This window comes from Salvelinus fontinalis, chromosome 42 (genome assembly GCF_029448725.1).
Source record: "Salvelinus fontinalis isolate EN_2023a chromosome 42, ASM2944872v1, whole genome shotgun sequence".
In the NCBI taxonomy this organism is placed as follows: domain Eukaryota; kingdom Metazoa; phylum Chordata; class Actinopteri; order Salmoniformes; family Salmonidae; genus Salvelinus; species Salvelinus fontinalis.
In genome coordinates this window covers 2324989-2469167 of record NC_074706.1, presented here as the reverse complement: position 1 = coordinate 2469167, position 144179 = coordinate 2324989, and the positions used below count along the sequence as shown (strand labels likewise).

Here is a 144179-nt window from a genome sequence, read left to right as displayed (position 1 = left end):
CTCTCAGTCTAACATGCTGACCACACCGTCCGTTGCAAAATACATTTGCACATACATGTTATTCAATCATTGCATCGACACTGCTTGTGCACGTCAACGAGCGTCTGCATAGCCAGGCGCTAAAATAGAACTTGGTTCTATTGGTGACACTTTAAGCCCTGCAAGTCCTGCCTCTCCCATCTCCTCATTGGTTTATAGGAGCATAGTAGGGATGCACGATATATTGGTGAGCATATCAGAATCGGACGATATTAGCTAAAAATGCCAACATCGGCATTGGCCCGATGTCAACCTGTTTGGGATAGGGGGCAGTATTTTCACGTTCGGATGAAAAGCATGCCCAGAGTAAATTGCCTGCTACTCAGGCCCAGAAGCTTAGATATGCATATTATTAGTATATCTGGATAGAAACCACTCTGAAGTTTCTAAAACTGTTTGAATGATGTCTGTGAGTATAACAAAACTCATATGGCAGGTGAAAATCTGAGAAAAATCCAACCAGGAAGTGGGAAATCTGAGGTTTGTAGTTTTTCAAGTGATTGGCTATCCAATATACAGTGTAAATGGGGTCAGATTGCACTTCCGAAGGCTTCCACTAGATGTCAACAGTCTTTAGAATGTTGTGTCAGGCTTCTACTATGAAAGGGGGGCGAATAAGAGCTGTTTGAACTAGGGGTATGGCTGAAAGCCTTGAGCTAAGTCTCGGGTTGTTGCCCTCCTACGGCCTCCTCCACGTCTCCTGTTGTACTGGCCTGTCTCCTGGTAGCGCCTCCATGCTCTGGACACTACGCTGACAGACACAGCAAACCTTCTTGCCACAGCTTGCATTGATGTGCCATCCTGGATGAGCTGCACTACCTGAGCCACTTGTGTGGGTTGTAGACTCCGTCTCATGCTACCACTAGAGTGAAAGCACCGCCAGCATTTAAAAGTGACCAAAACATCAGCCAGGAAGCATAGGAACTGAGAAGTGGTCTGTGGTCACCACCTGCAGAACCAGTCCTTTATTGGGGGGTGTCTTGCTAATTGTCTATAATTTCCACCTTTTGTCTATTCCATTTGCACAACAGCATGTGAAATTTATTGTCAATCAGTGTTGCTTCCTAAGTGGACAGTTTGATTTCACAGAAGTGTGATTGACTTGGAGTTACATTGTGTTGTTTAAGTGTTCCCTTTATTTTTTTGAGCAGTGTATGTACTTCAATATTAAATGCACATTCTGCATGTCTAATGTTTGACAATGAAGTCAGTAACTGAGGCCTGCACTATAAAGGCTCTCTTTTAAAACAATAATCTTTAATTGAAACAACAAAGCAGTCTCCCTGTCTCTTTAAAAATATGTAATAGAGGTTATGTAACGTAGACGCAGGGAGTCAGGAATCAGGTGCAGTTAGTGAGTCTAATAATAACGAACATGGACCGATACAAAACAAGAGAAGCGTCTGACATGGAAACACAAACAATACTACCTGATGACAACAGAGTGCTATATAAAGGGTAAGTAAACGGAGTAAAGAAGTCCAGGTGTGACTGATGATGAAACACAGGTGTGTGTAAAGATGGGTTGCCAGGTGTGTGTAAAGATGGGTTGCCAGGTGTGTGTAAGATGGGTTGCCAGGTGTGTGTAAAGATGGGTTGCCAGGTGTGTGTAAAGATGGGTTGCCAGGTGTGCGTGAAGATGGACTGCCTGGACCAGTGGTTAGTAGACCTGCGAAGTCGAGCGTCGGAGCGGGTCAGCGGGAGTAGATGTGACAGGTGACCCCAACAACAGTCAACATTTGAGCACGTTACTGTTGCACATTAACCTATAACAGTTCAAAGACCTGAAAGACTAACCAGACAATGACAAGAATACAAATTATTCTTGTTTTGCTAGTTGCGTAACACTTGATTAAAGATTAAAACAACTTGTTTGAATAAGTATATACAGTCCTTTGAATACTGTATGATGAATATATTTTACTACAGAAAGAAAATGTTCATAAATATCCCATAAATTCTTACAGTACAAAATGATGAATGCAACATGTCAAGTGTTGGTCCCATGAGCTGAAGTAAAACATCCCAGACATTTTCCATATGCACAAAAATAGTATTTCTCTTAAATTTAGTGCACACATTTGTTTACATCCCTGTTAGTGAGCATTTCTCTTCTGCCAATATAATCCATCCACCTGACAGGTGTGGCATATCACAAGTGCACCTTGTGCTGGGGACAATAAAAGGCCACTAAAATATGCAGTTTTGTCAAACAACACAATGCCACAGATGTCTCAAGTTTTGAGGGAGCGTGCAATTGCCCTCCAGTGTAACCAAGTAGACATAATTTGAGTCAATTGGAGGTGTACCTGTGGATATATTTCAAGGTCTACCTTCAAACTTAACACCTCTTTGCTTGACATCATGGGAAACTCTAAAGAAATCAGCCAAGACCTCAGTAGAAACATTTTAGACCTCCAGCATCTTCACAAGGTCCTTTGCTGTTCTGGAATTGATTTTCCTTCGCACCAAAGTACATTCATCTCTAGGAGACAGAACGCGTCTCCTTCCTCAGTGGTATGCCGGCTGCGTGGTCCCATGGTGTTTATACTTGCGTACTATTGTTTGTACAGATGAACGTGGTACCTTCAGGAGTTTGTAAATTGCTCCCAAGGATGAACCAGACTTGTGGAGGGCTACAATTTTTCTTCTGAGGTCTTGGCTGATTTCTTTTGATTTTCCCATGATGTCAAGCAAAGAGACACTGAGTTTGAAGGTAGGCCTTGAAATACATCCACAGGTACACCTCCAATTGACTCAAATGATGTCAATTAGCCAATCAGAAGTTCCTAAAGCCATGACATCATTTTCTGGAATTTTCCAAGCTGTTTAAAGGCACAGTCAACTTAGTGTTTGTAAACTTCTGACCCACTGGAATTGTGATACAGTGATTTATAAGTGAAATAATCTGTCTGTAAACAATTGTTGGAAAAATGACTTGTGTCATGTACAAAGTAGATGTCCTAACCGACTTGCCAAAACTATAGTTTGTTAACAAGAAATTTGTGGAGTGGTTGAAAAACGAGTTTTAAACTTCCGACTTCAACTGTATGTGTTATTTCATTGTTTTAATGTCTTCACTATTATTCCACATTGTAGAAATAGTAAAAATAAAGAAGAACCCTTGAATGAGTAGGTTTGTGCAACCTTTTGACTGGTACTGTACATGAGTATGATCCCTGAGATTACTAATTTAAAAAAAAGTATGGACACAATTCAGAATAACACAACGCAACAATACTTCGGAGTAGAACATTTTCTATGTTTATTTTGAATTGAATAAGAACATATGCCAACTTGCACAATACTATAATACATTGTGTTCCATTTAAATCATTTGGTCATTCCAAACCACATTTGTTAGATCCTGTTATTAATCAGTAGCAAGCTAATCAAGACAAAAGCAAGTTGACTAATAACCAATATGTCTATTAATAATTGGTATTGAAAACATGTAAGTATAACAATTATCTGAGCAATTTGTTCAGAGTTTATTGGATTATTATACCCACAACCCAATACTGTAACTTGTTACCTATATCTCCCCACACTATGCAGTAAATTACACAGTGGATATATTTGTAAGTCCAGTACTACACTTAACATTCAGTAATGTGAATAGCAGGACAGGAGGACTCTAGCGGCTGTGAGAAGACACCAGGTGGACACTGGCTGAACAACATACTGTTGAAGACATGTCAGAATGTTAATCAGTTAAAGTTTGAGTGACAGCTAACCCAACAATAGATACTGTTTTGTGACACACCATTACTGTATGCCGCACTCTTGGTTTTATAAGGCTGATTGTTCCTGTTGAGGCTGACTGACTGGTTGTGTCTGAAAAGACACTCTATTCCCTATATTTTGCACTACATTTGAGCAGAGACAAATGGGGCCCTGCTGTTTGAGAGGCAATGGAGACACAGTGCTTTTACTGGTAATTCCAGCAATATCCACCAGTGTTGCTGCAGGTAGGACATGTGCTGTAATTGAAACAAGCTGTCTCCAATCAATCAATCAATCAATCAATCAATCAATGTCTGGTTGTGTGTGTTTGACCGGGGGATCACCTGAGGTTATTATATTCATGTTGATTAAGTGGGTCAGGATATTGTTGCCTGTTTACAGCAATCAGTGGTTTATTGGTCGTTTGGTTGATTAAACAATTTGACCTAAAATGTGTGTGAACAGAAACAATATATTCTGATAATATGACATACCACTCTAAGTGCAGCTTAAGTTACATGATCTTACATTTCAACTTCCTGCCCCTGTCACCACCACAATTGCTACTATTAGGGGTGGTGAAAAAAACTTCTACTCAAAGCACAGAGATTTGAAGAAGACCATTTATATGCCACATTCCCACCTCTTCTGTGGAAATGTTACTTCCCCTTTAGGTCTTTCCTTCCTGTTATGCTGCCATCTCTTTGAGTGTGATTGAGCAGGCTAAGTCACATGATTTCATATAAAATGTGTCTCTGCATTAGAACTCCCTGTCCTCTAGACATGTTTGTGTTGACTTCAAAGTGTCAGTAATGCATCAAGTTTAAGTTCATGCAACATGAGGGAATATATTGACTGTGGTACATAGTGGATAATGAGGCTTTCTTTCAATTATGAGAACAATGGATCTGTGAGGTCCTAAGAACAACACAATGCAGAATTATAACATAGATGATGTAATTAATGACATTATGTCCAAAAGGGAAATGCTTGATGGCTGAAATAGTCCATTTTGAGTGTTAATAATACATCTAAGTAATACTGTATTAGTGAGTGTTAATAATACTTCTAAGTAATACTGTATTAGTGAGTGTTAATAATACTTCTAAGTAATACTGTATTAGTGAGTGTTAATAATACATCTAAGTAATACTGTATTAGTGAGTGTTAATAATACTTCTAAGTAATACTGTATTAGTGAGTGTTAATAATACATCTAAGTAATACTTTATTAGTGATTGTTAATAATACATCTAAGTAATACTGTATTAGTGAGTGTTAATAATACATCTAAGTAATACTGTATTAGTGAGTGTTAATAATACATCTAAGTAATACTGTATTAGTGAGTGTTAATAATACTTCTAAGTAATACTGTATTAGCGAGTGTTAATAGTACATCTAAGTAATACTTCATTAGTGAGTGTTAATAATACATCTAAGTAATACTGTATTAGTGAGTGTTAATAATACTTCTAAGTAATACTGTATTAGTGAGTGTTAATAATACATCTAAGTAATACTGTATTAGTGAGTGTTAATAATACTTCTAAGTAATACTGTATTAGTGAGTGTTAATAGTACATCTAAGTAATACTGTATTAGTGAGTGTTAATAATACATCTAAGTAATACTGTATTAGTGAGTGTTAATAATACATCTAAGTAATACTGTATTAGTGAGTGTTAATAATACATCTAAGTAATACTGTATTAGTGAGTGCCTCCCATCTTTTTCAGGTGTCTGTAACTCCTGATAAAATGTAACTCAGTACAACAACCTTTTCTTGTGATCAGTAAAACACAATAACAAAAACAGCTGAATATTTGTTCATCAACCACCTGAGTATCATTCTTAATGTCGGCTACAATAACAGTAGACTCTATTTATTTGTTTTTTTAAAGTTGATTTGAACAGAGACAATGAACGACAAAACACAAGACTCAGAAGTGAGAAGTGATACGTTGCAACAGATTTAGCTAACATTTTGTTTAAATTTGCCGTCTTCCTGTGTGTTTAGGACCATTTCCACATTGATAGAAAGGGCAAGGCCAACTTTCACTCTCATTCTCTATCAGTTCTCAATATTAGGAAGGTGTTTCAAATGATTTGTTAACTCTGTGTGTATATAGAGGAAGCTTTCAATATCAAGTAATGAAGTCAAACAACTTGTAGAAGGTACAGCACTGTTAGCTATGGACTCTCATTGAGTATTGCATACATTTACTCCAGCTCCCACTGCAATTCCCACTGCTGCACCAACTGATATACCAATTGGGCCTCCAACTGTTCCCAAAGCCGCTCCAATTCCAGCACCTGTGCCCATGTGGTTTACATACTCAGCATTCTTTCTAGCTTCTCTTTCCTGTTTTATCCCCAGCTTCTCTACTTCTTCTCTTAGACACACTCCTTCAAACTTTGCCTTCAGTTCTTCCCTCTCTCTGCGTATCTTCTCTTCATTCTCTCTCAGGATCCTGTTCTTCTCCTCTTCAATCGCTCTCTCAGCCTCCTGGAACATATCAGTGGTGTAGTGGCTTCCTCCATTCATCTTCACCATCTTGTTTATCTTCTCAAGCAGCTCAGTGACCTGGGAGGAATTCTGATCTTTGTTTTTGAAGACATGATATCCCCCATTACATTTGGCAATGAAACTTTCCAGTTTGGGATTTCCATGCAGGAAGTCTTCAATTGTTACATCATCAAGAAGGTCTCCATGTGTGAAGACAACCATGGTGTATTTCGATGCTTCATCACCAAATAGTTTCTGGATCATCTTCACAATTTCCTGCTGCTCTTCAGTGAATCCTCCCAGCTTGAGCACAACCAGGAACACATGGGGACCAGGAGCGGAGAAAAGCAGGCACTGTGAGATCTCTTTCAGTGCCTCCTCCTGTGTCAACTTGGTGTCAAACAAGCCAGGTGTGTCGATGACAGCTACATGTTGCCCTCCCACCTCTCCTCTTTTCTTTTTACTTGAGGATGTCACAGAAATAGCAGACATTTTGGATTCAAACGCTTTTCTCCCCAGGATGGCGTTTCCTGTTGCGCTCTTCCCAGATCCAATCTTCCCAACCAGAACAATCCGGACCTCTTTATTTTGTTCTGTTGGATAAGAAGGACATGTTGTTACAGTAGAAAGAAGTGTGGTGTTGATGTTCTTTCTGTTTGGTCATCTTACAGAACAGCTACTGAATATGATCAGTCTCTATCTTCTTAGACATTGATGGTTTATAGAATATTAACTGTTAGCAAATTAACAAGGACATCATCTATAAATTAAGTTTCAAGCCTACATTCATTTTATTAAAATGTATTAATAATGTAATAAAACAATAATGTGAAAACACATTAAACAAATAAACCGATTCTTGTAGATTAAGTACTCACCAGTCATGTTTGGGTTTTGGAGTGCTGTCAAGCTTTTCAAAGGAACAGTCTTTCCAACCAGAGCAATCAGGGTCTCTGTTGGATGAAAAAGAAAATGTTGTTTCTGTAGAGAGAAGTGTGATCTGACAGAACAACTACTAAAGCTACATTTTCAGTCTCTCATTGCTTCTTAGACTAATATTTTTTGTCTATAAAATACAAACTCTAAAAGCAAATAAACAATGATGTTTTCTACAGGTAACTGCCTAAATAAAGGAAACGCCATTGACGGAACTGTCATTGTCCGTTCCTTGCCAACATACAAAGTTTCCACATTTGGCGAATATCGCAGTAGTCTTTCTGCCTTGGGTAGAGCACCAGTTGAAAAACTGCAATATAATCAATATTATGTGGGACACATACAAAGAAGATAGTCTAAAAGACTCAAGTTTGGGAGTCCATGGAAGTTCTGACTTTCTCAGAAACCCTAATAATAAACAGGATCTTTTCAAAATGTCAACACAGAAGGTGTGTGCCAATGAATCTGAAGATGGAAAAGAGATCTACGCTACAACTGATGAGTCTGTGGTTTCAAAGGGTTCTCTGACATCAATGCTGGAATGAGACCAGGAAGAGGCACACACAAGAGAGTGGTGTAGAGTACTTAAGTAAAAAATACTTTAAATGACTACTTAAGTAGTTTTTTGGGGGTATCCGTACTTTACTATTTATATTTTTGATAACTTGTACTTTTACTTCACTACATTTCTAAAGAAAATAATTTACTTTTTACTCCATACATTCTCCCTGACACCCAAAAGTACTCGTTACATTTTGAATGCTTAGCAGGACAGGAAAAGGGTCTAATTCACACACGTATCAAGAAAACATCCCTGGTCGTCCATACTGCCTCTGATCTGGCGGAGTCACTAAACACACATGCTTCGTTTGTAAATTATGTCTGAGAGTTGGAGATAGCCCCTGGCTTTCCGTAAAAAAAAAAACCAAGAATATCTCTTCTCCAAGAGGTCATTCTAGATGGAGAAAATTAGGAAGTGATCCATGGGGGTTGTGGTAGGGTACAGGTAATACTGTAAGAATGGCCCATGTTCTGAATTCTGTTGCTATTTAAAAGTGCTGAACAAATAGGCATGTTGACGTCAGTCTTAATTAAAATCACGGCTTGCCTCTTATCTGCTCATTGTTCCCTTATGCCATAGTTTGTACATCTCCATTGTTATATTGCTTAAGTAGGTATATCGCATTAGTGTCTTATTCATCATTTTAGGCAATGTTGGAATGATACATTACGTTTTCTTTTTTTTGCTTACTTTGTATATTATAATTACCTCATGTGCTTTTCTCCACGAGGAGGGGATACAATATAATGTTGTTGTGTCTGTAACTATGTTTGCCAGTGACAGTCTCTTCCTGTTCAAATATTTTTTTTCAACAAAATGTTCAGTAATATAAACATGTAATTCCGGTTGATATTGCAAGATTCGTTTTGTTTGCGCAAAGTGGATCCTCGTGGTTGCATTTCCCTTCCTTTTTAGTCCACATAGGCCTAATAAAATACTTAAAATAGTAGGCTAACCTCATCTCTCTCTCTCTGCATGGTGACTTAAGGAAAAGTAAAGTTAACTCAACATCTTGCTGAACGTATCTGAACTAATATATCTGTCTCTGTCCATGTTGAAAGTGCTGAATGAATAGGTTCTACCTCGTCGCAGCTCGTTTGCCTGCACTTGCTTATACTCAGAGCTGTGTTAATGATATAAGAAAAAACATGAATTTACTGAACATACATGTAATATTGCTGGTGTATGGTTCAAAAGTCACAACTCAGGTCGGCATTCGTTATTATTGAAGGAGAATATGGTTCTTAGCCAGTTACACAAATCCACAAGGAGTCGGTAGAAACCATATAAGCAAGTCAGCCATATGAGCTATGATTTTTTTAAGGGCGGTAAATGAGGTTGAATGAAGTGTTTCGCTGCCAGACGAGGCTCTGCTGATAGCCAGGTGGAGCGGTGGTAAGGATATACTCTGAAAGGAAAGAGCCGCTGTTGAAACAGCTTTATACAGGCCCTAACAGTTTGTGGACACCATTTGTCACCGATAAAGTGAAATTAATGTATTAATTAATGTTTAGTGTTGTGTAGTGGCTTTGCTGGCATGCATCTAAAAAAAACATTGGTTGAGTTTACCCCACCAAGATCCACATGCTAAAATCGTCAATGCAAAGCTTGCAGAGACCTCCTGACGTGTGGCTGCAAAAATTCGTTTTGGATTGTCATGCACTCATGGTCGGAGTTATTGGCGGCCATATTATATTTTTTATTTAACGAGGCAAGTCAGTTAAGCACAAATTCTTATTTTCAATGACGGCCTAGGAACAGTGGGTTAACTGCCTTGTTCAGGGGCAGAACGACAGATGGTTTCCATGTCAGCTCCGGGACCACTAGGCTACCTGCCGCCCCATTTGAGACCCCCCCCCCCCCCCCTCCATCCCCTTAGCGGGTCTCAAACTTCGATACTCTTTTAGGCCAGACAGCATCCGATCCGATCCATTGGCTATATATAGTAAAACAGAAGGGGCACTGTTTCGCTGGCTCGGATGCTTTCTCAGGTGGGCCAGATTCAGCCGCTGCGAATTGAAAAAGTTGGCAGTTTACAGTCCATTGTTCGGTTGGACAAAGGTGTGAAGGTAACCTACTTTTTCAAGTGATTTGTTTGACAATCGGATGAAAACAACATCATGACTGGTTGGGTTCATGCCACATTAAAATGTAATACATTTTTACAGTTAAATGACATGTCTTTACGAGGAAAACAATTTTAAACACATAGGAGGTCCAGTGGAAAAAAACGTGCCAACCTATGGAAATCAATTGCCTGTCCAAATGATTAGTTCTAATGCCGGCCCTGCACTGCATTATGTCATGTTTGTATCTGATTTATAACAGGTGTTTTATTCCCCTAGGCCTCGGACACTGGTATAAGGCAGTTTCTCTGCCCCCCCCCCCCCCCCCCATAAAAACAATTATAATTATGGAATACATTTTTTTATATATATATATTAAACAGTAACATGCAAAACATAAACAGAACAGCCAGAGGGATTCCACAAAGAAATAAACATATAATTACAAATCCACATTATATCAATTAAAATAGAGACATATAGTGAAAAAAATGACGTTTTGTATACGTTTTAATGACTCTAAATAGTTTTCCAAATCAGATTTAAAAAAATAAGGAAAGGGGCTTTTTCTTCATAATTTTGATTTGTGTATGAAATGTTTTCATAATAAAATAAAGAGATTTATGACGTACTCACGTTCAATTGTGGAATCAGTGTAGTAAAAAGAATATGTCAAACTTAGATATTTCAATGGTTGTATGCAATTTGAAGCCAAGATATAGTTTTACATCGGTCCAGAACACTTCACTATATAAACAATGACAGAATAAGTGATAAATAGTTTCTAGTTCACAAGAACTGCATTCACTGGTACCATCAGGTATATATTTATAAATCAAGCTATTACACGGATAGAATCTATGGATAATCTTAAACGACATCTCCTTTACTTTATTGGTCACCATAAAGTTGTGTTTATACAGAAAAGCCCAGCACATTAAAGCCTGCTGGTGAAAAGCTGCCAATTTCACAGGAAGTTTACCCACAAAATATGGACATTGTAGTAAAGAATTAAGCCCTCCTAGCTTCTGAAAAACAAAATGAGGTATAATATTCCAGAAACTCTGAGGATTTTTTATGTCTGATTGAAGAGCGTGAAGTCTGAGACATTTAGACCGCCATCACACACCCTGTTGGTTTGTGATTTGTGACCATCTCTTTTTATCTTATGTGGCTTGTTTTTCCATATGAAGTTGTACAATAGTTTATCTTAGGTCCAGCAAGTGGATTTGGGAATGTCAATAGAGGAAAACAGATAGGATACACTAGATTGCCCCTCAGCTTTGCATAAAAGCACCCTTCCTTGAAGACTTAAATCCCTCCCTAAACATGAGGATATTTGTATTGTTGACAGATTCAGTTACAGGGTTCAAATGAAGATCATTCACAGCCTTAATATGTTTGGTGATCTTTACACCGAGGTAGGTTACAGTATCTTTTCAGAGATGTTACACTCTGCTGGATTGACAGCTCCTTTCAGAACAAACACCTCACAGTTGGAAAGATTTAATACCAAACTCGAGATATTGGAGAACTGCTTCACAATATCCAATGATAATCTAAAATCCAGTAAACAGAAATTAGATTCTTAATCCCATTTTTTAAATCATCATGCAATAAGAATTAGTTATTTAATTTCCAATAACCACCAGAGTATTTCTTACCATCATTACTGCACATTCTTACAGTCAACCATATGACTTTATGATCCGTCAGGACTGCAGGCAGTATTTTGACCTCTACAGTGTTGGACTCAAGACTAGAGGTTATCACCCACAAGTCAATTCTTGATTGTAGTGAACAATCTCTATTACTCCATGCGTACTGTTTCTCTCCAGGGTTTTTAACTCTCCATGTCAATTAAGTCCAGGCTTTGGCCGAAATTCAATAACTTGTTCACACCAATGTTAGGCCTATGGGGCAATCCATCAGTCTCATTAGAATAAACCATACTAAAATCTCCACCAACTATAATCTGACTGGATGGATATTTTCTCAGAAGACTCAGAAGAATTTCCTCAATTGCCTCTAGAAGTTAGTTATTTGGAGGACTAAAACAGTATCCATATTCATTACACAACACAAATAATCTGTCCATTACATGTCCATCGGTGTCCATTTGAGTAAACACACATTTCCCTTTGAAATTGTGTGCTTAAATTGCAACCTCAGTTGAATAATTAGTCCCGTGGGCCAAATAAATGGCACTGCCCCACTGATTTATCCAATAATTATAGTCCTCTTTGCATGAATGTGTTTCTTGAACGAATACAAGATCTGCGTTGCAGTCCTTACAAAAAAAATACTTTTCTCTTCAACAGGTTTCGTATCCCCCTGGCATTGATTGACATAAACTTCAAGTCCATATAGAACAGAAAGAAAAATACTATGCAATCTCAACTCTACCCTCTCTATAAAAAGTTGCTTCGTGTATATGTATTAACAGAAGTCTTAACTTGTAAACCATGACACCACAATTCAAAACTAGAACGCTCCGTTTGCTGATTTTTGATGTGTTTTCGAGTATCATTTTCTCCAGACCATCGGCTCTTTCGTTTATCTTTGCAGAGACAGCATCGATTATGTTGACCTGGAGTTCGCGCAAAGACAATTATTTCTGTGTCTTTTTGGGTGCGGGACTATTGACTGGATTTTCAGAATCAGCCGAATGTCCAGATTCCTCCATGTTTTCTCCTGAGGAGTCAGGTGGCGGTTTTCTCCGATGTATGAGTGGTCAGCTAGCAACTGCCTTCTCCTCCCTTTGCTCTTTCGCACATTTCTTTCTTAAACATTTCCAAGTTTCAGATCAAATTAGCGGTCAACTAATCGTTGTTCTTTATTGTGTTTACTATAAGCCAATTTTTGTTAAATTGAAGTAAGTTTGAGAGGGATAAAATTTAAGGTTACTCAGAGCAAGATTAAATCTCGTCTGCACTCGCCGCCATCTTCCTGGAACTCGTCATTGAATTATCAGCCCAACCTCACATTCGATTCGCGCATATATGTACAAAATGTATTTCAGCAGATTTCGTTCGTTTTGTGCATTTTTTTGTGGTTCAAATCGTTCGAAAATACACGAATTTCTGTGCTACTTAATTCGTGTGAAAAGACAGGAATTTAACCAGTAGGCGACACCAGCCCAACCTCACATTCAATGAATTATAGACTACTGACCACCGTCCATGGTTCTTACATTTCAACATGCCTATCAAATCGACTAAGGCTTTCGGTGGTGTCAGGGCCTAGCTTTGCTTTAGCTAATAGATACATGTTTATTGCTAGGCCTATTTGGTTGTAATTTTCTCATGTTATTAAGCCTAACATTTCACAAAGCTAAACACGGTATAACAATGCTGCCATTGTTAGACTGCTGACAATAATGTAATGACTTATTCAGTAATTAAAGTTGGGAATTCAAACATTGCAGATGATTAAATAAATGTTCAATGCGACAGCATACTAATCAGCTAATCGATTGTTTATTTTGTTGAGTATACAACTGTCTGCATAGGCCACCTGAACCTCCATGACATTACCTTCTCTCCCAGCTTGTATAGAACGTTGTGAGTAAACCCAGTCTATTAGTGGCGAATAATACACCCTCAAAACACCAGCTTACTAGAGATAGTTTCATTATGCAGTGCGACATCTAGAACTCTATTCCATATGTAGCTGCTATTTATAAACATTTTATAACAATGACACATCAAACAGCTTAACACTGAGGTATGAAGGGTTCGGCTTGAGGATAAATTCAACCACTATGTATTGTTGAACTCAGCAGGTTTTATATGGCTAACAGCTTACACAAATGGGCTGCAATATTCAAAGTCAATTCAATCCAATTATATTGTCATTTTAAAGACTCCCCTGGTGTCCGGAAGTCCTCGTTTGTTGTGTTTTCTTATTTTGTGTGCAAATGTTTTTCACCGCCGCCTGTAGGTCCAGGTTGCAGACCTGACTGTTTTCTATACTGAATATTGCCAACCCAGATAATATTTCCTGAGACATTGTGTTTCTTAGGTAGTTCTGAGTTTTGGTTTAGAAAAGGATCTCTCCGCAGAAGCAACACTTACATGGATGTTAAATACAGCTATTGCCTTTGCAACGTCAGGGAAACTGGTCAGAAGGGAGCTGTGCTTCAAATACAGCAGTTCTGCAACATCTTTAATTGAGCCTCTCATTCTTCTTAGTACCGGCATCAACACCTTACGGAAATAGATTAACTGTATACGAAGTTCTGAGGACAAGTCGTCTGGATACAGCCCATAAATTGGCAGAAGGAAACGGATTATCATCTTTAGCAGACAACAGTTCTTGAGGGCTGGAACAAAAAAAGCTGTTCGCGATTTCGTTCATACTGGTGAACCGGCAGCGAACCGGCAGCGAACCGGCAGCGCAATGGACATATAATCATTTTAGATTAGACTAAATCCAGAAATTGTACATCTAGGTTTATAATAAATCAGAGGTGTTGCACCACTTAATTTAAAACCTGGATGAGTTAATCGAAGGTTAAATAACTAAACTATGAAGTAGTAGTAGGTAGCCTAATTTTGTGGCGGTAGGTTGCTTAGTGGTTAGAGCGTTGGACTAGTAACTGAAGGTTGAAAGTTCGAATCCCCGAGCTGACAAGGTAAAAATCTGTAGTTTTGCTCCTGAACAAGGTGTTCCCAGGCCGTCATTGAAAATAAGATTTTTTTTCTTAACTGACTTGCCTAATTAAATTAATAAAAACAAGAATGCATTCACTATAGCAGTATGTTCAAATTATATTTCTATGGAAACAAACCATCACCAAACCTGTGAGTTTTCAGTTCAGGCTGATTAAATAAATTATTTTGTCAAATTAGTTAGCTGGCTAGTTGACAATACATGAGGCCACATGAGCAAAAAACCTTATTACACGAAAAATACAACACTTGATTAACTTCAACCTCAACCAGTTTAGATTTAATCCCTGAGCTACATTTAAATTTGATTTAAAAACAATGGAGTAACAAGATAAAATGTGATCTTAGTTTAAAGTAAAACTTTAACTTAGTTTAGAAGAACGATTACAATTAGGAGTAATTTTAAACTAGGTTTAAAGTTTGGTGCAACAAGATTAATATATAAAGCTTGATTTAACTCAGTCCATGTTGGTGCAATCCACCCTAAATCTCAGTCCAACCATATCTCAGTCTATGAATTTGAGAGTGCTTACATTTCTCCAGCTCCAGCCCTTAGCTTTTTAGCATCAGGGGTGAGGAGGACGCTTTGTTAACGTTTCAATTAAGGATTCTAGCTTTAAAAAAGGTAAGAGAGCTTTTATAGTGCAGGCAGAAAAATTATGGATTTCATTGTCAGAAATCAATTGAAGTGTAGTGTGTGTAATAAATCCATATTAGTCCCGTTTTAGGAATGGGCATAACGCCTACATCATAACGCCTACATCATAACGCCTACATCATAACGCCTACATCATAACGCCTACATCATAACGCCTACATCATAACGCCTACATCATAACGCCTACATCATAACGCCTACATCCAACACAGTCTCACATTCAATTCGCGCATATATGTACAAAATGTATTTCAGCAGATTTCGTGCGTTTTTGTGCATTTTTGGGGTGTTTTGGGGTGGTTCAATTCGTTTGAAAATACACGAATTTCCGTGCTACTTAATTCGTGCGAAAATACACGAATTTCTGTGCTACTTAATTCGTGCGAAAAGAAGCCGTTGAAACAACCATGTAGACGCGATAATTTGTCTTTCATTTTTGTTCTTCTTAATGGCTAATTCAACGTCATGAATATACAGAAATGTTGTCTTTGTTTAACCATGTTTTAAAATGTGTCGTTGTATGCCTATATGTACTGTTTTAGACTTGCTGAACAGAATTTTTGAGAAAAGACGCACATTTAAGTGCGACTTAATTCGTGGGAAATATTGTTTTATTAATGCCAATGCTGTTTTCTGTGCTTGATTTCGCTTAATACTTTGGATACTGGTGCACTTGTAATCAGAACGCCTTTTTGTCATGTAGGCAACCATACACGATTTTCTTCATAACCCATTTCATATTTCGTGGAGCCTAAATTACACCATTTTCTTCATAATGCATGTATTACATGTGAATGTAAAATAATGAATTATGTTGGCTTACACTTATGGCCTTTCCAAGGCCTTTCCATACCTTAAGGGAACATTTTAGCACTCGCCATATGGTTAGTGAGAAACGCCACTTGCAAATGTAAGGTCCCTTACTAGACGTCCTGCAACGTTTCTAAAATTCGTGGACGGCGTCGGGCCGTGCGCGGGGGAGAGATCTTTCAGGAAGTCATCAAACTAAATCTCTCGGACGTTCGGTTTCCGTTTTATAAAAATAACAAATTTTGGTCATTTTTCCGCAGTCTAGGAAATTCCCACCAGAGGGAAAATAAATAATATTGCAAATGCACAAGCACATTGCAAATGCATGTGGCCTTTTCTCCTAAACGGAAAATATTTCGAAGACGTAATGGACAGTTGGCCCCGAACAAGATGGCGTCGAGGCCTCAACGCTTTTTGAGTTATGGCCATTTTTCTGGGATTAAAGGTCAAAAACGCAAAGTAGGGTGCTAATTTGACCGCTTCACGTCAAAGTACATAAGCATACGGTGTCAGGAAAAAAAGAACCAGCCATTTATCTATCGTAATTTAAGAGAAATCGTACATTGACAAATTGGTCATGTTCACAAAAAAAATTACAGATCCAGTTGCAGTGTGTTCAGACAAACATTTTTTAAGTGGGTCTCGAAGCTCTGCCAGATTTCTGTGATTTTATGTGATTTTATGAAATAACACACACTCATTTAACCCTCTGTAAATAAGTCAGTTCTTAACATAAAGACTTAAACCTCAACATTATATAAGAGCCTACCCCAAGGAGGATATGTGTTCACTTTCAGCTTCCTATGTCAACCGGAAGTACCTTCAAATGGTGCCATAGGGTCAGTTTCGAAGGGTTAAAAAGGTCAGATCTGCCTCCCGGGTGGCGCAGTGGTCTAGGGCACTGCATCGCAGTGCTAGCTGCGCCACCAGAGTCTCTGGGTTTGCGCCCAGGCTCTGCCGCAGCCGGCCGCGACCGGGAGGTCCGTTGGCCTAGCGTCGTCCGGGTTAGGGAGGGTTTGGCCGGTAGGGATATCCTTGTCTCATCGCGCTCCAGCGACTTTTGTGGCGGGCCGGGGGCAGTGCGCGCTAGCCAAGGGGGCCATGTGCACGGTGTTTCCTCCGACACATTGGTGCGGCTGGCTTCCGGGTTGGAGGCGCGCTGTGTTAAGAAGCAGTGGGGCTTGGTTGGGTTGTGCTTCGGAGGACGCGTGGCTTTCGACCTTCGTCTCTCCTGAGCCCATACGGGAGTTGTAGCGATGAGACAAGATAGTAAATACTAGCGATTGGATACCACGAAGAAAAGGGGATAAAAGGATGGAGTGAAAAAGTACGGTGCTTAAAGACACACATAGCTTGCAATGGCATTGCCATTATCTCCAGGCCGTGCCGAGTTCAACGAGATGCCCCGCTTGACCGTAGCTAGCTCGGTCTGAGTGCAGCGACAGGGACAAGAAGAAGGACCCAAATGACCCTTTGACCTCAATTTCATATTCTTTTGCTTTTGGGAGACAGAGAGAGAACCGTTAAGGTTAGAAGCACAATTTGACCTCAGGAACGTTCCTAAGGTCCTCCCGATCTGTGCAAGCCTAACATTGACCGTGTGGCATTAACCCTTAATAGTTAAAAGAAGGTGTTTACATCAAACAGTTTACAATGACATGTCTCCACATAGGAGACATGCCTGCTCCCCTAAATTCAACCTGAAGCCTATGTGGGTTATGAATGTCTTATGAACCTGTCTTCAATGACAATCCATCAAGCCACTATGAGGTCTACCTGTGTTGATTCTAAGCTTCCTGGAGCAACCGGAAGTGGTTAAATCACCCTAAAAGTGTTTGCCATACCCAACCTGCAGTTTGAGAGAAATAGTGCATTCAACCCTATGTAAATCAGTGAGTTATTAACGTATAGACTTAAAACTCAGGATTCTGTAAAAGCCCACTCCAATGAGGATATGTGTTTACTTTCAGCTTCCTGTGCCAACCGGAAGTGCCATAATTGGTGTCAAAAGGGCTGTTTCGAAGGGTTAAAAAAGTCAAATCTTTCCAAAACTTAATATATGTGAATAGGAAACCCTCATGAACTGTAAATCAGTCATTCATCCCATCAGATTTCAAGGAAAAATTTACACACCCACACAGAAAGGATGGAGTGACACACTGAGGGGCTTAGAGGCAGACAGTGCCTGCAATAGTTACTTTTGTTTGAACTTTTAAAGAACCGTCAGACCTAGAGTTCTGAAACTTTACAAACCTGTTCTAGAGCTCAGGTCGATTAAGCGCGGTGAGTTATGTGGCTCTAGAAGGTTCTTGGACCGATAAAAAGCCTCGGTGCATTTGCATTGACTTCAATTCATTTTGAGCATTACAAAATGGTGACATTTAGAAAAGTCCCAGAGTTGCACGACTAGGTGCATTGAAACCGGCTCGGCCCATAGAGACGGACCCCGACATTTCTGTCCGATAGCTCATTCAAGGACCCCGTAGCAAGGCATGGAAAAAAGTGGAATTTCAGCACCAATTAAGGTTTTGCTCGGGCACCGAATGACCTATCGAGCCGAAACTTGGGATTCGAGGTCACCTCACATAGGGCTAAACATAATGTGAGAACTGGACCCGCAGCTAGAACATAACTACCTATTATTTGTTTTATTATGGTTTAAATGGAAGGCGCTGTGAATTTTGGGCCTGCTCTGAAATATGTGATAGTTGGCTTCTAAACGAGTTGGAAAAAGTGAGTTTGGAGTCAGATGGTATCAGTTTGGTGTCTGAAAATATCTAATTGGCTGATGGACACTGACTTGCTAGTTGACTTTTGTGCATTTGCAATATGTTTCAACAGTGAAAAACCACCAAAATAGCATTCTGAAATTACCACTAAAAATGACATCACCATAGCCGTGCCGAGTTCAACGAGATGCCCCGCTTGACCGTAGCTTGCTCGGTCTGAGCGCAGCGACAGTGACAAGAAGATGACCCTTGACCTACATTTCAAGTCTTTTGCTTTTGGGAGACAGAGAGAGAACTGTTAAGGAACGTTCCTAAGGTCTCTGTGCAAGCCTAACCTTGACCGTGTGGCATTAGCCCTTAACAGTTAAAAGAAGGTGTTTACATCAAACAGTTTACAATGACATCTCACCCCATAGGAACACATTGCCTGCACCCCTAAATTCAACCTGAAGCCTATGTGGGTTAATAATGCCTTATGAACCTGTCTTCAATGACAATCCATCAAGCCACTATGAGGTCTACCTGTGTTGATTCTAAGCTTCCTGGAGCAACCGGAAGTGATAAAATCACCCTAAAAGTGTTTTGCCATACCCAACCAGCAGTTTGTGATATATAGTGCATTCAACCCTGTGTAAATCAGTCAGTTCTTAACGTATAGACTTAAAACTCAGGATTCTGTAAAAGCATACCCCGATCAGGATATGTATTTACTTATAGCTTCCTGTGCCAACCGGAAGTGCCTTAAAATGGGGTCATAGGTGCTGTTTCGAAGGTTTAAAAAGGTCAGATCTTTCCAAAACTTTAAATGTGTGAATCGGTCAACCGTCATGAACTGTAAATCAGTAATTTCGCTAAACAGATGTCAAAGAAAAGCTCTCTCTCTCTCTCTCTCTTTCACACACACACACACACACACACACACACACACACACACACACACACACACACACACACACACACACACACACACACACACACACACACACACACACACACACACACACACACACACACACACACACACACAGCAAGGACGGAGTGAAAAAGTATGGTGCTTAAAGACACACAGAGCCTTAAATGCTTTTAGGGGGGATCCAGACTTCCATACCCGCTCTGGGAGCGCTATACTACCGCCCCAAATCAATGGGTGCTGGCCTGAGTGATTTATGGAGGTTTTCAAAAAATATTCTGTTTTTTCTTCTGGAAAATATTTTATGTTTTTTCTTCTCGAGTCAATGGCCTGAGTGATTTATGGAGGTTTTCAAAAAATATTCTAAGTCCAAACTTTTCGTGCACCTGGTATTGTTTTGGGGTTACCAGGCGTCATTTTTCAAAACGGTTGAAATTGCTTTTAGGGGGCATCCAGAGTGTCACATGACCGGATGAGGTAACTATTCTTGTTCTTCTTGTAACTTTCCGGTAGGCTAGAAGCTTTCCGGTGTTTTGCTGCTCGACACAGGTCGACGCAGGTATTGCACTTGATTTATCGTTATCGTAACCGTAGGTGTAGCCAAGTGGAAATACGAAAGCTTTCTAGCTATTTCGCACTGACGGTAATTTGAACACAAGAACGTTTCTAGTGAAAAGGTGCTTTCACTCAGAGCCATGTATTTACACTCAGCCACCTTAGCCTTATTACGGGTTAACGTTTTGGTAATTTTGGTTGGCCAACAAAATGTAAGACTACAATGACTGCATACGTTTCCCCAAATGTTATACGAAAAAAAAATGTTTTGTTATTGATGGACAATGGCAAGGCTGCCATTGTATTTTCAGTTACATTCTGTTAAATAAAAATGGTTTACACGTTTATTTTTTAAGAAATACATGGAACTACAACCGAATAAAACACCATTAACCATCATGCATTGCTTACATTCATTCTATACTGAAAAGTCTGTTCAGAAAAATCGAAAACAGTACATATAGGCATAAAACCACAATGTTTTAATAGGGATTAAATAAAGACAATATATATATAACCTCTTATGGTTATATGGTTAAAAAAAGACAAAATATCTATATATTCATAACGTAAAATAAATAAATACAGGCGATCGCGTCTATGGCTTATGTCGCCTACTGGTTAAATTCGTGTCTTCTCGCACGAATTAAGTAGCACAGAAATTTGTGTATTTTCAAACGAATTGAACCACCCCAAAACACCCCAAAAATGCACAAAAACGCACGAAATCTGCTGAAATACATTTTGTACATATATGCGCGAATTGAATGTGAGGCTGGGCTGCTACATCATAACGCCTACATCATAACGCCTACATCATAACGCCTACATCATAATGCCTACATCATAATGCTGACATAATAATGCATTCATTTACAAATGACATGTATTCATTAGTTACTCTATTGTTACAATAAACCTATGATAGAAGGATTTGTATAAAATTAATTGTTGTAAAATAAAACGTTTCACAAGTAATAAACTTAGTCATTCTTCATTTTGTTAATGTCCATTTGGAAAGAACACTCATTTGTTGCATCAAAACATTCAAAAAGAATGTGGTTCAGGCTTATGTCTTGTATTAGTAACTTTATAGACGTCCTTACCTTTGCCTGCCTGTTGAGCTGGGTATCTAGAGTCGTATGTCTACAATTGGAGATGCAGCCGACGTTTTATAGCACTGTGGGGCGTAAGAAAGTTGCTTTCTAGTCAGGTGATTTCTTGTAAATCATGGTGCAGCCCAGGCAACAACAAACAAGTCTCTTTAGCATAAACAGGGTGATTTTGATGGGGAATTAAATTATGTTAATTAGATTGTAGGCTATGGCTTCAAACACACCGACTGTGTTATGGGGTTTTGGTACCCCAGAAGAACATTCATTTCCAATGGAACGCTGCGTTTGCCTTGCAGCATTGCCTTGCAGAGGCAGTTGCAGTGCGTTCTGTGTGGTGCATACGTTGGATTTATCGAATGTATGCGTCAAACTGTATGCGTAAACGGGTTGACAGAAATGGTAGCAGAAGGTGAATGTTGAACTTTCGTTGCACACATATCTTAATGATTCTGCGAACTATTTTGCGCTAAAACACAGTCGGTGATTTCGAAGCGTAGAATTATGGTTTGGACTTCACATTGCAGTAATGTGTATTTTTTTTTAAAGCTGCCATTTACTAAGGGTTGGGTTTGCACAGAAATACACTGGACTGGAAATTATTAAAGTGTAACAGTGCAAAAGTTGAATAAAGTGTTTAATAAATGTTTTATATATACTGTATATTTTTTATGAAGAAAATACCCAAATCACAAAAGCAATATTTTTACAGCATTAATACAATATTTAGGACATTTAGCAGACATTGTTTACTGTTCATTTTACAGTACCTGATGGATTCAACAATGTCAAGTGTTTTTTTTTGTGTCATTTTAATTTACAGTGCCATGAAGTAACTATGAAATTAATATGAACTATTTATGCTTAGCCATTCATCATTCATCCTGCTCCCGAGGAGGGAATGGGAGCTGTATTGGTAGTATTATGCCTACTGTAAAGGAGATGGACAGTCATGCTGTAGTACATGTCTTATGTAGCCTGACCTACTTATTCTGTGACTGAAAATTCTTTAAATATCACATGTAATGTTACAAGGCATTTTAGTTTGGTATTGTGAACGCTGTGTGTAACACATCCGGTATCAGGATAAATAAAAAGCAAGGTCTGCTAACTTTCTTTAATTATGTTTAATTACCGCAAACAATGAATGGCAAATGCAATTATTGTATATACGGGTTCGCTGTATCACCGCGCAGGGTAAAACAGGGAACTGGCAGGAAGTAGGTAAACAGCTGTTCTTATACCGTGATGACGTAGTTCCAACGCGTCTGTTGGTCTGTCACAGTAGAGGCTGGGCGCGGTTTAGACTTTGCCCCGCCTTTGCTGGCCCTCGGACTTGTCCAAGCCCCTTGGCGCGTTCCTTTGTCCACATCTGGTTGCTGGGTAGATTAGCTCCGTCTTGTGTCTCCCCTTGATTCTTCACTCACACAATTCCTAATATGGTACTGAACAGTCTCCCAACCTTCCTGGTTGGCCTAGAGTGATGCACCCCTCCCCTCTCCAGACTGTCCACAGCTTTTATGGCCTGTGTTGGTCAGTCCTTACACCTACACACACACCTACACACACACTCTGTATTGTTTGTGTGTGTGTGTAACAAAACAATATTCATTGTGCTGACAAACTGCCTGGGAGCTCCTCAGTGGTGAAACTCCTCCTCCTTCAATCAGTGGTGAACCAGGTGGAACAAATCTTCCAGGCAATCTGGGCGTGCCAGCACCTGGCTCTGCTGTTGTCTTTAGACCGCAGTGAAAGGAGCATTTATAACACCACAAGACCAAGGAAACTTCATCTATGTGATCAAGGTGACTGTGCAAGTCCAAGCCCTCCACAAAACTGTGAAAGACAGCCGGTAAGCGCCTTATTGGCCATGCTTTGCTAGACTGACTTAAGCAGTAGACTGCTAATGATACTCTGGAAAACACAGACTCTTAACTCTTAACTTTGATAGGACTTTTGCAGTGGTATTTAGAACTTCAAATGTAGTTTGTGGGGTAAAGGAAAAGTAAGAAGAGTCAAATTCATTGTTGACAAAGAACTTGTTTGAAATGGTTAAAAGTAATTTAAACTTTGTAGAAATCTTAGTAAACCAAGTTCTTAATTCAGTAACAAATGTATAGTCTTAAAAATCTTTGGCTAAAAAATGTAAGATTTGTCTGCTTAACTACTGATTAGAAAATAAATGTAATTTTTTACTACTAAAAATATTTTGAATGTATTTGGCTAAAATGCAAATTTAGATAAATATACTGATTCTGCTCATTTGATTAAAAATGGTGGGTTTCTATTTTGGGAAACATTTGCTTAAAAGTGGAAACCTTGTATTTTATAATGGCAGAAATGTGTTTATCTGAGGTGAATGTGGATAATTTTGGTTATTTAATTAGGCTGTCAACTCAAATAATAAAAAGTATTTGTCATCTCTTTTTTTGAGGTTTTTCACCTGTTTACTGCCAACCAAAGAATGGTAAATAAAAGACAAACAAGTGATTCTATGGCTGTTTTATTGAGTGAAATCCAGTTAAAATCTTCATGTGGAGGGACTGTCCTTTTCAAGTGGGGAATTGCACAAGAAGGAGGTCAACTTGACATTCATCTTCAAACAATATGCAAAATTTAGACCCCATCATAGCACTGAGACTGCACTTGTGAAGGTGGTAAATGACCTTTTAATGGCGTCAGACCGAGGCTCTGCATCTGTCCTCGTGCTACTAGACCTTAGTGCTGCCTTTGAAACCATCGATCACCACATTCTTTTGGAGAGACTGGAAACCCAAATTGGTCTACACGGACAAGTTCTGGCCTGTTTTAGATCTTACCTGTCGGAAAGATATCCGTTTGTCTCTGTGAATGGTTTGTCCTCTGACAAATCAACTGTACATTTCGGTGTTCCTCAAGGTTCCGTTTTAGGACCACTATTGTTTTCACTATATATTTTACCTCTTGGGGATGTTATTCGAAAACATAATGTTAACTTTCACTGCTATGCAGATGACATACAGCTGTACATTTCAATGAAACATGGTGAAGCCCCAAAATTGCCCTCGCTAGAAGCCTGTGTTTCAGACATAAGGAAGTGGATGGCTGAAAACGTTCTACTTTTAAACTCGAACAAAACAGAGATGCTTGTTCTAGGTCCCAAGAAACAAAGAGATCTTCTGTTAAATCTGACAATTAATCTTGATGGTTGTAAAGTCGTCTCAAATAAAACTGTGAAGGACCTCGGTGTTACTCTTGACCCTGATCTCTCTTTTGACGAACATATCAAGACTGTTTCAAGGACAGCTTTTTCCATCTACGTAACATTGCAAAAATCAGAAATCTTCTGTCCAAAAATGATGCAGAAAAACGTATCCATGCATTTGTTACTTCTAGGTTAGACTACTGCAATGCTCTACTTTCCGGCTACCCGGATAAAGCACTAAATAAACGTCAGTTAGTGCTAAATATGGCTGCTGGAATCCTGACTAGAACCAAGAAATTTGATCATATTACTCCAGTGCTAGCTTCCCTACACTGGCTTCCTGTTAAGGCAAGGGCTGATTTCAAGGTTTTACTGTTAACCTATAAAGCATTACATGGGCTTGTTCCTACCTATCTTTCCGAGTTGGTCCTGCCGTACATACCTATACGTACGCTACGGTCACAAGACGCAGGCCTCCTAATTGTCCCTAGAATTTCTAAGCAAACAGCGGGAGGCAGGGCTTTCTCCTATAGATCTCCATTTTTATGGAACGGTCTGCCTACCCATGTGAGAGACGCAGACTCGGTCTCAGCCTTTAAGTCTTTACTGAAGACTTATCTCTTCAGTAGGTCATATGATTGAGTGTAGTCTGGCCCAGGAGTGTGAAGGTGAACGGAAAGGCTCTGGAGCAACGAACCGCCCTTGCTGTCTCTGCCTGGCCGGTTCCCCTCTCTCCACTGAGATTCTCTGCCTCTAACCCTATTACAGGGGCTGAGTCACTGGCTTACTGGTGCTCTTTCATGCCGCCCCTAGGAGGGGTGCGTCACTTGAGTGGGTTGAGTTACTGACGTGATCTTCCTGTCTGGGTTGGCGCCCCCCCTTGGTTTGTGCTGTGGTGGAGATCTTTGTGGGCTATACTCGGCCTTGTCTCAGGATTGTAAGTTGGTGGTTGAAGGTATCCCTCTAGTGGTGCGGGGGCTGTGCTTTGGCAAAGTGGGTGGGGTTATATCCTTCCTGTTTGGCCCTGTCCGGGGGTATCATCGGATGGGGCCACAGTGTCTCCTGACCCCTCCTGTCTCAGCCTCCAGTATTTATGCTGCAGTAGTATATGTGTCGGGGGGCTAGGGTCAGTCTGTTATACCTGGAGTACTTCTCCTGTCTTATCCAGTGTCCTGTGTGAATTTACGTATGCTCTCTCTAATTCTCTCTTTCTTTCTCTCTCAGAGGACCTGAGCCCAAGGACCATACGTCACGGCAAACCGGGCATGATGACTCCTTGCTGTCCCCAGTCCGCCTGGCCTTGCTGCTATTCCAGTTTCAACTGTTCTGCCTGCGGTTATGGAACCGCCACCTGTCTCAGACCTGCTGTTTTCAACTCTTAATGATCGGCTATGAAAAGCCAACTGAAAATTATTCATGATTATTATTTGACCATGCTTGTCACTTATGAACATTTTGAACATCTTGGCATAGTTCTGTTATAATCTCCACCCGGCACAGCCAGAAGAGGACTGGCCACCCCTCATAGCCTGGTTCCTCTCTAGGTTTCTTCCTAGGTTTTGGCCTTTTTAGGGAGTTTTTCCTAGCCACCGTGCTTCTACACCTGCATTGCTTGCTGTTTGGGGTTTTTAGGCTGGGTTTCTGTACAGCACTTCGAGATATTAGCTGATGTACGAAGGCCTATATGAAATAAACTTGATTGATTGATGCTAACAGGCTATAGTGCATAAACATAAATCCTAACAGTATGCAGTCCCTTACATACAGTCATCATTTCACAAGAGTTTAATTGACGACTTTTCCACATAACAGAAGCACACGAGGGAGTTCCGTAACTTCCATTTCAAAAGTTCCACTCGTGCAGTGCTCGAGACCCAAAAACTGAGCATTCGTAAAACCATTCGCTTGATACGATTTTCCAAGTGCTGAGGGATGATGTGATGAGACTTGGGCACTGCTTCTTCAATTGACAGTGCAAATAGTTGTTTGTTTGTTAGTTAGCTATACAAGCAAGTTACAACTGCACACAAATGCGAGCAAGCCATCTTAACCAGTGTACAGCTAATTATGCTAGTTAGCTAGCTAAATCAAGGGAGAGGGGGTGTGAGAGAAACCTCTGCACGAGCTCAGCCATCCACACCTTCCCATTTACACCAGAGATATGTATATAATGACGAGATGCTCATGTCTCCGCCCTAAAAATAGGAGTTGTTGTCTCAAAGGCAGGAAGGCATGCGACAAGGTTAAAAATAAATGCAAAGAAACGCATTGGGCTTATTTTGGACAGTTTTTGGCGAGAGTGAAACCTCTCAATTTGCCCCTTTCTCCCAAGTCCCTCCACCTACCACTCACAACAACAAAGATGAGAGATCACTTCTTCCTCTGACAAACGATTTCAACTCGCAATTTGCATTTGAGGTTTGGTCCAAAATAATCGGTCGTATGGACACTTGAAACACATGGAGACATTATTGACCTGTAATAGAGGAAAAGTGAACATTTAGGACCCTGGGGCTCCAGATTGGCGCAGCGGTCTAACACACTGCATCACACTGATAGAGGCACCACTATCAGTGGTTCAATCCCGGGCTGTATCACAACCGGTCATGATCGGGAGTCCCATCGGGGACCGCACAATTGGCCCAGTATCGTTCTGGTTTGGCCGGGGTAGGCCGTCATTGTAAAAACGAATTTGTTTTTAACTGACTTGCCTAGTTAAATAAAGGTCAAATAGATATTTCTTCGACTCCTCAAATATCGAGCAGAGCTGAAACTACTAAAACAGATGTACCAATGAACATTAATTCTGGAAAATGAATGCTCAGTTTGTCATGCGCATTACGGTACCACGTATCGCTAGCAGCATTTTACTCAAATAAAGATTGTTATACTAGCTGTTTAGTCTGTGTTTTATAAATGTGCAATAAGCATATAACAATTATATAAGGACTTGGCAACGCGTTCTCATTCTGAGAAATAAGGTAGGCCACTTGATTTCAACATGTGAACAAAGTGGACAGGCTAGCACGCTGTTCAAACAGTTGGAGACGGACAGAAGGGAACAAAGTGGACAGGCTAGCATGCTGTTCAAACAGTTGGAGACGGACAGAAGGGAACAAAGTAGACAGGCTAGCATGCTGTTCAAACAGTTGGAGACGGACAGAAGGGAACAAAGTGGACAGGCTAGCATGCTGTTCAAACAGTTGGAGACGGACAGAAGGGAACAAAGTGGACAGGTTAGCATGCTGTTCAAACAGTTGGAGACGGACAGAAGGGAACAAAGTGGACAGGCTAGCATGCTGTTCAAACAGTTGGAGACGGACAGAAGGGAACAAAGTAGACAGGCTAGCATGCTGTTCAAACAGTTGGAGACGGACAGAAGGGAACAAAGTGGACAGGCTAGCATGCTGTTCAAACAGTTGGAGACGGACAGAAGGGAACAAAGTGGACAGGTTAGCATGCTGTTCAAACAGTTGGAGACGGACAGAAGGGAACAAAGTGGACAGGCTAGCATGCTGTTCAAACAGTTGGAGACGGACAGAAGGGAACAAAGTAGACAGGCTAGCATGCTGTTCAAACAGTTGGAGACGGACAGAAGGGAACAAAGTGGACAGGCTAGCATGCTGTTCAAACAGTTGGAGACGGACAGAAGGGAACAAAGTGGACAGGCTAGCACGCTGTTCAAACAGTAGGAGACGGACAGAAGGGAACAAAGTAGACAGGCTAGCACGCTGTTCAAACAGTTGGAGACGGACAGAAGGGAACAAAGTGGACAGGCTAGCATGCTGTTCAAACAGTTGGAGACGGACAGAAGGGAACAAAGTGGACAGGCTAGCACGCTGTTCAAACAGTTGGAGACGGACAGAAGGGAACAAAGTGGACAGGCTAGCACGCTGTTCAAACAGTTGGAGACGGACAGAAGGGAACAAAGTGGACAGGCTAGCACGCTGTTCAAACAGTTGGAGACGGACAGAAGGGAACAAAGTGGACAGGCTAGCATGCTGTTCAAACAGTTGGAGACGGACAGAAGGGAACAAAGTGGACAGGCTAGCATGCTGTTCAAACAGTTGGAGACGGACAGAAGGGAACAAAGTGGACAGGCTAGCATGCTGTTCAAATAGTTGGAGACGGACAGAAGGGAACAAAGTGGACAGGCTAGCATGCTGTTCAAACAGGTGGAGACGGACAGAAAGGAACAAAGTGGACAGGCTAGCATGCTGTTCAAACAGTTGGAGACGAACAGAAGGGAACAAAGTGGACAGGCTAGCAGGCTGTTCAGACAGATGGAGACAGACAGAAGGGAACAAAGTGGACAGGCTAGCATGCTGTTCAAACAGTTGGAGACAGACAGAAGGGAACAAAGTGGACAGGCTAGCATGCTGTTCAAACAGTTGGAGACGAACAGAAGGGAACAAAGTGGACAGGCTAGCATGCTGTTCAAACAGTTGGAGACGGACAGAAGGGAACAAAGTGGACAGGCTAGCATGCTGTTCAAACAGTTGGAGACGAACAGAAGGGAACAAAGTGGACAGGCTAGCAGGCTGTTCAGACAGATGGAGACAGACAGAAGGGAACAAAGTGGACAGGCTAGCATGCTGTTCAAACAGTTGGAGACAGAAGGGAACAAAGTGGACAGGCTAGCACGCTGTTCAAACAGTTGGAGACAGACAGAAGGGAACAAAGTGGACAGGCTAGCATGCTGTTCAAACAGTTGGAGACAGAAGGGTGTGTTCATAACAAATCAACGGTTTGCCTTGTTAACTGAATACTGAGCTTGTGAAATTATACCTAGATCCAAGTTAACTAAACTTCAAATATAACATTTTCTGGCTGCTCACTCGCACGTGGTCTTGTGCTTGAGAGATTGTTTATGAGACCGGTGTTAATTTCCCTTAATGCTTGCTCCATTATTAATAAATGTGCGTTATGCATGGTTCTGGTTAAATTTGTTACAAAAAGGGCATTTTTATAGACAGACCTGAAAGCCAGATCAATGATTAATGCAAAAAAAAGCAGGTACAACTATTGAGATCAAATAATTAAATAATTAGTGGGTCATATGGTTGTGGAAGGCCTATGTTCAGCCTAGGTTTAATATCACAACTTCTGAATTAATTAGATTATTTTTGACTGTTTTTTAATGCAGTGTATTTGACCTTTAATTTAGAGAGAACATTTAAAAATCTAGATATGAGTTTTAGGCCATATCACCCAGCCCTACTCTCACCGCGGAAACATATCCTCGTGAAATCATGTGATTTTTAAATCTCCCGTACCTGCCACGACCCTACTATCACCATTCCCATTTCTCCTATTCCCCATCCTGTCTCTCCCATCACCCCTCCTGTCTCTCCCATCACCCCTCCTGTCTCTCCCATCACCCCTCCTGTCTCTCCCATCACCCCTCCTGTCTCTCCCATCACCCATCCTGTCTCTCCCATCACCCCTCCTGTCTCTCCCATCACCCCTCCTGTCTCTCCCATCACCCCTCCTGTCTCTCCCATCACCCGTCCTGTCTCTCCCATCACCCATCCTGTCTCTCCCATCACCCGTCCTGTCTCTCCCATCACCCCTCCTGTCTCTCCCATCACCCCTCCTGTCTCTCCCATCACCCCTCCTGTCTCTCCCATCACCCCTCCTGTCTCTACCATCACCCCTCCTGTCTCTACTATCACCCCTTCTGTCTCTCCCATCACCCCTCCTGTCTCTCCCATCACCCCTCCTGTCTTTCCCATCACCCCTCCTGTCTCTCCTATCACCCCTCCTGTCTCTCCTATCACCCCTCCTGTCTCTCCTATCACCCCTCCTGTCTCTCCCATCACCCCTCTTGTCTCTCCCATCACCCCTCCTGTCTCTCCCATCACCCCTCTTGTCTCTCCCATCACCCCTCCTTTCTCTCCCATCACCCCTCCTGTCTCTCCTATCACCCCTCCTGTCTCTCCCATCACCCCTCTTGTCTCTCCCATCACCCCTCCTGTCTCTCCCATCACCCCTCCTGTCTCTACTATCACCCCTCCTGTCTCTCCCATCACCCCTCTTGTCTCTCCCATCACCCCTCCTGTCTCTCCCATCACCCCTCCTGTCTCTCCCATCACCCCTCCTGTCTCTCCCATCACCCCTCCTGTCTCTCCCATCACCCCTCTTGTCTCTCCCATCACCCCTCCTGTCTCTCCCATCACCCCTCCTGTCTCTACTTTCACCCCTCCTGTCTCTCCCATCACCCCTCCTGTCTCTCCCATCACCCCTCCTGTCTCTCCCATCACCCCTCCTGTCTCTACTATCACCCCTCCTGTCTCTCCCATCACCCCTCCTGTCTCTCCTATCACCCCTCCTGTCTCTCCCATCACCCCTCCTGTCTCTCCCATCACCCCTCCTGTCTCTCCCATCACCCCTCCTGTCTCTACTATCACCCCTCCTGTCTCTCCCATCACCCCTCCTGTCTCTCCCATCACCCCTCCTGTCTCTCCCATCACCCCTCCTGTCTCTCCCATCACCCCTCCTGTCTCTACCATCACCCCTCCTGTCTCTACTATCACCCCTTCTGTCTCTCCCATCACCCCTCCTGTCTCTCCCATCACCCCTCCTGTCTTTCCCATCACCCCTCCTGTCTCTCCTATCACCCCTCCTGTCTCTCCTATCACCCCTCCTGTCTCTCCTATCACCCCTCCTGTCTCTCCCATCACCCCTCTTGTCTCTCCCATCACCCCTCCTGTCTCTCCCATCACCCCTCTTGTCTCTCCCATCACCCCTCCTTTCTCTCCCATCACCCCTCCTGTCTCTCCTATCACCCCTCCTGTCTCTCCCATCACCCCTCTTGTCTCTCCCATCACCCCTCCTGTCTCTCCCATCACCCCTCCTGTCTCTACTATCACCCCTCCTGTCTCTCCCATCACCCCTCTTGTCTCTCCCATCACCCCTCCTGTCTCTCCCATCACCCCTCCTGTCTCTCCCATCACCCCTCCTGTCTCTCCCATCACCCCTCCTGTCTCTCCCATCACCCCTCTTGTCTCTCCCATCACCCCTCCTGTCTCTCCCATCACCCCTCCTGTCTCTACTTTCACCCCTCCTGTCTCTCCCATCACCCCTCCTGTCTCTCCCATCACCCCTCCTGTCTCTCCCATCACCCCTCCTGTCTCTACTATCACCCCTCCTGTCTCTCCCATCACCCCTCCTGTCTCTCCTATCACCCCTCCTGTCTCTCCCATCACCCCTCCTGTCTCTCCCATCACCCCTCCTGTCTCTCCCATCACCCCTCCTGTCTCTACTATCACCCCTCCTGTCTCTCCCATCACCCCTCCTGTCTCTCCTATCAGCATTCCCATCTCTCCTATCACCCCTCCTGTCTCTCCCATCCCCCCTCCTGTCTCTCCCATCACCCCTCCCGTCTCTCCTATCACCCCTCCCGTCTCTCCTATCACCTCTCCTGTCTCTCCTATCACCTCTCCTGTCTCTCCCATCACCACCCCCCCCGTCTCTCTTATCACCCATCCTGTCTCTGCCATCACCCCTCCTATCTCTCCCATCACCCCCCCTGTCTCTCTTATCACCCATCCTGTCTCTTGTATCACCCCTCTTGTTCCTGCCATAGTTATACATTCCTGAGACGTGATAAATATGGGCCCTGAGTTGAGTCTGCTAATGCAGCACATTCTTTAGATTTGACACACCATTTGCATATTCCACAACAACAACAGGGAAAGTGAAAGATTAAAAGAGGAAGGTATGGTGAAAGAAAAGGAGAAGTGGAAGAGTGGTCAGGATTATAAGGTCTCCTCCTGACACTCCACTGTGGTACCATGTGACTTATTTGAAGTCCGATACCATTTCTTGTAAAACAGATTATCTTTCTTGGCCTACAGTAGGCCCCACAAGGCCTTACAATAAGCTAGCTATTCACCCTACCAACGGTTAGCTACAGCAGCAACTCTAAATTAAGCTAGCGACCCTACAAAGCACATAGTCACACATTGTTTGTTTAGTGCATCACTGTCTCTGAGCATACAGACACTTCAGTTAGATGGCACTTTGTGTAGGTCTTTTTAACAATGCTGGTCACGCATCTTGTTGACGTTCATCGTAGGACACCTCACATTACACACCCTCACTGCCAAAACATTTTATCATGAAATCATGTGATTTCACATCACACATCCCTGCCACCGTCCCTCCTATCTATCTTCATGTTTCTCCCATCACCCTTCCTATCTCTCCTATCACCCCTTCCGTCTCTCCTATCACCCCTCTCGTCTCTCCAATCACCACTCACAACTCTCCTATCACCCCTCCCGTCTCTCCTTTCACCCCTCCCGTCTCTCCTTTCACCCCTCTTGTCTCGCCTATCACCCCACTCGTCTCTCCTATCACCTTCTCGTCTCTCCTATCACCCCTCTCATCTCTCCATTCGCCCCTCCTGTCTCCTATCACCCCTCCTGTCGATACAATCACCCTTCCTGTCTCTCCTATCACCCCTTCCGTCTCTCCTATCACCCCTCTCGTCTCACCTATCACCCCCTCGTCTCTCCTATCACCTCTCACAACTCTCCTTTCACCCCCCTCGTCTCTCCTATCACTCCTCTCGTCTCCAGTATCACCCCTCCTGTCTCTCCTGTCTCTCCTTTCACCCCTTTCGTCTCTCCTATCACCCATCCCTCCTGTCACCCCTCCCCGTCCATTCCTATCACCCTTCCTATGTTTCCGATCATTCTTCCTGTCTCTCCTATCACCCCTCCCGTCTATCATATAGCCCCTCCCGTCCCTCCTATCACCCCTCCTGTACCTCCTATCACCCCTCCCGTCCATTCCTATCACCCCTCCTGACTCTCCTATCACCCCTCTCATCCCTCCAATCACCCTTCCTGTCTCTCCTTTCAGCCCTCTCGTCTCTCCTATCACACCTCCTGTTCCTCCTATCACCCCCTCATCTCTCCTATCACCCCTCCTGTCTCTCTTGTTTCTCCTATCACCCCTCTTGTCTCTCCTATCACCTCTCCATACTCTCCTATCACCCCTTCTGTCACTTCCATCACCCCTCTCATCTCTCCTATCACCCCTCTTGTCTCTCCTATCACCCCTACTGTCTCTCCTATAACCCCTCGTCTCTCCAATCACCCCTCATGTCCCTCCTTTCAGCCCTCTCATCTCTCCTATCACACCTCCTGTTCCTCCTATCACCCCCTCATCTCTCCTATCACCCCTCCTGTCTCTCCTGTTTCTCCTATCACCCCTCTTGTCTCTCCTATCACCTCTCCATACTCTCCTATCACCCCTTCTGTCACTTCTATCACCCCTCTCATCTCTCCTATCACCCCTATTGTCTCTCCTATCACCCCTACTGTCTCTCCTATAACCCCTTCGTCTCTCCTATCACCCCTCCTGTCTCTCCTGTGTCTCCTATCACCCCTCGCATCTCTCCTATCACCCCTCTCATCTCTACTATCACCCCTCCTGTCTCTCCTGTTTCTCCTATAACCCCTTAGTCTCTCCTATCACCCCTCCTGTCTCTCCTGTCTCTCCTGTGTCTCCTATCACCCCTCGCATCTCTCCTATCACCCTCTCATCTCTACTATCACCCCTCCTGTCTCTCCTGTTTCTCCTATCACCCCTCTTGTCTCTCCTATCACCCCTCCTGTCTCTCCTGCTTCTCCTATCACCCCTCTTGTCTCTCCTATCACCTCACCATACTCTCCTATCACCCCTACCGTTTTTCCTATTATCTCTCCCTACTCTCTTATCACCCCTCCCGTCTTTCATATAACCCCTCCCATCCCTCCTATCACCCCTCCCGTCCATTCCTATCACCCCTCCTGACTCTCTTATCACCCCTACCGCCTCTCTATCTCTCTTATCACCCCTAATGTCTCTCCGTCTCTCTTATCACCCCTCTCATCTATCACCCCCCCTACCCCTTTCGTCTCTCCTATCACCCCTACTGCCTCTCTATCTCTCTTTTCACCCCTAATGTCTCTCCGTCTCTCTTATCACCCCTACCACCTCTCCATCTCTCTTTTCACCCCTACCGCCTCTGTCTCTCTTATCACCCCTACCGTCTCTCCTATCACCCATACTGTCCCTCCTATCACCCTTCCTGTCTCTTCTATCCCCACTCCTGTCCCTCCTATCATACCTCCTATCTTTCTCATCATCCCACCCATTTCTCCTTCCACCCCTCCTGTCCCTGCCGTAGGTTAACATTCCTGAAAACAATAGCAGTATACTTTGCTCAAACCACTGCCAGTTCTTGTCCTTAAAGATTAGTGTTCCAATGTGGTTAGCCAAAAATATTACTAGATAATTGACAGTGTCATATGATCAAAGGCTAAACAGATCCTAGATCAGCACTTCTCCTCTGAGACGTGATAAATACGGGCCCTGACTTGAGTCTGCTAATGCAGCACATTCTTTAGATTTGACATACAGTTTGCATATTCCACAACAACAACAGGGAAAGTGAAAGATGAAAAGAGGAACGTATGGTGAAAGAAAAGGAGAAGTGGAAGAGTGGTCAGGATTATAAGGTCTCCTCCTGACACTCCACTGTGGTACCATGTGACTTATTTGAAGTCAAATACAATTTCTTGTAAACAGATTATTTTTCTTGACCTACAGTAGGCCCCACAAGGCCTTACAATAAGCTAGATATTGACCCTACAAAAGGCTAACTAGCTTCCCTACAATAGGCTAGATAGCAACCCTACAATAGGCTAACTAGCTACCCTTACAACAGGCTAGCTAGTGAGCCTACAATAGGCTAGATAGCTACCCTTACAACAGGCTAGCTAGCAACCCCACAACAGACTAGCCAAAAAGATTGGCATTTTTTTTATCAGTGTGGATAGTTATTCAGGGTCTTGTTGTGGGAAATGTAGGTCTCAATCTTTCTCAATCTGTATTTCTGCCAGTCAGCTTTTGTTTTAGGGGGAACTTCAAACGTGTGCTTTTGCTTGTTCTTTGAGGTCTAGGCCAAGTTACTGTGAAAGCACTCTGTTAGGCCAATCCTCTGAAAAGGGCTAAGTCTCAATCAGTTATTTCTGGGATTCCTCGCATCCTATCTCCTCTCCTTGTCAACCCTATTAGAAGACTTGGAACATATTATCCAATGAGTTTTGTGAAGTGGGTGAGGAGAGAGGATGCGAGGACTGAAGGAAAGATTAATTGAGACAGAGCTAAGATCTCTACAGTTTCAGAGATTTAAAAGGGAAATTCAATTAAAACATAATATGATCTAATATGAAGGGGGAAGAAAAACTTCCACATAATATGTTATGACAGCAACAAAAAACGGTATATTTAAAGTGCCTTAGTACAACAGAATATACACATACATACCAGTATCTATAGTCATTAACTCTCATTATCATAGCACAACCGATTGCACATGACATCTACCTACATGAACTATTATACAACTCTATAGCTCTACTCTATTCCACAGGAGGAGAGAAAGCTCAGATCCTTAGATCAGCCTTTTTTAAAGTATGGGTCGCGACGTGTCAGAGTAAATGTATCATTATTTCATTAATTTCTGGAATTGATTTGGCCAAGTGCAACTGAGCTCACTGTTCAGTGCGCTCTCTGCTTAGCAACGGTCTCTGCTTAATAACGCTCTCTGCTTAGCAACGGTCTCTGCTTAGCAACAGTCTCTGCTCAGTTTAGCAGCTGCGTGTGTGGGAGATGCCCGTGTTTTTCGCGGGTTACCGGATCTTTTTTTCTGCAGTTTTCTTGAAGATCCCTCCGCACCCACAAACTGCAGCACTTCGTCCAGCAGCAGATGATGCGCTGTCAGCCACTGGCTTGTCATTCCTGTTCGCCATCAAGTCCTGACTGAGCTCAATCGTCATGAAACGCAAATACAGCGATGAGTTTCTCTCTCTTAGTTTCATACAAACTTTGAGGAATAACGAGACACACCCACAATGTGTTTTGTGCGGGGAAGTGCTGAGTAATGAGTCTCTCAAAACGAACAAGTTAATATAATGACACGTCCTGACCAACATCCACAGAAATAAGGGAGTACTCTCTCATAGTAGTAGATGTGAGTTTCTCTTTCAAACAATCCCCTGGCCTTGTACACAGCTAATAGTTAACGCTAGCCAAAGCATGCTAGCTACTGATAGTGCAACCGTAAGTATCAATACAGATGAAGATGAAAAATGATCAGACCTACTGTACATCTTACTGTAGAAATTACTTGATCATTTTTCATCTGTACTGTTAATTAGGGTTGCACTATCAAAAACAGAACCTGTGTTTGTGTGTTTGTGTGTGTGTGTGTGTGTGTGTGTGTGTACTGTTAATCATCTGTGTGATGTGATCGATCAGTTTATTCGCATTCAGAATTAAAATGATTTATTGTATTTTAACAGCAACAGTTCAAGCCTAGACAGATATGAGTGTTTTTAATGGAGAAAAATAAACATGAATAAATATTTATATGGGTATTGAAATTCATTGTTATCTGTTTTTGTTTATATTGAATTTGTTTTAGGCATAAGGGCAATGAAATGTACCAATATTTACACATAGCTGTATATTTTCATAACCTTGGGTCCCAAATAACATAGAATTTCTAATTTGGGTCCAAGGCTGAAAAAGTTTAAGAACCCCTGCTTAGATACAGGGACAGAGTCAAAGGTGGCCCTCTGGTGGTTGTAGTACTAACTACAGGTACAGCTGTAGTGTTGGTGACAGAGACCTGGGTGGATGTAGTACTAACTACAGGTACAGCTGTAGTGTTGGTGACAGAGACCTGGGTGGATGTAGTACTAACTACAGGTACAGCTGTAGTGTTGGTGACAGAGACCTGGGTGGATGTAGTACTAACTACAGGTACAACTGTAGTGTTGGTGACAGAGACCTGGGTGGATGTAGTACTAACTACAGGTACAGTTATAGTGTAGTGACAGAGACCTGGGTGGATGTAGTACTAACTACAGGTACAGCTGTAGTGTTGGTGACAGAGACCTGGGTGGATGTAGTACTAACTACAGGTACAGCTGTAGTGTTGGTGACAGAGACCTGGGTGGCTGTAGTACTAACTACAGGTACAGCTGTAGTGTTGGTGACAGAGACCTGGGTGGCTGTAGTACTAACTACAGGTACAGCTGTAGTGTTGGTGACAGAGACCTGGGTGGATGTAGTACTAACTTCAGGTACAGCTGTAGTGTTGGTGACAGAGACCTGGGTGGATGTAGTACTAACTACAGGTACAGCTGTAGTGTTGGTGACAGAGACCTGGGTGGATGTAGTACTAACTACAGGTACAGCTGTAGTGTTGGTGACAGAGACCTGGGAGGATGTAGTACTAACTACAGGTACAGCTGTAGTGTTGGTGACAGAGACCTGGGTGGATGTAGTACTAACTACAGGTACAGCTGTAGTGTTGGTGACAGAGACCTGGGTGGATGTAGTACTAACTACAGGTACAGCTGTAGTGTTGGTGACAGAGACCTGGGTGGATGTAGTACTAACTACAGGTACAGCTGTAGTGTTGGTGACAGAGACCTGGGAGGATGTAGTACTAACTACAGGTACAGCTGTAGTGTTGGTGACAGAGACCTGGGTGGATGTATTACTAACTACAGGTACAGCTGTAGTGTTGGTGACAGAGACCTGGGTGGATGTAGTACTAACTACAGGTACAGCTTGATGAATTAACATCACTAATTAGTTAGGAACTCCCCACACCTGGTTGTCTAGGGCTTTATTGAAAGGAAAAACCAAAAACCTGCAGACACTAGGCCCTCCGTGGAATGAGTTTGACACCCCTGAAATACAGTCAGCAAAGAAATCGCAGCACCCCAATCCTCCAAACTACTTCCTGTAGAACCGGTGGATTGAGACTCAGCAGAAAAACAGACATCTCTCGTTTAAACTGACAGGTTTAGATGTTTTTATTATGTTCATTAGATTTCCGCGGGGCTGTATTACTAGTATTATGTCTATTGTAAAGGGGAGTCATGCTGTAGTTCAAGTCTTATGTAAAATACAGAAATACATGCCCTCATTCAGGAAAATATTACATTCTTGACTCTCAAAATATGCAATACCCAAGTGCATCTATGTGGTCGTCACTAAGAGTCACAAGCAAAATCTTTGTTCATCCTGTAAGAAGTAAAGCTAAAGGACATTTCTGAACATCCTATCCTGTAAATTGTGAGAGGAGATAAGAGTTAATGTCTGGTGTTCTCTGTCTTAGCTGAAGAGCTTGGCTGCCCTCCAGTGTTACCAGGTAGAATGTCTTCTTCTTTTTCCAGCCAGGCCAACTTTCACCCTTTGCCAGTTCTTCAAGAATTCTTTCTACTTTTTTCATGGTTTAATTTTGAGTGCCATGTAGTGGCTGTAATAATATGGTTCATCACCTTAATCTGCCACGGTAAATGGCCATGGTTAGTTTTAAAAACACTTTGCATTGTACAGTGTACAATATTGAAAACAATATTGAAAACGTAACGTACTTCTGTCAAGTCGGCCTTTTAATGTGTTGCATAATGCAGAAATAATGTGTGCCTACATGACAACTGCATAAACTTTACAAAAAACATGTGATCAAAGGTCATGAAGTTTTGACTGCAGTCACAGATGATCCATTATACTGACCAGATACCCCAGTGACTTTAGCAATGGAAAGGAATATCTTCAAAAATAGAAGGCAGTCAGGAGGCAAGATCAGGTGGGACCATTCTAACCAATCAGAAGACAGACACATGTCTGAACAACAGGCACAACTCTGATATAAAATGTTTTTTCTCAAAGTTACCAGGATGTCACGTGTCCTACTTATATCAGTGCACTCCTAACAACCTAAGCATTACGAAACTCAAATAAGCCACAGGTAGCAAATACACCTTCATTTTTTGTGAACCAAATTCAACACTCTTTCATTGACCTCCAAACAAACATTCCTCGCTTGGTGAGTGAAATAACTAAAAGCCACCTGCTGGAGAAGACAGATTTTGGGCTCAGTTATCCCTCTCTTTACCTCTTCCTCTCTGCTGCAGTCGACTGGAAGTTTGTGCTGTTGCTCTTCATCAACATCGTCTTGAAGCCAGCGCCTGCATTGTGGGAGTCTTCAGTCATGTTGTGTTTTTATTCCACCCACCAAACATGACCAAAGTGACTGAAACAGGAACCAACTTTGCCATGATTCATGTATACCGTGGATATGTACAAATGAACATGATATTTGAGTATCTCTCATTGTTTCAAACAGAGAGTACATTACTTTACATAAACTATTACATTATACTGTTCAAATCAGAGGAGGCTGGTGGGAGGAGCTATAGGAGAGAGGGCTCATTGTAATGGTTGAAATGGAATCAATGGAATGGTACCAAACACGTAAAACACATGAAAACAACGTGTTTAACCTTTTTCCATTGATTCCATTCCAGCCACTACAATGAGCCCGCACTCCTATAGCTCCTCCCATCAGCCTCCAGACAGACACACAGGAACACCTCCCTTCACTTCATCTTGCACTAATCGTTCATTTCATCTCTCACACACACTCATATGCCCTCTCTCTCCTTTCTCTCTCATAGAACTGTCTGGTGCGCTGTGAGAATGGTGTGTTCACTGCAGTAGTGGGAGACTTTAGTCTGGCAGAGAAGTTTCCAGACTACAGGTTAGTGCTGTGAGAAGTTTCCAGACTACAGGTTAGTGCTGTGAGAAGATTCCAGACTACAGGTTAGTGCTGTGAGAAGATTCCAGACTACAGGTTAGTACTGTGAGAAGATTCCAGACTACAGGTTAGTGGTGTGAGAAGATTCCAGACTACAGGTTAGTGCTGTGAGAAGATTCCAGACTACAGGTTAGTGCTGTGAGAAGATTCCAGACTACAGGTTAGTGCTGTGAGAAGATTCCAGACTACAGGTTAATGCTGTGAGAAGATTCCAGACTATTGGTTAGTGCTGTGAGAAGATTCCAGACTATTGGTTAGTGCTGTGAGAAGATTCCAGACTACAGATTAGTGCTGTGAGAAGATTCCAGACTACAGGTTAGTACTGTGAGAAGATTACAGACTACAGGTTAGTGCTGTGAGAAGATTCCAGACAACAGGTTAGTGCTGTGAGAAGATTCCAGACTACAGGTAAGTGCTGTGAGAAGATTCCAGACTACAGGTTAGTACTGTGAGAAGATTACAGACTACAGGTTAGTGCTGTGAGAAGATTCCAGACTACAGGTTAGTGCTGTGAGAAGATTCCAGACTACAGGTTAGTACTGTGAGAAGATTACAGACTACAGGTTAGTGCTGTGAGAAGATTCCAGACTACAGGTTAGTGCTGTGAGAAGATTCCAGACCACAGGTTAGTGCTGTGAGAAGATTCCAGACTACAGGTTAGTGCTGTGAGAAGTTTCCAGACTACAGGTTAGTGCTGTGAGAAGATTCCAGACTACAGGTTAGTGCTGTGAGAAGTTTCCAGACTACAGGTTAGTGCTGTAAGAAAGTTCTCCAGATTACATTAAGACTATATGACTGTCTCCTCATATTCCCATCATGACCGCACATGTAGCCTTAAATACATCATACATTGTATTCTGTTTTTCTCTCCTGAAAAATCAATGTGTTCTATATTAATGTGTTATTTTCCTCTCCTCCAGTGATGGGCTCCCCCTACTGGATGGCCCCGGAGGTGCTGAGATGAGAGGTCTATGATGAAAAGATACTAACAGTACTCTACTGTTTCCTGGCTGTTATCGCACTAGTCCGAGTGCATAATAAGAGGAAGCAAACACAGTAATGCAAAACAGTAGTACTATGCTATAATGCAATCTGGAAGGACAACTGTTCCATGTTCCTGCTGTGTTTTTCTGGTTGTGTCTAGTGGGTCTTGCTAATATGTATGTTTCTAGCAAATGACCAGGCTCTTTCAAGGTGTATTATTGTGAATATGCCAAGTGAGATGTTATTGATCAGATGTGATTGGCTGACTCTGACCCCTAGGTGGATGTGTTTGCTTATGGAATCATCCTGTGTGAGATCATCGCCCGGATAGAGGCTGATCCGGACTTCCTACCTTCCTGAGGTGTACACACACACACACACACACACACACACACACACACACACACACACACACACACACACACACACACACACACACACACACACACACACACACACACACACACACACACACACACACACACACACACACACACACACACACACACACACACACACACACACACAACCCCAGTTAATGACAGGCACACAGTTAACCAATGTTTTTCCGTTTTACACGATCACACAACCCTAAATCAAGGCTTTACTACTATCACACAACAAACGGACAGTGTATGAACAAACCCTTAACCCAACCTTTTCACCACCACTGCACAACCCCAGTAGGTCTACTGTCAAATAGCACCATAGAACAATTTTTTTCCACTTTGACCCAGAAAAGAAGTACTCTCCTTTCCCTTATTGAACATAATCACATGTAACTGCTGTGGAGGACTTGAGTATTGAATCAATGCAGTACATTGTAGAGGTTCCATTCTTGTTTTAATGTTTAATGAGTAGAACTCTATCACAGTGTGTGTCTCTATTGAGTAAATACTGTGTAGAAATAAAACATGTATATATTTTTAACCTAGGCAGACAAACTAATTTACAGCTAGTCGGCTACATTAAAATATGATGATTATGGTTCTTTGTGCGTGCAGGACTTTGGGCTAGACGTTGGCTGCCTTTGAGAACCTGGTCGGTGACTATCGGACACCATTCCTCAACCTTGCAGTCCTCTGCTCTAATTTAAAATACAATAACAGACAGACTGACAGACTGACAGACATAATTGCATGCACCCATGACTCTGTGTACATACTTGCTGTAAATGCATAGATTGACAACCTAAAACCCCTGACCTTCACCTCTCCCTCCGCTGCCAGTCCCTCCCCTGCACCCCCGAGCTGGGGCGACCCCTCGCCCCCCTCCTCCGGGACCCCGACCTGCAGAGCTTGGGGAAAGACGAGGAAGAGGATGTGGAGGATGAAAGGAGAAGGAGAAGGGAGGGATGGTGGAGGATGAAAGGAGGAAGGAGAAGGGAGGGATGGTGGAGGATGAAAGGAGGAAGGATAAAGGTGGGATGGTGGAGGATGAAAGGAGGAAGGAGAAGGGAGGGATGGTGGAGGATGAAAGGAGGAAGATAAAGGAGGGATGGTGGAGGATGAAAGGAGGAAGGAGAAGGGAGGGATGGTGGAGGATGAAAGGAGGAAGGAGAAGGGAGGGATGGTGGAGGATGAAAGGAGGAAGGATAAAGGAGGGGTGGTGGAGGATGAAAGGAGGAAGGAGAAGGGAGGGATGGTGGAGGATGAAAGGAGGGATAAAGGAGGGATGGTGGAGGATGAAAGGAGGAAGGATAAAGGAGGGATGGTGGAGGATGAAAGGAGGAAGGATAAAGGAGGGATGGTGGAGGATGAAAGGAGGAAGGAGAAGGGAGGGATGGTGGAGGATGAAAGGAGGAAGGATAAAGGAGGGATGGTGGAGGATGAAAGGAGGAAGGAAAAAGGAGGGATGGTGGAGGATGAAAGGAGGAAGGATAAAGGAGGGATGGTGGAGGATGAAAGGAGGGATAAAGGAGGGATGGTGGAGGATGAAAGGAGGAAGGATAAAGGAGGGATGGTGGAGGATGAAAGGAGGAAGGATAAAGGAGGGATGGTGGAGGATGAAAGGAGGAAGGAGAAGGGAGGGATGGTGGAGGATGAAAGGAGGAAGGATAAAGGAGGGATGGTGGAGGATGAAAGGAGGAAGGATAAAGGAGGGATGGTGGAGGATGAAAGGAGGAAGGAGAAGGGAGGGATGGTGGAGGATGAAAGGAGGAAGGATAAAGGAGGGATGGTGGAGGATGAAAGGAGGAAGGAGAAGGGAGGGATGGTGGAGGATGAAAGGAGGAAGGATAAAGGAGGGATGGTGGAGGATGAAAGGAGGAAGGATAAAGGAGGGATGGTGGAGGATGAAAGGAGGAAGGAGAAGGGAGGGATGGTGGAGGATGAAAGGAGGAAGGATAAAGGAGGGATGGTGGAGGATGAAAGGAGGAAGGAGAAGGGAGGGATGGTGGAGGATGAAAGGAGTAAGGAGAAGGGAGGGATTGTGGAGGATGAAAGGAGGAAGGAGAAGGGAGGGATTGTGGAGGATGAAAGGAGGAAGGTGAAGGGAGGGATGGTGGAGGATGAAAGGAGGAAGGAGAAGGGAGGGATGTTGGAGGACGTGTCAGATGATTCAGGGTTGCCTCTGGACCTGAATGTGGTGTCTCTGGATCCTGTGGACGAGGAAGATGAAGCTTTTTCTCTGGGGGAGCCTATGGACTGAAGCATGTCTCCTGACACACTAGAGGGCGCTGTCCCTAAACCAGGGAGACGTCTACTACACCCAGCCTCGTTCTCTTCCTCCTTGTTTCTGCAGCCTAACGGCTGGTGCTATCCAGTCTCCATCTCCCCTCCCCCTCCCTCCCTAATCTCCCCCATCTGGACAACAACAACGGCTCGGCGACGGTGGTCGTCAGACGTCCGATTGGCTGGAGGGATAGCAGATTCCGCACTGCAATCCTGGGCCCCCCTGCTGGCCACGCCCCTGAGCAAGATGAGTTAATTTCCTGTCCGGGCTGCTGTTTTATTGGTTTGAGCTTTCCTTCTGTGTGCCTGAAGGAGGCGAATGGTCTCGCTTCTCTGTCTGCGCCTTGTGTGCCTTGGTTGCCCCTACCGGAGGGACAGACTTAAGTGGTGCTCCCCCTAGTGGGCTGACTGGCTGACTCCCAACAAATTGTGTGTGTGTGTGTGTGTGTGTGTGTGTGTGTGTGTGTGTGTGTGTGTGTGTGTGTGTGTGTGTGTGTGTGTGTGTGTGTGTGTGTGTGTGTGTGTGTGTGTGTGAGAGAGAGCTTGCGCCTGCATGTGTGTCAGAGGGAGAGAGATAGTATGTGTGTGACTGAATGACTAAGGTTTGTCCCCTGATGTTTGTATTGAAATGGTAAATGTTCGCTGGTCATTTCCCCGTACCTGTGTGTGAGAGATTAGAGAACTGAGAGTAATAATTGTATATGAAGTGAGTGAGGTGTACATCATCTTTACTATAATTACTGATGAAAATCACTGCACTTTTGATTTCATAGGCCTGCTGGTTCCTTGTCTGTTTGGGATGAAATGGCACCCTATTCCCTATATAGCGTACTACTTTGAACAAAGCCCCATGCATCCTGGTCAAAAGTAGTGCATTATATATGGAATAGGATGCCAATTTGTCAGTCGGTCCCAGAGTTTAGGATTTGTTTTTCTCCCTCTGCTGGCCTGGAGGACTCAGACAGACCAGGCCACCATGGCTCACATATGTGTCTCAATAACCGTCAATGGCTTCCATTCCTCATAAACTTTACCTCTAGGAGAAGCTATACAGGACCAGGAAAAGGTCCCGGCCACGTTTATATATCAACTAATATGAGGGAACTTAAAAAGATTCATGACTATTTGGCTATAGCTATTAACCTTCATAACCAGTTCTAACCAGTTAATCTATCTAGTGATCTGTAGGAAAGGAGGAGGAGGAAAGATAAATAAGACTATTGGGACGTAGCCGCTCTCCCTTAATTGTGTTGGCCAGAGAGTCTCTTTATTACTTCACTGTTTAAACATCATGATTTACAGAGTCTGGACAACTGTGTGCATCCATCTAAAGAATTCCACTGTTCTGTCCCATATTGATGATGTCATAATGACAATGGTGTGAACACCGACCCATATGTCCATGGAACAACCGAGTCATGGAGTGTAATGCACTGAATGAAGACGTTTTTTATTTTTTGTTGTTGATTAAAACATATTTTATTTATAATGCCAATGCAGGAAAACTACCCTGAAATCACGTATGTAGCTAATTACCAGATTTAATAAACTGTCATGATGATTATTTGTGTTATTTTAAGAAAATATCCTCATTGAATATAAATGAAAACATTGAATGTAATCTATTGTAGCTGGCATTTGTCTAAATTCTCATTACATAATGTTTACTATTGACATAAATGGAAACAATCACAGACACAGCAGAGCCAGGTTAAATGTCATAGAGATTTATGTAAGCTATAGAATATACATCTATAGAAGTCAATGGGTCTACAGTTACAGACTATAACATTAGAATGGCAACAGAGTACACTGTCTGTAGATGCATTCAATGCAATTCAATACAATTGTAATTACATTCAATGTGACTAAGCTTGGGACTCTCGAACAGCATTGTTTCAGATGTTCATTGTATGCCGCAAGCACCTTGTACTGCTTTCACCACTGGTTCAACAACTCTTTTAAGAAAACCATCTATAAAGCTATTTTCTCCTTCAGCTCTCTCTCTTGCCTCCCTTTCATGTTTTTCTCTCACCTCCTTTATTTCTTTATCTTTAGCCTCTTTTTCCAGTTTCAGTTTCTCCAGTTCCTCCTCCCTGAGTCTCTGCTCTTCCTTCTCTCTCTGGATTCTCTTCTTCTCCTCTTTAATCGCTTTCTCCTGAGCTTCTTTTTTCATTTTCTTCAGTTCCTCCTCATGTCTGTGTTTCTGCTCGTCATTCTCTTTCAGGATCCTCTCATTCTCCTCTTTAAGCGCTTTCTCCCGGGCCTCTTGTTTAATTTTGTCTTCCTTCAGTTTCTCCTCTTCTCTGCGTATCTTCTCTTCATTCTCTTTCAGGATCCTGTTCTTCTCCTCTTCAATCGCTCTCTCAGCCTCCTGGAACATCTCAGTGGTGTAGTGGCTTCCTCCATTCATCTTCATCATATTGTTTATCTTCTCAAGCAGCTCAGTGACCTGGGAGGGATTCTTATCATTGTTGTTAAAGACATGATATCCCCCTTTGCATTGGGAAAGTAAACTGTTCAGATCTGGATTTTCATGCAGGGCCTTTTGAATTGTTGCACCAGCATTATCATCATCACCAAGAACTTCTCCATGTGTGAAGAGAACCATGCTGTATCTTGATGCTTCATCACCAAAGAACCTTTGAATTATCTCCACAGTTTCCTTTTCCTCTTTAGTGAATCTTGCCAGCTTGATCACAACCAGGAACACATTGGGACCAGGTGCAGAGAAAGAGATGCATTTAGCAATCCTTTTCAGTGACTCCTCATTGGACAATGTAGTATCAAACAACCCTGGGGTGTCAATAACAGCTACACTTTGCTCACCCACCTTCCCTCTTCTCTTGTCACAGTTTTTTGTCAGAGAAGTCAAAGAAAACATTGATTTGAAAGTGTTTGTCCCCACAATGGTGTTTCCTGTTGCACTTTTCCCAGCTCCAGTCTTCCCGACCAGAACAATCCGGACCTCCTTTTGTATCTGCAGTTGGAATTCTGTTGGATTAAATGGACATGGCTGTTTACTTTTAAAGAGGTCTAGTCTTCATGTAACACACGTTGGCAAATTTTGAGGAACGGCTAATTTCTTAAGATTCACACTTCTTGACACAAAGCAGTACTTCATGGTCTGCACAAAATAATCTGTGAGCATCGCCTCTACAGATGTAGGATCTTAATTTGAGCCAGTTTGATACAGCAGGAAAATAATCCTGCAGCAACAAGAAATGTGAATTATTATATGGATTATAATAAATGGGCATTTTTGTCGGGGTTGACATATTGTTCGTTAGGGAAAATCAAGTCTGAACTTGCAACGTGGACATTAGAAACTTTAGAGTACTTAAAACGCAAATCCACTAAACTTTTGCATTTGCTGCTGTGCAGGAAAACCTTCAGCAACAAAACATTTATCAAATTAAGATCCTACATCTGTATGTGCTAAACTGTTTTTATGCCATTATAATTTTTTTGCTAAATTGACTCCCATCAAATACCAAGCAATCTCTTGGTTTTAATATATAAATAATGGCCACAGCACAAAAATACATGTTAAATCCATGTGTTCCTTTTTAGAATCATTACAGCAGGTGAGAAAGAGAATGAAAGATAGAGAAGGTAGTGCTCTAAAACAGTCATATACAATAAGCGCTTACAAGAATAAAACACATTGTTAGTTATGAATGTAAAAAAATAAAGACTTACCTAAAGTAAAACATGTTTCAATTTATTTATTTATTTTTAAATATGAATTACTCCACTGACATTATACATTATATTATTATACATTACATTATTATACATTACATATACATTACATTATTGTACATTATAATGTAACTAATAATGTTAACATTTTGTGTCAGCTTGACCAGGAAATAAAAGCAGTGGAGTAATATAAAATAATGCTCCCCACTGCTATACATCAGTATATTTCTAGAGCACATGAAGTTCAAAGGAAAAAGCACATAAAAAAACGAATCAATACCATTGACTTGAGTTCCCATCTTTATAAACTAAAGGCTACTCACCAGACTGAGACTCTTTGCTGTTCATGTTTTCAGTGAAGATCAGTCAGTCTCACTGTGTGAGAGTAGTAGTAGTAGTAGTAGTAGTAGTAGTAGTAGTAGAAGTAGTTTCTGTGCTCCTATAAGGATACTAAAGAGATACAGTGTGAGAGTGGGTCAGCCCACTTGTTTTATACAGGATCTCTCAGGTGCTCACGCCCTGACACACCCACAGGCTTTTTCTTAGCTTTCATACAATTTCTGAAATCCTTTCCCACTAGGTATGGCTGTAATACAATAGAAATGTTTTGACTGGTCTAATATTTAACTATTCAGTCAAGTCAAATCGTAATGAACTAGTAATCGGCAGTATGTTTGGACTACTATGTTTGGACTACTAAATGAGGCCGAATATATTCAACATGTTTGAACATTTCCGGGATGCCGTAGGTGCCCGTAGAGTGCCCGTAGAGTGCCCGTAGAGTGCCCGTAGAGTGCCCGTAGAGTGCCCGTAGAGTGCCCGTAGAGTGCCCGGGAGCCTGTGGGAGCCATCATCCGCAAATGGGTTATGTGCTTACACTTTACGAGACTGTGGAATTATGTTTTACACTGGGTTTGATCTAAAGATTTGGTCGAATGCGCCGGGAGCTGATCAGGAACTTGTAGATCGTACTAAAAACGTGTAGTGTCTGCCCGGCTTTAGTTTCACATATTGTTACTCAACAAGTCACACCTTAAGTGACCTCATTTGCTATAGTCTGTAGGTTGGGTATTGAAGCCCCACATTGTGAATAATAATAGTTCTAATGACAATACTAATAATATACTAATACTAATAATACCTTTATTTGTAAAGCAATTTTCATATACTTCAAAATGCAAGGCACAAAGCAAACAATAACAACATGGACGATTAGTAGGCTTAACTATATGCCACCGTTAGTGTAATGAATATACAGCAAAAAAGGTTTGCTTCCTCTAAGTCAAGTGATGTTACAGAACATGTGTCTTTGCATTACAACTTCCTGCCCCCTGACACATAACTTTTGTACTGTCTCATACTAAATGATTGTTAATTTCTCTTTACTGATGATGTCTACCTTTACACCCTGCACTATATGTCTTTGGACAGTGATGCTAAAATGTTACATTTGGCTCTGTACTAGAGCATTTTGAATTTGAGATCAATGTTCATATGAGGTGACAGTATAGAATGTCACCTTTTACTTGAAGGTATTTTCTTACATATCTGAATGACCATTTAGAAAATGAAAGCACCTTAGAGATCTAGTCCCGCCATTTGTAAACGTCATAAGTATTTAGACAAATTTCACTTATAGTGTAGCAAAGTAGTAAAAAACATAGTATTTGGTACCATATTCCTAGCACTCAATGACTACATCAAGCTTGTGTCTCTACAAACTCAATGCCTTTACAGTTTGTTGTAGTTGTGAATGGCAGAAATGCAACATTGGGTTTCAGGAAAAATGTGCTGTAAGAAAACTGTAAAATTCTATAAAAATCACATCAAAATGGATGAAAAGCATTTAAATATGATGGATAATATTGTCTAATGGTATATACATCTGAAATTAAGTCATATTTAGTCTGAAATAGACATATTTATCAACCCGACTGTCACGTTCCTGACCTGTTTTCCTTTGTTTTGTATTCATTTTAGTTGGTCAGGGCGTGAGTTGGGTGGGTTTGTCTATGTTTGTATTTCTATGTGGGGTTTTGTGTTCGGCCTGGTATGATTCTCAATTAGAGACAGGTGTGTATTGTTTGTCTCTAATTGAGAGTCATACAAAGGCAGCCAGGGTTTCACTGGTGTTTTGTGGGTGTTTGTTCCTGTGTCCTCACAGGACAGTTGAAGGTTAGTCACATTTGTTGTTTTGTAGTTTTGTATTGTTTTGCTGTTTTTATTAAAAGATGGCTTATTTCCCTCAATCCGCATCTTGGTCCTATCCATGCTCCTCCTCGTTTGAGGAGGAGAACAACATTGACTGCCTTTACACCGACTGATCCATGTTTTTTGAATTTCGCTATCAAAATATATATTTTTGAAAGGAATAAGTATGTTGTGTATTTTCTATGTATGGAGAACATCTAACTTACTTCTAGTAATATTTGGTTGTCCTTTCTGGCTTCATTTGAAGAGAGAACCTCCTATCTTACTTCTTTACCATAAAATGAATGGTTGTCAATGGCCGTATTCTGACCTCATAAACCACAATTTTTTTTTAAATAAATTCATTTTTGTTATTTTGATGTGTAGAGGGAACATCAAAGTTACCCTTGAAGTATGTGGTTGTCCATAGTTGCTGAATGTGGAAGGGAATCAGTCTCTAACTTGTCTATCAATATATGTACTGCTGCTGAGTGGCGCATTGGTCTAAGGCACTGTAGGGTTCACTACAGACCCTGGTTCAATCCCATGCCGCATCATAACTGGCCATGATGGTGAGTCCCATAGGGCGGTGTACAATTGGTCTAGTGTCATCCCGGTTAGGGGAGGGTTCAGCTCAGGTAGGCTGTCATTGAAAAGAGGAATTTGTTTTCATCTGACTTGCTTAGTTAAATAATATGTGAATGTGGCCTTACGACTCAGTTTGGGAACCCTTAAAGCTGTGTTTTTGCAACACTTACAAAACTAGCTCTAGCTATGGCTCAGAGTTATTGTTTCCCAATTTCCTTTTTTTCTGCACAGCTCTTACATTTTAGAGAAGACAAGAACAAAAATGTAACGTCATGTACTTGCATGGAAGGACTACAACATACAGTATGATTGTGTAGTGGACCAGTGTGGTGTCAGACGATGCCACAATAATCATTAATGGCACACGACAAAATGACTACTGAGAGATACATCTGGGTCTAAGTAGATTCACTATTTAGTGTTTGACATGATATTTTCGCTTAGGACTTGTTCAGGATCAGTGGAGGAAAAAGTACCCAATTGTAAAAGTAAAACAAAAGAAATCAGTTAAGACCTCAGAAAAGAAATTGTAGACCACAAGTCTGGTTCATCCTTGTGAGCAATTTCCAAACACCTGATTGTACCACGTTCATTAGTACAAACAATAGTATGCAAGTATATACACCATGGAACCACGCAGCCATCATACCGCTCAGGTAGGAGAGGCATTCTGTCTCCTAGAGATGAACGTACTTTGGTGCGAAAAGTGCAAATCAATCCCAGAACAACAGCAAAGGACCTTGTGAAGATGCTGGAGGAAACAGGTGCAAAAGTATCTATATCCACAGTAAAACTAGTCCTATATCGACATAACCTGAAAGGCCGCTCAGAAAGGAAGAAACCACTGCTCCAAAACAGCCATAAAAAAGCCAGACTACGGTTTGCAACTGCACATTTGTGGCAAAGATTGTACTTTTTGTAGAAATGCCCTCTGGTCTGATGAAACTAAGGAGGCCTACAAACCTGACTCAGTTACACCAGCTCTGTCAGGAGGAATAGGCAAAAATTCACTCAACTTATTGTGGGAAGCTTGTGGAAGGCTACCCGAAACGTTTGACCCAAGTTAATCAATTTAAAAGGCAATGTTACCAAATACTAATTGACTGTATGCAAACTTATGACCCACTGGGAATGTGATGAAACAAATAAAAGCTGAAATAAATTATTATCTCTGCTATTATTCTGACATTTCACATTCTTAAAATAAAGTGGTGATCCTAACTGACCTAACACAGGGATTTTTTACTCAGATTAAATGTCAGGAATTGTGAAAAACTGAGTTTAAATTTATTTGGCTAAGGTCTATTTAAACTTCTGACTTCAGCTGTGTAGTGTATTTATCTGAACTTCCAGTTGTGTTGCCTACCCTCAACATAACTGCAGTAATGGTTCAGTCCAAGCTGCGTAGGGCTCAGTGGATGTGTTGAGCTGGTCACTTGAGCTCAGATTGTTGGTTGGGTGAGGCTGTGAAGACATTTATATCAGTTTGTTCATTCTCTTTTCTAATATATGTATGTTAATTGGTTGTAATTTTGGGTAGAGCAGACATTTCCATATGTCTGTGTTAGCTGCATGTGTGACATTACTCCACCAGTCCTATTTATGATATCATTCACAAAAATTATACCTTTTTTAAACATTTCTTCGATGAATACAGTTTTTTTTAGCAATTACTATATTTGAATTTAACCACAAGATTTGTTGTACTATTTGTTCCGTCCTTTCAGGTGGATTAAACTGAAATTGCAACCAACTTTCTAAGGCTTGTTTAAAAAATAAAGATATTTTGGAGATTATTTCCTTTTCAAGCAACCGAAAGTGAGCAGGTGTAATCTGAATAAAGGGAAAAAGGCCCTTCTTGAACATTGGTACGAATGTCTCATCCTATCTACTAGAGAACCAGTTTGGATTTAAGTATAACTTTTGTATGACTGATGCCTTTAGTGAGAGGTCTAATGCTTTATTATTTAATAATTTCTGCCCTCCGAATTCATATTCGTTATATAAATAGGCCCTTTTAATTTTATCTGGCTTGCCGTTCCAAATAAAATTGAATATTTTTTGTTCATATAATTTAAAAAGCAGGTCACTAGGTGTAGGCAAAACCATAAGCAAATAGGTAAACTGTGATATGATTAAAGAGTTAATCAGGGGGATTTTCCCACAAATAGACAGGTATTTTCCTTTCCATGGTAGCAAGATCTTATCTATTTTTGCTAACTTTCTATAAAAATTTATTGGAGTGAGATCATTTCTTTCTTTTGGGATTTGTATACCGAGTATGTCCACATCTCCGTCAGACCATTTAATTGGTAAACTACATGGCAATGTAAAATGTGTATTTTTTTGTGATCCAATATGTAATATGGTACATTTATCATAATTTGGTTTTCATCCAGAGAGGATAGCAAATGTATCTAGATCCTCTAAAAGGCCGTGGAGAGATTCTGTAACGGTCCTGACCTGTTTTATGTTGTTTTTGTATGTGTTTAGGTCAGGGCATGTGTTTTGGGTGGGCAGTCTATGTTATCTGTTTCTATGTTGGTTTTGGTTGCCTGGTATGGCTCTTAATTAGAGGCAGGTGTTTTGCGTTCTCCTCTAATTAAGAGTCATATTTAGGTAGGGTGTTCTCACTGTTTGTTTGTGGGTGATTGTCTCCTGTGTCTGTGTCGATGTTACACCATACGGGATTGTTTCGGTTTGTTCGTGCGTTTTTGTAGTAAGTACTTGTTCGTTCGTTCTGCGTGTGTTATGTCAGTTCGTCGTACTAGTCTGTCTATTTTCGTTTTGTTATTTTGTTAGTTTATTCAAGTATAGTTTGTTTCGTTTTGTCTTATAAATAAAACTCATGTTTTCACAACCCGCTGCGCCTTGGCTCGATCACTACTCCTCCTCTTCTTATGAAGAGAGAGAGGAACGCCGTTACAGATTCTAGTTGTGGTTTTAAAAGAAAACATGAATCATCAGCGTACAATGACACCTTAGTTTTTAGGCCCTGGATTTCTAATCCCTTAATATTAATGTTTGATCAAATTTTAACAGCTAACATTTCGATGGCAATAATAAATAGATATGCCGATAGTGGACAACCTTGTTTTACTCCTCTAGATAGTTTAAAACTTTCTGAGATGTAGCCATTATTTACTATTTTACACCTAGGGTTACTATACATAATTTTTACCCATTTTATAAGAGATTCCCCAAAATTGAAATATTCTAGGCATTTATATATAAACTCCAGTCGTCTTTATCAAAAGCCTTTTCAAAATCAGCTATGAAAACCAGGCCTGGTGTCCCCGATATTTCATAGTGTTCTATTGTTTCCAGTACTTGCCTTATATTATCTCCAATGTATCGTCCATGTAAAAAACCTGTCTGATTAGGATGAATAATATCTGAACAAAACTTTTTTTATTCTATGCGCCAAGCATTTTGCTAGGATTTTTGCATCACAACACTGAAGTGTAAGAGGTCTCCAATTTTTTTAATGGACTGGATCTTTATATATTCCACTTGGGTCCTGTTTCAGTAATAATGATATCACACCTTCTTGTTGCGTGTCTGATAATCTATCATTTATATAGGAATGGTTAAAACAAGCTAAGAATGGTCCTTTGAGTATATCAAAAAAATGTTTGTATACTTCCACTGGTATGCCATCCAGTCCTGGAGTTTTCCCGTCCTTAAAGGCCCCAATTGCATCAAGTAGTTCCTCCTCTGTAATTAGGCCTTCACATGAGTCTTTCTGTACAGATGTTAATTTTACATTATTATTAGGGAAAAATCCATACAATTAGTTTCAGTTAGTGGAGATGGAGGAGCCTGAAACGAAAACATATTCATAAAGTACTTTACTTCCTCTTTCAAAATATCATTTGGTGAATCATGTGTGACTCCATCATTTGTAACAAGTTTTAATACGTTTTTTTTTTTGGTAGCATTTCTATATTGAAGATTGAAAAAGAATTTGGTGCATTTTTCCCCATATTCCATCCAGTTCTCTTTATTTTTATAATATATTACACTGGATCTTTCTTGAATAAGTTCCTCCATTTCTTTTAGTTTTTCCTCTAACTTATTCTGTGCCTCTATGGTACCGTTTTTATTGTTATCTAACTGTACAGTTAGTCCTTCAATTTCCTTTGTTACTATGGACTCTTTTGATCAAAATTGCTTTTGTTTTATAGATGAGTACTGAATTGCATGGCCTCTAAAGGCACACTTAAAAGTGTCCCATACAATATGGGGATCTGCTGTACCTATATTATGTCTAAAAAAGTCAGTTATAAATTCTTCTTTCCTAGTTCTAAACAATTTATCATCTAGTAGGCTTTGATTAAATTTCCAATATAATCGCCCACGTGGAAATTCTGTAAGAGTAATATATATGCCAATTATGTGATGGTCCGACCGCATTCTGTCCCCTATCAAACACTTTTTAACTTTTGGTGCCAGAGAGAATGATATAAGAAAGTAGTCAAGGCGACTAGCTTGATTAAGCCTCCGCCATGTATATCTCACTAGGTCACGGTATTTAAGTCTCCATATATCCACTAATTCCAATATATCCATGACATTCCTGATTTCCTTAAGTGCCTGAGGGTGATAGTTTGTAGTGTGATTTCCTTTCCGGTCCATAGAGGTATTTAAGACCGTATTAAAATCTCCCACTATAATAATAGAGTCTAGTGTTGCTTGTAGAGTTGATACATTCTTATATATATTGTCAAAGAAGCTTGGATCATCATTATTCGGACCGTATAGGTTAATAAGCCATATATGTTTATTGTCCAATAACATATTTAAAATAATCCATCTACCTTAAGGATCAGTTTGGACAAGTTGCACATTTGGATCAAAGTTATTATTAATTAAAACCATCACCCCTTTTGAATTTCTTTGCCCATGGGAGAAATATATTTCGCCCCCCCAGTTCTTTTTCCACAAAACTTCATCTAAAACTGTTGAATGGGTTTCCTGTAAACAGTAGATATTATAATCCTTCTCTTTTAGCCAGGTAAATACTGATCGTCTTTTCTTATTATCTGCTAAGCCATTACAATTGTAACTGGCTATACTTATTTCATCACTTACCATAATGAGACACACCTTTCAATTATTTTTTATCAAAATATATGTTTGTAAACGTCCTATTAAAAAGTAACATAATGATTGAGTGTCTATATAGTTGTACCATAACAATTGCATCTCCACTAAGCAAACTTCCAATTGGTCCCCACTATTCCACCCGCCAAAAGCCCCCATCTCGAGTTGGGTTGTCATCCCAATGCCCGGCAGACCACCCCCGACCCCCAGCATCGCACAGCCCCGGACCGACTGGGATCCATCCTTCGAAAAGTGCACACAGCGCCATCCACCGAACCGAAGCTGATCCATTGCCAAATGCATTTCCATCACCCTCACCACGATTTTTATTACATATTGCTGTGAATCATCCTCTATAGTCCCTAACATCTTTTACTTCTTCCTTCGCAACAGTTGTGGGATACACACATACACCCACACACATTCAGCCCTTACCCCCACACAACCATAAGCTCACCCTCTCAACAATTGCACCATCCCAGAGCCCAACTCAAGATGGGTCATGATTTACAAATGTACTTGCAGTTGCAGCTGCATGAGAAGGCCTGCAAGACCGCGCAAAAAATGAGCATAAATGTAGAGATTTATTTACCATTGTCACATCCTAGATGATGGAGGTCAAATGTACACCTTCTTCCTGAAACACCCACAATACGGTCATCCATTTTGACCATGTTCCCAAGCATCTCCATGTAGTCCGACTTGATTTCGTGCCACCAGGGCCACAATAATATACCCCCTCTCTAAATGTCCGAGTGTGACCCCCTCCTCATGGGTTACTGCAGCTAGTGTTGCCAGCACTGCCACTGCCTGGATGGGGGCACCCCACCGGAATCCCCACCGGCTAGGTACAAGGTCGTCAAGGTTCTCATTAGGAGCTTTGAGAATTTCCTTGTTTATTATGCTCTCCCTTTAGGGGGCTTTGGCTTTGCAGGACCAACCCTGCCAAGCAGGCTCAGAATCTTGAGGGGGCAGTGCTGCTCTTGGTCCCTGACCTCATTTTGGCTGCATACAGACCGCTTACAGCATGCACATAAAACAGTTAGGGACTTCTCCTTAGTATCTGGGCCATTCATGTGGGTGTCTAGGGTATAGGGCCATGGACCGTACCATTAAAATAGGATAATAAATAATTAGATATAATTTATTTTAAAAATGTAGTTCCCCATGATAGGACAATAAATAAATTAAGACGTATAAATCATTATAACAGTATATCCATCATCTGAACAACATTGAAAGCCCTCTCATATCCGGCCCACAGCAATACACGGCTCTGGGATATGCAACTATTTCATTACTCACTCACTCAACTTTCCAAACATAACAAATAAAAACAAACACACACCATACCATCCACACATACTGTGCCTTCTGTTTACTTAGTTTTTATCTTCACTATGTAGAAATAGTGCTTGTGTTCAATTAGTTATATGTGAAGATTTATAGAAAAGCTATATTTTGTATTGTATTGTTACAATCAATAACCGGGCTTGAATTGTGTTTATTTTCCTCATCTATGAGAACTTTGTAATTTTTAAAATAACCATGGAGTAGTCTTTGTGTCTCTGAACAACTGGTTATCAATATATAGTTTATCAACGACGAGAGCTACTCGTTTCGCTTTTAATCTGTTTTCTTTGAAAATTGGATACAGAACTTTGCGCCGTTCTGCAATTTCTTTCGGAAACTGATCATTCATGCCAATTTTGGTCCCAGCAAGTCTTTTACCCAGGCTTTTAACCATTATTTTATCTTTAAATGAAGCACATTTGGCAACGATTGGGCGTTCGTACCTCTGCCCTCTCTGTCCGAGGCGGTGTACACGTTCAAGTTGGATCTTATCGATAAATTCGCGTGGAATCTGAAGCGCTGCAAAAAGGAACTCTCTAACTACAGATTCAGGAACCTCTCCTTCTTTCTCTTGGATACCTGTAAGTACCAAATTCTCTCTCATGCATCTAGTTTGTATGTCCAGTAAGCATTCCTTCAGAACAGTGTTCTCCTTTTTAATTTCATTCATTTCGGTTTCAATCTTATTGACTGTCCCTTTTAGCGCGTGTGTTTCCTTCTCCAATGCCGCAGCTTTTTCATCACTCATCTCTAGGCTTGCCTTCAACTCTTTTATATCTTTACTAACTAATTCAAGTATACCAAGTTTGTCATTTATTGATTTTAACAGATCGGTTTCGACCTTTACCATTGTCGGTGGTGAGAATATTAGATCATCAGTGTCGGTTGAGGAGTCACGTTTTCGTTTTTGAATCGGTTCCCCTGTCTTACTCTCCGTCATGCTTGGGTGTTGCTTGTTTTCGTAATATTTGTCGATAAATGTCTCTAGTTTTAGGATTTGTTTTGTGTTATTATCCAGATTGAAGATTATCACCCACCAGATTATTTAGTGCTAATATTTTAGTCTAATTTAGCAGATCTTTCGAATATTATGTTTTATCTTGAGGTGCTCTACATAACTTCGTTCAGTCCGCCATTACCTTTACGTTACCTTTACGTCCGCCGTCTACGTCTACGCCCTTCCCCTTCTACGCCCTAATATGTGTTTTTTGGTTTAGCACATTTAGAGTACCACATCTGAAGTCATTGCTTTCTTCAAAATGTTTTTTGGTCATTTAGTCCATCAGTGGATATTTACTGTAGTTTTCTCTTGAAGTACTTGTCCTGTTGAACAGCCATAGACCATGTCCTGTTGACCAGCCCATAGACCCTGTCCTGTTGACCAGCCCATAGACCCTGTCTTGTTGACCAGCCCATAGACCCTGTCCTGTTGACCAGCCCATAGACCCTGTCCTGTTGACCAGCCCATAGACCCTGTCTTGTTGACCAGCCCATAGACCCTGTCCTGTTGACCAGCCCACAGACCTTGTCCTGTTGACCAGCTCATATACCGTCCTGTTGACCAGCCCATAGACCTTGTCCTGTTGACCAGCCCATAGACCTTGTCCTGTTGACCAGCCCAAAGACCTTGTCCTGTTGACCAGCTCATATACCTTGTCCTGTTGACCAGCCCATAGACCTTGTCCTGTTGACCAGCCCATAGACCTTGTCCTGTTGACCAGCCCATAGACCTTGTCCTGTTGACTAGCCCACAGACCTTGTCCTGTTGACCAGCCCATAGACCTTGTCCTGTTGACCAGCTCATGTACCGTCCTGTTGACCAGCCCATAGACCTTGTCCTGTTGACCAGCCCATAGACCTTGTCCTGTTGACCAGCCCATAGACCTTGTCCTGTTGACCAGCCCATAGACCCTGTCCTGTTGACCAGCCCATAGACCTTGTCCTGTTGACCAGCCCATAGACTCTGTCCTGTTGACCAGCCCATATACCTTGTCCTGTTGACCAGCCCAAAGACCTTGTCCTGTTGACTATCTCATAGACCTTGTCCTGTTGACCAGCCCATATACCTTGTCCTGGTGACTATCCCATAGACCCTGTCCTGTTGACCAGCCCATATACCTTGTCCTGTTGACCAGCCCATAGACCCTGTCCTGTTGACCAGCCCATAGACCTTGTCCTGTTGACCAGCCCATAGACCCTGTCCTGTTGACCAGTCCATAGACCTTGTCCTGTTGACCAGCCCATAGACCCTGTCCTGTTGACTATCCCATAGACCTTGTCCTGTTGACCAGCCCATAGACCCTGTCCTGTTGACTATCCCATAGACCTTGTCCTGTTGACCAGCCCATAGACCTTGTCCTGTTGACCAGCCCATAGACCTTGTCCTGTTGACCAGCCGATAGACCTTGTCCTGTTGACCAGCTCATATACCGTCCTGTTGACCAGCTCATATACCTTGTCCTGTTGACCAGCCCATAGACCTTGTCCTGTTGACCAGCCCATAGACCTTGTCCTGTTGACCAGCCCATAGACCTTGTCCTGTTGACCAGCCCATAGACCTTGTCCTGTTGACCAGCCCATAGACCTTGTCCTGTTGACCAACTATTTTAGTTGCAGAGAAATGTTGTCAAACAAAGATACAAAGAGGAGAGTTCTCAAAGAGCTGTGTGAAGTTATTGATGACAAGGCAATTCATATCATGTTCACTAGGTTACAAGAGGACACACACACACATCCTGGCTCTCTCCACCTGTCATTTGCATGGCTAAGTGAAAGGTTATCTGAGGGTTTGCATGCCACCAGGAAGCCAGGCTATCTCATCCCGGATGATGAAGTCTCTGCCAAGCAGGTAGTATTTGATGGTGTCTAGGGCCCACTTCACTGCCAGGCATTCAAGATCAACAACAACGTCTCCCTCAGATAGTTTTCTGCTCACATATGCCACTGGCTTCTGTTCTTCACTTTCACCTTGGAGTAAGATGGCTCCAATGCCCACCCCTGAGGCGTCAGTCTGCACTGTGAAAGACTTTTCAAAGTCTGGGCTCTGCATGACAGGATTATTTAAAAGAGTCTCTTTCATGTCAAGAAAGGCTTTCTCGTGTTTCTCCTCCCACACAACTTTGTTGGACCCAGACTTCGGGTCAGGTCAGTTTAAAGTTAATCCAGTACCAACTAGCGACAAACACATCCCTACTCAGTGGTGGTGCTACTGGCATTCACACAGTTAATTACTCTTTGTTAGTTCCCCCTTCTGTTTGAGCGACATTATTTGGTTTTCTTGCTGGGGAACGTAACACTGTCGTGCAACTTGTTTGCTGATTGTAGCAGGTGGCATTTACAGGAATTATTTTCTCTAACTATAGAAAATGATTCTGTAGTGAGGGTGTGTAATCTAAGTCCAAGGTGTCCTTGGATGAATGTCAACAATATTCAACAACTGAGACATAAACTGAACAAGTTCCACAGAAATGTGACTAACAGAAATTGAATAATCTGTCTCTGAACAAAGGGGGGGGGGGGGGGGGGGTCAAAATCAAAAGTAACAGTCAGTATCTAGTGTGGCCACCAGCTGCATTAAATACTGCAGTGCATCTCATCCTCATGGACTGCACCAGATTTGCCATTTCTTGCTGTGAGATGTTACCCCACTGTTCCACCAAGGCACCTGCAAGTTCCCGTACATTTCTGGGGGGGAATCGCCCTAGTCCTGACCCTCCGATCCAACAGGTCCCAGATGTGCTCAATGGGATTGAGATCTGGGCTCTTCGCTGGCCATGGCAGAACACTGACATTCCTGTCTTGCAAGAAATCACGCACAGAACGAGCCGATTGGCTGGTGGCATTGTCATACTTTGGGGCATTGTCATACTTTGGAACTTGTCATACTTTGGAACTTGTTGTCATTGCCTGCAATGACAACAAGCTCAGTCTGATGATGCTGTGACACACTGCCCCAGACCATGACAGACCCTCCACCTCCAAATAGATCCTGCTCCAGAGTACAGACTTCAGTGTAACGCTCATTCCTTTGACAATAAACACGAATCCAACCATCACCCCTGGTGAGAGAAAACCGCGACTCGTGAAGAGCACTTTTTGCCAGTCCTGTCTGGTCCAGTGATGGTGGGTTTGTGCTCATAGGTGATGTTGTTGCCGGTGATGTCTGGCGTGAACCATGCCTTACAACAGACCTACAAGCCCTCATTCCAGCCTTTCTCAGCCTATTGCGGACAGTCTGAGCACTGATGGAGGGATTGTGCGTTCCTGGTGTAACTTGGGCAGTTGTTGTTGCCATCATGTACCTGTCCCACAGGTGTGATGTTCAGATGTACCGATCCTGTGCAGGTGTTGTTACACGTGCCACTGCGAGGACGATCAGCTGTCTGTCCTGTCTTCCTGTAGCGCTGTCTTAGGCGTCTCACAGTACGGACATTGCAATTTATTGCCCTGGCCACATCTGCAGTACTCATGCCTCCTTGCAGCATGCCTAAGGCACGTTCACACAGATGAACAGGGACCCTGGGCATCTTTCTTTTGGTGTTTTTCAGAGTCAGTAGAGAGGCCTCTTTTGTGTCCTAAGTTTTCATAACTGTGACCTTAATTGCCAATCGTCTGTAAGCTGTTAGTGCCTTAACGACTGTTCCACAGGTGCATGTTCATTAATTGTTTATGGTTCATTGAACAAGCATGGGAAACAGTGTTTAAACCCTTTACAATGAATATCTGTTCAGTTATTTGGATTTTTACGAATTATCTTTGAAAGACATGGTCCTGAAAAAGGGACGTTTCTTTTTTTGCAGATTTTAGAATTTATTAAATAATAAAGCATTTGACCTCTCAATAACGGCTTCATTCATAAAAAAAGGTTATACTTAAATTCAAACTGGTTCTCCAGCAGATTAGTGAGAATGGCTAACCCTATGATAAAGAATGACCTTTTCCATTTATTCAGATTACAACCTCTCACTTTCAGTTATTTTGAAAATGAAATAAACAAGCCATAGAAAGTTGTTTTGCAATTTCACTTTAATCCACCTGAAAAGACAGAGCAAATAATACAACAAATATTGTGGTTAAACTCAAATATACTAATTGATAAAAAACATGAAATATATATATTTAAGTATAATCTTTGTAAATGATATCCTAAATAGGTGGTGGAGTTATGTCACACATGCAGCTAACACAAATATATGAAATGTCTGCTCTACCCAGAATTACAACCAACTAATTGCAGCATTACCACAAACATGGAAAAAGGCATGTGGAAGGGGGAAAAAGTAAGGAACTTGTCTGTAAGCACTGCAATAAAGACCAAAATTGGTTAAAGAAAATTGTGGTAAACGAAAAAGTATACAAGTTTAATTTAAGGACCAAAAAAATGGCAGCTGTGCCATATAGACTGCAAAATAGTTGGGATGAGATTTTCGATGTACCAATTCCATGGCCTATGGTTTATGAACTGATACCCAAAACAACGCTAGATTCAAAACTTTGAGTTTTTCTATTTCAATTCTGATACAAAATTCTTTCAACCAATAGAATGATATACATATGAGGGATACAACCATCCCAGATCTGCAGATTTTTTGCTGCGAAGAGACAGAATCATGAGATCATTTGTTTTGGTACTGCCCATATGTAGCTTGTTTTTAGTCACAGGTTCAGGAAAGGCTGAAGAATTGCAAAAAATACATGGCGAATTTGAAAGAATGCAGACAATTACATTGATGGAAGCCACAAAATACCTGCAAATTAAATTCTACAATGTGTGACTTAATAAATAATTACTGACAAATGGATCAACCAAATCAGGAAGGTGTAACCATGGCAGGGTCAGGTGGGACGATAAGAGATACAGGAGGGGTGATAGGAGGGACAGGAAGAGAGATAGGAAATACAAGAGGTGTGAGAGGAGAGACAAGCGGGGTAATAGGAGAGACAAGAGGGGTAATAGGAGAGATATTAACAAGGACGGGAAAGTGAGGAAGTTGATACATTTCGTAAATTGTTTCTGGTTCTGTCACGGCTGTTGAAAGATGAGGACCAAGGTGCAGCATGGTAAGCGTACATTTTCTTTATTTAATCAAAATGACGCCAAACAAAACAATAAACACTACAAAAGCAAAGTGTGAAGCTCAAAGGCAAAGTGCCCTAAACAAAGTAAACTTCCCACAAACACAGGTGGGAAAAAGGGTACCTAAGTATGGTCCCCAATCAAAGACAACGATAGACAGCTGTCCCTGATTGAGAACCATACCCGGCCAAACACAAAGAAATAGAAATCATAGAAAACACAAAACATAGAATGCCCACCCCAACTCACGCCCTGACCAAACCAAAATAGAGACATAAAAAGGATCTCTAAGGTCAGAGTGTGACAGGTTCGTCCACAACTTGTTTCCTGCTTGTAGCAGGATGCGTTTAACCTTTCTGGCGCAGCCGTTCCGCTAGCTACCCACCTCGACAACATCCGGTGAAATTGCAGAGCGCCAAATTCAAAATACAATAAACAAATATTAAACATTCATGAAAATACAAGTGTCATACATGATTCTTTAGCTTAGAATCTTGGCAAACTAATCTCATCGGCGGATTTCAAAAAGGCTTTACGGCAAAAGCACAGAATTCGATTAACTGAGGTCAGCGCCCCACAACAGCATATTATCCAAACAAGCACAGGCGTCACAAAATCGAAAATAAAGACAAAATAAGTCACTTACCTTTGAAGATCTTCCTCTGATCGCAATCACAAGAGTCCCAGGAACACAATGAATTGTCATTTTGTTCGATAAAGTCCTTCTTTATATCCCTTATAGTCCATTTAGTAGGCGTCATTGAGTTCAGTAATCCACCCTTTCAGAATGCAGACATAGGAGTTCGAAAAGTTACCAGTAAAGTTTGTCCAAACAAATCAAACGACGTGTCTAATTCATTATTAGGTACTCTAATATCTAAATAAACAATAATATTTCATACGGAGCGAACTATTTTCAATAGTAAAGGAAAAGAACGCAGTGCGCTCCCTCGGCCACGCGCGCAATGAGACTAGCTTTGCCATAGAGCTCCCTGAGGATAAACAACTATTCCTCGTTGGTTTTTCTAAAAACAAGCCTGAAACCATGTATAAAGACTTGACATCTAGTGGAAGCCATAGGAACAGCATTTTGGGAGGCAGAAGTCTTTGTTTTCAACAGCTTAACCTTTGAATTGGCTGGCAGGTCAACAGAAATAAATTGTTTCCTCGGGTTTTCGCCTGGTAATCAGTTCTGTTATACCCACAGACATCATTTTAACAGTTTTAGAAACTGTAGAGTGTTTTCTATCCAATACTACCATGCATATGCAAATCCTAGCTCCTGCGCCTGAGTAACAGGTAGCTTACTTTGGGCACCTCAGTCATCCAAACTTCCGAATACTGTCCCCTATCCCTAACAAGTTTTAAAGGAATGTTCTATCTACCTATAAGTCACATGATTTTTTTAGATAATGTTTATATAGTGAGGGTTTGTAATGCAAGTCGAGATATCCTTGGATGAATGTCAACAAGATGCATGACCGACATTGTTAAAAGAACCACACATACCTAAACAAACATTGGGTGTATGACTTTTGGCTCTTTGCCACCTGGAACACAACAACGGTTACAGTACCACACCCTCCTCATAACCACCAGGAAACTAAGGCTTTAAGTAAATCTAAACATGTATCTTTCATTTACAATCTGTAAAAACTATGGGAATAGAAATGTTCAGAACTTTTGTGAAAAATCACAGCACAGTTGATAAATATATGGCAAATAGAAATCAAAGCTGGATGATGTTCAGAGATAGATGGGAGGGGTTGAGTGGAGCTGAAGGGTGGGACTAAAAATAACAAGATAGTCAAATAGACTGTGTCAGTAAAGTGTATATAGTATGTGTAAGCTGGAAGACTAAGTGTTGTTGTCCATTAGTTTACTCCAGTTTGGGGAGGTGTGGAAGGGTCAGCGGAAAATATCAAAGTTAAAATATAATATATATGGGGGATTTGTAATTACGCAGACGATTACATTGATGGAAGACACAATCTACCTGCAATATTAAAGCTCATCTACCAGAAACAAGAAAAGAAAACGCACCTTGTTACAAGCAGGAAACAAGTTATGGACGAACCAGAAATGTGGTCATGTCCACCCTGGATGATGCATGTGTGACTTGTTCACCTGTTTGGCACATTGGAACATTCCAGTCTTTTAGGACATGAACAGGCAGAACAGGTTTAATAAGCAAAGCATAGTTCCATTGTTTTCAGGAAGGTGTTCCCATGGTGAAAGGAGGGACAGGAGGCAGACTACGGGCAAATATTCACTGTTCTCCGTCAGAGAAATTTGGCCTTAAAGTAGAGAAGAGGTAGACTGTCTATTACAAATTAAATTCTACAATGTGTGATATAATAAATAATTACTGACAAATGGAACAACCAAATCAGGAAGGTGTAACCATGGCAGGGACAGGCGGGATGATGAGTGACAGGAGGGGGGGCAGGAAGAGTGATAGGAGGGACAGGAAGGGTGATAGGAGTGATAGGAGGGGTGATAGGAGGGACAGGAGGGGTGATAGGAGGGACAGGAGGGGAGATAGTAGAGACAGTAGTGGTGATAGGAGGAGTGATAGGAGGGACAGGAAGGGTGACAGGAGGGACAGGAGGAGTGATAGGAGGAACAGGCGGGGTGACAGGAGAGACACGAGGGGTGATAGGAGGAGTGATAGGAGGGACAGGCGGGATGATAGGAGGGACAGGAGGGAAGATAGGAGTGACAATAGTGGTGAAAGAATGGATAGGAAGGGTGATAGGAGAGACAGGAGAGGAGATAAGAGGGACAGGAGGGGTGATATGAGGAACAGGAGAGGAGATAGGAGAGACAGTAGTGGTGATAGGAGGTAGAGGAGGGGAGATAGGGGAGCCAGGAGGGGTGATAGAGAGACAATTGGGGTGATAGGAGAGACAGGAGGGGTGATAGGAGAGACAGGAGGGATTTGTGAGACAATAACAAGGATGGGAGAGATAAGAGGCGAAAGTGAGGAAGGTGATACACTTCGTAAAATGTTTCTGGTTCGTCCACAACTTTTTTCCTGTTTGTATCAGGACGCGTTTAAAGGAATGTTCTCTCTAACTATAAGTCACATTATTTTTTTTAGGTAATGCTTCGATTGTGAGGGTGTGTAATGCAAGTCGAGATGTCCTTGGACTAATTTTTCATATATTTTTTTTCCCCCCTTTATTTAACCAGGTAGGCCGGTTGAGAACAAGCACTCATTTACAACTGCGACCTGGCCAAGATAAAGCAAAGTAGTGCGACACAAACAACACAGTTACACATGGGATTAACAAATGTATGGTTAATAATACAATAGAAAAATATGAATATAGTGTGTGCAAATGAAGTAAGGAGGTAAGGCATTAAAAAGGCCAATAGTGGAAAAGTAATTACAATTTAGCAATTTACACTGGAGTGATATATGTGCAGATAAGGATGTGCAAGTGGCAATACTGGTGTGCAAAAGAACAGAAAAACAAAAACGAATATGTGGATGAGGTAGGAAGGTTTTTGGATGGGCTATTTACAGATGGACTGTGAACAGCTGCAGCGATCGGTAAGCTGCTCTACATAGCATTACATGGGCTTGCTCCTACCTATCTTTACGATTTGGTCCTGCCATACATACATACACGTACGCTACGGTCACAAGACGCAGGCCTCCTTATTGTCCCTAGAATTTCTAAGCAAACAGCTAAGGCAGAGCTTTCTCCTATAGAGCTCAATTTATATGGAATGATCTGCCTATCCATGTGAGAGACGCAGTCTCGGTCTCAATCTTTAAGTCTTTATTGAAGACTCATCTCTTCAGTGGGTCCTATGATTGAGTGTAGTCTGGCCGAGGAGTGTGAAGGTGAACAAAAAGGCACTGGAGCAATGAAACACCCTTGCTGTCTCTGCCTGGCCGGTTCCCCTCTCTCCACTGAGATTCTCTGCCTCTAACCCTATTACAGGGGCTGAGTCACTGGCTTACTGGTGCTCTTCCATGCCGACCCTAGGAGGGGTGCGTCACTTGGGTGGGTTGAGTCACTTACGTGATCTTCCTGTCCAGGTTGGCACCCCCCCTTGGGTTGTGCTGTGGCGGAAATCTTTGTGGGCTATACTCGGCCTTGTGTCAGGATGGTAAGTTGGTGGTTGAAGATATTCCTCTGGTGGGTTGGGGGCTGTGCTTGGCAAAGTGGGTGGGGATATATCCTGAGTGTTTGGGCCTGTTCGGGTGTATCGTGGGACAGGGACACAGTGTCTCCCTACCCCTCCTGTCTCAGCCTCCAGTATTTATTTATGCTGCATTAGTTTATGTGTAGGGGGGCCAGGGTCAGTCTGTTATATCTGGAGTATTTATCTTGTCTGGTGTCCTGTGTGAATTTAAGTATCCTCTCTCTCTCTCTCTCTCTCTCTCTCTCTCTCTCTCTCTCTCTCTCTCTCTCTCTCTCTCTCTCTCTCTCTCTCTCTCTCTCTCTCTCTCTCTCTCTCTCTCTCTCTCTTTCTCTCTCTCTCGGACCTGAGCCCTAGGACCATGCCTCAGGTGTACCTGGCCTGATGACATCTTGCTGTACCCAGTCCATCTGGCCCTGCTGCTCCTCCAATTTCAACTGTTCTGCCTGTGGCTATGGAACCCTGACCTGTTCACCGGACGTGCTACCTGTCCCAGACCTGCTGTTTTCAACTCTCTAGAAACAGCAGGAGCGGTAGAGATACTCTGAATGATTAGCCAACTGACATTTACTCCTGAGGTGCTGACCTGTTGCACCCTCGACAACCACTGTGATTATTATTATTTGATCCTGCTGGTCATCTACGTATGAACATTTGAACATATTGGCCATGTTCTGTTATAATCTCCACCCGGCACAACCAGAAGAGGACTGGCCACCCCTCATAGCCTGGTTCCTCTCTAGGTTTCTTCCTAGGTCCTGGCCTTTCTAGGGAGTTTTTCCTAGCCACCGTGCTTCTACACCTGCATTGCTTGCTGTTTGGGGTTCTACAGCACTCTGTGACATCAGCTAATGTAAGAAGGGCTTTATAAATACATTTGATTTGATTTGATTTGCTCTGACAGCTGACGCTGCATCTCCATGCAGTCCGACTTTGATTTTGTGCCACCAGGGTCACAATAATATACCCCCTCTCTGAATGTCCGAGTGTGACCCCCTACCCATGGGTTACTGCAGCTAGTGTTGCCAGCACTGCCACTGCTTGGGTGGGGGCAACCCACCGGAATCCCCACCGGCTAGGTACAAGGTCGTCAAGGTTCTCATTAGCAGCTTTGAGAATGTCCTTGTATATTATGCTCTCCCTTTAGGGGGCTTTGGCTTTGCAGGACCAACCCTGCCAAGCAGGCTCAGAATCTTGAAGAGGCAGTGCTGCTCTAGGTCTCTGACCGCATTTTGCCTGCATTCAGACCACTTACAGCAGGCCCATAAAACAGTTAGGGACTTCTCCTTAGTATCTGGGTCATTCGGGTGGGTGTCTAGGGTATAGGGCCATGGACCGTACCACTAAAATAGGATCATAAATAATTAGATATAATTTATTTAAAAAATGTAGTTCCCCATGATAGGACAATAAATAAATAAGACGTATAATTCATTATAAAAGTATATCCATCATCTGAACAACTGTAACGTCAGCCTTCCTCCTCTTCGTCTGAAGAGGAGGTGTAGCAGGGATCGGACCAAGACGCACGACCCACGTGGAGTTCCAGGTCTCCGGTAGCCTCTGGAACTGCCGATCTGCGGCCAACAAGGCAGAGCTCATCTCAGCCTATGCGTCCCTCCAGTCCCTCGACTTCCTGGCACTGACGGAAACATGGCTCACCACAGATAACACTGCTACTCCTACTGCTCTCTCTTCGTCTGCCCACGTGTTCTCGCACACCCCGAGACCGTCTGGTCAGCGGGGTGGTGGCACCGGGATCCTCATCTCTCCCAAGTGGTCATTCTCTCTTTCTCCCCTTACCCATCTGTCTATCGCCTCCTTTGAATTCCATGCTGTCACAGTTACCAGCCCTTTCAAGCTTAACATCCTTATCATTTATCGCCCTCCAGGTTCCCTTGGAGAGTTCATCAATGAGCTTGATGCCTTGATAAGCTCCTTTCCTGAGGACGGCTCACCTCTCACAGTTCTGGGTGACTTTAACCTCCCCATGTCTACCTTTGACTCATTCCTCTCTGCCTCCTTCTTTCCACTCCTCTCCTCTTTTGACCTCACCCTCTCACCTTCCCCCCCTACTCACAAGGCAGGCAATACGCTTGACCTCATCTTTACTAGATGCTGTTCTTCCACTAACCTCATTGCAACTCCCCTCCAAGTCTCCGACCACTACCTTGTATCCTTTTCCCTCTCGCTCTCATCCAACACTTCCCACACTGCCCCTACTCGGATGGTATCGCGCCGTCCCAACCTCCGCTCTCTCTCCCCCGCTACTCTCTCCTCTTCCATCCTATCATCTCTTCCCTCTGCCCAAACCTTCTCCAACCTATCTCCTGATTCTGCCTCCTCAACCCTCCTCTCCTCCCTTTCTGCATCCTTTGACTCTCTATGTCCCCTATCCTCCAGGCCGGCTCGGTCCTCCCCTCCCGCTCCGTGGCTCGACGACTCATTGCGAGCTCACAGAACAGGGCTCCGGGCAGCCGAGCGGAAATGGAGGAAAACTCGCCTCCCTGCGGACCTGGCATCCTTTCACTCCCTCCTCTCTACATTTTCCTCTTCTGTCTCTGCTGCTAAAGCCACTTTCTACCACTCTAAATTCCAAGCATCTGCCTCTAACCCTAGGAAGCTCTTTGCCACCTTCTCCTCCCTCCTGAATCCTCCTCCCCCTCCCCCCCCCCTCCTCCCTCTCTGCAGACGACTTCGTCAACCATTTTGAAAAGAAGGTCGACGACATCCGATCCTCGTTTGCTAAGTCAAACGACACCGCTGGTTCTGCTCACACTGCCCAACCCTGTGCTTTGACCTCTTTCTCCCCTCTCTCTCCAGATGAAATCTCGCGTCTTGTGACGGCCGGCCGCCCAACAACCTGCCCGCTTGACCCTATCCCCTCCTCTCTTCTCCAGACCATTTCCGGAGACCTTCTACCTTACCTCACCTCGCTCATCAACTCATCCCTGACCGCTGGCTACGTCCCTTCCGTCTTCAAGAGAGCGAGAGTTGCACCCCTTCTGAAAAAACCTACACTCGATCCCTCCGATCTCAACAACTACAGACCAGTATCCCTTCTTTCTTTTCTCTCCAAAACTCTTGAACGTGCCGTCCTTGGCCAGCTCTCCTGCTATCTCTCTCAGAATGACCTTCTTGATCCAAATCAGTCAGGTTTCAAGACTAGTCACTCAACTGAGACTGCTCTTCTCTGTATCACGGAGGCGCTCCGCACTGCTAAAGCTAACTCTCTCTCCTCTGCTCTCATCCTTCTAGACCTATCGGCTGCCTTCGATACTGTGAACCATCAGATCCTCCTCTCCACCCTCTCCGAGTTGGGCATCTCCGGCGCGGCCCACGCTTGGATTGCGTCCTACCTGACAGGTCGCTCCTACCAGGTGGCGTGGCGAGAATCTGTCTCCTCACCACGCGCTCTCACCACTGGTGTCCCCCAGGGCTCTGTTCTAGGCCCTCTCCTATTCTCGCTATACACCAAGTCACTTGGCTCTGTCATAACCTCACATGGTCTCTCCTATCATTGCTATGCAGACGACACACAATTAATCTTCTCCTTTCCCCCTTCTGATGACCAGGTGGCGAATCGCATCTCTGCATGTTTGGCAGACATATCAGTGTGGATGACGGATCACCACCTCAAGCTGAACCTCGGCAAGACGGAGCTGCTCTTCCTCCCGGGGAAGGACTGTCCGTTCCATGATCTCGCCATCACGGTTGACAACTCCATTGTGTCCTCCTCCCAGAGCGCTAAGAACCTTGGCGTGATCCTGGACAACACCCTGTCGTTCTCCACCAACATCAAGGCGGTGGCCCGTTCCTGTAGGTTCATGCTCTACAACATCCGCAGAGTACGACCCTGCCTCACACAGGAAGCGGCGCAGGTCCTAATCCAGGCACTTGTCATCTCCCGTCTGGATTACTGCAACTCGCTGTTGGCTGGGCTCCCTGCCTGTGCCATTAAACCCCTACAACTCATCCAGAACGCCGCAGCCCGTCTGGTGTTCAACCTTCCCAAGTTCTCTCACGTCACCCCGCTCCTCCGCTCTCTCCACTGGCTTCCAGTTGAAGCTCGCATCCGCTACAAGACCATGGTGCTTGCCTACGGAGCTGTGAGGGGAACGGCACCTCAGTACCTTCAGGCTCTGATCAGGCCCTACACCCAAACAAGGGCACTGCGTTCATCCACCTCTGGCCTGCTCGCCTCCCTACCACTGAGGAAGTACAGTTCCCGCTCAGCCCAGTCAAAACTGTTCGCTGCTCTGGCACCCCAATGGTGGAACAAACTCCCTCACGACGCCAGGACAGCGGAGTCAATCACCACCTTCCGGAGACACCTGAAACCCCACCTCTTCAAGGAATACCTAGGATAAAGCAATCCTTCTGCCCCCCCCCCCCCCCCTTAAAATGATCTAGATGCACTATTGTAAAGTGGCTGTTCCACTGGATGTCATAAGGTGAATGCACCAATTTGTAAGTCGCTCTGGATAAGAGCGTCTGCTAAATGACTTAAATGTAAATGTAAATGTAAATGCAGCGTAGCTCGTGTTCAACATGTTTTTAATAAACAAGACGAAACTGTGAACACTACAAATAACAAAATAACAAACGTGGCAAACCGAAACAGCCCTATCTGGTGCAGAGAAAACACAGAAACAGGAAACAACCACCCAAAGATCCCAACACAAAACAAGCCACCTATATATGTTTCCCAATCAGAGACAACACAAAACATCTGCCTCTGATTGAGAACCATATTAGGCCAAACATAGAAACAGACAAACTAGACACACAACATAGAATGCCCACCCAGCTCACGTCCTGACCAACACTAAAACAAGCAAAACACACAAGAACTATGGTCAAAACGTGACAACAACATTGGAAGCCCTCTCTTGCAGGACACGTTTAAAGGAATGTTCTCTCTAAGTATAAGACGTGATTTTTTTTAGAGGGTTTGTAATGCAAGTTGAGATGTCCTTGGATGAATGTCAACAAGATGCATGACCGATGTTGTTAAAAGACCCACACATACAGTGGGGCAAAAAAGTATTTAGTCAGCCACCAATTGTGCAAGTTCTCCCACTTAAAAAGATGAGAGAGGCCTGTAATTTTCATCATAGGTACAATTCAACTATGACAGACAAAATGAGGGAAAAAAAATGCAGAAAATCACATTGTAGGATTTTTTATGAATTTATTTGCAAATTATGGTGGAAAATAAGTATTTGGTCAATAACAAAATTTTATCTCAATACTTTGTTATATACCCTTTGTTGGCAATGACAGAGGTCAAACGTTTTCTGTAAGTCTTCACCAGCTTTTCACACACTGTTGCTTGTATTTTGGCCAATTCCTCCATGCAGATCTCCTCTAGAGCAGTGATGTTTTGGGGCTGTTGCTGGGCAACACGGACTTTCAACTCCCTCCAAAGATTTTCTATGGGGTTGAGATCTGGAGACTGGCTCGGCCACTCCAGGACCTTGAAATGCTTCTTACGAAGCCACTCCTTCGTTGCCCGGGCGGTGTGTTTGGGATCATTGTCATGCTGAAAGACCCAGCCACGTTTCATCTTCAATGCCCTTTCTGATGAAGGAGGTTTTCACTCAAAATCTCTTCGATACATGGCCCCATTCATTCTTTCCTTTACACGGATCAGTCGTCCTGGTCCCTTTGAAGAAAAACAGCCCCAAAGCATGATGTTTCCACCCCCATGCTTCACAGTAGGTATGGTGTTCTTTGGATGCAACTCAGCATTCTTTGTCCTCCAAACACGACGAGTTGAGTTTTTACCAAGAAGTTCTATTTTGGTTTCATCTGACCATATGACATTCTCCCAATCTTCTTCTGGATCATCCAAATGCTCTCTAGCAAACTTCAGACGGGCCTGGACATTTACTGGCTTAAGCAGGGGGACACGTCTGGCACTGCAGGATTTGAGTCCCTGGCGGCGAAGTGTGTTACTGATGGTAGGCTTTGTTACTTTGGTCATAGCTCTCTGCAGGTCATTCACTAGGTCCCCCCGTTCTGGGATTTTTGCTCACCGTTCTTGTGATCATTTTGACCCCACGGGGTGAGATCTTGCGTGGAGCCCCAGATCGAGGGAGATTATCAGTGGTCTTGTATGTCTTCCATTTCCTAATAATTGCTCCCACAGTTGATTTCTTCCAACCAAGCTGCTTACCTATTGCAGATTCAGTCTTCCCAGCCTGGTGCAGGTCTAAAATTTTGTTTCTGGTGTCCTTTGACAGCTCTTTGGTCTTGGCCATAGTGGAGTTTGGAGTGTGACTGTTTGAGGTTGTGGACAGGTGTCTTTTATACTGATAACAAGTTCAAACAGGTGCCATTAATACAGGTAACGAGTGGAGGACAGAGGAGCCTCTTAAAGAAGAAGTTACAGGTCTGTGAGAGCCAGAAATCTTGCTTGTTTGTAGGTGACCAAATACTTATTTTCCACCATAATTTGCAAATAAATTCATTAACAATCCTACAATGTGATTTTCTGCATTTTTTTTTCTCATTTTGTCTGTCATAGTTGAAGTGTACCTATGATGAAAATTACAGGCCTCTCTCATCTTGTTAAGTGGGAGAACTTGCACAATTTGTGGCTGACTAAATACTTTTTTGCCCCACTGTACCTAAACAATCATTGGGTGTATGACTTTTGGTTCAGAACTTTTGTGAAACATCACAGCACAGTTGATAAATATATGCAAATAGAAATCAAAGCTGGATGATGTTCAGCGATAGATGGGAGGGGTTGAGAGGAGCTGAAAGGTGGGACTAACAGTAACAAGATTGTCAAATATACTGTGTATGTATATAGTATGTATAAGCTGGAAACCTAAGTGTTGTAAGTAGAAGCCTAAGTGTTGTTGTCCATTAGATTACTCCAATTAGGGGAGGGGTGGAAGGGGCAGCGGAAAATAACAAAGGAAAAAATGTAATACATATATTATACATATTTACAAAAAATACATGGGGGATTTGTAATCTAGCAGACAATTACATTGATGGAAGACACAATCTACCTGCAATATTAGAGTTTATCTACCAGAAACAAGAAAGAAAAAACGCACCCTGTTACAAGCAGGAAACAAGTTATGGACGAACCAGAAATGTGGTCATGTCAACCCTTGATGATGCATGTGTGACTTGTTCACCTGTTTGGCACATTGGAACATTCCAGTCTTTTAGGACATGAACAGGAAGAACATGTCACGAATCCTGCTTCCTGAGTCTGGGTTTGCCTGTGTGTCTGTCCTGGAGTGTGTTTCAGGTGTCCTGGAACGCACCCTGTCTGGTTGCTGGGCGAATTAGCTCATTGGGAGATTGATTTCACCCGCACCTGTTTCCCGTCTGTAATCTGCACACCTGTCCTGATCATCATCTCTACCCTTCAAAAGCTCTGACCTGACTTCCATTCCCTGCCGGATCGTTAGCCATGAACAGTATGTTGTGCCTGAGTACCAGACTCCTGTTGGATAGAATTTGTTTTGTTGTTTTCATTTACGTATTGCTTGCCTTGAACTTACCTCCGTTTGTTTTGTCTTCAGTTACTCACCTGGATCATTCACTCCATTCCCGCCTGGTTGACAGAGGATTCTGCTACTACATTGGATTCACCTATTTCCTCTCATCTACTCACCACCGTTGCCCGCTACGCCATCTGGATATATCTACCTTTTCACATTTCACTGTAAATAAATACTCACCTTCTTCCTACGCTCCTTGTCCTGGTCTGCTTCTGGGTTCGATCTTGAAAGATCGTGACAGAACGATCCGGCCAGTGATGAACCCAGCGGACCTGGACTCCGTTTGCCATGCCATTACCCAGCAGGGGAAGACATTGGGACAACACAATACGGCGCTACAGGAGATAGCGAGTTCGATCCAGAACTTATCTGCTAGCTTGACACAAATCCAGGATCAGCTCAGTTTGCCGGCGATTCATTCACCACCGGTTTCACCCATCTCACCTGCCGTGTCTGGAGCGGTGTCATTCCGTGAACCCAAGGTACCGACGCCTGATAAATATGAAGGGGATTTGGGAAAATGCCGTTCGTTTCTTATGCAGTGTGGGTTAGTGTTTGATCTACAGCCCCATTCTTACGCCACTGACAAGGCTAGGATAGCTTTTGTTATTGAACTGTTGCGTGGAAGAGCTCTGGAATGGGCTTCAGCCGTTTGGGAACGGCAGGGAACCTGCACGGCTTCATATCAGGAGTTCACGGGAGAGATGAGAAAGCTTTTTGATCATCCAGTCCGAGGTAAGGATGCAGCTAAACGTTTGTTCTCTCTTCGCCAAGGAGATCGCAGTGTGGCAGATTTTATGATTGAGTTCAGGACATTGGCTGTGGAGAGTGGTTGGAATGAGGAGTCACTACAAGCGGTTTTTTACAAGGGGTTGTCAGAGGAACTTAAGGACGAGCTGATATCTTATCCAGAGCCTAGTGACCTGGACAGCTTGGTCGCTTTATCTATTCGGGTAGATAATAGAGTCCGAGAGAGAAGGAGGGAGAAGCAGTGGGGCCCATCCAATCAATCTGCAACTCGGTTACCATTCGGTTCAGGAGGTGAACCAGGACGTATTGATCATTATTCTCCACACGGGATTAGTGGAGGGGTCTTGCCACCAGATTCTGAACCAATGCAAGTGGGGCGACACGGGCTAACTAAGGAGGAGCGCCAACGTAGACGTGAGACCAATAGTTGTTTCTACTGTGGTAGATCGGGACATTACATCTCCGCTTGTCCACAGCGCCCGTTAAACTGCCCGGCTCGCTAGTTTTGGGAGGAATTTTAGCGAGCCAGTTTCAATCTCTCAAGGATCTTGTCAGACCCCGTTTTCCTGCAACCCTTATGAATAAGGATCAGAGTTTTGACATGAACGCTTTTATCGATTCAGGTGCCGATGGCAGCTTTATGGATGCCGACTTGGTGGAACAGCTGGGGCTTTCCAAGGAGCAATTGCCGGAAGCCATTGAAGCAACCACTCTGAACGGCAGTAGTCTGGCACGGATCACTATGAGGACTGAACCGGTTAAGATGTTGGTGTCGGGAAATCATTCAGAGTTTATCTCTTTCTTCATTTTGTCCTCGCCCCATGTTCCTCTGGTTCTTGGTTACCCCTGGCTGAAGGAACACAATCCCTCGTTTGATTGGGTGACAGGGAAGGTAACTAGTTGGAGCATTGAGTGTCATGCTAACTGCCTTAGGACTGCCTGTTCTCCTGCTGTTTCCAGTCAGGTCAGTGACTCTGCTCCTCCTGATTTGTCCCTGGTTCCAGAAACATATCACGAGTTGGGTGAGGTATTCAGTAAACAGAAGGCTCTGTCCCTTCCTCCCCACCGACCTTATGATTGTGCGATTAATCTGTTTCCTGGATCTGCCTTTCCCAAGGGACGGTTATACAGTATCTCTCGACCGGAACGTGAGGCCTTGGAGACCTACATCAAGGAGTCTCTAGCTACAGGTCTCATTCGGCCATCGTCATCACCTTTGGGAGCAGGATTTTTTTTTTTTTTTTTTTTTTTTTTTTTTGTGAAGAAGAAGGATGGCTCTCTTCGACCGTGTATTGATTATCGGGGTTTGAATGATATTACGGTTAAGAACAAGTATCCCCTGCCCTTGATGAGCTCGGCTTTCGATTCCTTACAGGGTGCTACGGTTTTTACGAAGCTTGATTTACGTAATGCTTATCATTTGGTTCGGATCAAAGAGGGGGACGAGTGGTTGACTGGGTTCAATACTCCGATGGGACATTTTGAGTACCAGGTGATGCCGTTTGGACTGACCAACGCTCCGGCTGTGTTCCAAAGTATGGTGAATGACGTTCTGAGAGATATGATTGGTATTTTTGTGTTCGTTTACCTGGATGATATCCTCATCTTCTCAAAGGAGCTTTCTAGCCACGTTGTGCATGTCAAGCAGGTCCTGCAGCGGTTATTGGAGAACCGTCTGTTCGTGAAGGCTGAGAAGTGTGATTTTCACGCCCACACAACGTCCTTTCTCGGGTACATCATATCCAGGGGAGAGATCAAGATGGACCAAGAGAAGGTTCGGGCGGTTCGGGATTGGGTCCAGCCCGGTACAAGATTGCAGCTCCAGAGATTCCTGGGGTTTGCGAATTTTTATCGGAGGTTTATCCGTGACTACAGCCGGGTGGCTGCACCTTTAACTGCCCTGACGTCTTGCACCAGAAAGTTCTGTTGGACTCCTGAGGCAGACCGAGCATTTCTGGACTTGAAGAGCCGATTCACCAACGCCCCGATTCTCTCTCAACCTGACACTTCCTGTCAGTTCGTTGTGGAAGTGGATGCTTCTGATGTGGGGGTGGGCGCCATCCTGTCCCAGCGTAGCTCCACTGACGGTAAACTCCATCCCTGCGCTTTCTACTCTTGTCGTCTTTCTCCAGCTGAAAGAAACTACGATGTGGGTAACCGGGAGCTTCTCGCTGTGAAGCTTGCCTTGGAGGAGTGGCGTCACTGGTTGGAGGGAGCGGAGCAACCGTTTGTGGTCTGGACTGACCACAAGAATCTGGCTTACGTGCAATCGGCTAAACGTCTCAACGCCCGTCAGGCCAGGTGGGCTTTGTTTTTTGGACGTTTCAATTTTTCCCTGACGTTCCGACCTGGGTCGAAGAACGGGAAGGCGGACGCCCTGTCCCGGATGTTCTCTAAGACGGAGGAGAGTGGGGTCAAGACTGAGACGATTCTTCCCCAGAATGTTGTCGTGGGAGCCGTTACATGGAGGATAGAGGAGGATGTGATGGCGGCCCTTCGGACGCAGCCCGGCCCCGGTAACGGTCCACCCGGTCGGTTGTTCGTACCCGAGTCGGTCCGTTCTGCTGTCCTTCAGTGGTCCCACGCCAGCAAGATAGCTTGTCACCCTGGCGTTGCTCGGACTATGGCACTACTGCGCAGACGTTTTTGGTGGCCTGCCATGGGAGAAGATACCCGGAGGTTTGTTGCCGCATGTCCTGTTTGTGCCCAGAACAAAAGTACCAATCGGCCCAGCTCTGGGCTTCTTCACCCCCTACCTATTCCTCGGCGACCTTGGTCGCATCTGGCCCTGGATTTTGTCACGGGATTGCCCCCTTCTGTTGGGAACACGGTCATTCTGACCATTGTGGACAGATTCAGCAAGTTTGCTCATTTTGTTCCTCTCTCCAAGCTTCCATCGGCTACGGAGACGTCCGAGATCCTGGTCAGGGAGGTTTTCAGGGTTCACGGATTGCCCAGTGACATTGTGTCTGACCGTGGTCCTCAGTTTACCTCTGCTGTCTGGAAGTCCTTCTGTTTGGCCATTGGAGCTACAGTCAGTCTCACTTCTGGATTTCACCCACAATCTAATGGTCAAGCGGAGAGAGCCAACCAGAAGATGGAGTCCACGCTGCGTTGTCTTGTCTCCTCTGATCCCACCTCTTGGTCATCTCAATTACCCTGGGTTGAGTATGCCCATAATACCCTTCCTTCATCTGCCACTGGGATGTCCCCCTTCCAATGCCTTTACGGATACCAACCTCCTTTGTTTCCTTCTCAGGAGAGGGATCTCTCGGTTCCCTCTGTCCAGACCCATATTCGTCGTTGCCACCGGACCTGGCATCGGGCCAGGAAGGCTCTCCTTAGAGTTTCTGACCGGTATCAGATACAGGCGAACCGTCGCCGTATTCCTGCCCCAGCTTATACGGTTGGAGATAAGGTTTGGTTGGCTACACGGGATCTTCCTCTACGGACGGAGTCAAGGAAGTTGTCACCTAAGTTCATTGGTCCGTTTGTAGTGGAGAGAATCATAAATCCTGTGGTGGTTCGACTCAAGTTGCCTGCAACACTTAGAGTGCATCCTACTTTTCATGTCTCCTGTCTCAAGCCGGTTCACCTCAGTCCTCTGTTGCCTCCTCCTCCTCGTCCTCCTCCTCCTCGGATGATCGGAGGTGGTCCTGTCTACACGGTGCGCCGCATCATGGACTCCAGACGGCGGGGTCGAGGGTACCAGTTTCTAGTGGACTGGGAAGGATATGGTCCAGAGGAGAGGAGTTGGATTCCTCGGCGACAGATTCTGGATGACGACCTGATTCGTGACTTCTACCGCCTCCATCCTGGCGCTCCAGGTAGTCCGCCCGGTGGCGTTCGTCGGAGGGGGGGTACTGTCACGAATCCTGCTTCCTGAGTCTGGGTTTGCCTGTGTGTCTGTCCTGGAGTGTGTTTCAGGTGTCCTGGAACGCACCCTGTCTGGTTGCTGGGCGAATTAGCTCATTGGGAGATTGATTTCACCCGCACCTGTTTCCCGTCTGTAATCTGCACACCTGTCCTGATCATCATCTCTACCCTTCAAAAGCTCTGACCTGACTTCCATTCCCTGCCGGATCGTTAGCCATGAACAGTATGTTGTGCCTGAGTACCAGACTCCTGTTGGATAGAATTTGTTTTGTTGTTTTCATTTACGTATTGCTTGCCTTGAACTTACCTCCGTTTGTTTTGTCTTCAGTTACTCACCTGGATCATTCACTCCATTCCCGCCTGGTTGACAGAGGATTCTGCTACTACATTGGATTCACCTATTTCCTCTCATCTACTCACCACCGTTGCCCGCTACGCCATCTGGATATATCTACCTTTTCACATTTCACTGTAAATAAATACTCACCTTCTTCCTACGCTCCTTGTCCTGGTCTGCTTCTGGGTTCGATCTTGAAAGATCGTGACAGAACAAGTTTAATAAGCAAATCATAGTTCCTTTGTTTTCAGGAAGGTGTTCCCATGGTGAAAGGAGGGACAGGAGGCAGACTACGGGCAAATATTCACTGTTCTCCATCTGAGTAAAATGCCCTTAAAATAGTGGAGTGGTAGACTGTCTATTACAAATTAAATACTACAATGTGTGATATAATAAATAATTACTGACAAATGGATCAACCAAATCAGGAAGGTGTAAGCATGGCAGGGACAGGTAGGATGATGAAAGAGACAGGAGGGGTGATAGGAGGGGCAGGAGGGATGATAGGAGGGACAGGAGGGGTGATAAGAGAGACAGGAGGAAAGATGGGTGGAACAGGAGGGGTGATGGAAGAGACAGGAATGGTGATAGGAGGGACTAGATGGGTGATCGGAGAGACAAGAGGGGTGATAGGAGAGATAATAACAAGGAGGGGAAAGTGAGGAAGGTGATACACTTCGTAAAATGTTTCTGGTTCGTCCACAACTTGTTTCCTGCTTGTAGCAGGACCGTTTAAAGGAATGTTCTCTCTAACTATAAGTCACATGATTTGTTTTAGAAAATGTTTCTATAGTGAGGGTTGGTAATGCAAGTCGAGATGTCCTTGGATGAATGTCAACATGATGTATAACCGACGTTGTTAAAAAACCAACACATACCTAAACAAACATTGGGTTTATGACTTTTGGTTCAGAACTTTTGTGAAACATCACAGCACAGTTGAAAAATGTAAGTCAAATGGACAAGAGGGGTAATGGGAGAGACAAGAGGGGTAATGGGAGAGACAACAGGGGTGATAGGAGGGACAGGTGGGGTGATAGGAGGGACAGATGGGGTGATAGGAGGGACAGGTGGGGTGATAGGAGGGACAGTAAGGGTGATAGGAGGGACAGGTGGGGTGATAAGAGAGACAGGAGGGGTGATAGTAGGGGTGATCGGAGGGACAGGAAGGGTGATAGGAGGGACAGGAAGGGTGATAGGAGGAACAGGAAGGGTGATAGAAGAGACAGGAGGGGTGATGGGAGAGACAGGAGGGGTGATGGGAGAGACAGGAGGGGTGATAAGAGAGACAGGAAGGGTGATAGGAGGGACAGGAAGGGTGATAGGAGAGACAGGATGGGTGATAAGAGAGACAGGAGGGGTGATAGGAGAGACAGGAGGGGTGATGGGAAAGACAGGAGGGGTGATAGGAGAGACAGGATGGGTGATGGGAAAGACAGGAGGGGTGATAGGAGAGACAGGAGGGGTGATAGGAGAGACAGGAGGGGTGATAAGAGAGACAGGAGGGGTGATGGGAGAGACAGGAGGGGTGATGGGAGAGACAGGAGGGCTGATGGGAAAGACAGGAGGGGTGATGGGAAAGACAGGAGGGGTGATAAGAGAGACAGGAGGGGTGATAGGAGAGACAGGAGGGGTGATAAGAGAGACAGGAGGGGTGATGGGAGAGACAGGAGGGGTGATAGGAGAGACAGGAGGGGTGATAGGAGAGACAGGAGGGGTGATGGGAGAGACAGGAGGGCTGATGGGAAAGACAGGAGGGGTGATGGGAAAGACAGGAGGGGTGATAAGAGAGACAGGAGGGGTGATAGGAGAGACAGGAGGGGTGATAAGAGAGACAGGAGGGGTGATGGGAGAGACAGGAGGGGTGATGGGAGAGACAGGAGGGGTGATAGGAGAGACAGGAGGGGTGATAAGAGAGACAGGAGGGGTGATGGGAGAGACAGGAGGGGTGATAGGAGAGACAGGAGGGGTGATAAGAGAGACAGGAGGGGTGATGGGAGAGACAGGAGGGGTGATAGGAGAGACAGGAGGGCTGATGGGAAAGACAGGAGGGGTGATAGAGAGACAAGAGGGGTGAAAGGAGGGGCAGGAGGGATTTGTGAGACAATAACAAGGATGGGAGAGATAAGAGGAGTCGAAAGTGAGGAAGGTGATACACTTCGTAAAATGTTTCTGGTTCGTCCACAACTTGTTTCCTGCTTGTAGCAACATGCGTTTAAAGGAATGTTCTCTCTAACTATAAGTCACATTATATTTTTTAGATAATGTTTCTATTGAGAGGGTGTGTAATGGAAGTCGAGATGTCCTTGGATGAATGTCAAAAAGATGTATAACCAACATTGTGTCAGGTTGTGGGTCACTGGTGCATGGAAACGAGCGCAGGAGAGCAGAGATGAGTGTACAAGGTAATTTATTCCACGAACAGCACCAGTATAAAACAAATACTAAAGGTGCGTGAAATTACCGGTCACTCGTAAATAACGGGCGTAATAACAAACCCGGCAAACAAAACCAGCCAACAAGTAACAACCTGAACATATATACAAACACGCACACAAACATGGGGATAAACAGAGGGTTAAATAAGGAACATGTAATTGGGGTATTGAAACCAGGTGTGTAGAAAACAAAAACAAACAAATGGGGAAAAAAAGTGGATCGGCGATGGCTAGAAGGCCGGTGACGTCGACCGCCGAACGCCGCTCAAACAAGGAGAGGGACCGACTTCGGCGGAAGTCGTGACTTAAAAGACCCACACATACCTAAACAAACATTGAGTGAATGACTATTGGTTCGGAACTTTTGTGAAACATCACAGCACAGTTGAAAAATGTATGTCAAATGGACAAGAGGGGATGGGAGAGACAACAGGGGTGATAGGAGGGACAGGAGGGGTGATAGGAAGGACAGGAATGGTGATAGGAGGGACAGGAAGGGTGATAGGAGGGAAAGGTGGGATGATAAGAGAGACAGGAGGGGTGATAGTAGGGGTGATAGAAGGGACAGGAGGGGTGATAGGAGGGACAGGAAGGGTGATTTGAGGGACATGAAGGGTGATAGGAGGGACAGGAGGGGTGATAAGAGAGACAGGAGGGGTGATAGTAGGGGTGATAGGAGGGACAGGAAGGGTGATAGGAGGGACAGGAAGGGTGATAGGAGGGACAGGAAGGGTGATTTGAGGGACAGGAAGGGTGATAGGAGGGACAGGAAGGGTGATTTGAGGGACAGGAAGGGTGATAGGAGGGACAGGAAGGGTGATAGGAGGGACAGGAAGGGTGATAGGAGGGACAGGAAGGGTGATTGGAGGGACAGGTGGGGTGATAAGAGAGACAGGAGGGGTGATAGTAGGGGTGATAGGAGGGACAGGAAGGGTGATAGGAAGGACAAGAATGGTGATAGGAGGGACAGGAAGGGTGATTTGAGGGACAGGAAGGGTGATAAGAGAGACAGGAGGGGTGATAGTAGGGGTGATAGGAGGGACAGGAAGGGTGATTTCAGGGACAGGAGGAGTGATAGGAGAGATAATAACAAAGAGGGGAAAGTGTTTCCTGCTGGTAGCAGGACGCGTTTAAAGGAATGTTCTCTCTAACTATAAGTCACATGATCTTTTTTAGATAATGTTTATATAGTGAGGGTTTGTAATGCAAGTCGAGATGTCCTTGGATGAATGTCAACAAGATGCATGACCGACATTGTTAAAAGACCCACACATACCTAAACAAACATTGGGTGTATGACTTTTGGCTCTTTGCCACCTGGAACACAACAATGATTTCAGTACCACACCCTCCTCATAACCACCATGAAACTAAGACTTTAACTTAATCTAAACATGTATCTTTCATTTGCAATCTGTAAAAACTATGGGAATAGAAATGTTCAGAACTTTTGTGAAACATCACAGCACAGTTGATAAATATATGGCAAATAGAAATCAAAGCTGGATGATGTTCAGAGACAGATGGGAGGGGTTGAGAGGAGCTGAAAGGTGGGACTAAAAATAACAAGATAGTCAAATATACTGTGTCAGTAAAGTGTATATAGTATGTGTAACCTGGAAGCCTAAGTGTTGTTGTCCATTAGTTTACTCCAGTTTGGGGAGGTGTGGAAGGGTCAGGGGAAAATAACAAAGGAAAACATGTAATACATATATTATACATATTTACAAAAAATACATGGGGGATTTGTAATCTAGCAGACAATTACATTGATGGAAGCCACAATCTACCTGCAATATTAGAGCTCATCTACCAGAAACAAGAAAGAAAAAACGCACCCTGTTACAAGCAGGAAACAAGTTATGGACGAACCAGAAATGTGGTCATGTCAAACCTGGATGATGCATGTGTGACTTGTTCTCCTGTTTGGCACATTGGAACATTCTAACCTTTTAGGACATGAACAGGCAGAACAAGTTTAATAAGTAAAGCATAGTTCCATTGTTTTCAGGAAGGTGTTCCCATGGTGATAGGTGTGACAGGAGGCAGACTACGGGCAAATATCCAATGTTCTCCATCTGAGAAATATGCCCTTAAAATAGTGGAGTGGTAGACTGTCTATTACAAATTAAATACTACAATGTGTGATATAATAAATAATTACTGACATGGATCAACCAAATCAGGAAGGTATAACCATGGCAGGATGATAAGAGAGACAGGAGCGGTGATAGGAGGGGCAGGAGGGATGATAGGAGGGGCAGGACAGATGATAGGTGGAACAGGAGGGGTGATGGAAGAGACAGGAATGGTGATAGGAGGGACTAGAGGGATGATAGGAGAGACAAGAGGGGTGATAGGAGAGACAAGAGGGGTGATGGGAGGGACAGGAGGGATGATAGGAGGGACAAGAGGGGTGATAGGAGAGAGGATGGGTGATAAGAGAGACAGGATGGGTGATAAGAGAGACAAGAGGGGTGATGGGAGGGACAAGAAGGGTGATGGGAGGGGCAGGAGGGATGATAGGAGGGACAGGAAGGGTGATAGGAGGGACAAGAGGGGTGATGTGAGGGACAGCAAGGGTGATAGGAGGGACAAGAGGGGTGATGGGAGGGACAGGAAGGGTAATAGGAGGGACAGGAGGGAAGATAGGTGGAACAGGAGGGGTGATGGAAGAGACAGGAATGGTGATAGGAGGGACTAGTGGGATGATAGGAGAGACAAGAGGGGTGATGGGAGGGACAGGAATGGTGATAGGAGGGACTAGTGGGATGAGAGGAGAGACAAGAGGGGTGATGGGAGAGATAATAACAAAGAGGGGAAAGTGAGGAAAGTGATACAATTCATAAAGTGTTTCTGGTTCGTCCACAACTTGTTTCCTGCTTGTAGCAGGACGCGTTTAAAGGAATGTTCTCTCTAACTATGTCAAATGATTTGTTTTAGATAATGTTTCTATAGTGAGGGTTGGTAATGCAAGTCGAGATGTCCTTGGATGAATGTCAACATGATGTATAACCGACGTTGTTAAAAAGCCAACACATACCTAAACAAACATTGGGTTTATGACTTTTGGTTCAGAACTTTTGTGAAACATCACAGCACAGTTGAAAAATGTATGTCAAATGGACAAGAGGTGTAATGGGAGAGACAAGAGGGGTGATCGGAGGGACAGGAAGGGTGATAGGAGGGACAGGAAGGGTGATAAGAGAGACAGGAGGGGTGATTTGAGGGACAGGTGGAGTGATAGTAGGGGTGATCGGAGGGACAGGAAGGGTAATAGGAGGGACAGGAAGGGTGATAGGAGGGACAGGAGGGGTGATTTGAGGGACAGGTGGAGTGATAGTAGGGGTGATCGGAGGGACAGGAAGGGTGATAGGAGGGACAGGAAGGGTGATAGGAGGGACAGGAAGGGTGATAGGAGGGACAGGAAGGATGATAGGAGGGACTAGAGGGGTGATCGGAGAGACAAGAGGGGTGATAGGAGAGATAATAACAAGGAGGGGAAAGTGAGGAAGGTGATACACTTCGTAATGTTTCTGGTTCGTCCACAACTTGTTTCCTGCTTGTAACAGGACGCGTTTAAAGGAGTGTTCTCTCTAACTATAAGTCAAATCATTTTTTTTAGATAATGTTTATATAGTGAGGGTTTGTAATGCAAGTCGAGATGTCCTTGGATGAATGTCAACAAGATGCATGACCGACATTGTTAAAAGAACCACACATACCTAAACAAACATTGGGTGTATGACTTTTGGCTCTTTGCCACCTGGAACACAACAATGATTTCAGTACCACACCCTCCTCATAACCACCAGGAAACTAAGACTTTAACTTAATCTAAACATGTATCTTTCATTTGCAATCTGTAAAAACTATGGGAATAGAAATGTTCAGAACTTTTGTGAAACATCACAGCACAGTTGATAAATATATGCAAATAGAAATCAAAGCTGGATGATGTTCAGAGACAGATGGGAGGGGTTGAGTGGAGCTGAAGGGTGGGACTGACAGTAACAAGATTATCAAATATACTGTGTATGTATATAGTATGTATAAGCTGGAAACCTAAGTGTTGTAAGTAGAAGCCTAAGTGTTGTTGTCATTAGTTTACTCCAACTAGGGTAGGGGTGTAAACCCAGTACAAAGTAAATTCACACTCACATAACCACGGTTCAATGACCTTAAAAGTGCATTCAGCTGACTGAGAAAACATCTTACGCAACACATTCATTTTTTCAAGCCGCCAACAAATGTGTTGTTTTTTTCTCATTCTGCTTTGTGTTACCAAGGACACAGATTTTACAACGTGACTAACTGCCAAGAGAATACATAAGTGTGTCTCTGGTGTGGCGTTCCTGACAGACACCATGGCCTTACAGTATAAAAAAACACTGAGGAATGTAGTGACCTACTGTCTAACACCTGACATATCTACTCATCTACACTCCAAATCCTGGTAAATAACTTGTATAGTCTACTTTATGTAGCCTTCAAGAGGGATATGTTGGTCACATTCACATTCTTCACTTTATTGAGTGCTTGCATGTCTTTTGTTTGACACCAAATTATATCTGGTACATTGTCCTGTCTTTATACAGTATACTGTATATTCTGGTAATGGGAAAAATGTGTAGTTTTCACTTTTGATTCCTTGACAATAGCATATTTAAAAATAGAATATGATGATGAAGGGGTGAGGTTTGAATATAAAGGGCAACATTTTCTGTGAACACTGATGGTCTGTGAGAAGGTGATGATTATTTAGTCAGATTTAAAGTGTAAATAGTGGGATTGCCCCCAATGCAATCAGCAAGTTGTTATAATCCAAACGTATTTATTTAAAATGATCTGTTTCTTTAAAAAAAGGTGGTTGTGATATTTCTCTGTGGATAAGTGTCTTCTTACTGAGACTACTAAGAGTTGTTTTGAAGCCATGCATTTATACACGTGTCTTGTTTAACTTTGTATAAAATAATAAAATGCAGTAGGACAGGATCTTTCTACATGTGTCTCCGTCCATGATTATATATCACAGTCTCAAGGTTAATGAATTAACAGGTTATAGAGCAAACATCGCAATTATCACAACACATAGGTTTATGTGGGGGGGGGGGTTCTTTCCTAGTGGTTTTACCCACACACCACTACACATACAGTACAATCTCCAGTCAGCCACACTGGAATTGAACAAAACCGACACCCTCTCAGCTTCTGTGTGTATTTTTTGTAAAGCTGATATTTACTATGGGTTGGGTTTGGACAGACAGAAATTATACAAGTCTAAATGTTTAATAAAGTGTTTAATACATTTTTAAATGAAGAAGACACAAACCATTAAAGCAATATTTTTCCAGCATCAAAACAATGTCCATGAAAATAAGCAGCCATTGTTTACTTTACATTTTACAAAACCTGATGGATGCAACTAAAACAAGTGGTCAAGTTGAGTTTTCAGTGGCCCTTTACTTTACAGTGCCATGAAATAGTTCTGAATTTAATATGAACTATTTGCTCTTAGATAGTCATTCATCATGCTCCCACAGAGGGAATGGGAGATGTATTATGTCTACTGTAAAGGAGAGTCATGCTGTAGTTCATGTCTTATGTAGGCTGACAGGCAGAAACAAATGCCCTCATTCAGGGAAATATAACATTCTTGACTCTGAAAATGTGCAATACCCAAGTCAATATTCATCACTAAGAGTCACAAGCAAAACGTATGTTAATTATGAAAGTAGTAAAGCTAAAGGACATTTCTGAACATCCTGTCCTGTAAATTGTGAGAGGAGATAAGAGTTAATGTCTGGTGTTCTCTGTCTTGGCTGAAGGGCTTGGCAGCCCTCCAGTGTTACCAGGTAGAATGTCTTCTTTTTCCCCCTTTTTCCAGCCAGGCCAATCTTCACCCTTTGCCAGTTCTTCAAGAATACTTTCTACTTTTGTCATGGTTTAATTTTGAGTGCCTTCTAGTGGCTGTAATAGTATGGTTAATCCCCTTAATTTGCCACGGTAATTTGCCACAGTTTTAAAAACACTTTGCATTGTACAGTCTACAATCAGCTTCATGGTTCTATGTCTCTCATTGTAAACACAGTTGTTATTTCAGAAAGTTGGCTATTGCAGACATAAGCCTATGCCATATTATTGACTGTTTAAGAGTATTATCAAGGCAGGATTGCAGTTGCAGCTTTAGAAATTATGTATTGATAACTCATACATCATGTTTTGGTCAAGTCAAGTCAAATACTTTATATACCATTTAGAAGTATTCATATTACTGTAGGTCTATTATATACAACACATTCAGTATTATGTCAAGAAAGAGAATAACAGTAAACAGTTACTTATTCTGTGACTGAAAATGCTGTAAATATCAAATGTAGTGTTACATGTCGTTTTATTTGCTATTCAGTTCCTTATATCCACATTGAATTTCACAGCCATTTTGTCTGTGGTTAAAGAAGAAAGAAAACAATATATTTTACATACCAAGTTATTTCAATGTATTAAATGAATGATGAACTGCCTATTCTTTGTGGCAGTTATACTGTCACAACATTTTTTTACCCCAATAGGTTATTTGAGGAACCATTAAAGGGGGTTATTTGAAGAACTTCGGGGTTCCCCCATAGCTTAAATTTAAACCCCTAATAGATCTTCCAGGAATCTTTTTTTTTGTGTAGTGCCATCTGGATGATGTGGCACGCAACCATTGGTTGATGCAATGCAACGCCTGAGCATTTAGTCAGACAGGAACTCAACCATGCTCTCTGCTGCATGATAAAACGTAGCTTTCTAGTCAGTCAGGGAATTTCTGGTAAATTATGTTCTCTGCTACAGCCAAGGAGAGATTTTCCCCTGTATTTGCTTTGCATGGATAAAAGACAATGGGCGCGTTCCAGTGGATCACTTTTGTCAAGTCGGCCTTTAAGTGTGTTGAATAATGGTGATAGAAATTGCCCAACTTGCGACTACATGACAACTGCATGAACTTTACAAAAACCATGAGATCAAAGGTCATAAAGTTTTGTCTGTAGTCACAGATTAACCATTACACATATATTATATTTAACTAGACAAGTCAGTTAAGAACAAATTCTTATTTACAATGACAGCTTACCCCGGCCAAACACGGACGATGCTGGGCCAATTGTGTGCCGCCCTATGAGACTCCCAATCACGGCCGGTTGTGATACAGCCTGGAATCGAAACAAGGTCTGTAGTGACGCCTCTAGCACTGAGATGCAGTGCCTTAGACCACTGCGTCACTCAGGATTCCCTTGACCAGATACTCCAGCTGCTCTAACAATGGAAAGAAATGTATTCAAAAATAGAAGGCAGTCGGGAGGAGGCAAGATCAGGTGGGACCATTCCAGCCAATGACATGACAGACACACGTGTGAACACCAGACACAACTCCTATATAAAGTGTTTTTTCTCAAAGTTCCTGGGATGTCACGTGTCCTACTTATATCAGTACACTCCTAACAACCTTATCATTACAAAACGTCTAGTCGATCAAATACGCCAAAGTAGCAAATAAGCCATTCCATTTTTTGTTGACTAAACTCAACACTCTCATTACTCTCATTGACCTCCATACAAACATTCCTCGCTTGGTGAGCAACATTTTTTTTAAAGCCACTGTCACGAGAATTTCTAGTTCCAATGATATTAACTCAAAACTCACTATATACTTTGACCAATTCCCCGGTTAATAGAAGAATTGGACAAAGTCCCAGAAGTCTGCAAAGGTAAGTTCTTTATTCAGAGAGCTCTAAAAATCATACCATGGACATTTGGTTGGGTGGGGAGACCTCTTTCCCTGTTATCAGTTTCACAGTTGTCACAAGTTGTCTGCCACAGTTCCTTGTCTGTTAACAGTTCCTCTTTTCCTATGCACATACATTCAAGCCAATATACAGTGACAGGGTGGAATACTGTTAGTTATTGTCTGAACATTACTTTAAACGTATAAATCATTTAGTCATTATCTTACTATTACCTTAAACATATAAATCATATGAATTACTATAACAGCCACCTGCTGGAGAAGACAGATTTTGGGCCAGTTATCTGTCTCTTCACCTCTTCCTCTCTGCTGCAGTCGATTGCAAGTTTGTGCAGTGCTCTTCATCAACTTCATCTTGCAACCAGCGCCTGCATTGTGGGAGTCTTCAATCATGTTGTGTTTTTTTTTCGACCCACGCAAACGTGACCAAAGAAGTGACTGAAACAGGAACCACCTTTGCCATGATTCATGTACACCGTGGATATTGGGTACAAATGATTGAGATATTTGAGGCTCTCTCACCAATTGATAGTACTGCCATGTTGATCTGAGCCTTGCTGGTGAAAAACCACAACAGTGTCCAACTTTCAGCTGTTGCAGATGCACCTCCCCAGACTTTACTCCTCAACTTTCATCTGCAGTCAGTTACTTCAGCCTTACCTCAAACAAGCCCAACATAGAGAGGGTCATGTAGAATAGCCTAGTAAACCATTCTATCTACAGAAAGCTGCAGAGCTGTAGAATAAAGTGGACTGGTCCATATTGGTGTGAGACATACTTAATTGGCACAGCATAGGCTGATATACATCATAAAAATGTTTTTTTTTTTTATATATATTTTTATATTGAGAGATCAAATAAATAGGTATAAAAATTCTATACGTGAATGAAATTCTCTTTCACCATTTGAATCCTTTCCAAATACTGTTTCAACAGAGAATACATGACATTACATGCAGTTTTACATTATACTGTTCGAATCAGAGGAGGCTGGGAGGAGAAGCTATAGGAGGGCGGGCTCTTTGTAATGGTTGGAATCAATGGAATGGAACCAAACACATTGAGACAATGTTTAACTCTGTTCCATTGATTCCATTCCAGCCATTACAATGAGCCCTTCCTCCTATAGCTCCTATCAGCCTCCTCTGGTTCAGATGTATTATGAATGGTTAAAGCCCCCATGCAGGCTTTTTAATTGTATTTTTAAGTCATCACTGTATGTCTAATAAATCACTGTGTGTATTTATTTAATGAAAATAAAAAAAGTTTTTTTATCATTTATTTTCCTGAGTCTCTTTTTTCCATTTCCGTATACAGTCCTGACTGGAGGATAGAATTGTCTAAACTCTAGTAATCTTGGTTACCCAGAAGTAAAATTCTCGTGAAAGTTGTCACTTCCCGTTTCACTTCTGGGGGGAATGAGGGTAACAATTGATTTCCGTTGTGTGAAGGAAGGAAGCAAAGTTCCCTCCCTTGCAAAAGGAAACTCTCAGCCAAATCCCGTCTGCTAATTTCACCCGTGTTTACGATCCGTGTGGACACACACTCAAAGTGGTTATGATAGTACAGACTGGGATATGTTCCGGGATTCATCCGATGACATTGAGGAGTTTACCACAACAGTCACTGGCTTCATCCATAAGTGCATAGACAATATCATCCCCACAGTGACTATAAGAACATATCTCAACCAGAAACCATGGATTACAGGCAACGTCCGTGCTGGGCTAAAGGCTAGAGCTGCCGCTTACAATGAACAGGACACAGACGGATAGAAGGAATCCCGCTACGACCTCCAACGAGACATCAAGCATGCAAAGGGACAATATAGGAGGAAGGTGGAATGATATGACACTGTCTACGACGCTCGTCGTATGTGGCGGGGCTTGCAGACAATAACGTATTACAAAGGGAAAAACAGCCATGAGCTGCCCAGTGACGCATAACTCCCAAAAGAACTAAATGCCTTTAATGCTTGCTTCGAAGAATGCAGTGCCTTCAGAAAGTATTCAGACCCCTTGACTTTTATCCACATCTTGTTACGTTACAGTCTTATTTTAAAATGGATTAAATAAATAAAAATCCTCAGCAATCTACACACAATACCCCATAATGATGAAGTGAAAACCCGTTTTTTAGAAATGTTTGCAAATGTATAAAGAAAGTGGTGTGAGTACTTTCCGAAGGCACTGTATAACACTGTGCTGCAGGAAAGCCTTTCCGGATGACTGTGATCTCACTCTCCGTGACCAATGTGAGCAAAACATTTAAACAGGTTAACAATCACAAGGAACACCAGGGCGTGTTCTCAAAGCATGCTCAGACAAGCTGGCAGGTGTCTTCAGATTAATTTTCAATCCCTCCTTGTCCCAGTCTGTAATCGCAGCATATTTCAAACTAACCACCATTGTACCTGTTCCAAGGAGCTCCAAGCTAACATGTCTAAAGTGTATTAATGACTATCGCCCTGTAGCACTCACATCTGTAATTATGAAGTGCTTTGAAAGGCTGGTCATGACATACAGTATTTGGTAGCATTGCCATTAAATTGTTTAACTTGGTTCAAATGTTTTGGGTAGCCTTCCACAAGCCTCCCACAATAAGTTGGGTGAATTTTGGCCCATTCTTCCTGACAGAGCTGGTGTAACTGAGTCAGGTTTATAGGCCTCCACTTTTTCAGTTCTGCCCACAGATTTTCTATAGGATTGAGGTCAGGGCTTTGTGATGGCCACTCCAATACCTTGACTTTGTTGTCCTTAAGCCATTTTGCCACAACTTTGGAAGTATGCTTGGGGTCATTGTCCATTTGGAAGACCCATTTGCGACCAAGCTTTAACTTCCTGACTGATGTCTTGAGATGGTGCTTCAATATATCCACATACTTTTCCTGCCTCATGATGCCATCTATTTTGTGAAGTGCACCAGTCCCTCCTGCAGCAAAGCACCCCCACAACATGACGCTGCCACCCCCATGATTCACGGTAGGGATGGTGTTCTTTGGCTTGCAAGCCTCCCCCTTTTTCCTCCAAACATTACGATGGTCATTATGGTCAACAGTTCTATTTTTGTTTCATCACACCAGAGGACATTTCTCCAAAATATACGATCTTTGTCCCCATGTGCAGTTGCAAACCATAGTCTGGCTTTTTATGGCGGTTTTGGAGCAGTGGCTTCTTCCTTGCTGAGCGGCCTTTCAGGTTATGTCGATATAGGACTCAATTTACTGTGGATACCGATACTTTTGTACCTGTTTCCTCCAGCATCTTCACAAGGTCCTTTGCTTGTTGTTCTGGGATTGATTTGCACTTTTCGCACCAAAGTACGTTCATCTCTAGGAGACAGAACGCGTCTCCTTCCTGAGCGGTATGACGGCTGCGTGGTCCCATGGTGTTTATACTTGCGTACTATTGTTTGTACAGATGGACGTGGTACCTTCAGGTGTTTGGAAAGCGCTCCCAAGGATGAACCAGACTTGTGGAGGTCTACAATTTAGGTCTTGGCTGATTTCTTTTGATTTTCCCATGATGTCAAGCAAAAGAAGCACTGAGTTTGAAGGTAGGCCTTGAAATACATCCACAGCTACACCTCCAATTGACTCAAATTATGTAAATTAGCCTATCAGAAGCTTCTAAACCAATGACATCATTTTCTGGTATTTTCCAAGCTGTTTTAAAGCACAGTCAACTTAGTTTATGTAAACTTCTGACCCACTGGAATTGTAATACAATAAATTATAAGTGAAATATTCTGTCTGTAAACACTTGTTGAAAAATGACTTGTGTAATGCACAAAGTAGATGTCCTAACCGACTTGCGAAAACTATAGTTTGTTAACAAGAAATTTGTGGAGTGGTTGAAAAACTAGTTTTAATGACTCCAACCTAAGTCTATGTAAACTTCCGACTTCAACTGTATACCAGAAGCTGGAATCACAGTCTGATTTCATCCAGCAGATGCGACCCGCTTGCTTACAGCTGCACTAGGGAGTGCACTAGGGTCGGACAGACTTGCTCTGTAGATTAAGATATGGCTTAAAAACATTACCTAAATCTAGGAATGAGAAATGCATTGTTCCATTTTCCCATCTTCTTCGTGTGAGCAGTTTACTATCACTGTTATTCTTTGTTTTGTGCTTTGCATTTTGTATGGAAATTGGTTAATAAACAAAGTTGTTATTATCAGGAGACTGAAAAGATTTGGCATGGGACCCCAGATCCTCAAAAGTTTCTACAGCTGCACCATCGAGAGCATCCTGACCGGTTGCATCACTGCCTGGTATAGCAACTGCTCTGCATCTGACCATAAGGTGCTACAGAGGGTAGTGCGAACAGCCCAGTACATCACTGAGGCCAAGCTTCCTGCCAGCCAGGACCTATATAATAGGTGGTGTCAGAGGAACGCCCATAAAATTGTCAGAGACTCCAGTCACCCAAGTTATAGACTGTTTTCTCTGCTACTGCACAGCAAGAGGTGCCGTAGCGCCAAGTCTAGTACCAAAAGGCTTCTCAACAGCTTCTACCCCCAAGCCCCTTCGCCCCCACCTACATGTACAGATTACCTCAACTAGCCTGTACCCCTGCACACTGACTCGGTACCGGTGCCCCCTGTATATAGCCACGTTATTGTTATTCTTATTGTTACTTTTTATTATTACTTTTTATTTTAGCATACTTGGTAAATATGTTCTTCTTCTTGAACAGCACTGTTGGTTAAGGACTTGTAAGTAAGCATTTCACGGTAAAGTCTACACTTGTTGTATTCGGCACATGTGGCAAGTAAAGTTTGATTTGATTTGATTTATTGTCAGTATTGTCATTTGAACTATTATTATTCACATTGCAGGGCTTTCAATACCCAACCAATATAGCAAATGAGGCCACTTGAGTTGTGATGTGTTGCAGAACAATGTGTGAAACTAACAAGTGGAAAAGGATTTCAGTAAATGTATGACGGCAAAGAGAAAGCCTATGGGTATGTCATGGGGTGGGCAATTAAGAGATCCTATATAAAACAAGTGGGAAGACCCACTCTCACACTGTGTCTCCTTAGTATCCTTACAGGAGTATAGAAACGACTACTACTACTACTACTATTACTATTATTACTACTACTACTACTGCTACTCCTACTACTACTACTACTACTATTACTATTATTACTACTACTACTACTGCTACTACTACTACTAGTGCTTTCACACAGGGCTTGAGACTGACAGATCTTCACTCTAAACATGAACAGCAAAGTGTATCTGTCTGGTGAGTAGCCTTTGGTGTACAAAGATGGAAACTGAACAAAATTATTTGAAATAGAAAGGTATAGGTGATGTTTTTTCTAATGTGCTTTTTCCTTTAAAGTATATGTATAATGATGTACAGCAGTGGGGAGCATTTATTTAATGTTACCCCACACTTCAGTTAGATGGAACCTTTGTGTGGGTCTTTTAACAATGTTGGTCATGCATCTTGTTGACATTCATCCAAGGACACCTCGACTTGCATTACACACCCTCACTATAGAAATATTTTCTCATGAAATCATGTGATTTCACATCTCCTGTCCCTGCCATTATCTATCATGTCCCTGCCACCGGCCCTCCTATCACCCCTCCTGTCCCACACATCACCCCTCCAGTCATACATATCACCCCTCCTGTCTCTCCTATCACCCCTCCTGTCTCTCCTCTCACCCTTCCTGTCTCTCCTATAAACCCTCCTATCACCCCTTCGGTCTCTCATGTCAGCTCTCCTGTCTCTCCTCTCACCTCTCCTGTCTCTCCCATCACCCCTCCTGTCCCCAATCCTGTCTCTCCCATCACCCATCCTGTCCCCAATCCTGTCTCTCCCATCACCCCTCCTGTCTCTCCTATCACCCATCCTGTCCCTCATCCTGTCTCTCCTATCACCCCTCTTGTCTCTCCTATCACCCCTCCTGTCCCTCATCCTGTCTCTCCCATCACCCCTCCTGTCCCTCATCCTGTCTCTCCCATCACCCCTCCTGTCCCTCATCCTGTCTCTCCTATCACCCCTCTTGTCTCTCCTATTACCCCTCCTGTTCCTCATCCTGTCTCTCCTATCACCCCTCCTGTCCCTCCTATCACCCCTCCTGTCCCTCATCCTGTCTCTCCTATCACCCCTCCTGTCTCTCCTATCACCCCTCCTGTCCCTCATCCTGTCTCTCCTATCACCCCTCCTGTCTCTCCCATCACCCCTCCTGTCCCTCATCCTGTCTCTCCCATCACCCCTCCTGTCCCTCATCCTGTCTCTCCTGTCACATATCCAGTCCTTGCCATTGGTAGACCTTCCTGAAAACAATGGCACAATACTTAGCTTAAACCTGTTCTGCCAGTTCATGTCTTGCTAAAGATTATCATGTTGCAATGTGGTTAGCCAAAAAGATGACAAGATAATTGACAGAGTCATTTTCTAGGCTTAATATCAAACAGACATGCCACATTTCTGGTTCGTCCACAACTTGTTTCCTGCTTGTAGAAGGGCACGGTTGCAGGAATCCTTTTCTCTAACTATAAGTCACATGATTTCATGAGAAAATGTTTCTGCAGTGAGGGTATGCAATGCAAGTCAAGGAGTCCTTGGATGCATGTCAACAAATGCATAAATGCGTCCTGGTACAAGCAACAACACTAATTCAAAAACAAAGTAATACAGCAAAAGATTATTAAATAATATTTCTGCAACTATATTTTGTGAGCGAGTCAGAGAGAAGGCAGAAAAATTATTTGACAAGAAAAATATGATTGTTTTTTACAGGCTGTGCCTCACAATGATATTCCAGAGGCATAGAGACTGTTGGCATTGTGTCATCCTTAGTTTGGGCAGCCATGTTAGGTTTTGGCTGCCATTTTACTGTAAATGACCATACTGCAAAAAATGATCTTGTTGTTAGCTTTTTGCATAATGCGTGATACAGCCTACAAAAACTTGATTGATTAATTAGGTATCCTTTGAATACTACATGATATATAATATATTTGTCATGTTATACACTTCATAAAAACTTCCATAAAGACATTATAAATGCTTATAATTGGTTGATTCATTATTATATATTTTATGATGTTAGGTTCTAAATTAACCTTATAAAATTTCACGGACGCGTAATAAAGCTCAAACCAAGTTTATTCACCCATTGGGTCGATACAGCTACATAAGACCAAGATCATATTCACACAAGCACTGATATTTAACCCCTTCTCTAATGCTTAGTCTGCTCCACCACATCTGAACAGCCAATGCATCTCTGTTGCTAGACAGATCCTTAGTTATATCTGTTCTTCCTCACTTCATCTGACCTGACCTCTGCCCCAAAGTGATCATGTCACGCCCTGACCTTAGTATTATTTGTTTTCTTCATTATTTTTGGTAGGTCAGGGTGTGACAAGGGCGATATATGTTCTCCTGTCTAGGGTTTTTGTATGTTTATGGGGTTGTAACTAGTCTAGGTATTTTGTATGTCTATGGTTGCCTAGATTGGTTCTCAATTAGAGGCAGCTGTTTATCGTTGTCTCTGATTAGGAACCATATTTAGGCAGCCATATTCCTTGAGTATTTCGTGGGTGATTGTCTATGTTAGTTGCTTGTGTAAGCACTATTCTTATATAGCTTCACTTTCGTTTTTTTTTTTTTTTTGTATAGTTCGTTCAGTGTTCTCTGTTTATTAAATTCATGATGAACACATACAACGCTGCACTTTGGTCCTCCTCACCTCTTTCTACAGACGACAATCGTGACAGAATCACCCACCACCAACCAAGGACCAAGCAGTGTGGTAACGGGCAGCAGCAGCGATCGCAGGACTCCTGGACCTGGGAGGAGATTCTGGACGGCAAGGGACCCTGGGCACAGGCTGGAGAGTATCGCCGCCCCAAGGCTGAGCTGGAGGCAGCGAAAGCGGAGAGGCGGCGGTATGAGGAGGCTGCACGAAAGCGCGGCTGGAAGCCAGAGAGGCAGCCCCAAAAATGTCTTGGGGGGGGGTGGCACACGGGGAGTGTGGCTAAGTCGGGTAGGAGACCCGAGCCCACTCCCCATGCTTACCGTGGAGAGAGGTGGACCGGGCAGGCACCGTGTTATGCCGTGAGGCACACGGTGTCCCCGGTGAGCAGGTATAGCCCGGTGCGGTACATAGCAGCGCCTCGTATCGGCCGGGCTAGAGTGGGCATCAAGCCAGGTGCCATGAAGCCGGCTCAGCGCATCTGGTCTCCAGTGCGTCTCCTCGGGCCGGGGTACATGGCACCAGCCCTACGCATGGTGTCCCCGGTTCGCCAGCACAGCCCAGTGCGGGCAATTCCACCTCGCCGCACTGGCCTGGCTACGGGGAGCATTCAGCCAGGTAGGGTTGGGCAGGCTCGGTGCTCCAGACCTGTAGTGCGCCTCCATGGTTCTGTCTACCCGGTGCCTCCTCCACGCACCATGCCTCCGGTGGCAGCCCCCTGCACCAGGCTGTCTCTCCGTCTCCTCACTACAGGTGCTCCCGCCTGCTCAGCGCCGCCAGAGTCATCCTCCTGCTCAGCGCCGCCAGAGTCTTCCTCCTGTCCAGCGCCGCCTGAGTCTCCCGCCTGTCCAGCGCCGCCTGAGTCTCCCGCCTGAGTCTCCCAAGGGTGATATATGTTTTTTGTCCTGTCTAGGGTTTTTGTATGTTTATGGGGTTGTAACTAGTCTAGGTGTTTTGTATGTCTATGGTTTCCTAGATTGGTTCTCAATTAGATGCAGCTGTTTATCGTTGTCTCTGATTGGGAACCATATTTAGGCAGCCATATTCCTTGAGTATTTTGTGGGTGATTGTCTATGTTAGTTGCTTGTGTCAGCACTATTCTTCTATAGCTTCACGTTCGTTTTTATTTTTTTATTTTTTACACCAATCCCTCTGGATCAATGATCACTCTTATTTTCCAAGGCACCTAAAAACAGATTGACTTGAACAGGAAAGAGAGAAAATACATGTTTAATAATTTCACACCACCCTTTGTGCAACTAAGGCTTTGAAGAACCGTCCATCCGCTCCGTTCTATGGCCATGGGATGCTGGTCTCCATGCCCGTCTCCTTCATTTTCATTCTTGGGTTTTAAGGCAGGACAAAGACTATGAGCCTTGTATGCAACTAATTGTACTGTATCATCCAGCAATCCACATGCATTAGGATTATGATAACATTGTTTAACAAAAACCTCTTCACGGTTCACTCAAGATATCTTCCAGTGAGTTCTCTAATAACCTCCCTCTTGGAGGACACTTAAATATATGGTTTCTAGAGAGAAAACCCCTCTCAAGACCCAACAAGTTCGACCAGTGCACCCACCCCACACATTTTGAGAGTAGCGCTCTCTCTCGCTTTATCCTCATCATAATTAAAACATTTGATAAATTATCCAACCCAAACTTAGAATAACAGTCCTTAGTGCTTTACTTTGAGTCTATCACTTGAATTCAATCTTCTCAACCTGGCACACACCATCACGATTAGAATGTACATTTACAAACGGGGCCTTTTATTGCCTGTAATAACTCTTCTCATTACAACCCGCATTTGTCCCTGTTTTCCTGTTTCATGGTAATGAAAGATCGGTATCTCAATGCATTCTTAGTCTAAATTGCGCAGTGTGTTGTCGTGTCGTGACTGTCATTAATGTGATGACTGCTATTCATTGAATAATTACATACCACGTTCAATTATTACGCAATTAAATTAATTATATAACAATTAGTTAAGTAGTAATCTGGGGCACCACAGGAAAAGTTTATTTAAGAAATATCTCGATATCATAGCCGTCATACATCAATCATCATTATTACCTCAACAGTCTCATTCTGAACAGCGTAATATCCTATAAATCTGCACGAACTCTAGTCTCCATGATGAATCAGCGATACACAAATTGGCTTAATTATTTATTTACTAACTAAATAATCACACAGAGTTACATAAACACACACACAGGATACATAATATATTGGTTACTAACATGATGCAATGAAAAGTCCCAAGTGGAATAACCCGATATGACAGCTTGTTACACAATGAAAGGGGGGAAGAAAGAGCAGGAGAAGAAGAGACAAAGGAATTCAACTATTGTACATACAGTTGAATAATACGCTCATTGTAAATATGGATATTTAGCACCCTAACAACCGCTCATTAGAAATGCAACACATATTTACGCTCCTATGTCTTTGTCGTCTCGCTCTGTTGAAAGCGCCTGATCAGTCTGTGGAGTCAGTCGACAGAAAGTCTATGGTTTTCCACCAGAGATCACCATGTCCTTTGTAGTTGTAGTAGGTTGGTCTCAGAGTGTATGTTAGAATGGATCTTCCAGACGTACCAATGGTCGTTCGATAGAGCATTTTTTTTCTTTTCTCATCTTGGGTTGAGTTTCCTAGACTATTTTACATATTGAGCTGCAGACTGTGAATGTTTAGTCTATATTCTTCACTCGTCGAGAGTTCCTGACCATTTGTGATGTATTCAGCTCACGCTGCATGTATACTGGTCTGGTAGAGTCTAACCATTTGTGACGTTCGGTTCAACATTGTCCGCCTTGCTTGGTCTAATAGATATTTTCTTCTTCTCTGTTGAAAGTTTCAGAGTTTCTAACCATTTCGTACCTTCCAGCTCACGCTGTCGGTCACGCTGGTCTAATGTGAAGTCTAACCATTTTACACATCCAGCTTACCGTCCGTGTACTGGTCTGGTAGAGTCTAACCATTTGTGACGTCTGGTTCAACACCGTCCATCTGCTTGGTCTAATGTGAATTTCGTCGCGAGGGGTTTTATGCACTCTGGCAAAAGGTGGCGCTCCACAACGCTGGCATAATGTCTGTGCTCAGGTGGGTGTGGTCACTGACTGGGTAGAACTTTTATATGAAAAGCAATTCTGTGTGTCACTGTATTAGACTAAGCAGAGGTGATTTGATTATGTTGAAATGTTGAAGTTGAAATAGTGCTGGAATAGTGGAGGCAGCTCCGGTTTTCTTTGTGACTTGCGGTAACTCTCTGTGGTTCTAAATCAATAGTAGTTTAGTTGTTTAGTGGTCCTAAAACATGAACTTGCTTGACCATGCTGTAGGTCATGTAACTGTCTGTTACTGTACATGGAATATGCTTTATGGACTCACTGGACAGAGGTTGTTATCCGGTTTTGTGATGAATCAAAGGTGGGGTTGAATTTATTCTGCCACTGTCTTATTGTCTCGGCCTTATGCCTATATATCACAGTCTCAAGGTTGATGAATTAACAGGTTATAGAGAAAACAACGCAATATCACAACACATAGATTTTAATATGGATTTTTTTGGGGGGGGGGCTTCCCTAGTGATTTTACCCACACACCACTACACATACAAACGCCAGCAGGCCACACTGGCATTGAATAAAACTGACACCATCTCAGCTTCCATCCTCCCAGGGCACACCAACCTTCACACATCATGGAGATTTGTAGACTGACCCAACGCAAGGTGTGTATCAGCCAAGCCCCGCCCCTAACTGCAGTGTGTGGCACCTGGAGACAGATACATATACCTGGGTGAATGAAGACATGCACATCACACATGTAAATGTAAACTAACACTGTATAGCCTCAAGACATGGTTAAACTGTACTTGTTTATATCATGGATGGTCAGTCCTTGTAGTAGCCATAGGTCTGTCCATGAATTTCTCCAGGCCTGTACCTCATTTCTCTACCAAAACAGTAGCGGCGAGTGCTTTGCTATTGTTTCTTTAAGACATCAACCGGTATGTTCAGATTGAATAAAAACCGTTTTTTTTGTGGTTAATGGTGGTTATGAGGAGGGTACAGAACTGAAACCATTGTTGTGAACCAGGTGGCAAAGAGCACATAGTCACACATTGTTTGTTTAGTGCATCACTGTTTCTCAGCATACAGACAATTCAGTTAGATGGAACTTTTGTGTAGGTCTTTTTAACAATGCTGGTCACGCATCTTGTTGACGTTCATCGTAGGACACCTCACATTACACACCCTCACTGCCAAAACATTTTATCGTGAAATCATGTGATTTCACATCACACATCCCTGCCACCGTCTCTCCTATCTATCTTCCTGTCTCTCCCATCACCCTTCCTATCGCTCTTATCACCCCTCTCGTCTCTCCAATCACCACTCACAACTCTCCTATCAACCCTCCCGTCTCTCCTTTCACCCCTCCTGTCTCCTATCACCCCTCCTGTCTCCTATCACCCCTCCTGTCGCAACTATCACCCCTCCTGTCGCAACTATCACCCCTCCTGTCTCTCCTGTCTCTCCTTTCACCCCTTTCGTCTCTCCTATCACCCATCCCTCCTATCACCCCTCCTGTCCATTCCTATCACTCCTCTCATCCCTCCAATCACCCTTCCTGTCTCTCCTTTCAGCCCTCTCTTCTCTCCTATCACACCTCCCGTTCATCCTATCACCCGCTCGTCTCTCCTATCACCCCTCCTGTCTTTCCTGTGTCTCCTATCACCCCTCTCATCTCTCCTTTCACCCCCTCTGTCACTTCTATCACCCCTCTCGTCTCTCCTATCACCCCTTTTGTATCTCCTATCACCCCTCTTGTCTCTCCTCTCGTCCCTCCAATCACCTTTCCTGTCTCTCCTTTCAGCCCTCTCGTCTCTCCTATCACACCTCCCGTTCCTCCTATCACCCCCTCGTCTCTCCTATCACCCCTCCTGTCTCTCTCGTCTCTCCTATCACCCCTCCTGTCTCTCCTGTTTTGCCTATCACCCCTCTCATCTCTCCTATCACCTCTCCATACTCTCCCATCACCCCTTCTGTCACTTCTATCACCCCTCTCGTCTCTCCTATCACCCCTCTCGTCTCTCCTATCACCCCTCTTGTCTCTCCTATCACCCCTCTTGTCTCTCCTATCACCCCTCTTGTCTCTCCTATCACCCCTCTTGTCTCTCCTATCACCCCTCTTGTCTCTCCTATCACCCTTCTTGTCTCTCCTATAACCACTCGTCTCTCCAATCACCCCTCCTGTCCCTCCTTTCAGCCATCTCGTCTCTCCTATCACCCCTCCCGTTCCTCCAATCACCCCCTCGTCTCTCATATCACCCCTCTCATCTCTACTATCACCCTTCTCATCTCTCCTATCACCCCCCCTCTCTCCTGGATCTCCTATCACCCGTCTCATCTCTCCTATCACCCCTCTCATCTCTACTATCACCCTTCTCATCTCTCCTATCACCCCCCCTCTCTCCTGGATCTCCTATCACCCATTCCTCCTATCAACCCTCCTGTCCATTCATAACCCCCCTCCTGTCTCTCCAATCACCACTCACAACTCTCCTATCACCCCTCTCGTCTCTCCTATCACCCCTCGTCTCTCCTATCACACCTCCCGTCCCTCCTATCACCCTTCCTGTCTTTCCGACCATCCTTCCTGTCTCTCCTATCACCCTTCCTATCGCTCTTATCACCCCTCTCGTCTCTCCAATCACCACTCACAACTCTCCTATCAACCCTCCCGTCTCTCCTTTCACCCCTCCTGTCTCCTATCACCCCTCCTGTCTCCTATCACCCCTCCTGTCGCAACTATCACCCCTCCTGTCGCAACTATCACCCCTCCTGTCTCTCCTGTCTCTCCTTTCACCCCTTTCGTCTCTCCTATCACCCATCCCTCCTATCACCCCTCCTGTCCATTCCTATCACTCCTCTCATCCCTCCAATTACCCTTCCTGTCTCTCCTTTCAGCCCTCTCTTCTCTCCTATCACACCTCCCGTTCATCCTATCACCCGCTCGTCTCTCCTATCACCCCTCCTGTCTCTCCTGTGTCTCCTATCACCCCTCTCATCTCTCCTCACCCCCTCTGTCACTTCTATCACCCCTCTCGTCTCTCCTATCACCCCTTTTGTATCTCCTATCACCCCTCTTGTCTCTCCTCTCATCCCTCCAATCACCTTTCCTGTCTCTCCTTTCAGCCCTCTCGTCTCTCCTATCACACCTCCCGTTCCTCCTATCACCCCCTCGTCTCTCCTATCACCCCTCCTGTCTCTCTCGTCTCTCCTATCACCCCTCCTGTCTCTCTCGTCTCTCCTATCACCCCTCCTGTCTCTCCTGTTTTGCCTATCACCCCTCTCGTCTCTCCTATCACCTCTCCATACTCTTCCATCACCCCTTCTGTCACTTCTATCACCCCTCTCGTCTCTCCTATCACCCCTCTTGTCTCTCCTATCACCCCTCTTGTCTCTCCTATCACCCCTCTTGTCTCTCCTATAACCACTCGTCTCTCCAATCACCCCTCCTGTCCCTCGTTTCAGCCATCTCGTCTCTCCTATCACCCCTCCCGTTCCTCCAATCACCCCCTCGTCTCTCATATCACCCCTCTCATCTCTACTATCACCCTTCTCATCTCTCCTATCACCCCCCCTCTCTCCTGGATCTCCTATCACCCGTCTCATCTCTCCTATCACCCCTCTCATCTCTACTATCACCCTTCTCATCTCTCCTATCACCCCCCCTCTCTCCTGGATCTCCTATCACCCGTCTCATCTCTCCTATCACCACTCACAACTCTCCTATCACCCCTCTCGTCTCTCCTATCACCCCTTGTCTCTCCTATCACACCTCCCGTCCCTCCTATCACCCCTCCCGTCCCTCCTATCACCCTTCGTGTCTTTCCGATCATCCTTCCTGTCTCTCCTATCACCCCTCCCATCACCCCTCCCGTCCATTCCTATCACCCTTCCTGTCTTTCCAATCATCCTTCCTGTCTCTCCTATCACCCCTCCCATCCCTCCTATCACCCCTCCCGTCTCTCCTATCACCGTTCCTGTCTCTCCTATCACTGTTCCTGTCTCTCCTATCAACACTTCTGTCCCTCCTGTCTCTCATTTGTCTCATCTATCACCCCTCCTACCCCTTTCGTCTCTCCTATCACCCCTTCTACCCCTTTCGTCTCTCCTATCACCCCTTCTACCCCTTTCGTCTCTCCTATCACCCCTTCTACCCCTTTCGTCTCTCCTATCACCCCTTCTACCCCTTTCGTCTCTCCTATCACCCCTTCTACCCCTTTCGTCTCTCCTATCACCCCTTCTACTCCTTTCGTCTCTCCTATCACCCCTTCTACCCCTTTCGTCTCTCCTATCACCCCTTCTACCCCTTTCGTCTCTCCTATCACCCCTCTCCATCTCTCTTTTCACCCCTACCGCCTGTCCGTCTCTCTTATCACCCCTACCGTCTCTCCTATCACCCATACCGTCTCTCCTATCACCCATACCGTCCCTCCTATCACACCTCCTGTCCCTCCTATCATCCCTCCTATCTTTCTCATCATCCCACCCATTTCTCCTTCCACCCCTCCTGTCCCTGCCGTAGGTTAACATTCCTGAAAACAATAGCAGTATACTTTGCTCAAACCACTGCCAGTTCTTGTCCTTAAAGATTAGTGTTCCAATGTGGTTAGCCCAAAAGATTACAAGATAATTGACAGTGTCAAACAGATCCTAGATCAGCACTTCTCCTCTGAGATGTGATAAATACGGGCCCTGACCTGAGTCTGCTAATGCAGCACAATCTTTAGATTTGACATACAGTTTGCATATTCCACAACAACAACAGGGAAAGTGAAAGATGAAGAGGAACGTATGGTGAAAGAAAAGGAGAAGTCGAAGAGTGGTCAGGATTAGAAGGTCTCCTCCTGACACTCCACTGTGGTACCATGTGACTTATTTGAAGTCCGATACCATTTCTTGTTAACAGATGATCTTTCTTGACCTACAGACCTACAAGGCCTTACAAGGCCTTACAATAAGCTAGCTATTGACCCTACAATAGGCTTGATAGCTACCCTTACAACAGGCTAGCTAGCAACCCCACAACAGACTAGCTAGTGACCCTACAATAGGCTAGATAGCTACCCTTACAACAGGCTAGCTAGCAACCCCACAACAGACTAGCTATTGACCCTACAATAGGCTAGATATTTACCCTTACAACAGGCTAGCTAGCAACCCCACAACAGGCTAGCTATTGACCCTACAATAGGCTAGATAGCTACCCTTACAACAGGCTAGCTAGCAACCCCACAACAGACTAGCTAGTGAGCCTACAACAGGCTAGATAGCTACCCTTACAACAGGCTAGCTAGCAACCCCACAACAGACTAGCTAGTGAGCCTACAACAGGCTAGATAGCTACCCTTACAACAGACTAGCTAGCAACCCCACAACAGACTAGCTAGTGAGCCTACAACAGGCTAGATAGCTACCCTTACAACAGGCTAGCTAGCAACCCCAAAACAGACTAGCTAGTGAGCCTACAACAGGCTAGATAGCTACCCTTACAACAGGCTAGCTAGCAACCCCACAACAGACTAGCTAGTGAGCCTACAACAGGCTAGATAGCTACCCTTACAACAGGCTAGCTAGCAACCCCACAACAGACTAGCTAGCAACCCCACAACAGACTAGCTAGCAACCCCACAACAGACTAGCAAGCAACCCCACAACAGGCTAGCTAGCAACCCCACAACAGACTAGCTAGTGAGCCTACAACAGGCTAGATAGCTACCCTTACAACAGGCTAGCTAGCAACCCCACAACAGACTAGCTAGTGAGCATACAACAGGCTAGATAGCTACCCTTACAACAGGCTAGCTAGCAACCCCACAACAGGCTAGCTAGCAACCCCACAACAGACTAGCTAGCAACCCCACAACAGACTAGCTAGCAACCCCACAACAGACTAGCTAGCAACCCCACAACAGACTAGCTAGCAACCCCACAACAGGCTAGCTAGCAACCCCACAACAGACTAGCTAGCAACCCCACAACAGACTAGCTAGCAACCCCACAACAGACTAGCTAGTGACCCCACAACAGACTAGCTAGCAACCCCACAACAGACTAGCTAGAAACCCCACAACAGACTAGCTAGTGACCCCACAACAGACTAGCTAGCAACCCCACAACAGACTAGCTAGCAACGCCACAACAGACTAGCCACATAGGGGCTTTTTTTCTATCAGTGTGGATAGTTATTCAGGGTTTTGTGTGGGAAATGTAGGTCTCAATCTTTCTCAATAGGTATTTCTGCCAGTCAGCTTTTTTTTAGGGGGAACTTCACACGTGTGCTTTTGCTTGTTCTTTGAGGTCTAGGCCAAGTTACTGTGAAAGCACTCTGTTCGGCCAATCCTCTGAAAAGGGCTAAGTCTCAATCACTTATTTCTGGGATTCCTTGCATCCTATCTCCTCTCCTCTTTGTCAACCCTATTAGAAGAGAAGGTCCAAGGTCCCTCCACTTGGAACATATTATCCAATGAGTTTTGTGAAGGGGGCGAGGAGAGAGGATGCGAGGACTGAAGGAAAGATTAATTGAGACAGAGCTAAGATCTCCACAGTTTCAGAGATTTAAAAGGGAAATTCAATTAAAACATAATATGATCGAATATGAAGTGGGAAGAAAAACTTCCACGTAGTGTATTATGACAGCAACAAAAAACTGTTTATTTAAAGTGTCTTAGTACAACAGAATATACACATACATACCAGTATCTATAGTCATTAACTCTCATTATCATAGCACAACCGATTGCACATGACATCTACCTACATGAACTATTACACAACTCTATAGCTCTACTCTATTCCACAGGAGGAGAGACAGCTCAGATCCTTAGATCAGCCTTTTTTAAAGTATGGGTCCCGACGTGTCAGAGTAACTGTATCATTATTTCATTTATTTCTGGAATTGATTTGTCCAAGTACAACTGCTCTCTGCTTGGCAACGGTCTCTGCTTAGCAGCGGTCTCTGCTTAGCAGCGGTCTCTGCTTAGCAACGGTCTCTGCTTAGCAGCGGTCTCTGCTTAGCAGCGGTCTCTGCTTAGCAGCGGTCTCTGCTTAGCAACGGTCTCTGCTTAGCAACGGTCTCTGCTTAGCAGCGGTCTCTGCTTAGCAACGGTCTCTGCTTAGCAACGGTCTCTGCTTAGCAACGGTCTCTACTTAGCAACGCGCTCTGCTTAGCAACGCTCTCTGCTTAGCAATGCTTTCTGCTTAGCAACGGTCTCTGCTTAGCAACGGTCTCTGCTCAGTTTAGCAGCTGTGCGTGTTGGAGATGCTCGTGCGTTTCGCGGGTTACCGGATCTTTTTTTTCTGCAGTTTTCTTGAAGATCCCTCCGCACCCACAAACTGCAGCACTTCGTCCAGCAGCAGATGATGCGCTGTCAGCCACTGACTTGTCGTTCCTGCTCGCCATCACTCCAGTCCTGACTGAGCTCAATCGTCATGAAACGCAAATACAGCCATGAGTTTCTCTCTCTTGGTTTCAAACAAACTTTGAGGAATAACAAGGCGCTCCCACAATGTGTTTTGTGCGGGGAAGTGCTGAGTAATGAGTATTTTAACAGCAGCAGTTCCAACTTAGACTTTTTCAACAATACTTTCTACAGTAAGATGTACAGTGTGCCTGATCATTTTTCATCTGTACTGTTACTTAGGGTTGCACGATCAAAAACGGAGTGTGTCTGTGTGTGTGTGTGTGTGTGTGTGTGTGTGTGTGTACTGTTATTCATCTGTGTGATGTGATCAATCAGTTTATTCGGGTTCAGAATGAAAATGATTTACTGTATTTTAACATCAACAGTTCAAGCCTAGACAGATATGAGTCTTTTTAATGGGGAAAAATAAACATGAATAGCTATTTATATGGTTATTGAAATAAATTTGATTTGTTTTTGTTTATATTGCATTTGTTTTAGGCATAAGGGCAATGAAATGTACCAATATTTACGCATAGCTGTATACACAAATTTCTAATTTGTGTCTCAGGCTGAAAAAGTTTATGAACCCCTGCTTAGATACAGGGACAGGGTCAAAGGTGGCCCTCTGGTGGTTGTAGTACTAACTACAGGTACAGCTGAGTGTTGGTGACAGAGACCTGGGTGGATGTATTACTAACTACAGGTACAGCTGTAGTGTTGGTGACAGAGATCTGGGTGGATGTAGTACTAACTACAGGTACAGCTGTAGTGTTGGTGACAGAGACCTGGGTGGATGTAGTACTAACTACAGGTACAGCTGTAGTGTTGGTGACAGAGACCTGGGTGGATGTAGTATTAACTACAGGTACAGCTGTAGTGTTGGTGACAGAGACCTGGGTGGATGTAGTACTAACTACAGGTACAGCTGTAGTGTTGGTGACAGAGACCTGGGTGGATGTAGTACTAACTACAGTTACAGCTGTAGTGTTGGTGACAGAGACCTGGGTGGATGTAGTACTAACTACAGGTACAGCTGTAGTGTTGGTGACAGAGACCTGGGTGGATGTAGTACTAACTACAGGTACAGCTGTAGTGTTGGTGCCAGAGACCTGGGTGGATGTTGTACTAACTACAGGTACAGCTGAGTGTTGGTGACAGAGACCTGGGTGGATGTATTACTAACTACAGGTACAGCTGTAGTGTTGGTGACAGAGACCTGGGTGGATGTAGTCCTAACTACAGGTACAGCTGTAGTGTTGGTGACAGAGACCTGGGTGGATATTAGTACTAACTACAGGTACAGCTGTAGTGTTGGTGACAGAGACCTGGGTGGATGTAGTATTAACTACAGGTACAGCTGTAGTGTTGGTGACAGAGACCTGGGTGGATGTAGTATTAACTACAGGTACAGCTGTAGTGTTGGTGACAGAGATCTGGGTGGATGTAGTACTAACTACAGGTACAACTGTAGTGTTGGTGACAGAGACCTGGGTGGATATTAGTACTAACTACAGGTACAGCTGTAGTGTTGGTGACAGAGACCTGGGTGGATATTAGTACTAACTACAGGTACAGCTGTAGTGTTGGTGACAGAGACCTGGGTGGATGTAGTACTAACTACAGGTACAGCTGTAGTGTTGGTGACAGAGACCTGGGTGGATGTAGTACTAACTACAGGTACAGCTGTAGTGTTGGTGACAGAGACCTGGGTGGATGTAGTACTAACTACAGGTACAGTTGTAGTGTTGGAGACAGAGACCTGGGTGGATGTAGTACTAACTACAGGTACAGCTGTGGTGTTGGTGACAGAGACCTGGGTGGATGTAGTACTAACTACAGGTACAGCTGTAGTGTTGGTGACAGAGACCTGGGTGGATGTAGTACTAACTACAGGTACAGCTGTAGTGTTGGTGACAGAGACCTGGGTGGATGTAGTACTATTTACAGGTACAGCTGTAGTGTTGGTGACAGAGACCTGGGTGGATGTAATACTAACTACAGGTACAGCTGTAGTGTTGGTGACAGACCTGGGTGGATGTAGTACTAACTACAGGTACAGCTGTAGTGTTGGTGACAGAGACCTGGGTGAATGTAGTACTAACTACAGGTACAGCTGTAGTGTTGGTGACAGAGACCTGGGTGGATGTAATACTAACTATAGGTACAGTTGTAGTGTTGGTGACAGAGACTTGGGTGGATGTAGAAGAACAGTTTTGTACAGAAATGATCAAACTCAAGTTACAAATGCTGGTAAACACTAAAATACATTCAAATACAGTCAGCAAATAAATCGCAGTACCCCAATCCTCCAAACTACTTCCTGCGGAACCGGTGGATTGAGACTCAGCAGAAAAACAGACATCTCTAGTTTAAACTGACAGGTTTAGATGTTTGTATTATGTTCATTAGATTCTGCGGGGCTGTATTACTAGTATTATGTCTATTGTAAAGGGGAGTCATGCTGTAGTTCAAGTCTTATGTACAATACAGAAATACATGCCCTCATACAGGAAAATATTACATTCTTGACTCTCAAAATGTGCAATACCCAAGTCAGTCTTTGTGGTTGTCACTAAGAGTCACAAGCAAAACCTATGTTCATCCTGTAAGTAGTTAAGCTAAATGACATTTCTGAACATCATATCCTGTAAATTGTGAGAGGAGATAAGAGTTAATGTCTGGTGTTCTCTGTCTTGGCTGAAGAGCTTGGCTGCCCTCCAGTGTTACCAAGTAGAATGTCTTCTTTTTTACCCTTCTTTTTCCAGCCAGGCCAACCTTCATCCTTTGCCAGTTTATCGGCATGGCTGATCTATTAGGGCCGATTTCAAGTTTTCATAACAATCGGTGATCTGCATTTTTGGACGCCGATTATGGCCGTTTACATTGCATTCCACGAGGAAACTGCGTGGCAGGCTGACCACCTGTTACGCGAGTGCAGCAAGGAGCCAAGGTAAGTTGCTAGTATTAAACGTATTTTATAAAAAACAATCAATCTTCACATATTCACTAGTTAACTACACATAGTTAATGATATTACTAGTGTCATGACGTTGGACTGGGGGTAGGTTTATGACAGTCATAAATACATTTTCCCCCCTTTTTCCTCTCTCTACTCTACTGATGTGACATTAGAAACCCCCTTGGTTAACATAGAGATTCTGGGAACATCAGAAGTTGGGGGGAAATTAACTATATTCTGGTAATCCGACCAATTGAACATATGCGGTGGTACTTAAGGTATATTATGTCAGTTCGGTTGTCATCTGGCACATTCTCATCAATGATAGAATGACATAACTCTTTCCACAGTAGAGTTTATCGGAGTTATCGCAGTTATCGGATTCACCTAGAATTGTTGTTCAATTCAAATGTTTGAATATGAAATTATTCGTGATGGGATGAAATGTGATTTTAGCTTCTAAAATGTGAGAATTGGGTTTTCATGAGTGAATTAGGCCCGACTCAGTGGCCCGCCCATGTGAACAGACATAGGTTGTAAATTATGAAACACACCCCTTTTCTCCCTCCACTATATAAGCCATTGACAAAAATGTAACTTCCTGTTCCGATGATGTGAGGACGACGGTCCGATGTCAGAATGGTTCAGATAATAACTACAGAACGAAGCCAACATCAGCGTGAGCTTTGGTTGTGAATGGTATGAACTTTGAACTCTTATTCACTACAGAAGTGATAACTCCTAGACGTTGAGTTAGCAACAGCAGCTGCAAACGTAAATTAGGAAAGAACAGACAAAGTATCCCATCTACCACCCAACGACATTACTACAACTATCCAATTGACCATCAGAGACATTCTTCAAAGGACAAAGGACTCGGTTGGGCAACACGGCCTTCCAACTACCACCAACCTACTGAAGCGCAGCTCAGAGTAAATATTTGTTGCATTTTCCTTTTCCAAATGGGCGGTAATTTAGAATACATAGGATACTGTATTTACGATAGCATGGCTTCTTTCTTTGTTCCTCAAGTCTTCCCGCTCTTTCACTCAAACCCAGCCCCCTTTTCTTTTGTGTAACCAGCTGTCATATCTGTTCTGCCCGCTAGGGACGATTTCCTTTATGACATAATTTGTAATCAAGGTATGATTCATTCTGTGTATATGTAATTCTGTGTGATTAGTTAGGTATTTAGTAAATAAATAATTAAACCCAATTTTGTATTGCTGATTCAACTTGTTAGCCAGGGTTCGTGAAGATAATCAAGAATTTACAACTTTCAGATGAGACTGAAATAAGGTGACGATTAATATTGACTGCTATTGATGTAAAATATTACTAGGTCTTGAAGAGTTTATTCGGAAGATAACAGCTCTATAAATATTGTTTCGTGGTGCCCCGACTTTCTAGTTAATTGCATTTACATGATTAGCTCAATCAGGTAATAGTTATTACAGAGGAAGGATTTTATAGAATAGCATGTCATATCACTTAATCCGGCATAGCCAAAGACACGACACTAGCTTGTCCTGCGTTGCATATAATCAATGCGGTAAATGTTAATTTATCATCGAATCACAGCCTACTTCTCCAAACGGGTGATGATTTAACAAAGGCGCATTCGCGAAAAAAGCACAATCGTTGCATGAATGTACCTAACCATAAACATCTTTTGCTTTTCTTAAAATCAATACACAGAAGTATATTTTTTAAAACCTGCATATTTAGTTAAAATAAATGAATGTTAGCAGGCAATATTAACTAGGGAAATTGTGTCACTTCTCTTGTTTTCATTGCACGCAGAGTCAAAGTATATGCAACAGTTTGGGCCGCCTGGCTCGTTGCGAACTAATTTGCCAGAATTTTACATAATTCTGACATAACATTGAATGTCGTGCAATGTAACAGCAATACTTAGATTTAGGGTTGCCACCCGTTCGATAAAATACAGATCTGTTCATTATTTGAGTCTCTCTCATTGTTTCAAACAGAAAGTACATTACTTTAAAAAAACTATTACATTATACTGTTCAAATCAGAGGAGGCTGGTGGGAGGAGCTATACGAGAGAGGGCTCATTGTAATGGTTGAAATTTAATCAATGGAATGGTACCAAACACGTAAAACACATGAAAACAACGTGTTTAACCTTTTTCCATTGATTCCATTCCAGCCACTACAATGAGCCCGCACTCCTATAGCTCCTCCCATCAGCCTCCAGACAGACACACAGGAACACCTCCCTTCACTTCATCTTGCACTAATCGTTCATTTCATCTCTCACACACACTCATATGCCCTCTCTCTCCTCTCTCTCTCATAGAACTGTCTGGTGCGCTGTGAGAATGGTGTGTTCACTGCAGTAGTGGGAGACTTTAGTCTGGCAGAAAAGATTCCAGACTACAGGTTAGTACTGTGAGAAGATTCCAGACTACAGGTTAGTGCTGTGAGAAGATTCCAGACTACTGGTTAGTGCTGTGAGAAGATTCCAGACTACAGGTTAGTGCTGTGAGAAGATTCCTGACTAGAGGTTAGTGCTGTGAGAAGATTCCAGACTACAGGTTAGTGCTGTGAGAAGATTCCAGACTACAGGTTAGTGCTGTGAAAAGATTCCAGACTACAGGTTAGTGCTGTGAGAAGATTCCAGACTACAGGTTAATGCTGTGAGAAGATTCCAGACTACAGGTTAGTGCTGTGAGAAGATTCCAGACTACAGGTTAGTGCTGTGAGAAGATTCCAGACTACAGGTTAGTACTGTGAGAAGATCCCACACACAAACACACGCACACGCACCGCACACGCACACGCACACACAAGCTGTTCATCCACTTCAGGTAGTAGTAGTAATCATCAACATCATCAGTTCCTAATAGTAATAATAAATAGTAATAGCGACAATAAACAGAACCAGTCAAAGTCTCAGTAATGTCACTGGTGTTGATGTTGTTGTTGGTCAGTCAGCCCACTAGGGGGAGCCCTTCCTAAGTCTGTGCCTCCGGTAGGGGCAGCCCAGGAACGGCAGTTAATGACAGGCACACAGTTAATCAATGTTTTTCCGTTTTACACGATCACACAACCCTAAATCAATGCTTTAATACTATCACACAACAAACGGACAGTGTATGAACAAACCCTTAACCCAACCCTTTCACCACCACTGCACAACCCCAGTAGGTCTACTGTCAAATAGCACCATAGAACTATTTTCTTCCACTTTGACCCAGAAAAGAAGTACCCTCCTTTCCCTTATTGAACATAATCACATGTAACTGCTGTGGAGGACTTGAGTATTGAATCAATGCAGTACATTGTAGTGGTTCCTTTCTTGTTTTAATGTTTAATGAGTAGAACTCTATCACAGTGTGTGTCTCCATTGAGTAAATACTGTGTAGAAATACAACATGTATATATTTTTCACCTTGTCAGACAAACTGATTGACAGCTAGTCGACTACATTAAAAGATGATGATGATGGTTTTCTGTGTGTGTAGGACTTTGGTCTAGACATTGGCTGCCTTTGAGAACCTGGTCGGTGACTATCGAACACCATTCCTCAACCTTGCAGTCCTCTGCTCTAATTTAAAATACAATAACAGACAGACTAAGAGACAGACAGACATAATTTCATTAATCCTTGACTCTGTGTACATACTTAATGTAAATGCATAGATTGACAACCTAAAACCCCAGACCTTCACCTCACCCTCCGCTGGCAGTCCCTCCCCTGCACCCCCGAACTGGGGCAACCCCTTGCCCCCCTCCTCCGGGACCCCGACCTGCAGAGCTTGGGGGAGGAAGAGGAAGAGGAGGAGGATGAAAGGAGAAGGAAAAGGGAGGGATGGTGGAGGATGAAAGGAGGAAGGAGAAGGGAGGGATGGTGAAGGATGAAAGGATGAAGGAGAAGGGAGGGATGGTGGAGGATAAAAGGAGGAAGGAGAAGGGAGGGATGGTGGAGGATGAAAGGAAGAAGGAGAAGGGAGGGATGGTGGAGGATGAAAGGAGGAAGGAGAAGGGAGGGATGGTGGAGGATGAAAGGAGGAAGGAGAAGGGAGGGATAGTGGAGGATGAAAGGAAGAAGGAGAAGGGAGGGATGGTAGAGGATGAAAAGAGGAAGGATAAAGGAGGGATGGTGGAGGATGAAAGGAGGAAGGAGAAGGGAGGGATGGTGGAGGATGAAAGGAGGAAGGAGAAGGGAGGGATGGTGGAGGATGAAAGGAGGAAGGAGAAGGGAGGGATAGTGGAGGATGAAAGGAGGAAGGAGAAGGGAGGGATGGTGGAGGATGAAAGGAGGAAGGAGAAGGGAGGGATAGTGGAGGATGAAAGGAAGAAGGAGAAGGGAGGGATGGTAGAGGATGAAAAGAGGAAGGATAAAGGAGGGATGGTGGAGGATGAAAGGAGGAAGGAGAAGGGAGGGATGGTGGAGGATGAAAGGAGGAAGGAGAAGTGAGAGATGGTGGAGGATGAAAAGAGGAAGGATAAAGGAGGGATGGTGGAGGATGAAAGGAGGAAGGAGGAGGGAGGGATGGTGGAGGATGAAAGGAAGAAGGAGAAGGGAGGGATGGTGGAGGATGAAAGGAAGAAGGGATGGTGGGGATGGTGGAGGATGAAAGGAGGAAAGAGAAGGGAGGGATGGTGGAGGATGAAAGGAGGAAGGAGAAGGGAGGGATGGTGGAGGATGAAAAGAGGAAGGAGAAAGGAGGGATGGTGGAGGATGAAAGGAGGAAGGAGAAGGGAGGGATGGTGGAGGATGAAAGGAAGAAGGAGAAGGGAGGGATGGTGGAGGATGAAAGGAGGAAGGAGAAGGGAGGGATGGTGGAGGATGAAAGGAGTAAGGATAAAGGAGGGATGGTGGAGGGCGTGTCAGATGATTCAGGGTTGCCTCTGGACCCGGACATGGTGTCTCTGGGTCCTCTGGAAGAGTAAGGTTTTATCTCTGGGGGAGCCTATGGACTGCAGCAGGTCTCCTGACACAGCAAGAGTAGGTAATTTCCTGTCCGGGCTGCTATCTGATTGGTCTGAGTTTTCCGTCCATGTGCTTGAAGGGAATGCCGACTTCTCATTGCGTTCTGCCCCGATGACCCAAACGGAACCTCAATGGGGGCAGAGTTGGTGACGCTTCAGCTGCTATATCAATCAAGGGACTGCTTTGTTGCGGGGTGAACGGTATCGCTCCTCCGAGCACACCTTGCGTTCCTGGGCTGCCCCTACCGGAGGCACAATCTTAGGATGGGCTCCCCCTAGTGGGCTGACTGACCAACAACAACATCAACACCAGTGACATTACTGAGACTTTGACTGGTACTGTTCAGTGATGCTTTTACTATTTATTATTACTATTAGGAACTGGGGAGCTGGTGATGATGATGATGAAGATGATGATGATGACTACGACCTGAAGTCGATGAGCATCTTGTCTTTGTGTGAATTAATGAATTATTTTATTCTACAGTGTGTGTGTGTGGGTGTGTGATTGAGGAGGTAGGGGTATGGGAAGTAACAGAATGGAAAACCAGAAGTAGGTTATTAATGTGAGATCTAATATATTGGTTGTTGACCTGGAGCCATTTGATAACTGCAGTGTGTCGCTGGTTTGTTCACTCACTTTCTACACTCTGAATCTTTCTATTTGATTCCTACTAATGATTCTTCACTGGACTGGGTGGTGCTTGAGATTTATATTGAATTCAAACATGTGCTTCTTCTTCCCTCAAGCCTCAGTGTTCTTCCCATAACCCTCTATGATCCAGGTATCCTCTCAGTGTTCTTCCCATAACCCTCTATGATCCAGGTATCCTCACAGTGTGTCTGCGCTTTAACAGCTTGTGTAATTTTGAAACATCATGAAAAGCAATTTTCCTTATTTATTGTACAGATAATAACTCTCAAAGTTCTGTGTGAGAGAGATAACGTGAGAGAGTGAGAGAGAGAGAGAGAGAGAGAGAGAGAGAGAGAGTGAGAAGTGAGAGATGGTGAGAGAGTATGTGTGTGACTGAATGACTATAGTTTGCCCCTTGATGTCTGTTGTGAAATGTTAATGGTTCACAGTGTCACGAATACCACCGAAGGTGGCTCCCTTTCCTGTTTGGGTGGCGCTCGGCGGTCGTCGTCACCGGTCTACTAGCTGCCACCGATCCCTTTTTCCTTTTCGTTTGTTTTTGTCTAATTGTTTTCACCTGTTCCTTGTTGGGGTTTTGGGATGGGTGTTATTTAAGTTCCTTTAGCCCGCTGGTGTTTGTGCGGGCTTGTTGTTATTTTGACGTATGTGGTGTTTGTGTTCTTTTGGGTTTTCGCTGTCTGGGTTTTTAGTAACTATGGTTTTGGGTTTTGTTGCACCTGTGTTTTGGGCTTCACCCATGATTTTAACTGGTTACTAGCCGAGAGGACATTAAAGCGTTTTTCCCGTCTACCTTCTGCTCTCTGCGTCTGACTCCACACCCATCACTCTCCAGACGTTACACACAGGTCATTTCCCTGTACCTGTGTGTGAGATATTAGAGAACTGAGTGTAATAATTGTATATAAAGTGAGTGAGGTGTACATAGTCTTTACTATATGTTTTTTTTACACTGTTGATGATTTCATAGGGCTGCTGGTTCCTTGTCTGTTGTGTTTGACTGGGTATGTCTGAAATGGCACCCTATTCCCTATATAACACACTAATTTTGACCAAAGCTCCGTGGGCCCTGATCAAAAGTAGTGCACTATATAGGGAATAGGATGCCATTTTGTCTGGCGTCCCCAAAGCGGTATGTGTTTTTTTTCTCCCTTTGCTGGCCTGGAGGACCCAGACAGACCAGGCCACTGAGGCTCACATGGCTGTGTCTCAATACTCTTAAATGGCTTCCTTTCCTTATATCCTTTAATTCTAGGAGAAGCGATACATGACCTGACCAGGGAAAGCTCCAGGCCTTAGTTAAAGACCTGGAGGTTTTCCTAGTCAGGTCACATGGTCAGGAAAAGGTCCCGGCCATATTTATATAATATTAAATCTCATCACGGACAACTTGCGCATTTTAGCTAATTAGCTACTTTTAAACCACTTACTACTTTTTAGCTACTTTGCTACTACTTAGCATGTTAGCTAAATCTTCCCCTAACCTTAACCCTTTAACCTAACTCCTAAACTTAACCCCAGGGGCATAGCTAGAGGGATGTCCGGGGTGGCACTGGACACCTCTGACATCTGATTGGGCATCTGATTGTAATTCGCTACTGGCAGTTTGATGCTGATTGACATCTCATTTCACCTCTTGTTGAAAGAAGCATTTATTTTGACATTCGGCGGCACATTTTTCAAATCAAGGAAGAGAGAATATTAACGTTGGTTTTCGAGATACAGAAGAATAAGAATAAGAAGAACATACAGAAGAAGAAGAGAGAATATTTCCACAGCTCCATGAGCTCTTTTCACAATTGGCGAAAGCATCATATTTGAAGTAAGTTTTAAGGTTTAGCATCGAGTCTAGGTTTCCTGAACAACTTTTACTAAAGATGAGTCGCTGTGTAAGTCAACGTTAGATCTTTGTCTTCATTAACAGACAGTTAATCAGATAAGAGAGACACCAGATATGCTGTTCCTAAAGGACCCAATGGTAGGCCAGGCCTATACTTTAAACTACACATTTTAGTTAGCAGCTGTTAGTATCTAATCTTGTGGATCCCTTAATTATACATTTCCATAGAGATATGACATTATTTAACGTGGATTTCTGACATTTCAAGATCCACAGATGAGGGTCCTGTCTGCACAGTTTAAAAACAGTGCAAGATTTGCATTTTATGTGCACTATAATGCACATTGTCTGAATTTGGTTCTTCTCGATACTGTAAAATCAGTGCCTGACCCAGTTAACTTTTTTGCTCTCCTGCAGAAGCTTTATAACTTTATATCTGGCTCTTACGTTCATCTCAAGTGGCTTGCAGTTTAGAAAGAGCTGTATCCACAGCAGCCGCCCAGGGAACTACAGAGACTTACAGAGATTTATGCCGTAATCTAAGGGACAGGCTTCCAGCAGTTCTGAGAGTGCTACAGGACATCACACTTGAAAATAGTGGTGATAGATCAGTGGAGGCAAGGGGCCTTCTTTCTCAGATAGATTCACATTTCATAGGGCTTTTGGTAAAATTTAGTAAAGTGCTTGGTGTGCATACTGAATGGACTGGTTAGCTTATGCTACGCTACAAACTTTTTATCCATGAGTCTTAACGTATAGACTCATGGACTCATAACGTATAGACCTAGGCGATGCGTTTGGTTCATTGATTGTGCAAGGCGCCTTACAGAGTTATCCATCAATACATTTGTATTTGATGTTGAATAGCCTAATATTTGGGCTAGCTTTATATTTTCATAATGAATTGTCTGAGAAATAACCTTTAACCGCTAGCGGAACCCCCCCCACATTCCACTGAAAAGGCAGCGCGCGAAATTCAAAAAATATTTTTTGAAATATTTAGCTTTCACACATTAACAAGTCCAATACAGCAAATGAAAGATAAACATCTTGTGAATCCAGCCAACATGTCCGAATTTTTAAATGTTTTACAGCGAAAACACCATGTATATTTATGTTAGCTCACCACCAAATACAAAAAAGCACAGACATTTCTTTCACAGCACAGGTAGCTTGCACAAAACCCCCAAATAGAGATAGAATTAGTCACCAACCAAGAAACAACTTCATCAGATGACAGTCTAATAACATGTTATACAATAAATCTATGTTTTGTTTGAAAAATGTGCATATTTCAGGTATAAATCATAGTTTTACATTGCAGCTACAATCACAAATATCACCAAAGCAGCCAGAACAATTACAGAGAGCAACGTGAAATACCTAAATACTCACCATAAAACATTAATGAAAAATACATGGTGTACAGCAAATGAAAGATAAACATCTTGTGAATCCAGCCAATATTTCAGACGTTTTAAGTGTTTTACAGCGAAAACACAATATAGCATTATATTAGCTTACTACAATAGCCAAACACACAACCGCATTCATTCCCCGCAAAGGTAGCGATCGCAAAAAAACAGCAAAAGATATAAAATTATTCACTAACCTTGACAAACTTCATCAGATGACAGTCCTATAACATCATGTTACGCAATACATATATGTTTTGTTCGAAAATGTGCTAATGTATCCGTACAAATCGTGGTTTTACAATGTGAATACGTAGCCAAACTGCACAAAATTGTCAGGAGATATTTTGGACAGTCACCTAATCTAATCAAATAACTCATCATAAACTTTACTAAAAAATGCATGTTGTACAGCAAATGAAAGATATACTAGTTCTTAATGCAACCACTGTGTTAGATTTTTTAAAATAACTTTAGTACGACATACAGCTTACGTTATAGCGAGACAGCGCCTGCAATGAGGGCGGAAAATAGGAATAAACATTTTCCACAGAAATACGAAATAACATCATAAATGGTTCCTACTTTTGCTGAGCTTCCATCAGAATCTTGTACAATGAGTCCTTTGTCCAGAATAATCGTTGTTTGGTTGTAGAATGTCCTCTTCTCCTGTCGAATTAGCAACCAAAGCTAGTTGTCCATCTTCACCAAACGCAGAGAACGGAAAACGCCAAAACTCCCGATAAACGTTCAATAATCTGATAAAACTATATTGAAAAAACATACTTTACGATGATATTATCACATGTATCAAATAAAATCAAAGCCGGAGATATTAGCCGTCTATACCGAAAGCTTTTCAGAAGGCAATCCAGGGTTCCTTCCCGCGCCTTGCTGGACAAAGGAAATTGGGGTCACGTCATTCCAAGAGCTCTCGTTTGACCTCAGATCAAGCTAGACACCCCATTCCACCTCCCACTGCCTGTTGACATCTAGTGGAAGGCGTATGAAGTGCATGTATATCCATAGATTTCAAGCAAATGAATAGGAAGGCCCTGGAACAGAGCCTCGATTTCAGATTTTTCACTTCCTGACAGGAAGTTTGCTGCAAAATGAGTTCTGTACTTTACTCACAGATATAATTCAAACGGTTTTAGAAACTTGAGAGTGTTTCTATCCAATAGTAATAATAATATACATATTGTACGATCTAGAATTGAGTACGAGGCCGTTTAAATTGGACACGATTTTTTCCCAAAGTGAAAATAGCGCCCCCTACACACTAACAGGTTTTAACTCTATTTTAATAATTAATTGTCTGAGACATTACTTTTAACTACAGAATATCTCACCACCATGCGTTTCTATCTCCTCCTCTCTCTTCTTCATTATTTTCTCAAACACAGAGAGGGGCTGGCAACAGTTTAATGAAATATCTTTGTTGTGAAAACATGTTACAAACAATGTTCCCGAACAGATTACTTTTTGTATTGCTACAAATTAATAAAAAACGACAGCTGAAATGTCTTGAGTCAAAAAAATATTAAATAATTACACAGGTGCACCTTGTGCGGGGAACAATAAAAGGCAACACTCAAATGTGCAGTTTTGTTACTCAACACGATGCCACAGATGTCTCAGGTTTTGAGGGAGCATGCAATTGGCATGCTGACTGCAGGAATGTCCACCAGAGTAGTTGCCAGAGAATGTAATGTTACTTTTCTCTACCATAAGCCACCTCCAACATTGTTTTAAATAATTTGGCAGTGTGTCCAATCGGTCTCACAATTGCTGACCAAGTGTAACCACGCCAGCTCATTCCCATTTCATGAGCTCTACATCCGGCTTCTTCACCTGCGGGATCATCTGAGACCAGCCACCCGGACAGCTGATGAAACTGAGGAGTATTTCTGTCTGTAATAAAGCCCTTTCATGGGGAAAAACTCATTCTGATTGGCTGGGCCCCTGCCCAGTCATGTGAAATCCATAGATTAGGGCCTAATTATTATTTAACCTTTATTTAACTAGGCAGATCAGTTAAGAACTAATTCTTATTTACAATGATGGCCTACCGGGGAACAGTGGGTTAACTTTTAGTTGCTACGAATCCCGGATCCGGGATCACCCCCCCCACCACCCCCCACTGACTAGCATAGCTAGCATAGCGTCACAAGTAAATTGTAGCATCTAAATATCATTAAATCACAAGTCCAAGACACCAGATGAAAGATAAACTTCTTGTGAATCTAGCCACCATTTCTGATTTTTAAAATGTTTTACAGGGAAGACACAATATGTAAATCTATTAGCTAACCACGTTAGCAAAAGACACCATTTTCTTTACTCCACTATTTTTCCAATCCATCACTAGCTATCACCAATTCGACCAAATAAAGAAATAAATAGCCACTAACCAAGAAAACACCTCATCAGGTGACAGTCTGATAACATATTTATTGTATAGCATAGGTTTTGTTAGAAAAATGTGCATATTTCAGGTATAGTTTGGCAAACTAATCATAGTTTGCCATTGCAGCCACCATCACAAATCTCCCCAAAGCGACTAGAATTACTACAGAGAGCAACGTGTATTACCAATTTACTCATCATAAAACATTTCATAAAAATAGACAAAGCATAGCAATGGAAAGACACAGTTCTTGTGAATTCAGACAATATTTCAGATTTTCTAAGCGTTTCACAGCTAAAACACAATAAATCGTTATATTAGCATACCACATGTGCAAACGTTACCCGAGCATTGATACAAGCCAAAGAGAGGGATAACGTAATCATCGCCAAAATGTATTAATTTTTTCACTAACCTTCTCAGAATTCTTCCGATGACACTCCTGTAACATCATTTTACAACATACATATACAGTTTGTTCGAAAATGTGCATATTTAGCCACAAAAAAACGTGGTTATAACATGACAATACTAGCAAAACTAGCCTGAAAATATCGGGGGCCATTTTGGACAGTGATCTGGCGTAATGAATAACTAATCGTAAACTTGACTAAAAAATATAGGGTGGACAGCAATCGAAAGACAAATTAGTTCTTAATGCAATCGCTGAATAACATTTCTAAAATTATCCTTACTGTGCAATACAGGGTTCGCCAAGCGAAGCTATACCAAACAAAATGGCGGAATATGCGTATAACATTTTTCGACAGAACAACGATTTATCATCATAAATAGTTCTTACTGTGAGCTGTTCTTCCATCAGTATCTTGGGCAATGTATCCTTTCTTGGGTCTAATCTTCTTTTGGTCGAAAGCTGTCCTCTTGTCCGTCGAAATGACCACTAACGTTCGACCGGGACCCCGAAACGTGCCCGGTGCTTCAATATGCATCACAAAGCAATGCCTCAAAATCGCACTAAACGGATATAAATTGCTATAAAACGGTTTAAATTAACTACCTTATGATGTTTTTAACACCTATAACGAGTAAAAACATGACCGGCGATATATAAGTGGCTAAACCAACGCTTGGAAGAGAGCAAGTCCGACGTCCATCGTGCGCAAGACGCAGCAGGAAAAGACCGGTACATCCGGTCTTTTCTGTTTTATACTGGCCCTGATTGCGCAATCGACTCCATTCAAATTGTCACCTCTTACTGACATCTAGAGGAAGGCATGGGCAGTGTTTGTATCCTCATAGGATTTACAGGGACTTTAAAACTGACCTGGGACCAGAGGCCAAAATTTCTGAAATCTGACTCCATATCAGGAAAAGTGCTGTAGAATGAGTTCTGTTTCACTCAGAGACATAATTCAAACGGCTATAGAAACTAGAGAGTGTTTTCTATCCAATAATAACTATAATATGCATATTGTACGAGCAAGAATTGAGTATGAGGCAGTTTAATTTGGAGACGATAAATGCTAATGTTTAAACAGCACCCCCTATATTGAGAAAAGGTTTTAACTGCCTTGTTAAGGGCAGAACGACAGCTTTTTACCTTGTCAGCTCCGGGATTCGAGGCAGCAACTTTTCAGATACTGGCCCACCGTTCTAACCACTAGGCTACCTGTTCTAACCACTAGGCTACCTGTTCTAACCACTAGGCTACCTGTTCTAATCACTAGGCTACCTGTTCTAACCACTAGGCTACCTGTTCTAACCTCTAGGCTACCTGTTCTAACCTCTAGGCTACCTGTTCTAACCACTAGGCGACCTGCCGCCCCATAATTCATTCATTTCAATTGACTGATATCCTTAACTCTTACTTTGTGAAATCGTTTAAATTGTTGCATGTTGTGTTTATATTTTTGTTCAGTACAGATTTATCCGTATTTAATTTTCAATAATTTTGCCATCTTTTCAAAAAACATGCTTTCACTATGTCATTATGAGGTATTTTGTGTAGATGGTCTATTTAATACATTTAGAATTTAGGCTGTAACACAAAAAAAAATGGAATAAGTCACGGGGTATGAATACTTTCTGAAAGCACTGTACTTTGGAGAGGAGTTCTCTGTGGAAGATGCCCTTGCTGTGGAGGTACTGCTGTGGAGGTATGTCCTGAGACAGGCCCATCCTCACCGACCACAACAGGTACCTGTCATGCGTGTGTGTTTCAGATTAGAGATTCTGAAAATATTAATTCAAAATGTTATTCAAAGTGGAAGAGTAGTTACCACATCTTGTGGATATCAGTAGACACAATAATCACCATGGTTTCAATGACAATACAGAATAGTAAAGAAGTGATTCACATGCTATTATACATGGAAGTCAGTGTTTTACCAATTAGGTATTGATAACTCAATGTTTGGCTTTGTGCACAGAGGCATTGTCATGCTGAAAGAGGAACACTTGGCACTGCACATGGTGATCCTAGGTTTGTGTGCGGCTGCTCGGCCATGGAAACCCATTTCATGAAGCTCCCAATGAAGAGTTATTGTGTTGAAGTTGCTTCCAAAGCCAGTTTGCAACTCAGTAGTGAGTGTTGTGATTTTTACACGCTACGTTCTTCAGCACTTGTGCGGCCTACCACTTCGCCACTGAGCCGTTGTTGCTCCTAGATGTTTCCACTTCACAATAACAGCACTTATAGTCGACCGGGGCAGCTCTAGCAGGGCAGAAATTTCACGAACTGATTTGTTGGAAAGGTGCCATCCTATGACAGTGCCATGTTGAAAGTCATTGAGTTCTTTGGTAAGGCCATTCTACTGCCAATGCTTGTCTATGAAGAGTGCATGTCTGCGTACTCATTTGTGGCTGAAATAGCCAAATCCACTGATTTGAAGGGGTGTCCACATACTTTTCTATATATGTTGTGTTTTCGAATGCAGATGTAATTAGATTTAGATTTCGCACCATGGAACTAAAGAGTTTATTCTAAATTCATTTAAATAATTTATTAAGGAACAGCAGAATTCAGTACATCAAATCAACAAGTATTCACTTTTAGATCAAACAAGACTGACATTTAAAGTAGTTAGTTCTTGACTGATTATTGAACCTTAAACAAATCTAGCACTGTTCACAGGCTCTGATGCTTTGATAAACATCCTGGTGAGAAACCACAGTCAAATCCACAGTAGAAGTGATAGATGTTTAGTCTAATTATTCGTCTATATTCATATTTGTTAGATGAATAACAACAATGCTACTGCTTCTGTCACATACAGGAATCCCTTCCCCGTCATCATGCCTGCTGCCTGCGCTGTGTCACAAAGTCTCCCTCCTAACTCACTTTCACCTTCCAGATTCATTGATCTTGCGCTAATTGTTTTGTCCACAGTTCGCATCCTACTTACCAACTCACAAGTAATGGCACCATTGCCAAAATGGACAATTGGATCCAGTTTAATGGTATGCAGAATTTACTTGACCTTTTCATGTCTTTCACATAATTTTGCATACTCTGTCTTATTACGTGTTCTACTTTGTCTAAAAGCTCTCTGACCTGATTGGTATCGCCCTTAACATAATTGTTGAACACTTGGAAACTGCCTTTCCATTTCTGAACAAATTTCTTCAGGTTTTGGTCTTCTCTAAAAAACAGCTCTACGGAAGTGTCTCCATAACTAAAGAGCACTATGGTATATTCACTGACAGAGGGACGTGACATCTTCTCCAGTGTGTCCATCACTCTCTTCTCTTGCTCTGTGAAGCGGCCCAGCTGAATGACCAGTAGGAAGGCGTGGGGACCTGGTGTAGAGAGAGACAAAGACCTCTCCATTTCTACTCTGACTTTCTCTTCAGAGAGGTCACTGTTGAACAGACCTGAAGTGTCCACCACCATCACTCTCCTCCCACTCAGCTCTCACTCTTCAGCGTCAGTGACTTGGGACTGATTCTGGAATCAAACAGCTTTAGGCCCATGATGGTATTCCCTGCTGCATTCTTCCCCACTCCACTCAGACCAACCAAAACCAGTGTCAGATCATTGCTGATTTCAGCTTCTGAAAGCAAGAATAAGTAGACGAGAGAAGAGAGATTTGTATGGACTTAGTGATGAGCAAAATGGAATACTGCTGCTCAGAGACGTACATGAGTAGGATCACAGATGAATAATAAAACAAATATGGACATTATTCCTATCTCAATAACTCATGTATAGATCAGTAAAAAACAATAGTTATGAATTGAAAGATCAATGCATCTGTCAACTTGCACTATACTACATTGTGTTCATTTTCATGAATTAGGTCATTTCAAAATGCATGTATTATGTGCTTGTATTAATCAATATGAAACTAATCAAGAAAAAAGCTAAGTTCATTAATAACAAATAGCTCTACTAATAAGTGGTATTTCAAATGTATGAGTACAATAATTATTTAAACAATTTGTTCATAGTTCCTGTTATGATTATATTTAACACCCACAACCCAATACTGTAACATTATTCCTTGATTACATAATTACTTTATTACATGTGTTTCTATCTCAATTAATTAATAAATAATGTCATTTGTGTTAGAGTATTTCAAAAGACAAATAAAAGAGTCAGGTCAACACAGAGGGATTTTTCATTCACCAATATTACCAACTGATGGTGAAGATATGATTGATCGAGTGATTTGAAAAAATAATCCCTTGTTGCTGAAGCCCAACATCACATATCTGTATCACCACAGGGGATATTTGTATTTGTAACTCTCCTGTCTGCATAGACTCCGGTCCTGGATGAGACAGAGGTTTTTATTTGGCTATATTTACTGCAGTGTCTATTATTTATCCAAACACACGGCCGCTTTTCCATTCTATATTTATTACTATAGAATTTTCACAAATGCCTTACTTAGTATACATTATTTAATTCCCAAACATTGTAAGAATTGTCAGAAATAAAAATAAAAAGTGTCATTCTTCCTGGGGGTGTTTATGAACAGATTTTAATGAGATTTCATATTGACAAAATTCTGTCAGTTCCACTTTAATGAGTAGAACTCTATCACAGTGTATGTCTCCATCTAGTGGATATTATGGAGAACTACAACATGTATGTTTTTTAAACCTAGTCAGACAAACTGATTGACAGCTAGTCGGCTACATTAAAAGATGATGATGATGATGATGGTCCTCTGTGTGTGCAGGACTTTGGACTAGACGTAGATGCCTTTGAGAACCTGGTTGGTGACTGTCCCACACCATTCCTCAACCTTGCAGTCCTCTGCTGCAATGTAAGGTACAGACAGACATAGTGACTGTAAATGCAATTGACAACCTAAAACCATACATTCCAAAAAGTAGGCACTGTTTACACTCTTCCTCCTCCACTCACTCTGTTTCTCCCTCTTTCTCAGATGAATTCAAAGCTACGTCTCTCGTTCTCTGAGATAGTGGTCTTGCTGGAGGGGATGGAGAGAGGAGAGGAGGAGAGGAAGAAGCCCATCCCTCTGGGTGATTGTCTCTCCTCAGAACCCACCACCGTCCAGATCAGCCCCTACTGATGACGGAGTTCCCCGTCGCCCAGGCGACCAGCGGTTGTCACGGAGCCAGTTGGACATGCTTCCCCTAACGACATCCCCTCTCGAAACCCCGGCCCGGGTCAACCACTTCTCTCTGCGGTAGGACCTGAACGGCTCTACAACACACCCAGTGAGTCTGTCATCTCCCTGACCTTCACCCGCCCCCAGCAGCCTGACCCCTGCGCCTCTCCCCCCTCAGAGGGAACCTCTTCCTCCGCGGGCCCCCAAGACGCTGCCAGTCCTTCCCCTGCACCACCAGCTGGGGGCAAACCCTCGCCCTCCTCCGGGACCCCAACCACGAACTGCAGACAGAGGAGGATGAAGAGGGGGTGGAGGATGAAAGTAGGAAGGAGAAGGGAGGGATGGTGGAGGATGAAAGGAGGAAGGAGAAGGGAGGGATGGTGGAGGACGTGACAACAACAACGGCTCGGAGATGGTGGTCGTCGGACGTCCGATTGGCTGGAGGGCTAACGGCTACCGCACTGCAATCCCGGGCCACCCTGCTGGCCCCGCCCCTGAGCAAGATGAGTTATATTCCTGGATTGAGCTTTCCTTCTGTGTGCCTGAAGGAGGCGAATGGTCTCGCTCCTCTGACCGCGCCTTGCGTGCCTTTGTCTGCCCTGACCGGAGGGACAGACTTAAGTAGGGCTCCCCCTAGTGGGCTGACTGACAACAAAGTGTGTGTGTGTGAATTCCTTATTTTCTTTTACTTATTCATTTGAGATTTATATATTGGTTGATAACCTGGAGCCATTTGATAACTGCAGTGTGTCACTGGTTTGTTCACTCACTTTCTACACTCTGAATCTTTCTATTTGATTCCTACTAATGATTCTTCACTGGTCTGGGTGGTGCGTGAGATTTGAATTGAATTCAAACAGGTTCTTCTTCTTCCCTCAAAACTCAAAGTGTTCTTCCAATAACCCACTATGATCCAGGTATCCTCTCAGTGTTCTTCCCATAACCCACTATGATCCAGGTTTCCTCTCAGTGTTCTTCCCATAACCCACTATGATCCAGGTATCCTCAGCGTGTTTTAACAACCTGTGTAACTTTGAAACATCATGAAAAGCAATTCTCCTCTTTGTACTGATTATTCCACCCAAGGTTCTGTGTTTGTGTGTTTGTGTGTGTGTGTGCGTGTGTGTGTGTGTGTGTGTGTGTGTGTGTGTGTGTGTGTGTGTGTGTGTGTGTGTGTGTGAGAGAGAGCTTGCGCCTGCATGTGTGTCAGAGGGAGAGAGATAGTATGTGTGTGACTGAATGACTAAGGTTTGTCCCCTGATGTCTGTATTGAAATGTTAAATGTCCGCTGGTCATTTCCCCGTACCTGTGTGAGAGAGATTAGAGAACTGACTGTAATAATTGTATATGAAGTGAGTGAGGTGTACATCATCTTTACTATAATTACTGATGATAATCACTGCACTTTTGATTTCATAGGCCTGCTGGTTCCTTGTCTGTTTGGGATGAAATGGCACCCTATTCCCTATATAGCGTACTACTTTGAACAAAGCCCCATGCATCCTGGTCAAAAGTAGTGCATTATATATGGAATAGGATGCCAATTTGTCAGTCGGTCCCAGAGTTTAGGATTTGTTTTTCTCCCTCTGCTGGCCTGGAGGACTCAGACAGACCAGGCCACCATGGCTCACATATGTGTCTCAATAACCGTCAATGGCTTCCATTCCTCATAAACTTTACCTCTAGGAGAAGCTATACAGGACCAGGAAAAGGTCCCGGCCATGTTTATATATCAACTAATATGAGGGAACTTAAAAAGATTCATGACTATTTGGCTATAGCTATTAACATTCATAACCAGTTCTAACCAGTTAATCTATCTAGTGATCTGTAGGAAAGGAGGAGGAGGAAAGATAAATAAGACTATTGGGACGTAGCCGCTCTCCCTTAACTGTGTTGGCCAGAGAGTCTCTTTATTACTTCACTGTTTAAACAGCATGATTTACAGAGTCTGGACAACTGTGTGCATCCATCTAAAGAATTCCACTGTTCTGTCCCATATTGATGATGTCATAATGACAATGGTGTGAACACCGACCCATATGTCCATGGAACGACCGAGTCATGGAGTGTAATGCACTGAATGAAGACGTTTTGTATTTTTTGTTGTTGATTAAAACATATTTTATTTATAATGCCAATGCATGAAAACTACCCTGAAATCACGTATGTAGCTAATTACCAGCTTTAATAAACTGTCATGATGATTATTTGTGTTATTTTAAGAAAATATCCTCATTGAATATAAATGAAAACATTGAATGTAATCTATTGTAGCTGGCATTTGTCTAAATTCTCATTACATAATGTTTACTATTGACATAAATGGAAACAATCACAGACACAGCAGAGCCAGGTTAAATGTCATAGAGATTTATGTAAGCTATAGAATATACATCTATAGAAGTCAATGGGTCCACAGTTACAGACTATAACATTAGAATGGCAACAGAGTACACTGTATGTAGATGCATTCAATGCAATGCAATACAATTGTAATTACATTCAATGTGACTAAGCTTGGGACTCTCGAACAGCATTGTTTCAGATGTTCATTGTATACCGCAAGCACCTTTTACTGCTTTCACCACTGGTTCAATAACTCTTTTAATAAAACCATCTATAAAGCCATTTTCTCCTTCAGCTCTCTCTCTTGCCTCCCTTTCATGTTTTTCCCTCACCTCCTTTATTTCTTTCTCTTTAGCCTCTTTTTCCAGTTTCATTTTCTCCAGTTCCTCCTCCCTGAGTCTCCGCTCTTCCTTCTCTCTCTGGATTCTCTTCTTCTCCTCTGTAATCGCTTTCTCCTGAGCCTCTTGTTTCATTTTCTTCAGTTCCTCCTCATGTCTGTGTTTCTGCTCTTTGTTCTCTCTCAGGATCCTCTCATTCTCCTCTTTAAGCTCTTTCTCCCGAGCCTCTTGTTTCATTTTTTCTTTCTTCAGTTTCTCCTCCTCTCTGCGTATCTTCTCTTCATTCTCTCTCAGGATCCTGTTCTTCTCTTCTTCAATCTCTCTCTCAGCCTCCTGGAACATCTCAGTGGTGTAGTGGCTTCCTCCATTCACCTTCACCATCTTGTTTATCTTCTCAAGCAGCTCAGTGACCTGGGAGGGATTCTTATCTTTCTTGTTGAAGACATGATATCCCCCACTGCATTGGGAATGTACACTATCCAGATCTGAATTTTTAAGCAGGAACTGTTCAATTGTAACATCATTATCAACAAGAAGGTCTCCATGTGTGAAGAGAACCATGGTGTATTTCGATGCTTCATCACCAAAGAATCTCTTAATTATCTCCAGAGTTTTCTGCTCCTCTTCAGTGAATCTTCCCAGTTGGATCACAACCAGGAACACATGGGGACCAGGTGCAGAGAAAGAGATGCATTTAGCAATCTTTTTCAGTGACTCCTCATTGGAAAATGAAGTATCAAACAAACCTGGGGTGTCAATAACAGCTACACTTTGCTCACCCACCTTCCCTCTTGTCTTTTTACAGTCTTTTGTCTGAGAAATAGAGGAAAATGTTGATGTGAAAACTGTTTTCCCTAGAATGGTGTTTCCTGCAGCACTTTTCCCAGCTCCTGTCTTCCCGACCAGAACAATGCGGAACTCCTCATTTTGTGTAAGCAGTTGGATTCCTGTGGATAACAAAAACACTTGTTAAATTTTTAAGAGGTCTAGACTTCATGTACTGCTTGTTAGCACATTTTGAGTAATTTGCAAAAACAATTTGTTTCACACTTCTTAATTTTAACACAAAGCAGTACTTCATGGTCTGCACAAAATAATCTGTGAGCATCGCCTCTACAGATGCAGGATCTTAATTTTACCCAGTTTGCTACAGCAGGAATATAATCCTGCAGCAACAGGAAATGTGAATTATTATATGGATTATAATAAATGGGCATTTTTGTCGGGGTTGACATATTGTTCGCCAGGGAAAATCAAGTCTGAACTTTCGAAGTGGACATTAGAAAGTTCAGAGTACTAAAAACGCAAATCCACTACAATTTTGTATTTGCTGCTGTGCAGCAAAACCTTCAGCAACAAAATATGTATCAAATTAAGATCCTACATCTGTATGTGCTAAACTGTTTTTATGTGATTATAATTTTTTTGCTAAGTTGACTTCCATCAAATACCAAGCAATCTCTTGGTTTTAATATATAAATAAAGGCCACATGTAACGGCAGCCTTCCTCCTCACGAGAAGAGGTGTAGCAGGGATCGGACCAAGACGCAGCGTAGTTTGGGCTCAACATATTTAATAATGACGATAAACGTGAACACTTAACAATTACAAAATAACAAAATGTGGCAAACAGATACAGTCCTAGCTGGTGCAGAGAAAACACAAAGACAGGAAACAACCACCCACAAATCCCAACACAAAACAAGCCACCTATATATGATTCCCAATCAGAGACAACACAAAACACCTGCCTCTGATTGGGAACCATATTAGGCCAAACACAGAAACAGACAAACTAGACACACAACATAGAATGCCCACCCAGCTCACGTCCTGACCAACACTAAAACAAGCAAAACACACAAGAACTATGGTCAGAACGTGACACCACAGCTCAAAAATATATGTAAAATCCATGTGTTCCTTTTTAGAATCATTACAGCAGGTGAGAAAGAGAAGGAAAGATAGAGAAGGTAGTGCTCTAAAACAGTCATATACAATAAGCTCTTACAAGAATAAAACACATTGTTAGTTATGATTGTAAAAAAATAAAGACTTACCTAAAGTATTAATAAAACATGTTTCAACTTGAAAAAAACATGAATTACTCCACTGACTTGTACATTATAATGTAACTAATAATGTTAACATTTTGTGTCAACTTGACAAAGAAATAAAAGCAGTGGAGTAATATAAAATACTGCTCCCCACTGCTGTACATCAGTATATTTCTAGAGCACATGAAGTTCAAAGGAAAAAGCACATAAAAAAATGAATCAATACCATTGACTTGAGTTCCCATCTTTATAAACTAAAGGCTACTCACCAGACTGAGACTCTTTGCTGTTCATGTTTGCAGTGAAGATCTGTCAGTCTCAAGCACTGTGTGAGAGTAGTAGTAGTAGAAGTAGTTTCTGTGCTCCTAAAAGGATACTAAAGAGATACAGTGTGAGAGTGGGTCTTCCCACTTGTTTTATACAGGATCTCTCAGGTGCCCACGCCCTGACACACCCACAGGCTTTCTCTTAGCTTTCATACAATTTCTGAAATCCTTTCCCACTAGTTATGGCTGTAATACAATAGAAATGTTTTGACTGGTCTAATATTTAACTATTCAGTCAAGTCAAATCGTAATGAACTAGTAATCGGCAGTATGTTTGGACTACTATGTTTGGACTACTAATTGAGGCCGAATATATTCAACATGTTTGAACATTTCCGGGATGCCGTAGAGTGCCCGGGAGCCTATGGGAGCCATCATCCGCAAATGGGTTATGTGCTTACACTTTACGAGACTGTGGAATTATGTTTTACTCTGGGTTTGATCTAAAGACTTGGTCAAATGCGCCGGGAGCTGATCAGGAACCTGTAGATCGTACTAAAAACGTGTAGTGTCTGCCCGGCTTTAGTTTCACATATTGTTACTCAATAAGTCACACCTTAAGTGACCTCATTTGCTATAGTCTATAGGTTGGGTATTGAAAGCCCCACATTGTGAATAATAATAGTTCTAATGACAATAGTAATAATATACTAATACTAATAATACCTTTATTTGTAAAGCAATTTTCATATACTTCAAAATGCAAAGCACAAAGCAAACAATAACAACATGGAAGATTAGTAGGCTTAACTATATGCTACCGTTAGTGTAATGAATATACAGCAAAAAAGTCTGCTTCCTCTAAGTCAAGTGGTGTTACAGAACATGTGTCTTTGCATTACAACTTCCTGCCCCCTGACACACAAAGTGTGTATTGTCTCATACTAAATGATTGTTAATTTCTCTTTACTGATGATGTCTACTTATACACCCTCCACTATATGTCTTTGGACAGTGATGCTAAAATGTTACATTTGGCTCTGTACTAGAGCATTTTGAATTTGAGATCAATGTTCATATGAGGTGACAGTATAGAATGTCACCTTTTACTTGAAGGTATTTTCATACATATCTGAATGACCATTTAGAAAATGAAAGCACCTTAGAGATCTAGTCCCGCCATTTGTAAACGTCATCAGTATTTAGACAAATTTCACTTATAGTGTACCAAAGTAGTAACAAACATAGTATTTGGTACCATATTCCTAGCACTCAATGACTACATCAAGCTTGTGACTCTACAAACTCAATGCCTTTATAGTTTGTTGTAGTTGTGAATGGCAGAAATGCAACATTGAGCTTCAGGAAAAATGTGCTGTAAGAAAACTGTAAAATTCTATAAAAATCACATCAAAATGGATGAAAAGCATTTAAATATGATGGATAATATTGTCTAATGGTATATACATCTGAAATTAAGTTATATTTAGTCTGAAATAGACATATTTATCAACCCGACTGATCCATGTTTTTTGAATTTCGCTATCAAAACAAATATTTTTGAAAGGACAAACTATGTTGTGTATTTTCTATGTATGGAGAACATCTAACTTAGTTCTAGTAATATTTGGTTGTCCTTTCTGGCTTCATTTGAAGAGAGAACCTCCTATCTTACTTCTTTACCATAAAATGAATGGTCGTCAATGGCCGTATTCTGACCTCATAAACCACCATTTTTAAAAATATATTCATTTTTGCTATTTTGATGTGTAGAGGGAACATCAAAGTTAACCTTGAAGTATGTGGTTGTCCATAGTTGCTGAATGTGGAAGGGAATCAGTCTCTAACTTGTCTATCAATATATGTACTGCTGCTGAGTGGTGCACTGGTCTAAGGCACTGTAGGGTTCACTACAGACCCTGGTTCAATCCCAGGCTGCATCACAACTGGCCATGATGGCGAGTCCATTAGGGCGGCGTACAATTGGTCTAGTGTCATCCCGGTTAGGGGAGGGTTCAGCCGAGGTAGGCTGTCATTGAAAAGAGAAATTTGTTTTCATCTGACTTGCTTAGTTAAATAATATGTGAATGTGGCCTTATGTCTCAGTTTGGGAACCCTTTAAGCTGTGTTTTTGCAACACTTAAAAAACTAGCTCTAGTTATGGCTCAGAGTTATTGTTTCCCAATTTCCTTTTTTTCTGCACAGCTCCTACATTTTAGAGAAGACAAGAACAAAAATGTCACGTCATGTACTTGCATGGAAGGACTACAACATACAGTATGATTGTGTAGTGGACCAGTGTGGTGTCAGACGATGCCACAATAATCATTAATGGCACACAACAAAATGACTACTGAGAGATACATCTGGGTCTAAGTAGATTCACTATTTATTGTTTGACATGATACTTTCGCTTAGGACTTGTACAGGATCAGTGGGGGAAAAAGTACCCAATTGTAAAAGTAAAACAAAAAAAATCAGTCAAGACCTCAGAAAAGAAATTGTAGACCACAAGTCTGGTTCATCCTTGGGAGCAATTTCCAAACGCCGGAATGTACCACATTCATTTGTACAAACAATAGTACGCAAGTATAAACACCATGGGACCACGCAGAGATCATACCGCTCAGGTAGGAGAGGCATTCTGTCTCCTAGAGATGAACGTACTTTGGTGCGAAAAGTGCAAATCAATCCCAGAACAACAGCAAAGGACCTTGTGAAGATGCTAAAGGAAACAGGTGCAAAAGTATCTATATCCACAGTAAAACTAGTCCTATATCGACATAACCTGAAAGGCCGCTCAGAAAGGAAGAAACCACTGCTCCAAAACTGCCATAAAAAAGCCAGACTACGGTTTGCAACTACACATTTGTGGCAAAGATCGTACTTTTTATTGAAATGTCCTCTGGTCTGATGAAACTAAGGAGGCCTACAAACCTGACTCAGTTACACCAGCTATGTCAGGAGGAATAGGCCAAAATTCACTCAACTTATTGTGGGAAGCTTGTGGAAGGCTACCCGAAACATTTGACCCAAGTTAATCAATTTAAAAGGCAATGTTACCAAATACTAATTGAGTGTATGCAAACTTATGACCCACTGGGAATGTGATGAAAGAAATAAAAGCTGAAATAAATGATTATCTCTGCTATTATTCTGACATTTCACATTCTTAAAATAAAGTGGGGATCCTAACTGACCTAACACAGGGATGTTTTACTCAGATTAAATGTCAGGAATTGTGAACAACTGAGTTTAAATGTATTTGGCTAAGGTGCATTTAAACTTCTGACTTCAGCTGTGTAGTGTATTTATCTGAACTTCCAGTTGTGTTGCCTACCCTCAACATAACTGCAGTAATGGTTCAGTCCAAGCTGGGTAGAGCTCAGTGGATGTGTTGAGCTGGTCACTTGAGCTCAGATTGTTGGTTGGGTGAGGCTGTGAAGACATTTATATACGTTTTTTCATTCTCTTTTCTAACTATACATGCAGCATTTTCAAATATTTTATTGAGTTACAGCTCATATAAGGAAATCAGTCAGAAATCAGAAATGAATTCATTAGGCCTAATCTATGGATTTCACATGACTGGGCAGGGTCGCTGCCATGGGTGGCCCTGGGAGGGCATAAGCCCACCCACTTGGGAGCCAGGCCCAGCCAATCAGAAGGAGTTTTTCCCCACAAAGGTGCTTTATTACAAACAAAGAAACTTTGCCCCAGTCTGAGGTCCTGAGTGCTCTGGAGCTGGTTTTCATTATGGATCTCTGTACTTTGCACCGTTCATCTTTTCCTCAATCCTAACAAGTCTCGCAGTCCTTCCCACTGAAAAACACACTCACGGCATGATGCTGCCACCACCATGCTTCACCGTAGGGATGGTGCCAGGTTTCCTCTAGATGTGACGCTTGGCATTCAGGCCATAGAGTTGAATCAGGTTTTTTTGTTTCTCATGGTCTGAGAGTCTTTAGGTGCCTTTTGGCAAACTCCAAGCGCGCTGTCATGTGCCTTTTACTCAGGAGTGGCTTCCGTCTGGTAAGTCTACCATAAAGGTCTGATTGGTGGAATGCTGCAGAGATTGTTGTCCTTCAAGAAAGTTCTTCCATCTCCACAGAGGAATTTTAGAGCTGTCATAGTGACCATTCTAGGAAGAGTCTTGGTAGTTCCAAACTTCTTCCATTTAAGAATGATGGAGGCCACTGTGTTCTTACAGTATACGGATCTACATGTACTTCTTCCTTTTAGCTCCTGGTGGAGCAGTGGGCCTCCCAGGTCTAAATCATGGTTCTGGGTATTTAGACACAGCTGGCTGAGGGCACCTGTGGGCTGAGGGCCCCAAAGAGGTCCTGAGCTTTGGTGGCATGACAGGGGCAGCCTGGGAAAAATGTGTTCCCTTGTCGAAGAGGGTAAGTGCCGGCTGTGTGGTCCATGATAAGTTGACTATGTGTGTTGTTAAAGTAGTGAAATATGTATTTCAAACAAGATTAACCAGATTTTTTTTAAAGTAGCCGACTGTGATGTTTTGCAGTCCCGATTCAAATACATTATATATTTCATTTGTGTTTTTTGGTTTTGCACATTTAGTTTACCACATCTCAAGTCATTGCTTTCATCAAAATGTTGTTTGGTCATTTAGTCCATCAGTGGATATTTACTGTAGTTTTCTCTTGAAGTACTTGTCCTGTTGACCAGCCCATAGACCTTGTCCTGTTGACCAGCCCATAGACCTTGTCCTGTTGACCAGCCCATAGACCTTGTCCTGTTGACCAGCCCATAGACCCTGTCCTGTTGACCAGCCCATAGACCCTGTCCTGTTGACCAGCCCATAGACCTCATCCTGTTGACCAGCCCATAGACCTTGTCCTGTTGACCAGCCCATAGACCCTGTCCTGTTGACTATCCCATAGACCTTGTCCTGTTGACCAGCCCATAGACCTTGTCCTGTTGACCAGCTGATATACCGTCCTGTTGACTATCCCATAGACCTTATCCTGTTGACCAACTATTTTAGTTGCAGAGAAATGTTGTCAAACAAAGATACAAAGAGGAGAGTTCTCAAAGAGCTGTGTGAAGTTATTGATGACAAGGCAGTTCATGTCATGTTCTCTAGGTTACAAGAGGACACACACACATCCTGGCTCTCTCCGCCTGTCATTTGCATGGCTAAGTGAAAGGTTATCTGAGGGTTTGCATGCCACCAGGAAGCCAGGCTATCTCATCCCGGATGATGAAGTCTCTGCCAAGCAGGTAGTATTTGATGGTGTCTAGGGCCCACTTCACGGCCAGGCATTCAAGATCAACAACAAAGTCTCCCTCAGATAGTTTTCTGCTCACATATGCCACTGGCTTCTGTTCTTCACTTTCACCTTGGAGTAAGATGGCTCCAATGCCCACCCCTGAGGCGTCAGTCTGCACTGTGAAATACTTTTCAAAGTCTGGCCTCTGCATGACAGGATTATTGAAAAGAGCCTCTTTCATGTCAAGAAAGGCTTTCTCGTGTTTCTCCTCCCACACAACTTTGTTGGACCCAGACTTCCGGGTCAGGTCAGTTTATAGTTAATCCAGTATCAACTAGCGACAAACACATCCCTACTCTGTGGTGATGCTACTGGCATTCACACAGTTAATTACTCTTTGTTAGTTCCCCCTTCTGTTTGAGTGACATTATTTGGTTTTCTTGCTGGGGAACGTAACACTGTCGTGCAACTTGTTTGCTGCTTGTAGCAGGTGGCATTTACAGGAATTATTTTCTCGAACTATAGAAAATTATTCTGCAGTGAGGGTGTGTAATCTAAGTCCAAGGTGTCCTTGGATGAACGTCAACAAAATTCAACAACTGAGACATAAACTGAACAAGTTCCACAGACATGTGACTAACAGAAATGGAATAATCTGTCCCTGAACAAAGGGGGGGTCAAAATCAAAAGTAACAGTCTGTATCTAGTGTGGCCACCAGCTGCATTAAATACTGCAGTGCATCTCATCCTCATGGACTGCACCAGATTTGCCAGTTCTTGCTGTGAGATGTTACCAAGGCACCTGCAAGTTCCCGTACATTTCTGGGGGGAATGGCCCTAGTCCTGACCCTCCGATCCAACAGGTCCCAGACATGCTCAATGGGATTGAGATCTGGGCTCTTCGCTGGTCATGGCAGAACACTGACATTCCTGTCTTGCAAGAAATCACGCACAGAACGAGCAGATAGGCTGGTGGCATTGTCTTGCTTTGGGGCGGCAGGGTAGCCTAGTGGTAAGAGTGTTGGACTAGCAGCCGAAAGGTTGGAAGTTCAAATCCCCGAGTTGACAAGGTACAAATCTGTTGTTCTGCCCCTGAACAGGCAGTTAACCCACTGTTCCTAGGCTGTCATTGAAAATAAGAATTTGTTCTTAACTGACTTGTTAAGTAAAATAAAAATGCTGGAGGGTCATGTCAGGATTGAGCCTGCAGGAAGGTTACCACATGAGGGAGGAGGATGTCTTCCCTGTAACGCACAGTGTTGAGATTGCCTGCAATGACAACAAGCTCAGTCTGATGATGCTGTGACAGACCCTCCACCTCCAAATTGATCCTGCTCCAGAGTACAGACTTGTAATGCTCATTCCTTTGACAATAAACACAAACCTGACCATCACCCCTGGTGGGAGAAAACCGCGACTCGTGAAGAGCACTTTTTGCCAGTCCTGTCTGGTCCAGTGATGGTGGGTTTGTGCCCATAGGCGGCGTTGTTGCCGGTGATGTCTGGTGAGGACCTGCTTTACAACAGGCCTACAAGCCCTCAGTCCAGCCTATTGCGGACAGTCTAAGTACTGATGGAGGGATTGTGCGTTCCTGGTGTATCTTGGGCAGTTGTTGTTGCCATCATGTACCTGTCCCGCAGGTGTGATGTTCAGATGTACCGATCCTGTGCAGGTGTTGTTACACGTGGTCTGCCACTGCGAGGAAGATCAGCTGTCTGTCCTGTCTTCCTGTAGCGCTGTCTTAGGCTTCTCACAGTACGGACATTGCCATTTATTGCCCTGGCCACATCTGCAGTCCTCATGCCTCCTTGCAGCATGCCTAAGGCACGTTCACGCAGATGAACAGGGACCCTGGGCATCTTTCTTTTGGTCTTTTTCCGAGTCAGTAGAGAGGCCTCTTTTGTGTCCTAAGTTTTCATAACGGTGACCTTAATTGCCTATCGTCTGTAAGCTGTTAGTGCCCTAACGGCCGTTCCACAGGTGCATGTTCATTAATTGTTTATGGTTCATTGAATAAGAATGGGAAACAGTGTTTAAACCCTTTACAATGAATATCTGTTTAGTTATTTGGATTTTTACGAATTATCTTTGAAAGACATGGTCCTGAAAAAGGGACGTTTCTTTTTTTGCAGATTTTAGGATTTATTAAATAATAAAGCATTTGACCTCTCAATAAGGGCTTCATTCATAAAAAAGTTATACTTAAATCGAAACTGGTTCTCCAGCAGATTAGTGAGAATGGCTAACCCTATGATAAAGAATGACCTTTTCCATTTATTCAGATTACAACCTCTCACTTTCGGTTATTTTGAAAATGAAATAAATAAGCCATAGAAAGTTGGTTTGTAATTTCACTTTAATCCACCTGAAAAGACAGAGCAAATAATACAACAAATATTATGGTTAAACTCAAATATACTAATTGATAAAAAACATGAAATATATATATTTAAGTATAATCTTTGTAAATGATATCCTAAATAGGTGGTGGAGTTATGTCACACATGCAGCTAACACAAATATATGAAATGTCTGCTCTACCCAGAATTACAACCAACTAATTGCAGCATTACCACAAACATGGAAAAGGGCATGTGGAAGGGGAAAAGTAAGGAACTTGTCTGTCCGCACTGCAATAAAGACCACAATTGGTTAAAGAAAATTGTGGTAAATGAAAAAGTATACAAGTTTAATTTAAGGACCAAAAAAATGGCAGCTGTGCCATATAGACTGCAAAATAGTTGGGATGAGATTTTCGATGTACCAATTCCATGGCCTATGGTTTATGAACTGATACACAAAACAACACTGGATTAAAAACTTTGAGTTTTTCTATTTCAATTCTGATACAAAATTCTTTCAACCAATAGAACGATATACATATGAGGGATACAACCATCCCAGATCTGCAGATTTTGCTGCGAAGAGACAGAATCATTAGATCATTTGTTTTGGTACTGCCCATATGTAGCTTGTTTTTGGTCACAGGTTCAGGAAAGGCTGAAGAATTGCAAAAAATATATGGCGGATTTGAAACAATGCAGACAATTACATTGATGGAAGCCACAAAATACCTGCAAATTAAATTCTACAATGTGTGACTTAATAAATAATTACTGACAAACGGATCAACCAAATCAGGAAGGTGTAACCATGGCAGGGTCAGGTGGGACGATAAGAGAGACAGGAGGGGTGATAGGAGGGGGGGTAGGAGGGACAGGAAGAGAGATAGGAGGGCCAGGGTGGGAGATAAGAAAGACAAGAGGGGTGAGAGGAGAGACAAGAGGGGTAATAGGAGAGACAAGATGGAGGAAGGTGATACACTTCGTAAATTGTTTCTGGTTCTGTCACGGCTGTTGAAAGATGAGGACCAAGGTGCAGCGTGGTGAGCGTACATTTTCTTTAATTAATCAAAATGACGCCAAACAAAACAATAAACACTACAAAACCAAACTGTGAAGCTCAAAGGCAAAGTGCCCTAAACAAAGTCAACTTCCCACAAACACAGGAGGGAAAAAGGGTACCTAAGTATGGTCCCCAATCAGAGACAACAATAGACAGCTGTTCCTGATTGAGAACCATACCCGGCCAAACACAAAGAAATAGAAATCATAGAAGACACAAAACATAGAATGCCCACCCCAACTCACGCCCTGACCAAACCAAAATAGAGACATAAAAAGGATCTCTAAGGTCAGGGTGTGACAGGTTCGTCCACAACTTGTTTCCTGCTTGTAGCAGGACGCGTTTAACCTTTCTGGCGCAGGCATTCCGCTAGCTGCCCACCTCTACAACATCCGGTGAAATTGCAGAGCGCCAAATTCAAAATACAATAAACGCAATATTAAACATTCATGATAATACAAGTGTCATACATGATTCTTTAGCTTAGAATCTTGGCAAACTAATCTCATCGTCAAATTTCAAAAAGGCTTTACGGCGAAAGCACAGCATTCGAGGTCAGCGCCCCACAACAGCATATTATCCAAACAAGCACAGGCGTCACAATATTGAAAATAAAGACAAAATAAGTCACTTACCTTTGAAGATCTTCCTCTGATCGCAATCACAAGAGTCCCAGGAACACAATGAATTGTCATTTTGTTCGATAAAGTCCTTCTTTATATCCCTTATAGTCCATTTAGTAGGCGTCATTGAGTTCAGTAATCCACCCTTTCAGAATGCAGACATAGGAGTTCAAAAAGATACCAGTAAAGTTTGTCTAAACAAATCAAACGACGTGTCTAATTCATTATTAGGTACTCTAATATCTAAATAAACAATAATATTTCATACGGAGCGAACTATTTTCAATAGTAAAGGAAAAGCATGCAGTGCGCTCCCTCGGCCACGCGCGCAATGAGACTAGCTTTGTCATAGAGCTCCCTGAGGATAAACAACTATTCCTCATTGGTTTTTCTAAAAACAAGCCTGAAACCATGTATAAAGACTTGACATCTAGTGGAAGCCATAGGAACTGCATTTTGGGAGGCAGAAGTCTTTGTTTTCAACAGCTTAACCTTTGAATTGGCTGTCAGGTCAACAGAAATAAAATGTGTCCTCGGGTTTTCGCCTGTCAATCAGTTCTGTTATACTCACAGACATCATTCTAACACTTTTAGAAACTGTAGAGTGTTTTCTATCCAAAACTACCATGCATATGCATATCCCAGCTCCTGCGCCTGAGTAGCAGGTAGCTTACTTTGGGCACATCAGTCATCCAAACTTCCGAATACTGTCCCCTATCCCTAACAAGTTTTAAAGGAATGTTCTATCTACCTATAAGTCACATGATTTTTTTAGATAATGTTTATATAGTGAGGGTTTGTAATGCAAGTCGAGATATCCATGGATGAATGTCAACAAGATGCATGACCGACATTGTTAAAGGAACCACATATACCTAAACAAACATTGAGTGTATGACTTTTGGCTCTTTGCCACCTGGAACACAACAATGGTTTCAGTACCACACCCTCCTCATAACCACCAGGAAACTAAGGCTTTAACTTAATCTAAACATGTATCTTTCATTTACAATCTGTAAAAACTATGGGAATAGAAATGTTCAGAATTTTTGTGAAAAATCACAGCACAGTTAAAAAATATACGCAAATAGAAATCAAAGCTGGATGATGTTCAGAGACAGATGGGAGGGGTTGAGAGGAGCTGAAGGGTGGGACTGACAGTAACAAGATTTTCAAATATACTGTGTATGTATATAGTATGTATAAGCTGGAAACCTAAGTGTTGTAAGTAGAAGCCTAAGTGTTGTTGTCCATTAGATTACTCCAATTAGGGGAGGGGTGGAAGGGTCAGGGGAAAATATCAAAGAAAAAATATAATATACTTGGGGGATTTGTAATTACGCAGACAATTACATTGATGGAAGCCACAATCTTCCTAGAATATTAGAGCTCATCTACCAGAAACAAGAAAAGAAAACGCACCCTGTTACAAGCAGGAAACAAGTTATGGACGAACCAGAAATGTGGTCATGTCCACCCTGGATGATGCATGTGTGACTTGTTCACCTGTTTGGCACATTGGAACATTCCAATCTTTTAGGACATGAACAGGCAGAACAGGTTTAATAAGCAAAGCATAGTTCCATTGTTTTCAGTAAGGTGTTCCCATGGTGAAAGGAGGGACAGGAGGCAGACTAAGGGCAAATATCCAATGTTCTCCATCTGAGAAATATGCCCTTAAAATAGTGGAGTGGTAGACTGTCTATTACAAATTAAAAACTACAATGTCTGACTTAATAAATAATTACTGACATGGATCAACCAAATCAGGAAGGTTTAAGCATGTTAGGGACAGGTGGGATGATAAGAGAGACATGAACGGGGGCAGGAGGAGTGATGGGAGGGACAAGAGAGGTGATGGGAGGGACAGGATGGGTGATAGGAGGGACAGGAGGGGAGATTGTAGGGACAGGAGGGAAGATAGGAGGGACAGGAAGGGTGATAGGAGGGACAAGAGGGGTGATAGGAGAGATAATAACAAGGAGGGGAAAGTGAGGAAGGTGATACACTTCGTAAAATGTTTCTGGTTCGTCCACAACTTGTTTCCTGCTTGTAGCAGCATGCGTTTAAAGGAATGTTCTCTCTAACTATGTCACATGATATTTTTTAGAAAATGGTTCTATAGTGAGGGTGTGTAATGCAAGTCGAGATGTCCTTGGATGAATGTCAAAAAGATGTATAACCGACGTTGTGTCAGGTTGTGG

At 42.9% G+C, this 144179-nt stretch overlaps 3 protein-coding genes and 1 pseudogene across 3 annotated transcripts; 1 reads left to right on the top strand and 3 right to left on the bottom strand.

Annotated features, from left to right (window-relative positions):
* Positions 1-5418: 5418 nt before the first annotated feature.
* Positions 5419-21331, bottom strand: LOC129841568 (GTPase IMAP family member 9-like). The gene is made up of 3 exons (XM_055909906.1): positions 21280-21331; positions 7153-7227; positions 5419-6867 (listed from the first exon to the last, which is right to left on the bottom strand). Exons 2-3 carry the CDS (start codon positions 7157-7159, stop codon positions 5969-5971), a joined length of 906 nt encoding a protein of 301 aa, XP_055765881.1. The 5' UTR covers positions 7160-7227; positions 21280-21331; the 3' UTR covers positions 5419-5968.
* Positions 21332-42322: 20991 nt separating this feature from the next.
* Positions 42323-116103, top strand: LOC129841048 (uncharacterized; annotated as a pseudogene).
* On the bottom strand, positions 45303-47950 carry LOC129841561 (GTPase IMAP family member 9-like). The gene is made up of 2 exons (XM_055909895.1): positions 47833-47950; positions 45303-46798 (listed from the first exon to the last, which is right to left on the bottom strand). The coding sequence occupies exons 1-2, from the start codon at positions 47855-47857 to the stop codon at positions 45711-45713; spliced, it is 1113 nt and encodes a 370-aa protein (XP_055765870.1). The 5' UTR covers positions 47858-47950; the 3' UTR covers positions 45303-45710.
* A 13742-nt stretch (positions 116104-129845) lies between the features above and the next one.
* LOC129841562 (GTPase IMAP family member 9-like) lies at positions 129846-132829 on the bottom strand. The gene is made up of 2 exons (XM_055909897.1): positions 132717-132829; positions 129846-131337 (listed from the first exon to the last, which is right to left on the bottom strand). The coding sequence occupies exons 1-2, from the start codon at positions 132739-132741 to the stop codon at positions 130256-130258; spliced, it is 1107 nt and encodes a 368-aa protein (XP_055765872.1). The 5' UTR covers positions 132742-132829; the 3' UTR covers positions 129846-130255.
* Positions 132830-144179: the final 11350 nt, after the last annotated feature.

Coding starts and splice junctions, on each gene's coding strand:
- LOC129841561 (XM_055909895.1), bottom strand. CDS start 47,857: ATGAACAGCAAAGAGTCTCAGTCTG. Junction 46,799..47,832: donor CAGCAAAGAGTCTCAGTCTG/GTGAGTAGCCTT, acceptor TTAATCCAACAG/AATTCCAACTGCAGATACAA.
- LOC129841562 (XM_055909897.1), bottom strand. CDS start 132,741: ATGAACAGCAAAGAGTCTCAGTCTG. Junction 131,338..132,716: donor CAGCAAAGAGTCTCAGTCTG/GTGAGTAGCCTT, acceptor TGTTATCCACAG/GAATCCAACTGCTTACACAA.